General features: G+C 34.4%; 13 protein-coding genes and 2 long non-coding RNA genes across 20 annotated transcripts in view; 12 read left to right on the top strand and 3 right to left on the bottom strand.

Annotated features, from left to right (window-relative positions):
- The window catches only part of LOC130463698 (uncharacterized), a 3,339-nt gene extending 1,640 nt beyond the window's left edge, over positions 1-1,699 (top strand). Inside the window, exon 3 of the mRNA XM_056832912.1 lies at positions 1,683-1,699. Within this exon, the coding sequence (XP_056688890.1) occupies positions 1,683-1,699 (17 nt within the window). The remainder of the gene's footprint in view (positions 1-1,682) is intronic.
- A 9,871-nt stretch (positions 1,700-11,570) lies between these two features.
- On the bottom strand, positions 11,571-15,111 carry LOC110791991 (protein RGF1 INDUCIBLE TRANSCRIPTION FACTOR 1). The gene is made up of 4 exons (XM_021996773.2): positions 14,848-15,111; positions 14,543-14,743; positions 13,521-13,736; positions 11,571-12,389 (listed from the first exon to the last, which is right to left on the bottom strand). Exons 1-4 carry the CDS (start codon positions 14,848-14,850, stop codon positions 12,087-12,089), a joined length of 723 nt encoding a protein of 240 aa, XP_021852465.1. The 5' UTR covers positions 14,851-15,111; the 3' UTR covers positions 11,571-12,086.
- A 15,585-nt stretch (positions 15,112-30,696) lies between these two features.
- LOC110790840 (urease accessory protein D-like) lies at positions 30,697-37,385 on the top strand. 4 transcript variants are annotated; one of them, XR_008923814.1, is made up of 9 exons: positions 30,703-31,223; positions 31,487-32,268; positions 32,418-32,512; positions 34,784-34,898; positions 35,816-35,880; positions 35,960-35,997; positions 36,230-36,392; positions 36,543-36,617; positions 37,075-37,385. XR_008923814.1 is itself a non-coding variant. In XM_056832673.1 (3 exons), the coding sequence occupies exons 1-3, from the start codon at positions 36,213-36,215 to the stop codon at positions 37,126-37,128; spliced, it is 309 nt and encodes a 102-aa protein (XP_056688651.1). In that variant the 5' UTR covers positions 36,090-36,212; the 3' UTR covers positions 37,129-37,385. The 4 variants fall into 4 exon arrangements, 1 of the variants encoding a protein (XP_056688651.1); XR_008923813.1 differs by having other exon boundaries at positions 30,697-31,223; positions 34,784-35,880; XR_008923815.1 differs by lacking the exons at positions 30,703-31,223; positions 31,487-32,268; positions 32,418-32,512 and adding an exon at positions 32,527-32,612 and having other exon boundaries at positions 34,784-35,880.
- A 9,277-nt stretch (positions 37,386-46,662) lies between these two features.
- Positions 46,663-47,459, top strand: LOC110790847 (uncharacterized). Its single transcript, XM_021995610.2, has one exon. The coding sequence runs from the start codon at positions 46,765-46,767 to the stop codon at positions 47,329-47,331; it is 567 nt and encodes a 188-aa protein (XP_021851302.1). The 5' UTR covers positions 46,663-46,764; the 3' UTR covers positions 47,332-47,459.
- Positions 47,460-61,456: 13,997 nt separating this feature from the next.
- LOC110790857 (putative gamma-glutamylcyclotransferase At3g02910) lies at positions 61,457-62,262 on the top strand. The gene has a single exon (XM_021995622.2). It carries the CDS (start codon positions 61,557-61,559, stop codon positions 62,118-62,120), a length of 564 nt encoding a protein of 187 aa, XP_021851314.2. The 5' UTR covers positions 61,457-61,556; the 3' UTR covers positions 62,121-62,262.
- Positions 62,263-63,699: 1,437 nt separating this feature from the next.
- On the top strand, positions 63,700-66,031 carry LOC110791997 (uncharacterized). Its single transcript, XR_002534273.2, has 2 exons — positions 63,700-64,752; positions 65,768-66,031. It is a non-coding gene; the product is annotated as an uncharacterized lncRNA (long non-coding RNA).
- A 9,141-nt stretch (positions 66,032-75,172) lies between these two features.
- On the top strand, positions 75,173-77,012 carry LOC110790866 (defensin-like protein AX1). Its single transcript, XM_021995632.2, has 2 exons — positions 75,173-75,330; positions 76,607-77,012. Exons 1-2 carry the CDS (start codon positions 75,276-75,278, stop codon positions 76,783-76,785), a joined length of 234 nt encoding a protein of 77 aa, XP_021851324.1. The 5' UTR covers positions 75,173-75,275; the 3' UTR covers positions 76,786-77,012.
- Positions 77,013-79,267: 2,255 nt separating this feature from the next.
- Positions 79,268-81,001, top strand: LOC110790876 (defensin-like protein AX1). The gene is made up of 2 exons (XM_021995638.2): positions 79,268-79,421; positions 80,595-81,001. Exons 1-2 carry the CDS (start codon positions 79,367-79,369, stop codon positions 80,771-80,773), a joined length of 234 nt encoding a protein of 77 aa, XP_021851330.1. The 5' UTR covers positions 79,268-79,366; the 3' UTR covers positions 80,774-81,001.
- A 2,836-nt stretch (positions 81,002-83,837) lies between these two features.
- LOC110790885 (defensin-like protein AX1) lies at positions 83,838-84,936 on the top strand. The gene is made up of 2 exons (XM_021995644.2): positions 83,838-83,997; positions 84,515-84,936. The coding sequence occupies exons 1-2, from the start codon at positions 83,943-83,945 to the stop codon at positions 84,691-84,693; spliced, it is 234 nt and encodes a 77-aa protein (XP_021851336.2). The 5' UTR covers positions 83,838-83,942; the 3' UTR covers positions 84,694-84,936.
- Positions 84,937-91,237: 6,301 nt separating this feature from the next.
- LOC110792001 (bifunctional protein FolD 2) lies at positions 91,238-95,505 on the top strand. The gene is made up of 5 exons (XM_021996794.2): positions 91,238-91,429; positions 92,426-92,609; positions 93,131-93,288; positions 93,393-93,605; positions 95,057-95,505. Exons 1-5 carry the CDS (start codon positions 91,334-91,336, stop codon positions 95,285-95,287), a joined length of 882 nt encoding a protein of 293 aa, XP_021852486.1. The 5' UTR covers positions 91,238-91,333; the 3' UTR covers positions 95,288-95,505.
- Positions 95,506-102,080: 6,575 nt separating this feature from the next.
- On the top strand, positions 102,081-108,860 carry LOC110792009 (glycine-rich cell wall structural protein 1.8-like). Of its 2 annotated transcripts, XM_021996802.2 has the most exons (2): positions 102,081-103,266; positions 108,153-108,860. In XM_021996802.2, the coding sequence occupies exons 1-2, from the start codon at positions 102,174-102,176 to the stop codon at positions 108,560-108,562; spliced, it is 1,503 nt and encodes a 500-aa protein (XP_021852494.1). In that variant the 5' UTR covers positions 102,081-102,173; the 3' UTR covers positions 108,563-108,860. The 2 variants fall into 2 exon arrangements, with proteins under 2 accessions (XP_021852494.1, XP_056689938.1); XM_056833960.1 differs by lacking the exon at positions 102,081-103,266 and having other exon boundaries at positions 106,782-108,860.
- A 1,912-nt stretch (positions 108,861-110,772) lies between these two features.
- LOC130463920 (uncharacterized) lies at positions 110,773-114,945 on the top strand. Its single transcript, XR_008924134.1, has 3 exons — positions 110,773-112,066; positions 113,472-113,525; positions 114,568-114,945. It is a non-coding gene; the product is annotated as an uncharacterized lncRNA (long non-coding RNA).
- Positions 114,946-117,388: 2,443 nt separating this feature from the next.
- On the top strand, positions 117,389-119,269 carry LOC110790660 (glycine-rich cell wall structural protein 1.8-like). Its single transcript, XM_021995434.2, has one exon. The coding sequence runs from the start codon at positions 117,396-117,398 to the stop codon at positions 119,064-119,066; it is 1,671 nt and encodes a 556-aa protein (XP_021851126.2). The 5' UTR covers positions 117,389-117,395; the 3' UTR covers positions 119,067-119,269.
- A 538-nt stretch (positions 119,270-119,807) lies between these two features.
- On the bottom strand, positions 119,808-125,455 carry LOC110792025 (ubiquitin carboxyl-terminal hydrolase 20). 2 transcript variants are annotated; one of them, XM_056830965.1, is made up of 8 exons: positions 124,190-125,455; positions 123,964-124,084; positions 123,745-123,852; positions 122,878-123,050; positions 122,447-122,782; positions 121,537-121,659; positions 120,838-121,423; positions 119,808-120,408 (listed from the first exon to the last, which is right to left on the bottom strand). In XM_056830965.1, the coding sequence occupies exons 1-8, from the start codon at positions 125,030-125,032 to the stop codon at positions 120,104-120,106; spliced, it is 2,595 nt and encodes an 864-aa protein (XP_056686943.1). In that variant the 5' UTR covers positions 125,033-125,455; the 3' UTR covers positions 119,808-120,103. The 2 variants fall into 2 exon arrangements, with proteins under 2 accessions (XP_056686943.1, XP_021852511.1); XM_021996819.2 differs by having other exon boundaries at positions 119,808-120,411; positions 124,190-125,452.
- Positions 125,456-126,215: 760 nt separating this feature from the next.
- On the bottom strand, positions 126,216-132,991 carry LOC110792030 (probable ADP-ribosylation factor GTPase-activating protein AGD8). The gene is made up of 7 exons (XM_021996828.2): positions 132,749-132,991; positions 132,429-132,547; positions 130,800-131,220; positions 130,345-130,611; positions 128,977-129,102; positions 126,971-127,069; positions 126,216-126,614 (listed from the first exon to the last, which is right to left on the bottom strand). The coding sequence occupies exons 1-7, from the start codon at positions 132,815-132,817 to the stop codon at positions 126,507-126,509; spliced, it is 1,209 nt and encodes a 402-aa protein (XP_021852520.1). The 5' UTR covers positions 132,818-132,991; the 3' UTR covers positions 126,216-126,506.
- Between the last annotated feature and the right edge of the window lie 4,401 nt (positions 132,992-137,392).

The following is a 137,392-nucleotide window of genomic DNA, read 5'->3' as shown; positions in this document are numbered from 1 at the left end:
TTTCCAGACTCTTCAAATCCGTCGATCTGCTCAGAGGTTTGGATTGTTCTTCCGATCTCTTGTGGTTCGGAAACCTGGGCAAGAGATCGCTAGTCTGCCTCTTTAGTTATGCCTTCGGCGATCCGTGGATCTGAGCCGGAGTTTTATAACTTGATTCGAGCGACTGTTTGTTGCGAACAAATTTTATTAGGGTACCGCGAATCCGAGGATTCTGGACGATTCCCTGAAGTGTATGATTTGGTCATTTCTTGCATTTTATCAAGGAATGGGCAAAGTCAACCTGTTTTTAGTCTCGGATTGATCAGATCCGAGGCTGCATATATATATAAAGGGACAATAATTATAGAGATAAGTTTAATGAAACACATGGTGCCAATGGCTTTCCTCTTCTCATTAAACAACTTACTTGGTTTACAGACAGAGATCATACAAAATATTTCTTGAGAACATCGGTATTCCAATGGTTCTTCAGGATTGTTCCATCTAACTGTTTCAGCATATACGTGCCTGGCCTTTTTTCGGAATGGATGATGTATGGTCCTTCCCAAGTGGCTGAGAGTTTGCCATGGATCCGTCCTTTCTGAACCGAGGCGGCGTTTCTGAGTACTAGATCACCGACTTTTAGAGGTCTGGCGTTGACTCTTCGGTTGTAATGCTTGTTGACCCTCTGCAAATAGGCTGCGTTGAGTGTCCTTGCATCGTTCCGAGCTTCGTCCAGTAGATCGAGAGCTTCGGATAGAAGTTGATTGTTGCTTTCTCCTTGGAGCCCATCATATCTGTTGTATGCCTGGATCCTCAGGCTTTCTGTTCCGATTTCCACAGGAATTACAGCTTCGGATCCGTATACAAGGTGGAACGGTGTTTGTCCGGTAGCTTCTTTTTCAGTGGTCCGAAGGGACCATAGCGTTCCGGGTAGCTCTTCTAACCATTTGTTTTTGTCATCCTCGACTCTTTTCTTGAGTGCGTTGAGGATGAGTTTGTTAGCAGCTTCGGCTTGCCCGTTGCTTTGTGGGTGACAGACTGCCGAGTACGCTAGGTGTATGCCGAACTGTTTGCACCACTTTTGCAACGGGGTGTTGTCGAACTGTTTCCCGTGGTCGAAGACCATCAGTCTTGGTATGCCGAACCTTGTGATGATGTTCTGCCATATGAACTTGCGGACCTGAGGTTCGGTGATGGAGGAGACAGCTTCGGCTTCGATCCATTTGCTAAAATAGTCGACTCCTACAATCAACCACTTCTTCTGGTTCGTTGCTGAGGGGAAGGGACCAATGATGTCTAACCCCCACTGTGCGAATGGTAAGGGATACAGTGTTGATTGTAGGGTTTGAGCTGGTTGATGGATGGCTGGTGCGAACTTTTGGCATTTCTCGCATTTCCTTGCCATCTGCTTTGCCTCGGAAACCATAGTGGGCCACCAGTACCCAGCCCGAAGGGCTTTATGTGCTAATGTCCTACCTCCAATGTGGTTTCCGCATATCCCGAGGTGGATTTCCCTTAGGATGTAGTCAGCGTCTGTTGGACCCACACATTTTAGCAGCGGAGCAGAGAATGATTTCCTCATGAGCTCTCCTTCGGCGCTGATGATGAACCATCTGTTGAATCTTTTCAGTTTTCTCGCTTGCAGCTTATCTTCGGGAAGTTCTCCCCTTTCTTTGTATGCAACTACTGCGTCCATCCAGCTAGGCTCGGAACGTAAGCTGCATACTGTGGTGGGTAGCAAGTCGATGCTTCTCTCTTGGTGAACTTCCACGTGGACCGACCTGTTTAGGTCGATGAGTGTTGAGCTTGCGAGTTTTGACAGTGCGTCTGCTTGCGTGTTCTGTCCTCGGGGAATGAGGATGACTTCAAAGGATCTTAACTTTGATGTTAAGGATTTAATTTTTGCTAAATAGGCTGTCATGCTGGGCCATTTGGCCTCATACTCCCCTCGGATCTGGTTGGCTACAAGCTGGGAATCAGTTTTGAGGCGAACATGTTCGGCCTCCAGGGATAAACAAAGCTCTATCCCTGCGATTGCGGCCTCGTATTCGGCCTCGTTGTTGGTTGCTTTGAAGCCGAACTTCAATGCATACTCTATGCTTTTCCCCGTCGGGGGGATCAGTACAACTCCCGCCCCTGAGCCGTTTATTGTGGAAGATCCGTCAGTGAAGACCTCCCAAGTGCTTTTCGTATCATCCAACATTTCCTGGTATGAGCACTCGGCCAAGAAGTCTGCCAATGCTTGTGCTTTGATTGCTGTCCTCGGCTGATATTTGATGCCGAACTCTGATAGTTCGAAGGCCCAGGCAGCCAATCTTCCTGACCTCTCTATTTTGTCGAGTACTTTTTCGAGCGGTTGGTCAGTTAGCACTGTGATCTGGTGGGAGTCGAAGTATGGCCTCAGTTTTCGTGCAGCTACCACTACTGCATATGCGACTTTCTCGATGAGTGGGTACCGGGTTTCGGCCCCTGTGAGTGTTCGGCTGGTGAAGTAGATTGGCTGTTGCTTCTTTTCTTCTTCCCGAAGAAGCACTGCGCTGACGGTTCCAGGGCTAACTGCGACATATAGGTACAGGGTTTCCCCCTCCTTTGGTCTGGCCAGTGTCGGCAGTTGAGCTAGGTGGGCTCTGAGTTGCTGAAAAGCTTCTTTTTGCTCCTGTTCCCATATCAGTTCGGGATCCACTTTCCTCGGGACCCCTTTTTTCTTGACTGGTTCTGCTTCTCCTCCGGGGAGGTTCTTTGGTTTCAGTGCCTTGAAGAAGGGGGCTCCCTTGTCCGAGGCTTTTGATATGAACCTTGTTAGTGCGGCTAACCTGCCGGTTAGCCTCTGCACATCTCTCTTGGTCTTCGGCTCGGGTAAATCCAATGCCGCTTGGACTTTGTCTGGGTTCGCATCAATTCCTCTTTCGCTCACCATGAATCCGAGGAACTTCCCTGACTTTACCCCGAAGACGCATTTTTTTGGGTTCAGCTTCATGCTGTATTTCCTCAGATTTCCGAAGGTCTCTGCCAAGTCTTTGACATGGTCTTCCTCCTTGATGCTTTTTACGATGGAGTCATCCACGTAGACCTCCACATTCCTCCCTTTCTGGTCGGCGAAGACGTGGTCAACTAACCTCTGGTAGGTGGCTCCGGCATTTTTCAAGCCGAAAGACATCATTTTGTAGTTGAACACTCCTGCGCTTGTGATGAACGCTGTCTTTGCCCTGTCATCGGGGTGCATGAATACTTGGTGGTAGCCTGAAAAGGCATCCATGAAGCTGAGCAGTGCATGGCCGCTGGTGGAGTCAACCAGTTGATCTATCCTTGGCAGGGGATAGCAGTCTTTGGGGCAGGCTCGGTTCAGATCTGTGAAATCTACGCACATTCGCCATGAGCCGTTCGCTTTCTTGACCATCACCACGTTGGCCAGCCACTTCGGATACATGCATGGTTCGATGAATCCGGCCTCTTGCAACTTTTTAACCTCCTCGGCGATGGCTTTGTTTTTCTCCGAGGAGTAGTTTCTCTTTTTTTGCTTGATTGGCCGAGCTTCAGCGTTGACATCCAGCTTGTGACAAATTGTTCAGAGCAAGACTGAAGATGGAAACAATGGGCTTCGGGGCCGAGGTAGAGGTAGAAGTAGAGCTTCGGATAGAAGTTCCCGAAGTCTAAAGTTGGCCGAATTTCGTAGATCTGAAGAAGCAAATTGCACTGCGATCGCCGGAATTTAGAGAGAGAATGGGTTTGAAATAAGGAGTAAAAAGTTCAAAAGGAGCAAAGCACCCAGTATTTATAGAAAAGATAAAGGGCGCATCAACTTCCTCAAACCCACGATCTCCATGACACATTACAATTCCCAACACTTGTCATCAATGCAAATCATCCCTTTTCAAAAAAGAGAGGGAACCTTCGGACTTCTGACAGCTGGAAACCCACCCATTTAATTCTAAATGGACCGGGTCTGGGGGGCATGTTGTTTGGGCTCCCAATTGATTCTCAATTGGGCCACTAAGTCCAAAGCCCAATGGCTCTAAACGACAACATCAAACCTACCAATGGCTATTCAGCCATCCATTAAGGCCCAAGGCCCAATAACAATAAATGACCTATGGGCATTTATTATGCAAACACTATAAATAGGCCGCCAAGGCTCACACCTCAAGGTACGTCCAATTTATCGCCTTAAGACTACTCTTCTAGAGAACTTCTCTCTAGAATCCGAGCATCATTCTTACTTAGGCATCGGAGGGGCTTTCCTCGGAAACACCCCCGAGGCTAGTGACTTTGCTCTTGTGCAGGTGAATTCGGACTCCACTCATTCAAACAAGCAAGATCTTCAACACATACAAAAGGGCCTTCATTCGAAGCCCATTGTTTCCATCTTTACAACACCGGAACACCGTGTAACTTTGATCATTAATACTTTTGAAAACAGAGCATGTATTAGGACAACTACCTTTTTTTTTTTTTTTTTTTTTTTAAATAAAGAGTCTAGACAATTTCTGCATAAAAATTATGAGTATAAAATGAGTGGGGAGCTCGTCCGAGTAGGCAATCCACATCATGCATGTCCTCGAGCGACTTTCATGACCTACAAAATCAACAAAGTGAGCTATTTCTAGGGCGTTCCCAAAAAAGCTCATCCAACGCTCAAGTCAGTTGTGTGTTTCAAGCTAGAGAGAGAAAGTGGAGAGAGAGTGAGAGTTTGTGCGGAAAGAATTGAATACCTGAGGAATCACCATTTATAGGATGAAAATAGTGACATAGATGGTAAATAAACGTGTTTGTAAGTGTGTAAATCCCTGGTACTCTGTAACGCTGATGTTTGGACCCTAAGATTGTGAAAAAAACCTATCTTGAGGTTGTTGCCGAGGGTATTTTGGCAATTTACTTTCTGGGATATTTTATTAATTAGACTATTTAATGTTGGTTCCACGGGTACGTAGTTCGAACATATACTTTTGAAAATACACACAATTTAACGACTCTCACAATATCTCACGTGATCTATCAAAGTACTCACGTGATCTAGCTAGTACATTAAAGTTCGTTGTTAAGCGATCAATTTGTACCAATTTTACTTTTTGTAATGTAATTTTTTTTATGGGAAATTAATCTACGATTTACATTATTGATCAAACTAATGATTTCAAAAGGTATAATAAAAGCAATATATAATGTATCAAAATTTCTCACATAATAGGGTACGTATTAGAGATAGAGGATTGTCGTATACAAGTTCACTTGACATCATTGATGAACACACCAAGAATATCTTTCTTGATAGTTTATAAAAGATCATTGTATGTCATCCATTATGTTGATCAAACCAACATACATGATCATTATGGATCACATGTATGGGATAATTGACAAAATGGTATATCCCATCAATTCAAAAGTGTTATTTATTTAATTAGGACATCACTTTTTATTTATTAAATAATTAAAAATGGGAAATAAATATTCAATTGGATTGGTATTTAGGTATTCGTATGTCAAAATATACAGAATACTAGCTAGTAACCTAGTACGTATTACAATAACGGCTTACTTAGCTTTAGGTATTTTTTTTATTATATTAATATAAAAGTTTACAAGATACAACTAAAAATGTTTGTGGTTTTAACACGTACTTAAGTAATACATAGCTATACAAGTGACACGACACACGAAAATAATCGAGCCGACCTGAATTATGAAAGTGAAAAATGAGAACATCAGCAGCATGGTGTATATATATAGGCATCAACAACAAACAAAAGCTTCAATTCTTTCTTTGTGGATCTCACTAAGGAAAACAACCCTTCAAAATATCTCCTTTTTTATTTTAATTTTCTAAAATAAAAATTAGAGAAACATAAAAGAAAACGACACAAACCAAATAATTAACTCGAGTGACATCATGGCTAAGGCAAGCAAGTTGATGTATTAATCTAATTGAAAGTTGAAACCTTGCATTTTAGTGGGCTCATCTATTCTTTGATATGAATGTTTTTAGGAGAAAATTCCATATTGTTACACTATTAAAAACTAGTATGATATGATATATTCCGCTAACAACATACTCAGTATTGGTTTATTTTATTTTTTGTTACAATGAGTAACAAAGATATTACAAATTAAAATAAGAAGGTGAATTTAGATATATCAGTTAATCAGTATTGTACATATATATTCAATTGTTTATCACTGAACCCATACATGTACGTATCTCATTGGCATTCAAACATTATCACGTACGAACTACGAAGTACTCCGTATATATTATATATATGAGGTCCAATCAATTATGGACCTTATGTGAAGGGATGATGCACATTGCACATAAAAAGGATAAAAAGAAAGAAAGAAAGAAGTATATCTTTAAGGGATGAGTAATACATATATAAGAAATAACAAACAAAAAATTATTTCCAATCTAGCTTAATTGCTTTTAGTAACAACAATTTGGTTACATAGCCCACTTCCAGCATGGCTTCAGCTTCTGTGATCACCGTATCATTCAACTTTTTCGACAAGAATAATTAAAGTGCGCTATTTCGACATTGTAGGGGATTGTTTATTTTACTTTATTTTTTTGACAAATTCAATGTATTATTATTTTTCTCATTAATATGGAAATTGACATTAGTTTTTTATTTTTCAAAAATTACATTAAAATTCAATACGATGCACCCATCTCATCGGCGGATCCAGAATTGTAACAAATTAATCGGATACATACATCTAACAACAAAATAGCTTGTACAATCTTTCACTTGATGCACCTCACTGACCAATTTCGCTACAAAGTTTATACTCCATACTTGTATATTTACTAAAAGATTTAAATGTAGTAATAAAACTGAGAGATTTAAACTATTGTAGACAAAGGATCACTAAACATTACGGAGTAACATTCATGTTCTCAAATGCCAAAACACAACGTGTTCATCAAATTAGATTCTTTTTATTAGGGGTAAATTAGGATCATCAAATTCTTCTATCTTGATATTTTTTTTAATTTTTTTTTTTAACGGGAAGAACAATTTCATTAATAATCAGGCATACGGCATCTACAATGATAAAATAGATCTGTATACCACATATTCAAAGAAAATACATAACTGTTACAATCAAAGCAATTACTATTCTGCATCCTGAAACACAACTCGTACTCCACCGGTTCTAACTTAACGCGAGCAGTGATTTTCGATGTTTTCGCATCTTTTCAAGTAGAGTTCTTCGCAACGAGTTGATGGTAAACCCTAAACCTGTATGAATCCGAATCTCCTTCCCAAATTGAAACCCTAAAAAAATTCTCATTCATGGATGAGAATCAAGAAACTGGAAAACTCTAAAAAGAACCTAAAGAAATTGGGGACAACTCAAAAATAAATTGGGAACAAATCAACGGAAAAAACTAAAAACAAGACAAAAAAAAACAATGAAAAAACAAGAAAAACGGTCGGAAATAAATTAAACTATTTCCGGCCTAAGCGGCAAAGAAAACTGAAACCCTAAAGATGAGAGAGAAGAGAGAAAAAAGGTTCGGGTCCTTAACGGTGAAATATACTAATGTTGCTCCGCATTCTATTCTATCTTGAGATTCTTAACTACTAAAACTAGGACATTGTTGGTGTTTAATCAAACCTATGAATATAAACTATGGAAAATATCCAATTACACTTTTGAGTCTTCTTCGTGTCATTTGGGTGAACTCACTAGAATCTTAACTCTCAAGTCGACAAGTTTTTTTTTTTTTTTTTTTTTTTTTTTTCTGTTTCCTTCCATTTTTTGTGTCTAAATAACTTCATTTTTATTTTGTTTTCTCACCTTTTAAAAAGTGAGCTTTTAATAATACATTTCATAGTCATAGTCGGACATTTGTAGGCCAATGAGCTTTTGTCATTTTCACTTAAGCCTTCCATTTTCTAGTTCAATGTGTACCGTACGCGTAGCTAGAAATCGTTTTATTGTGATTACTCCATTTTATTTCACATTTTATTTTGATTTTCTTAATTAGGTATATTATAGGGATTTATTTTTTCTTACAAATCCACATTTATCCAAGTTCAAGTAAACTATTATTTCCATCAATTATTTCTCTATTACATAGTATGAAGTATATCATGTTCTTAATCGGAGAACTCTTAACAAGCCGACCTTCATCTCCAAATTACATTGATTTTTCAGTTTTCCGTGTTTTTTTTTATAAATCAAACAACCACTTAAGTAATTTGGCCTCTTGTTGACATCTTATTATCAAGTATCGTTATAAAGCTATATACTCCATCTATCTCTTTAGAAATATTGGTCACACTATACCTTCTACATTATTTGTATATTAACGTGCGTGGTCACACTTTGACTATCTCGTCATTTCTGATCTATATAAAATTAGTTTTTTCCTCCATTTCCTTTTGTTCTTGCTAATCTTCCATGAACCAAATTCATATTTGTAAATAGTTTCAAATTGTTTTTTTAGAGAAAAAACTATTTCAATAGAATACCCGAGGACCCAAACAAAATGGAGGGAGTAACTAGTTGTTGCGTAACCGTATTACATTATTGTGTGCAACAATTAACATGAGATATGATTTCTTTATATTGACACAATTCATTTTTCTCTATTCTTAATTTGTATTCCCCTTGCATATACTACGTGTATATATATAGTGACAACTTAACCTTGTCTTATAAGCTACAAACTTACAATCATTTATGTGAAACACTTGAATCGTATAACAACTTTATGGGAATCTATCGAAATTTTGATCTCAAGACTCCTTCCCATCAACCATTCACTTGCTAGAAATCAATACGAAGTACTCTCAAAATTAATTAGGATTGATACTCATGTGGAGGGCATTGTAATATATTTCTTCTTACATTTGAAAAAAAATAAAAACAAAGCAATATGTATTTCTTTTATGTGCAAGCTACATCATATAATTAGACACAATTAGGCCTTATATGATAGAATATAAAACTAATATTGAGGCTTCAACCATCAGCTTAAATTTTTGGTTGAGTTGGTACTTTGACATGATGTCAGAGCAAAATCTCATCCACCCTCCTTTTAAAGTGGAATATTTCGCGTTGGGGATGAGGCAGCCTATGCTGCAACCACACTTCAAGCGCAAAGAGCTTTCATGTGAGGGGGTGTAATAGGGTATAAAACTAATCTTGGGGCTTCAGCAATCGGCTTAAGTTTTTTGTTGAGTTGGTCCTTTGACATTATTAGGATGTGTTTTATTTATCTAAGTTTCATTTATCATTTAATTGAACTTAGGTGAATAAATGAAATGATATGTGAGCAACCATTTCTAACATTTATCTAAATTTATCAACCATATTCGAATATTCTGAGTATTTTGTATATAAATTAAAAAATATATACAAGATTTCATTCTATTCCACTTATTTTGTCTGAACTTATATCATCTGAAATTACCTTAACTTAATTACCTGAATATATTTTCACTCAAATAAACTTAATTCTCGTGCAAAATGTTTGAAAAAAACTTATTTTTTTCTGAATTTATCTTATCTTAACTTACCTCAACTTAACAAAACTTATTTTATCCGAAATAAATCAAAATAAGTTAAATAAGATATGACATTAGTGACAATAACGTAAACATAACAAGAAATTCATGAAACATACAAAAATTCCTACTTCGTATAATGTTTGGCGGGCCTTAATTACGAATTCGATAATATCAAAAGGAAGGTGCTAAAATGATCGTTATATGAGAATATGAGGAGGATGTTCGTTGAAAACACCAACTAACTTCCTCTTGTGCGCTATAAATATCTTTTGTTTCTCTAACCTTCTTTTGTCCCTCTATTTATAAATATCTTGATTTTCTTTCTTTACATTCTTTTTTGTTTCTCTCTTTATAAATATCTTGAATTTCTCTCTTTATATTTTTCTTTATTAGTAAATATTTTAAACTTATACTATATGCATCTGTTTCAAAAAGATCTTTACACTTACTATTTACACGGACTCCGGTATAATGTTTGATCTTAATATATCAAATTATATATGACACAAAATTATAAAAATTTGATATTTATAAATTACATTTTGAGACGAATCTAACAACATATCTCATGATAATTTTTATGGTCAAAGTTTTGATTATTGGACACATTTTCCAAAGCGTAAAGAACTTAATGAAACGGAGGTAGTACTTATATGTGGGTGCAAGCCGTGCAACTAAAGTATGACGGTAAAATCCAACATTATGTCAAAGGCAATCACGCCGCACACGGTCATTATTTTATCATCGTGTATAAACAATTAAACACCAAAGTAAGTCATGTTATATTGTCTTATTAAAAAAAAAAAAAAAACTTGTATTTTCTTGTTAAAAAGCCCTTTAAATTATTTGTTGGTATATATATAAAGGACGATTTCATTAATTTTATTTTTCATAAAAAACGACTACATATTGTAAACATTAAATATATAACTATTCATTTTTATTATCTCAATTCTCAATCTATGACTATATATGAATTATCTCCTAGAGAATACAAGTTAAAGATAACAATGATCCTGTCAAATCGAAATTCCATAGTTAAAATGCACTTAATTATAAAGGGAAAGAGTGAATTACAAACTTACATGTTACAACAAAAGATTGAACTATTCTACTATTGGTATATCAACATATCATTGTCAACAGTAATTTGGCAAAAATGAAAGTGATTTGTAACGAAATTAACTAGCACCAACGATATACGGATAGCAACCAACTTGCAAGATACCAAATAAAATGGAGAGATAAGCATAACCACGTGACGTCATCGCATTCGCATTCCATTTCGATGAATCACTTGAAGTGGGCCCCAGTTCAGTGATGGCCGTGTGAATGATAAAAGGCCCATTTGACGGCCCAAAAATACACATTCTCCTTTTTTAAATTCAGCTTTTCAAGGCGGCCGACCTTAGTTCCCGGATTCCACGAATCAAGACACTCATAGCTTTTTTCACTCTCCAACTAACACCTGCCACGTGCCCTCTTTCTGGACCCCGCCATTAACGCGATTGGAATAATATTTCCAAGATAATTATCCTCATTAACACTAACCACTTGTTGACTTTTTGGGTCAACTTTGATAGTATTATTGACTAAGTAGTTTATCGACGAGTGATTATAGATATTATTAGTCAAAGTTCGACTTTAAATAACAAAAATGTAGTAACATGTTTAGCTATTACTCATATTATCAAATAAGAAAGCAATCGTTTACCTGAAAGAAAGAGTAGAAACATTAATATATTGAAAGTAATTTGACATTTTCCATAATTTCATGTATATACAAGCATCATATAGGTAAGAAGTACATTTTCCCATCTTTTTCAAGACAAAGCAAATAACCACTTATTTATCCTCATTAACACTAACCACTTGTTGACTTTTTGGTCAACTTTGTCAACTTTTATAGTCTTATTTTGAACTAAGTAGTTTATCGACGAGTGATTAAACATATTATTAGTTGAAGTTCGACTTCAAATAACAAAAATGTAGTAACATGTTTAGCTATTACTCATATTATCAAATAAGAAAGCAATCGTTTAACTAAAAGAAAGAGTAGAAACATTAACATATTAAAAGTAGTTTGACATTTTCCATAATTTCATGTATATACAAGCATCATATAGGTAAGAAGTACATTTTCCCATCTTTTTCAAGACAAAGCAACCAAAATATGTACATTTCCTTCTTCTTTCCACCACATATGAACCAAAAAACAAAAAGAAAAATCCATAATATTTGCAATAACCCTATAGTTACATTTTTCTTCCCAAACCTTATTCAAGTGCCTATTTTCTTTTCACACAAGTCCTTGACCACTTTTTTTTTTTTTTTTTGGCATTTTCTTATTTGCATTTCTAACCATATATATTTCCAACTTTCTATTGCATCATAATCACTATATATACATATAGAGAGTTACCATTACCTAGCACTGGCTTTTTAAGTTAGGGCCCAAAAAAGCACAAGCATTAGGAATTGTGGACCACTATGGCAAAACTAGTTCTATATAAGAGAGGGGTATATAGACTTTATATAGACTTATAGTGCAATAATCTTAGAGATTAAGGACTTAAAAAGCTATTATTAATATTCTATAATTAGTCCACCAAAAGGAGCTCTATGTGGAATACCCTTTCTACGCTTGGCTGTCCTGAAACTAGCCGCCGTTGGTGGTGGTGTTTTGGGACTAAAACTTTGCACCACCTTGTTGTGGTTGTAGTTGCAGTGGGTGTCCATCATGTCACTTCTACCGTGGTGGTGGGAGTGGTGGTGGGAGTGGTGGTGGCTGGTGGTTGTGCTGCTCGTGCTACACGAGCCCTCAGAATCCGAACCCATTGTGTGTTGCATTTTCTTCTTCTTCTGATAATTTTTTGAAGTACCAACAATCTGTACACAATGAATAAAAATTCTATGAGCATAGAAATCAAACCACATTATCCAAAAAATGGTGCCAATTTCCATATTAAATTTCCATATTAAAAAGGTAGAATTGAATTAATCAAAACCTAGAAAAACCCAATTCAAATAAAGCAAAATATCAAAATTGATTCAGTCCATCCACATTTCAAATCAGGTAGATTTCCTACCAATTAATTAATTAGTCAATCAAATCCACAATGACCAAATAGCAATGTCAATAGTCTCCCATTATAGGTGCACCGAGATACATAATACAGACCCATTATAGATGCACTGAAATACATAATACAGACCCATTATAGGTGCACCGAGATACATAATACAGACCCATTATAGGTGCACCGAGATACATAATACTGAGTATATGTTTTATCACGAGAAAATTATTCCAAAATTTGGGGAAATTTGGCATTGCTTAGGAAATGTGATGAAATCAACGAAGATATGGTATGATTGTATAAAGGCAAATTTGTTAAAAAGGACCTTTTATAATCCAAATTTTGCGAGAAAGGACCTTATATATTTTTTTTTGTGAAATAACACCTTAATGTAAATTTTTTTGCGAGAAAGGACCTTATATAAATTTTTTTTTGTGAAATCACACATTAATGTAATTTTTTTTGCGAAAGACAACCAAGAGTAAATTTCCGGCATTGACTGAGTTTTTTCCGGCCATTGACTTGCACGTGAGAAGCACGTGTGGCATTATTTTGCTAATCACACCCAATTTTCCTCCAAAATTCTAAGCTTTAAAACCTAAAGTTGAAAAGAAAAACCGAAATAAAATCAAGTTTGAAAATTCAAGAGTCAGGAAAATCATTGTCTTTAGCCAACGTAAGCCACACGTGCTGCTCACGTGCAAGTTAATGGCCGGAAAAGCTCAGTCAATGCCGGAAACATTCCTTAGGTCCTTTCTCGCAAAAAAAATTACTTGTGTTTTCACAAAAAAAATTATATAAGGTCCTTTCTCGCAAAATTTGAGTTATAAAAGGTCCTTTTTGGCAAATTTGCCTTGTATAAATCATAAAAAAGATATGATCCTACATTAACTTAGAAAACAATAAATAAAATAAAAAGTAAAGTGTAAAATAAAATTACCTTACAACCAAGAGAGCAAAAACGGAAGGAATCAAGAAGGCTGCGTTCACAAACTTGACATGTGTTGGTAACTCCTTTACCAGGCCTAGGTTGTGGCCTTTCATTTAGGAACACAACTCTAGCACTGTTGATAATGTAGGTCTGTACTCCACTTATATCTAGCACTTTCTGGATTTCAGACACCCTTATCACATCATGGTATGAAGATCTTCGAATCTGTCAAAATTATATTCAAATTATTAAATTAGAAATTATTATTCTTGAATTATTGGGGGAGAAAGTAAAAAAAAAAAAAAAAAAATTGGTGGCAGAGTAGGAATGAAAGTACAAGTCAACAATATTGGTTGAGGTAGTAAAGAAACTGTAAAAAAAATAAAAAAAATCAGAGTTAAATGCTTGGTGAGCAAGTTAAGATATTTTTTTCAAATACATTGCCATTCTTTTCAAAATTGGGAAAGAAAATCAGGCAGACTACTAGAATTGAATTAATTTTTTCTTTTAAATTTTTTTTTAACTAATTTCAATACATTGAAGAAGTGGGCAAGAATTGAACTAATTTCAATACATTGAAAAAGTTAATGGGTTTTAATAAAGAGAGCTTTTTTTTTTTTTTAATAAAGAATGAACAAATTGGGAGAATATTGAATTAGACTTATCTCATTAATGTGATAACTAGAATGTTACTCCAACCGTGGTTGAAATTAGCAAAACAATTGCTAAAATGAATGTTACTCCAACCATGGTTGAAATTAGCAAAACAATTGCTAAATGAATGAAACTCTCTACAATCCCATTTTTGGCAAATAGAACCGAATTTGGGGAAACAGATTATTTTTGGCGGAGTATTAACAGAGACATTTATGCTAATCAAAATCCTAAAACCCGGAAAATTAAATTAAAATAAACCGAAAAGATCAATTCTTTCTTCAAAAAGATGAAAACCCAAAATGTATTTTTCAAAAACCCAATTGATAAACTGTGATTAAGAAATTGAAAGTGATTAATGAACAGTTTGAGTATACCTGAATGGCGCGATGGTCACGGTGATGAACAAGGCAAAGTGAGCAGAGTGGGCCATCCATACAGTCTAAACAGTACATATTACATTCACTTTTGTGAGAATCAGCATGAAATTGGCATTGAACGAAGAACTTTTCACGTAGCAAAGGCTTCAACCATGGCGGATATCTGTTAAAATCTTCATCTTCTGGACCTCCAGCACCCTATTTCAATTCAAAAATAAATAAAATTAATGAAAAAGACTCCACATTTACAAAATGAAATTGGGTAAAAAGGGTGTCAATTTAAATTGCGAATAAAAATGTACCATGATTCTACGATTCTTGGGTTTAATTTCACGAACAACAGGGGTTTCTTGATTAACAATCGCCAGTTTGAAAAACAGGGGAAAACAGAGTGCTTCTTTTAACTTTATAGAGAGAGAAATTGAGCTTCTTTAAGTTTTTAGAGAGAGAAGTGTGGGAGTTTAAGAGAGAGTGGAGGCTGAGAAAATGTGAAGAGGGTTTTGTTGAATTATATTGAAGGGAGAAGAAGGTGGTAGATGGCGTAGGATCAAAACTTTTATTATATTAAAGCAAATAAGAGTTGTGCTTATCCTTTCTTTTTTATCGAATTTCTTTTGCTACAACCCTAAGGTTCGGACCCGAACCTAAAATGATGATATATTTAAAGATTTGAAAAAAATAAAATGGAAAATAAAATAAAATAAAAGATACGTTTTGCGCAAGGAAGTCATGAGATGAACCGACCTAGCTCTGTTTTGTTTATACCCACTATTTTCGTTTCATTTCATTTTCATGTCCTTTGGTCTTATCAATTCTATTAATTTTAATTATGACTACAAGTACTAGTACATTATTATTTACTCAAATTATAAAAAATAAATAAGGGAATGATACTATACAACCTTAAAAACAGTACGGAGTACATTGCTTATATTAGGCATTAGTTATACTCCCTCCGTATTTATTTAAGAGATATATTTGGTCGGGCACGTGTATTAAGAAGAAAAATTAAATGAAATAAAGTAATAAAACAAGTGGAGTTTGATAGATATTTTAATAAGTAAAACAAGTGGGGACCATGTTATTTTAGGGGGGTGAGTGGTGGGGTGTAGATAGATTATTTAATTAGATGGTGGGGTTGATAAGTTAATAAAATTGGCAAGTGTATCTCTTAAATAAATACGGCCGAAAAAGGCAAGTGTATCCCTTAAATAAATACGGAAGGAGTACTGATTAACGTGTAATTTTGTTATGCATTTCTAAATTAATTCAAATTCAGCACATGTATTGAATGTTTATTTACAAATTACGGAATAAAAACCTTAGAAATTGCATACTCCCTCCGTATTTTGAAAAGTGATATACTTTAGATGATGGCAATAAGATGGTTGTGGGCCGGGCTGACTCGAAAAAAGACCGACCCGACCGGAGCACGAAAAAAGCACGACACGGGCACAAAGTCGTGGGCCGTGGGCCTGGCCTGGGCCTTTATTTTTTGGAAAAAGCACGACACGACTCGACCCGGCACGCAAAATTACGTAAAATTAGCCTTAGGCACGACGGGCCGGCCTGGCCCAGCACGAAAGCCCGTGGGCTCGTGCCGGGGGTGGGCCTTGTTTTGAACTTTTCAGCTCGGTCCAGCCCGACACGATACAATGTGGGCCTAGATTGGGCTCGACCCGGTTAGGGCCACAACCCGTGGGCTCGACACGAAGCCTGACTCGACCCACGACCGTCTTTAGATGATGTGAGTAAGTGTAGGGACCACAAGAAAGAGATAGATATTAATATAAATTGGAAGTGGAGACCAAAAATATCAAAAAAGAAAAGTGTGTATTTGTAAATACAGTTGTTTAAATAAAGTGTATCTCTTTTTAAATACGAAGGGAGTATATCATTACCCAAATACATACTCCGTGATACTCTAGGTGACGTTATTTTTATTTTTATTTTTTGGTGGGAGATGGAGTTCAATTATTGGCATTTGGCTTACAGTTTTGTGTTTTAATAATTTCAGTTAATTAAATTAAATTATAATGTGGGTTTGTAGGCAAGAAATGAACCAAAATGATGGAGTGGGGCCAACAATTCTTGTCAATTGATGAAGTCTAAGCAAGAGAATATACTAAAATAAGAAACAAGTACAAATAGGCTCTGTATTTCCAAGCTGGTCATATGTGTATTTTTCGATTTATACTTTATTTTTCAATTAATTTGGGAGTTTTATTATTGAGTCAATACATATTAGCCATTCATTTAGGTAGAGTTTGGTTTTCATAATGGAATCTAGCTTTGTTTCTTAATGATAATTAGTTACTTTCAAATGATTTTGTGGATATGGCCTTTGATATATTCTACTTAGTATATCATTTAATAATAAATATGTATTTGAATTTAATCTTTCTCCACCCTTAAAAATAAAGTCTACTATTTGGTTGATTATATTGTATTTCTCAATTGATGTAACTTGCTTAATACTCTTCGGTTTTTATAATAAAAAATAGCACCCGACCGTGGTAAAGACTGAAAACTTGTGTATGATATATCGATCTCATGTTCGAATCTTCCTTCCCCATTTATAATTTGTATTGCCCTATAACTCATATGCCACAAAAAACATTAAAAAAATTGCTTAAGCAGACAAGTTATATGCAGTTTGACCAGTAATTCTAAAGATTTTGACATTGTAGTAACATACTAGACCAGATGTTTCGTGATCTTAATCTCATATGGAGTTTAAAAGAGTGAAAACCAGGTGAGTAAACGACCTTATTCTAAAATTCATCTATGAACTTCTAAATGAAATTATATTATTGTATATTCCTTTATGAAATAGGTGTTGAAAATAATAGTAGCCTTTACCTAATATTTAGTAGAAGTTAGAAGTAATTGTTATTTTAATATCCAACTAGACTATTATATTAGCTTAGACACCTGGAAATTAGGTTGAATCCTCAACGAATGGTGTGATTAATTAGGAGATATACCAAATCAATGCAAATGTATAGAGTGTCCATACCAAACAAACTATTTCTTACAAGTTATAGAAATTGGCTAAAGTGGCAATACAAGCCTCTTTTGTTAAAACTAGTCATGTTTTCAAAGATATAAGCATGCATCTTGCTCTTCTTTGTTTTATCATTTGTATTGCAAAAATCCGAAAATGAAAACAAAAATAAAGGAACTTCCCTAGCTTAACTACTATCATGCATTTTTTGGACAAATAATAATCTTTGTGATGGACGATTTTGTTTATATTCATTATAAAAAGATATAAAATCAAGATTGAAAGAGACAATGGGGGTGTAGTTAGTTAGCAATGTTTGTAATTCAAGCACATATGTGTTGTAAAGTGTAAACCTTCATTTGTTTATTACTCCCTCCGTCCCAAAATTATAGTCATGTTTGACTAAAACACAGATTTTAAGAAAAGTGGAATTAAGTGCGTGGGAAATTGAAATATAGTACATTGATGATGAAAAAGTAGAATATAGTACATGGGGAAGAGAAAATAATACATATTAAAAGGAATAAGGTACATTTTCTTTTTATTTTGTGATCCCAAATGAGAATAATATGAGAAATTTTTTGTGTTCAAATAAGGAAATAAGACTATAATTATGGGACGCCCGATTTAGTAAACATGACTATAATTTTGGGACGGAGGGAGTAGTTAATTAGTAAGACCCATTATCTATTTATGTATGATTCATACGAATTATAATTAATTCACTCTTTTGCCAAATTATTGTTATACTCCTCAAAAAAAAAAATTGTAAGTCATAAGTATATACTATTTCAAAATAGTTCTATCATTTTGATTTTGACATCTGAACACTGAACTTCTTCATTTTCAGGTGCCGAAATTTTAAGTCAGTTTAAATTATTAAAGCGATTTGAGAAATACCCTACGTAAGATTTAAGGTGTTAAAATGAACTTCAATTGAGATGTTACTTTGATAAGCACCCTCGTTAGTTTTGTAAAACATATTCTTAAAATTTATCCTTTATAAATCGAAAAAGAAAAAATTCCGAAATCTACAATATGAAATTGATACTTGAAAAAAGCTACATACAGATTACTATTTTTTTTTCATGTCAAAATTAAAATAAAATAAAATACGGATTACTTCACAATTTCTTTGTAGAGTACCATTTTCATGCCGCAAGCATTGAAGTTTGATCAATATGACGCGTATTAGCGTATACGCAACCCTACATATATACTCCCTAAATCGCAGGACAATAAGAATTTAAGAATGGGTAACTTTTAATTATTGGAGGTAAGGGTAAACTTAACTTTACGACACTACAAGATATTGTATCATTAACGACGGAAAATCCCGTCGCTAAAGGCCAATAATCTTTGATTAATGACGGGATTTTCTGTCGCAAACCCGTTATAAATGGGGTCGTCGTTAATGAAAAATCCCGTCGTTAACCCATCGTAAAAGACATTTGTGACGGTTGTTCCCTGCTTTTTTTAACCCGTCGTACCTAGATTGTCATTAAAGATACAAATTATTATAGTGTGAGTGGTGAAACAAAAAGACTAGGAGAATTGACTAGCTATTTTTTTATTTACTATCACGTGTAAAACAAGGGGGAGTAGTAGTTTACTAGAAGTTGCAAAGTGCAATTACAACGAAGTGACATACACGTGCCATACACGTGCCACTTACTTTTTTTTTTTATGTAATCCCCCAATTTGGGCTTTTTTTTTAAAAAAAAACGTTGTATTCTTTTTCTAAAAAAATTTTAGAAAACACGAGGGGTAAAATAGTATGGATGATCATACCTCCCATAAAGGCATAAACGTTCAAAATATCCAAAAGCCTATCAACCAAAAAACTTACTTCCTATAGAAAAGCTGGTAGCTAGACAAGCTATACACACCAAAAGATCCAAAACGTCGAGTGCCAAAGAACCCTAGTTATTGGTGATTTCTCGATCTCCATTTTTAACTTCAACAATGGCAATAGGATTATCCTTTGTTGAACCGCCAACAATGAAAGGTGAAAAGTCTTTGTTCTTCGAAGAAGAGGAACCTTCTGCTATCAGTAGAAACCTGCATAGCCTCCTTGATAGAAGACACTATCGTTCCAAAAACTATCTGAGATGCATTAGAAGTATTAGCCACCGTGTTAAGAGCTGCATCCCTCGTATCGATCGGCCTCCCTTCTAATTTGTTGAACTATTTGTTGTGCTTCTTCTCCAATTCTTTGCACAAACCTGAAAGTATGAAGCTAGTAATTGCAATTTTAAAAACGGTTTATTTTTAGAAAACAAATAATAAAAAGGTAATACAAATTAAATAAAAGTAAGGAGGAGACACGTGATCGAATAGACAAAATTCGTGTATTAAAATATTAGTATAGATAATAAATTCTTTTAACTTTTTTATTCCTATAAAAAGTTGGTTTTATGACAAGAGATGGAAGGCCATTTATAAAGCACTTGGTTGTATGAACTTGCATGGGGAATATACATGGTGGTCATGAACTCATGGTATATGGTATGGCTTATGGGGTTTGTGAAAATAAAGGGTGGTCAGGTCATGGTATCATTATACCATATGGACTTGCATATAAGGAATGGGCATTTTGTTTGGACGCTTTCTCCATCACTCCCCGCTTTTTAGGTATGTTAAAGTATCTAGATCGAAAATATTTAGTTCACGTCAATTATTCCATGGTTTTAAATCTTAATACAAGCATGTAAACATATAATATATATATATTTTTTTTGAAGGATAAACCTATAATATATTGGTTATAGAGAACTGGAAAGATATGAATATAGTAAATGTTAAACTGTGTAAATTCTTTAAATTGGAGTGTATTCTATTGAGAAGGACATTACTTCGGATCCACGTAAGGCAACACGTAGAAATGTAGCACTAGTTTTTTGTATATAGGCGTAGCACAATTATTTGTAGTGAGAAACCAAAAAAAAAAATACACGGAGGACTGATGTAACGGACGAATATTTTTCCAAGATCGAAAAATAAAATTTTGTGGAAGCTAAATCTATAACCTAAGCTCTAATACCATGTTAGATTGTGTAACATCCTTGAATTGTAGTGTATTTCATTGATCAAATATATAGAGATTACAATATGAGTGCTAATATGATTAAGAACACTAAAATATGACTAGAAATCTAATATACACCAAATATCATAAGAGATTAATTAAATTCTAATAGATTTCTATCTCTATCAGTAACCGAGCTTTAATTTACTATCGGGTCTGAATTCTACTTTTTTTTTGGGAAAGGGGATCTAATTTCTATTTAGATGTGTATAATTTTTTTTTTAAGAATTTTATTTGATTGAAAAAATTAAATTCATCAAAAAGAAGTTATACTTCTCATGAAATGAATATGTTAACTCCGTATTAGAGCATCTCCAATGGTTACATATAGGGACTAACTTGCAATTTTCATAAAATTTCTAGCTACTAGCTAACCATTGGAGTACATAAGCCAAATTAAGCAAATTAGCTTGGAAAATAAAATAAATTTTTTTTGTTTATTTGATAAACTTGTGAATTGAATCATAAAAATATATTAAAAGAATGGTTAAAAAAATTCAAGCAACTTGCTAACCATTGGAGCAAAATACACATAAAAAAATAGTAGCTTGAAAATCTGACATTACAAATAAAAACAACTTACGAATTTGCTTACCATTAAATATAATCTTACGGAGTACACAGAAACTGTGCAACAACTTAATTAGGATCTTCCTCAGCTCCAAGCAGAGTTATTTCGTGGAAGGTTCGCCAAAAAAAGAAGAATAAAAAGAACTCCAAATCCTTTGCAACATTTTAATAAATTAAATGTAAATGATAAGTTTCACTTAAAATAATTGAAACTTAAAATAATGAGGATTTGTACTATTTGAATGTCGATATTTTCATCATGTATTAGGTCATCTTCCTCTAACCAAAAGTTACGGCTTAGTGATCGGATCAGATTAAAGCTTAAAACTTGAGATTTATCCACATATATAATTTTGATAATTACTCCGTATAAGACAAAGTTTAACTGACATCATAAAATCAATTCCACTTTAATATTGTACTCCTAGTTCGTATCATTAGTCATCAAGTGTTATGTGCACACTGCACTACTGTACGGAATATGTGTCCAACTTAACCCCTGTGGTTTCTTATGAAAGTAGAAGTTGTTGGACGCCACCTGTCCCAGGAACATTCAAACTTAATTTTGACGGTTCTGTTCGTTATAATTCAGATACAGCAAGTGTCTAAATAGAGACCATTTTGGAAATAATATTGCTAGTCGGTCTTTTAATCTGGGAGCTACCCCCCCCCCCCCCCCCTTTTCTTGCAGAAGCTATTGCACTTCGCAATGGATTATTAATGGCAATAAAAAGTAGTATTTGACTTATTCTCATTGAGAGAGATAATTTACTTATAATTCAGATTTTACAACAAAGAGTTCTTTGTCCATGGAAAATACAGCTGCTTATGGATGACATAAAACATATGCTCTTTAATTTCGATAGCCATAATTCGAGAAGCTAATCGCACTGCTGATTACGTAGCATCCATTGGTCATCACATTAATAGTCAACTAGATATTGATCCTTTTATAGACAATATATAATCACATTTAAAATGTTATGAATAAGTAATTATGTATGTGTGTATTGACACCCCTACAGACATATGTATTGTGTACCCCGTACGGCCGTACCGGATACAAGAGGCCAAGAGGGTGGTTTCTAAATTGAGTTGCAATACTAATCCATTTCCCTTAATAAATACTTGTACGGAGTACTATTTACATTCTTCTAAAAGTAGCAACTTTCCTCTTCACAATTCAGAGGCTACAAATTGCCGAGGTTTTTGGAAAGACATGTAGCCGATAAGTCCGCTAGATTTTTTTTTTTTTTTTTGGACATTCGAAGTCGGCTGGATTTGGGGACATGATTGTTGTCTTCTATGGAGTACATATGGGAGGTGATAAATCCAAATAAATTTTTACTTCTTTTAAGAAAAGTCACACTTTTTTTAAAGTTAATTTTCTTGGAAGAAGTTAAATCTTCCTTGTTCCGTCAAAAAAAAAAAAAAAAAAAAAAAAAATCTTCTTTAGATTTATCATTTCCCAGTACATATAGTCCCTACTCCCTACCTCAATTCCAGATCTTTATACTCTTTCCATCCCAATTTGTTTGTTGGGAAACTACTCCCTCCGTATTTATTTAAGGATATATTTAACATTTTCGGCTGTATTTATTTAAAAGATACACTTACTATATTTAGTAACTTATCAACTCCACCATCTAATTAAATAATATATCTAATTTAACATATGACCCACCATCCTATTAAACTAATAATTTCAGAAACCCACCCCACCTCCCACCCCCAAATAATATGGTCCTCACTTGTTTACTTATTAAAATATCTACCCAACCCCACTTGTTTTATTATTTTATTTCATTTAATTTTTCTTCTTAATATCCGTGCCCGACCAAATACGGAGTAAGAAAATTGCGTAACTTTTAAGAGACAGACTAAAATAAAATATGAGCCAAATACATAAGGATATAAATTATAATGAGTACTATCTCCGTTTCTGAAAGTTCTTTACGCTTTGAAATATGTGTCTAAAGTATGGAAATTTTGACCGTAAATTCTCATTATTATACACATCAAAATGTTATATGTAAGATCTTGTTAGATTGGTCTCGGTATGTATTTTGAAAATATCAACTTTTTATAATTTTTTCCCATACGAAATTGGATATATTAATAGTTAAATATTACATTGGAGTCTGTGCAAATAGTGACGGTAAAAAACTTTAAGAAACGAATGTAGTAGTTCAGAAGTTGTGTGTCACTCTGTAATAAGATATAATGCCCAATTCACTAATTCAGTCCATGTTCTTAAATTTATTTTTCAAATTTTAATTCAATTCACATCAATACGAAGTGGAGTATTATACAGTAGTTTACTTCACTTCTGCATTTTTATTAAGTTCAGTTCAGTTCAAATCAGCTCAAATACAAGATCCTAATTTTAATAAATGTAGTTTAGGTAGTTCAGTCCAAAAGAACATAATTGTACACTTATACATGTACAATTTTATTTTTGGTTCTACTACGAGGAGTTCCCACCGCCTTCGGCGAGTGGACTAATTTCCCGCGGGAGTTTGCATGGGTACTTCGATGGGCAGCATCCCTCACAGTTGAGATTTTTCCCATTCACAAGGTTCGAACCCGAGACCTTGGTTTGGTTAAGGTGCAAGAGACCCTAAACCACTCATGTCAACCTCAATTGGTATACCTGTACCATTATAATCATACAAACTCGTATTAGAACAATAAAGTTACTCCCTCCGTCCCGGAATACTCGACCCGGTTTGACCGGCACAGAGTTTAAGGGACTTAAATTGACTTATTTAATTTAATAGGTAGTAGTTGATAGTGGGGTATTATTTTAATGTAGTTAGTGGGAGGTGGGTTAAGAGGTGGGATTGGGGGAGAGTAGGGGTTGAATTTTTAATTATTTTTTGTATGGAGTAGGGGGTAGGTGGGCTAATAGGGGTGAAGTGAGAAATAATATAATATTGTTCAAATATTTTCATTTTTAGAAACAGGTCAAGTATTAAAGGACGACCCAATAAGGAAAACAGGTCAAGTATTCCGGAAGGGAGGGAGTATATTATAACAGAAATTCAGATTCGAAATTGAATTGTTGATTTTTATTTTGGTGGTCCAATATCCATGATAACCACGGGTGCATTCTGCATAAGGCACCAACTAAAATAAAGTAACCAATGGAATAGTTCAACCAGATTATAAAAGCATGAAACTATGATTAAGGAAATTAATATATCAAAAGTTATTGACTAAAGAGAGCTTATGTCACTCATTTTTGGACTGACTTTATATACATTTAAATATATAATACATCCACTGATTATATTGCCCTTAAACATGAAGTAATCAAGCAATGCTTGGGCATCCCTCCCTTATTTTATGACCTAAATCTCTTTAATTAGGTTTTATTTAGTATCAAATGTACCTTTCTTTTCTCTTTTTTTAATGGGATTTTTCATGAAATGCCCATGAGGTTTGTCTTAATGCACCAAATACCCTTAAACTTTCCAGAATGCACCAAATACCCCTGAGGTTTAGTATAAATACACAAAATGTCCAAAATGACTATTTTCCGTTAACTCCGTTAAGTCCCCCGTTAACATGAATTATTTTTTTCCCTCTTTTTATTCCTTTTATCTTTTCTCTGTCTCTTTCTCTTTCTCTTTCCTTTTTCATGAACTTCACCAACAACCACCACCAAACCCCATTATTTCACCTGAACAGACAAGTTTTCTGCTATCCCCCCGTTCAAAGATTCAACTCAAACTCAAACAAACAAATTCCATTTTCCTCTCTCCTAAAATTCAGATCTACAACACAAACCCTTACAAAAAAATTGATCCCCAAATCAGCAATGGTGGATTCAAATAATCAGCAATCCTCGTTGCAATAATCGAGGGGAAACGCCGCAAATCGAGGAAAACGTCGCAAAATTGATCCCCATATCAGCAATGAGGGAAACCCCGACGACGAGGAAGGTGGAGCGGGGTTTGTGGCGGCGGCGGTGGGGTGAGTAACGTGGGGGGAAGTGCGGGGGAAGGTGGGGGTTTGGTGGTGGGGGTTTGGGGGTTTGGTGGTGGCGGCAGTGGGGAGAACTGAGGAATTCGGTGGGGGAAGTGCGGGGGGGTGGTTTGGTGGTGGTGGTGGTGGCACTGAAAACACAGATTAATGAAGTGTTGTTGCTGATGTTGCTGTTATTCGGCAATAAAATGGGTTGTAAATCCACCATTGTTGTAGCTTGAGGAGAGAGAAAATGGTGGGTTTTTTTAGGAGGGATGAAGGAAAGTGATGGTGAGGAGAGAGAAAAGACCGACCAAGGGCAAGTTAATGAGATAGGGTTTTAGTTAGGGATGATGATGGTGGAATAAGAAGAAAAAGAAGAAGATGATGACAATGATGATTGATGGCGTGAAGGAAGAAGAATGCCCAGAAATTGCGTGAAGAAGAAGAGCCCAGAAAAAAAATTGGGTTTTTTTTTTTTTTTTTTTTTTTGATAACATTTTTTTTTAAATAACAGTAGTTAATTAAATTTTTGGGTTTAATTAATATAATTAAGTGTTAATATTAGAATTAGTAGAGAAATTAGTTGAGTAAGGGCAAAAAAGTAATTTTATGCTAACGGAGACTTAACAGAATGGACGGAAAATGCTCATTAAGGGCATTTTATGTCATTGTTTTAAACCTCGGGGGTATTTGGTGCATTCTGGAAAGTTTAGGGGTATTTGGTGCATTAAGGCAAACCTCGGGGGCATTTCATGAAAAATCCGTTTTTTAATTTCCCTAAGAAAAAGTTCGATGAACTACTCTTTCCCTCTATAATAAACTATCCTTTGTAATGTACTAGAAGGTATCATTTTGTATTAGTAGTAGATTAGTGTGCTGGCATCCGAGATTATGACAAATAATGACAATGACATAACGATTACAAAGTATTTTCTTTATAGGAAAATTATTTAGTTTTTTTGTGTGCTAGAAATTTTCATACTTTCTATGTTAGGAATTTGTTCTCATGTAACCATTCAAATTTCATTATCAACGTGGGATTAATTACAAACGTAGGGAGTATAAGCACATTCGACATTGATAATTGAATTAGGAATACTTTAACTAGTTTTAATCTTTAGTAAGGTAGGAACCAATTTATCATAATGTGCAGTCATTTAGATGTCTCAAACGTATATTAGAGCAGTTAAAATATTGTTTAACTATCTATTGTACGCAATACCATTAATTGTGCACGGTGTTTAAAGTTAACCAGATAGGGCCTAAATAGTGTTAATTGAGTGGTCCTTATCGAGTATTAGAATAAGTGCCTGTATAAGAAATTAACAGAATCCAACAAGAGCCTAATGATAATGATTTTTCTTATTTTATGTGCAAATACGGTTGAAGTTTTGTTAAACAAGATAACAATAGAAAACTATATCAGACTAGATCAAAAGCAGAAAAAAGAAACAATTTACTAAAAGTTGTATTATTTATTTCCAACCCCGTGCACAATGCTTGAATAAATGAAGTAAAAGTTAATGGCTTTATGCCATTCATAGAGAAAATGTTGTTGAAAATTAACAAAGCAAATGTAAATGAGTTCCAAAAATAGTGGGGGGTTACACATCTTGACATCTACTGATCTACATATGAATATGATGACTAAATTTGACAATAAGAATGCGTGACTATCCGGCTTAAAGGTGTTGAAGGTGGGGCCATATAATCTTATTTTTAACTTAATTAATCTAACTATTTTGTTAATTAAGAAAAATGTGGCATAGTTTTGAGTATGGTGTAGAAGAATCTTAAATCACAAATATTTGTAAGATATGGTATTTCCTACAAGTCTACAACTATATTATGCTTAATCACAAATGCATAATGTATTAATGTTTATAGTTAAATACGAGTAATTTATCACGAAATATTAGTTTGTAACGTGTCTTTATTGAAAAAAGGTGAAACACAAGATGAGATATAAATTAAAGACATCCGAATTAACATCGAACATTCTTCTACTCTTTTGCCTACAATGGTCAAGGAATATATAAAATTGAAGGGTTTGCCTTAATTATGTTTTACCTAACAAGTCCATGGTCCCAAATTAATAATTCTTCTTCTCTAGTTTTGTCCGTCTGTTTTACAATTGTCACTTCTATAAATGTGAATAGAAATTGTAACGATAAATGTGTAGATTATAAATGTGAATAGAAATTGTAACGATAAATGTGTAGTTTATAAATGTGAATAGAAATTGTAACGATAAACGGAGTACCATGTATACAAACCTCTTCTATTATGTATGAAAAGAGGAATACAATTGTATGGGGTGTTTCTTTGCGTGTTAGCAATGGAGTTTTGTTGGGTTCATGAATTAGTAAGAACTCAAGATTGCAAAGTTGAACAATAATGTGGTACCTTAATTAATTAGTAGGGTATTACACTATACTTAGGCCCCATAGCGCCATATTGCCATACACATTATGATGCATTTTTAGTTGCTTTTAAATAAAGCACGATTCCAACAATTCTCATTCAATGATATATAGAGAGTATTTGCCTTTTTTTTATGGAAAATTTGGTAATATTAATCCAACCTTTGGCCGATTTTCTTTTATTAATCCCACCTACGACATATTTTTTAATAATCCCACCTTTACTACCCGACGACTTTTATTGGGCTTAAGTGGCCGGTAATCGGTGAAAAAGTCAACGAGATGGTGATGAATTGATGATGATGACTGAATATATCGAGAGAGAGTACTGCCATGTAGAGAAATAATGCCGCTTACAACAGTTTTATGACATGTTGGGCCCAATAAAAGTTGTTGGGTAATAAATGTGGGATTATTAAAAAATATGTCGTAGGTGGGCTTAATAAAAGAAAATCGGTCAAAGGTTAGATTAATATTACCAAATTTTCCTTTTTTTATCCACTTTGACATACCATTTACTTACTCCGATTGAAAATATTTTCAAACACTTTTTTTTATTCACTATTCACATAATCTACTTTCTTTATTTGACGATCTACACTTCAGGAAAAACATACTCCGTATTCATGTGGGATCTTGTTAGATTTGTTTTAATGGATATTTTGCGAAATTTAATTTTTTATACTTTTTACTTATCGGTAATTAAATATACTAGTTGTTCAATATATGCATAGACAAGCGTGAAAAATAAAGTGTTGTAACAAAAAAGAATTGGAGGAAGTATCTTTTATACTTCCGGCAAATATGTACTTCCCTAAAAGGAATTTGTTAAAGCGGTGATTTGACAAATGTAAATATTAATATGGTAGAAAGTAAATACCGCCAATGAAGGTTGTGGGTCAGGCCGGTCCGACCGACCCGACACGAGCACGAAATCGTGTCCGTGGCCAGGCATGTGCCGATTTTTTTTTTGGAAAAAGTATGAAAGACACGGCATTACAAGACCCCACAAACACGCTAAATTTAGTAAAAAATAGACTTAGGCACGACGAAAGGATCTGGTCCGTCATTAGGGCCCATGGGCCTGGCTTTATTTTGACATTATTGGCCCGACACCTGCCGACCCGATACAAGTGGGCTTAGCGTGAGGCCGTGCATGTAGGCTCCTCCAAAAATCCAGCCCGACTCGACCTACAACCATCTTTAGATACCGCTATGGCACTATACCAATAATGGGCCATACAAAAATTCACCAACTACCAAAAACGAAGCCTTGTAATGGTCAAACTTGATGATCAACCCCACTAAAAGTGATGAATGAAAACTAGAATAACACCATGGTAAGTCTATTTGGTTAGAACTAACCCATATAACTTTAACTATATGTAAATACATCTCTCCAATGATGGGTAGTAGTTGAACTTAAACAACAATGGTGGCCATACTTGTACAAGAACAATGGGAGTAGTCACTAATTAAGTGTGTTAAAGGTCAAAGTCAATCAAAAGCAATTTTGTCCAACTTTTATTTCCTACTTTATCCTTTTTTTTTTTTTTTTTTTTTTGGGAGTTTTTAATGTAGCCGTGTAGGGTTGTTTTGGAGTTGTAATATTCATGGAAGGAGGATAAATCAATATTATAAAAATAAATAAAAAAGGAAAAAAGAAAAACTTGAAACACACGGTCACGGCACGCCATTTCCGACCCATGAACAACGAAAGTGTCTAGAATTGACGGGTTGACTAATACAGCCCAATGGGCTCCTACCACTTCACTTAGCGATGTATCTGTATTTTGTTTGTGTACACAGTGTGGGCCCAATATTATGGTTCGCAAGAGTGTAAAGTGCACAACTAAGCTTCCTAGCTTCGGCTTTTTGCTTCGGAACATATACGGAGTATAACTTTCTTTGCATATGATTGTCAGATTTCTTACCCTAAACTAGCTTTTGAACCCGGTTAACGAACAGATAATTATAATGTGGTTGTTAAGCCATCTTAAAATGCTAATTTTAAATTGAGCGCTTGTAATTTTAGTGTGAAAATATGATTTATATAGAGATGGAATTCAAAGTTGAAAAAATATACTACGTATAAATTAGATGGTGAATTGATATTGAGTGTTAAAAAGGAGAGGAAGTGGGAGATAATGATTAAATATATGAATTAAATGGTAATTGATGTTGAATTAGGAAGATGTGTTGAAAATGTAAAATACTTTATATAAAAAACAACTAAAGAAAAAATTGATTTTTTTTTTAATTGATGAAAGATAGGGTGACACGTTTCATCTAATAATCTATGGTTTTCAGTTTTCTTTTAAAAAACTAGGTATACATATGGACTCAGAAATACGATGTATATTATGAATAAAAAACCATAATAGCAAAATGTGAGTGAGTGTATATCTAGTTATCTACGTTGTTATGCATGAGCATGTGAATAATAATAAAAAAAAAGAGTGAAATGTACTTGTATGTATAACTTGGTTCGCACATTTATATGACATGAATACTCTTTACTTCATAATTAGGATAATGCTTACTACTTTCACCAATTCCTCTATTGCTAAACCGATGTACATACTTGATTCTACGAATAACAAACCCTCAAACCATCTTTTATTAAAAAAATATCACCGGAATGTTTACTAATTAGGTTGTTAGATCTAACTTTTGAGTCACAAAGCTTTGATCATATTCATTTACGTAGTATATATAAAGAAGTAGCCACTAGGGCACTAGATATTTGTAGTTGTAAGTTCTAATGGCTTTAATTATTTAGTGTTGGTTAGTTCTTATCCATAAGCAAGTCATTATCGATGAAAAAGACAATTAAGTTGGCTTTATATAAGTAAGATACCAAATTCACTCAACGCTCGAAGGTCTTTCAATTAACATAGACAATTAGACAAATGTGTTAACTTAATTGGATTTTTTTTAATTTACTCACCACTTAAGAAAATTAAATAAAGATGCAACCAATCAATATAATGCAATAAGCTCTATCGTATTCAACATGTCAAAATATAAATAATCATGTCATTTGTATGTCAAGTTGGCAAGTTTAATTTGTATGTGTAGTCCCACCCACATTCCACAAAGAATTTCATACGTTGTTCCAAACTTTTAAGTTACAATCATTTTATACTTTTTTTTTTTTTTTTTTACATAGGCTATACTTTAACTTGAATTTTTTGTGGCTAGCTTATACAAATATATGTTCATAAAGATATTTAAATCATTGGTAGGGCTGGCCATTTCACCCTGACTCGATGGATGTCTGATCCACCCGATCCAATTATATGGATGAAAACCCGAAAACAATTGGATTTTAATCGGGTGACGGGTGGATCGGGTGGTGGATCAGGTCGGATTCGGGTGGACTTAAATCCCAACATCCGACCCACTACCCGATCCACCCATCCACCCGTGATTTCTTATCTAAAATATAACTTTTTTTAGTGAAATTATGTTTGCATAAAAATCTGGTGACTTCTAGGGTTCATTCACCGCCCCCTCATCCCCTTCTCTCTCCCAGATCCTCTCACTCTCACTTTGGAAAAGCTCAACGGCTCAGCCGCCGGAGTAACTAGCAACGTCGCCGAAGACCCATATCTGGTACCTTCTCGATTTCGCAGTCTAATTTTGCTTTTTTTGTCAATTTTTCATCGATTTTTGCTTGATATATACACACATAAAGTTGGAGAAATCACACTTAATCGGAAATCTAATATTAATGCTAAATGATATTTCCTGTTTAGAATCAATGTACTTTGTATTATTCGGATCTGCTTTTTGCATCTTTGTCATTTCAAGCTAGTCACATTTATTTCCTTTGTTATTGTTTAATTTGGTTTTTTGTTTTTATTTCATAATGGCAGGATGAAGAGGGTATGGAATTATGGATGAATGAATCTTTTCTCCAGAGATGTGATAGGAAGACCTGATGTCTGCTTGATTTCAAAGTTGTAGTCTATTATTAGAAATAGCATGTAATTCGTGCTTTAAACTTTAAAAACACTACAATGATGTGGAGTATCTGTACTATTTTTTCCAGTTTTTAATGAAAATTTTGACATCATTTAGGAATTAATTGTGCTCTAACCTTCACCCGTGAAGCACCCGATCCACCCGATTCACCTGTGGATGATGGGTGGGTTGGATGTGAATGGGAAAAAATAGGGTGATGGATGGGTCGGGTGATGGATGAAATGTTGGCGGATGGAGGCGGATTGAGCTCCACCCGATCCACCTCCGATCCATTGCCAGCCCTAATCATTGGTCATTCAATTTGTTGAATTTCTTGTTATGTTATACGAAGTATATCTCTCCAAGAAGCATGCATGTTGGAGTAAATTCACTACTACAAAACCCTTGGTTTTTGGACGCTGGTACCTCGACGCTTGGCTTTGGGCGTTGGGAGGAAAACTTTACTCTCGTCGATTTTTGGCGTCTACGATTATCTAGACAGCTTTCTGCGTCGAAAGTGCACGTGCAAGGCACGTGTATTCAAGTTTAGTAGGAATATTACGGAGCCTCCCACGCTCTATCACTCTTAACTCCCAGCAACCACATCTTCTCTCAAACCCTAAACCATTTCATCTGCAAATCATCCCTGGGAAAGGACTCAATTCTCACACTGTCACTTCGCCATTGCCTTCAGGTTTGATGAACCTTCGGTTCTTACCTTATTTTACTAATTTGATTAGGGATTTTTTAGGGTTTAATTTTGTTAATTTGATCTAATATTTTTGATTTTTTTCCATTGAATTCCTCCTCTCATCATCTGTGTTTTCTACTCAATTGCGGCAGAGTGGCACAAAACCCCGTCAAAGATTCTTCTACTTCAGATCCAATTTTCATTTTCTTCCCAATTTCATTTCATTGTGTTGGACGAACTTTCCGAGGTACTCATAAACTCACTTGAATCGTTCTTTCTTGCAGATTGTTAATTAAATATGAGGAAACATGTTAATTTGATAATTTTGACCCTGTAGTTTCGACATGGTAAGAATTATTATGATAAACATCTGGATATTGATCAATTGGTTAGAGTTTATTTATGCTTGTTCGTTTTCGAAGGTTTTGGTGTCCCATTGTGTATTATTTTATCTAATTCACATTTGAATGTCTCTTATAGAGTAAGATAATAGGGGGTATTTTGTTTATATTTTTAGTTAATTGATCTTTTAGAATTGCATAATTACAGAGTATTTAGCTGATGCTTGTTTGGTCCCTTCAAAAATAAAATAAAAAGATATGGTGCTTGTTTGGTGTATGGGTTTTAGGCTTGCTGTGTGTAACTCTGTTGGCTTCTTCGCCTTGGTGTCTTAATTTTTTATGTGTTCTGGTGTTTTGGTGTATTACCCTCTTATATGAGTAGTATGATTAGTTGTAAGAAAAGAGGAGACAAATAATGTGTTAGGGCTAGTTGAGTACTACTACTGACCTTCACTAGAAATAAATAAAAGAAGAATTGTTTGAAAATAATAGTCTATAATGTAATAGGTCATAGTTACTTTTAGTTAATTTCATCCTAATTTTCCATGTCGTAAACCAAATTTAATACTTCATCTGTCACAATTTCTCTCTTTTGACAAATCATCTGATAAAAATAGCATACACTACCCTTTTACTGTAGGATATTCCCCTATTTGTTGCATTAAGATGAGTTTTACGCTGTTTAACAAAATAGAGTACAGACCCCCAGAGCTGAACTCCATAAATTAATACAACACTGTAATCAAGGACTTACTTTTAAGAAGTTTGGAAATCCATTTACTTGTTTGGGAAAGCAAAATGATACGAGTCTAACTTATACGGAGTAGTATTTACTATTTAGCTTAACTTAGCTCGGCTTGGCTTTACGCTTGTTGAGCTTAAAATCAATCACAACTAGACTCGTATTTGAACTCGAACTTGATTTATAAATAATGTATCGTTTTCCTCTTTTGACTTCCCGTGAACATTACACTTACTTTTGCTGGATAAAAAGTAAAATTTGATGTATTTTACCATAGGTTTGGTCTATCTATGTAGGTAGAAAAATCCTGAAGATATTTAAATTGCTAATGGAATGAGTCTCACAGTTGAACCCACAAGCCTATGAAATGTGCAATATATTTTTATTAGTTTGGCAGGGGAGCAAAATTTATGAATGGCTAATCATTTATACTTTTAGTTTCTAATACTTTTTCCTTTATTTACTGGTCATACTTAGTAAATAGTATTTAGCTAGCCATTTGTACTTTTTAATCCCCTAAAAATTGAGAATGATAATTTGTGCAACAGATATGAGTTTATTTGTTGATTTTTAGCAGTATGCAATTTCTATTTGTGTGGACTATTTTTTATAATTTTCATTCACTACTTGTATTTGAATATTATACTCTATGATTATAAATCAACATAGTCATTTATCTGGTCTACCACAAATGGTTTTGTGAGTAGATTCTTGGTTACATTCGTTGTTTTACTAAGTCAACTCAATTTTAGATTCCTACAATAATAGAACTTGTCGCGCGTTTTATCCGATCATCCTCCATGGACATGTAGTTCTGTACCATATGTTCTGTGATCTCCATGAAAACAACAATAAGCCCTTTGAATAGGATTCAAGTGCTCAGTTTTACATGCTTATTGGTAGATATATAAGCAGAGATAGTGGGTTGGTAGGCCATATAGCTAACAAGGCTGTCTCTCATGTGTGTATTTTGTGTTAGGCATGGAGAGAGATATAGAAAAATTTATTCTTACTTTGTTATGTACCATTTGTGGAATACTATTTATTGTCATTGCCACTAATTAACTAGTTGCTCCCTCGATATGGGATTTTTTTTGGAGGTATTAAGGGACCAAACTCTTGTGGCATTCTGCCTTTATTTATCTCTCTTATGGGTGGTTTGGTAGAACATGAATTGCACGATATATCAAAATTGATTGTGTAGTCTTGCGCTTTTAAATTTTTTTTTTTTTCCGGCATCTACTTGATTTTGAATGACTTTTGGTCCCTTCTTTGTATCATCTGCAATAAGTAATTGTAAAATTTTCAAGCGTTGTATTCTGCAACGCTCATTCACATATTTTTTCCTCCATGGAGAAATGTTCCAGGCAACAACACTTGACATGTGATAATTATTGTTTCATAATATGAATGCACTATGTTTGATGATTTGCAGGATACAAATGACAGTTCATCTTTCATAAACATCAGATGATGTATTAAAAATCTGGAGTCTGCATCCCATATATATCATATTGGCTAGAGTGCTATCTGACGCGCCTCAATTAAAGGTAGAATTTCTATTGCTTTATCTTTCAGATTTTACTAATGACAGCACAATTACTCCAGAATTTAAAAAGCCTTTTACAATCTGTGTGGTAGTTTGTTGTTGGATTGGTTCTTCACATGATGTTTGAGTATCTGATATCAGTATTAAATTTTATTTTTTGAGTATCTGATACCAGTATTAACTAAAACATTTAGCAATTGTTTTGTACAGTTATTAACATTAGTACTTGGCAGTTTATCGCTGCACTAAAGCTCGACTCTTCAAGACTTCAAGCACAGGAAACAAACAAGTGTATTGATATTCTAATCTTCCGTAATTTATAGTCATAGACCTTCTTACCTTTTGACTTTTGTAGAGTACTTGTAGTTTATTTGTTCTACCTTCCGTAATTTATTGATATTCTAACTTGATTGTTTTAAAGTCGGATATGCATGGGTGAATATCCCCTTCCTGCGCTGCAAATATTCTAATCTATAAATCTTTTAGCAGTACTGTAAGCCACTGACCTAGTGGTTTGAATTTCACATTATTGTTTCACATTAGTTGCCTGCGGCCCTGCTCCTTTCCTATGGTCAAGAGGTTTCCAGGGAAGCTGTTTTGACTTTTGTTGAAGTAAAGCTTTCTTTTGTTTCTCCTTGTGTAGTTAGGCAAGCAAATGCAAATATCAAGAGCCTTATATTATCAGAAACTTTTGTTATGTTTCTCAAAGATAAATCAGACTATCAGAAACTTTTGTTATGTTTTTATTTAGAATCCAAATATTAAGAGCCTTATATTTATGTGTTATTCCTATCCTCTACCACTTGTTTGAATTTTTAAATAATGCTTTGTCCAACATTCTGAAAAACTAGAATGAAATTTGGATTTCCTTTTCTCCTAAGAGCTACAAAGAACTGATGGCTAAGTGCAATTCTCTAGGGAGGGGAAAAGCTCGTTCACTGAGAAAGCTTGAAAATGTAAAAGAAAATATTGTAAAGCTCAAGGTAATCCAACTATTCCTTTTGGTGTTTTTTTTACCATCAGCAAATGGTCGACTACCACTAATTCTTCTGGTTTGGTCAGTGATTAGGTGGTTGCCGACTGCCGAGTGTTTTAAATAGGTAATATCCCTGTGGTCTCTGCCCAAAATAAAAAAAAAAAATCATGAGAAACTCATATTAATGTTATATTTATTTGAAAAAACATGTGGGGTGAGAGAGAAATCAAGGAGTGATTGTGCATGCATCAATTACTGCTAGTACAATAACCTATTTCTTGTGCAGTAGGCACGCGTTAGACATGAAATGTTGTCGGCTGTCATTCCTAATCCAGTGACATGTTTTTCCACGAAAGGTATGCTCAAAATCAAGCATCCAAGGTGCAATCAGACTCAAACTTGTTGGTTGATTGGTTTACAAGTGGACGCTACGAAAGCGAAGAAAGATGGAATTTTGAATTATGCAGGAGCGAAAACAATTTTTTCTATGAAGATGGCCAGCCTTTGTTTCTTTATATGGTTTGCTCCTTTCTTTAATACAACTGCTGTTTCTTGAGACAATGATACTCCCTTGTTTAGATTCCTTATTTATCTTTTGGTCGGGTGTGTCTGTATTTTGTTGTTGAGAAAGTACCCTTTTAGTAACTCTGGTTTCACGTGGCAATTTAGGGCTCCAAGGATGTAAGCCATTATTGTGGATCTTGCAGAAAAGGCTGTTTCCATGTGCTTATCAGTTGTTCTCTGGTAAGTCGGTTGTTACTTGAATAATCCAGAGTTCAAAATTCTAGTAACATGTCAAAATTAGTATTGTTGGTTAGAGCTTTGCAGTGCTTAAATCCCGTGCTCATAATAGTACTCTAAAATTATCTTGTAGTCAAACCATAATTTTGTTATGTTTAGGCTGATCGATGAAGATGCTTGTTGCATATTCAACCTTATGCCTGCCCCTTAATTACTTGATCACTCTAGTGGCATGGTGATGCATCTTATCAACATACCTTGGCCAGTTTATTTCACAAAGTAACCATATATTATGTTCAAATGTCGTAGGATGAATTATATGTTTGTTTTGTTGTCCTAATTAAAACTTATTTTTGTGGCACATGTCGATGTTAAATTGATGAAAATTTAGGGACTGAACTGTCTCGATTATTTATTACGTTCCTAAAAGACATAACCATCTCTAGAATGATAATTTCAGGTCACTTTCAGGTCTTGTGATTCAAGTTCTAGCTGCATGATAGAGAGAAGATAAATTCTGCAGCAAGTTGTATCCCATGTTCCACGGAGATTATTCTAGAAGCTCTAAATTTACAAGTAAAGAGAAATGGCGACAAGTCTTTTTTCAATGCTTTTAGTGTAAAACAATTTCGATAGGAAGTGCGTCGTGATAGTTAATTATATAATTTTATATTGTATGGTTATTATTATTTTTTCCCATTATTTGAACAAATCCATTCAAGACTCATATTCTGTATTCTATACGTTAATGATTAATGAAAAGATTCCATTTGACCCTCTTTGGTTTCTTTTACCTCAGTTGAATTTTCTTTTTGTATAGTAATATTTAAGTTAAATTTTGATTATGTCAACCCCAAAATAATAATGAATTGATATAACGAAAATAAACCCATATATTGTATAAATCTCGACGCTTTCGAGCGTCGAAATGGACCCCCGCCAACAAAAACTAAGCACCTGAACAGAAATGTTAGCGGGTAAAATTTGGTGATTCTCGACGCCTTGTAAAATTTAAGACGCTAAAAAGCGTCGGGATTCTCGACGCCTTGTAACTTTGAAGACGGAGAAAAGCGTCTAAGGGACGGACGACCAAAGGCGTCGAGAAAATTCTCGACTCCCATTTTTTCGACGCTTTTTAAAAGTGTCGAGGATATATTTCTCGGCGCTTTTTGTCGTCGAAAAAGAGCTGGAAAAGCGTCTCTAAAACTCGGAATTTGTAGTAGTGATTGTTAGGGTTTCCTAATCATAATTCAAATAACTATTACCATGCTACTAACCAACTGTTATATATTCCAATAGAGTGAAATATAATATAAGAATTTTATTATTACAGACAATGATCATTGATAAAAATTTGAGGACGCACGCGGAAGTTTTGATCGACCTGAATAATATAACAAAATTGTATTTTTTTTTTAATCATTGATTACATTAATAAGAATTGTACAACAATATTTGCGAAGACCCATATCTCTCACTTATATCTTTGGTGGAACCCTTGTTTCTACTCCTCATGTTTTGTGGGAGCTCTCTTGATTGGTTCACCTCTCAACTTATGCACATACAACATATTTATATTGGTTGTATCCAAGTTTCTAGATTTTTCTACACTTGTCATTTATCTAGATTTTTCTTATGATAATTCTAGACATTTCCTAAGATTATTCTAAATTATAATTTACAATCATATATTTCTAGACTGTTCTACATTAGTACATTTTACTACTAGATTTTTACAATCATATTATCTAGAATTTTCTAGATTAATAATTCAACAACAACGAGTTTGTTCTAATTAATTGTCACTAATTTGAACTTATTATAACTTAATTAAGTTGTAAATTAAACTTGCTAATTATTATATCAACCCTTATCAAATTAATATCCCACTTAGTTAATTTTGTATGCATTGTTAATTGTATAACACATGATGATGAAATATTATAAAAAATATTGCATTATCTTTTTTATGTGCTTTTATCAAGATGTTGTTTTTTCGGATATCAGATATTTGTGACAACACACGTATCAACTAAAAGATAAATAGCTAAAAGACAAAATAGGAAGTACCATTCATGGAAAAAAGTACCATTCTGTAAAAGAAAGTACAAATTTTGGTTTTAAAAAGTACCATTTAATTACTTTTTTGTCATTTTCCCTATTTTGTCTTTTACTATTATATGTATTTGCAAGCACATATCTGATATCCAAAAATACTTCCTCTTTTATCAAACTACATCGTACAATATATTAATGTACAATATACTATATTGTACAATATACTCTGTACAAAGTATTAAAAAAAAAACCCTAGTGAAAAGGTTGAGTAAGAAGATAGCCCTTGCGATCTGAGTTAATTACTCAATTACAATATTATGTAAACAAATGCACCATTTCATCTTGAAATCAACTTTATACGACGTCGTAGACATATTGACATATTGTACATTAAAGTTTCATCGATTTTTATTACTCTGTATAATGTTCTTTACGCTTAGAAAAATGTGTCCAAAGTATAAAAACATTGACCGTAAATTCTCATCATTATATACATCAAAACGTTACATGTAAGATCTTGTTAGATTGGTCTCGGGATGTATTTTCAGAATATCAAATTTTTATAATTTTTTTACATACGAAATTGGATATATTAGTAGTTAAATATTGCATTGGAGTTCGTGCAAATAGTAACTATAAAGATTTTTTTGAAACGGAGGTAGTATATGATTGGTTATACGTTGTAGGCTTATAAGGTATAATTTGTTCTTGAAATTAAAACTTCTATGAATATTCGCCAAATTATAGCTTAAATGCTTGTAGAATTGTATAATGCCGACATACACCGTTAATATTTCATTCTGTTAAGGGACTACTATCCAAAATAATGGAAATGAAAAGTCGGTACTATGTCACATCTTTTATTCGTTAATAATGATGAATGATGAATAATGAACAATGTCTAATGGGATCATATCCTAACTTAAAATAACTTGTCGTATGCTCGAATAAAATCAAGTTTTTTACTTTTTTTTTCTTTCAAAATCATATTAAAACTATTCTAGATGAGAAAAGAGGTTTTTTAGTTAATTTCACAAATTGATAGAGTTCCTTGAACTTTGGCAAATACAAGGTGGGTCGTGATCCGATTCGACAAGCACATGAATTGGCAAAAGATGCAAAATGGGAGGTCGTCAACAACAATATTTTTTTGAACCGGACTAGTTTTTTTTTTACTTTTTCCTTTTTTTTTCTTCCTTTTTTGGCTTTTTTTAGTACTTTATTTTCCTTGTGTTTTTAGTTGATGTAAAAAAAATGGCAAATACATTACTTTTTCAATTCCCCCCTTTCCTCCGCAATGTATCCACCTTTATAAATTCTCTTACTTTGGTTTATCCTCAATACATATTTGTATAATTACATCTACCCACCTTTTTCATTCATCTATCTTGCATATTCTTGTTTTATTCACATTTTTATTACGCTGATCCACTAAAATTTCTCGAGCTTTCTCGAGCTTTCCTTAAAAAAAGTAGATTATAACTTCACATTAAGCAAGTTTAAGCTGTTTGCCTGTTTAACATAAACCTAGGAATGCCAACTCTTTCTTAACTCACTATTCGTTCTCATGCATTGAATTCAACAAGTGATTAAGGGACAATGTTTTGTTATAGCATTTGGTGCAGACTAATTAAAGCCAATTAAAAACAAAATTTTAATTAATTTGTGTCCACTTATAAATTGGTATATGATGAAAAATCCAAAGGTAAATAAGAGTCATGAGTCAACAGTCAACACCAAGGGACAACAAAATATGTAGACTTTTAAAGTGCTAAAGGGCCATTATACACTATTTTGATTGTATGCAAAAAAATAAAGGGGACTACTTTACATTTTACTTACTTCATGATCCATTGTTTTGTCGACTCTTAACAACGAAGATAACATCAAATATTTGTACATATTTCCTTTTTAAGGTCACAGGTTTGAGCAAAGAATGAAGAGGATAAGGTGTCTTACTAGCTGGAATTTAGTACCACCTAAGTATGAGCACATTAGATCACAATTACTCCCTTCGCTTTGTAAATTAAAAAAAAAAAATCCACTTTTTAATTTAAACCGTTTTATAAAATACTTCGTCTTTGGTTTTTTGACAATGACATTAATAATCAGTCATTTAAATCCCTTAAAGTTAGCATAGTGTGCAATATGAACCTAAACAAACAATTGAGATATGTCAACATGTCATTACTTTTTTTTTATTATTGAAATAAAAAGTAACTAAAATTCTGAGTCGAACTTTTTTTGTTTTTATTGGTCTAGCATAGTTGCAAACTTGAGCACACAATCATAAAAAAATAAAAAATAGAAAACAATCATTTTTTTTATATTTTGGCAGACACGTAAACTAACTAAATAGATCCTCAATGTAAACTTAAAAAAATTATAAAAAACAAAAATAATAAAAATTGCATAGCTTACCCTTTTATTTTATTGAGGGAATTGCATAGCTTACCTAAATAAATGATACTAACTCAAAACACATACTCCGTACTAGTATACTCCTAAAAATCAGTTCCAACTCAACATGCACATTATAGTTGTATTAATTTAGATCAAGAGGGAAGGGTGAAATTTTGTGGAGAACTCACCTTTGAGTTTTGACTTGAAAGCCACGGGTTTGATCATCACCATTTGCTCGTGTTTAGGAGTGACAATGCTCGTTGATCTATGTAGCTAAACGGACTGACCTCCATATTAGCTACGTAGCTAAACGAACTGACCTATGAGAAATGTTGATTTATTAGGGTACTTCTCCTAACCGGTGAAAAAAAAAAATACAGGTTAGGGTGGAGTTGGTGGACCAGATTAGCTAAGAATCAAATCTCTATGCTACATATCGTTGGTTTTGGTTCCTTAATTAAAGCTCTCTTATACTTAATTTCTTTACTCTCCAAATTTTCATATGAATAATGGTCAACTTAGGAATAAACTTTACGCAATAGAAAAAGGCTATTTGATGCTTTCTCCCGTCAAATAAAAATTGTTTGCAATATATGTATGTTGCACATGATCATATTTCATAGTCCTTTGGTCATATGGACTTTTGGCACATAATTTATTTCCTTTGTAGGGTTTTACAAGAAACCTTTTCCCCATGTTTCCAAATACGAGGTGGTACCTTGAGAAAAGATCAATGACTAACTTAAGCCTAATGAGCCGTTCTACACATTATCAATTGATTTTTAGGATGATATTCTGTAAAGTTTGTACTTGATCAAATGCAGTCTATTCTGACGTCGGTCTTTTGTCTTTTACTTAACTATTTGGTTAGAGACTGTGTTTGTCTCAATGAAGATTTATCAAGTTTGGAATGAAAACTTAACTATGTGAAATATTAGGGTTCGTTTGGTATCACTTTTAGTTTTCAGTTTTTTGTTTTTTGTTTTGTAAGTCGTATGATTTAGATTAAGTAATGATCTAATATAATCTTATTTATCGTAATCTGTTAAATTCGAAAACTGACAACAAAAAACTGGAAATTACTTTATGTGGTTTTAATTTTGTAAAAAATAGAAAACTAGACACAAAAAATGATACCGTACGGACCCTTAATTAATAAAATGGCTGAATACCAAAATAAAATTAATAAAATGTGTAATAATAACGCAAATACTCCCTTTGTTACAGAATATTCTACTCATTTTTTTTTACAAAGTCTCTTATGCATCTTCGTTGAAACTGAAGGAATATGTGCATTATTTACCTCTTTTTTTTTTTAACATTGACTAAAATGGGACATGTGCATTATTTACCCATTTTTTTTTTTAACATTGAGTAGAATGGGACCTGTGATTTGTTTTCAGTGGACTTAAGTACTTAACCTTTAATCATGATTAATTTGCTTGTCAACAAAAAAAATATCATGATTTGCTCCTTTTGTATATGCAGATTTCACTTCATAGTCTATGTCATTGGGCCACTGCCTAACTTTTGGGCCCGACTACAAGCCTACATTGGTGAACACTGTCTAACTTGATAGAATTGGGTTCTTTGAAGCTTTCCATGAATTATCCTTATAGTTTTACTCATAATTATCCTTAGCAAATAAGTTATTTTGTAGCTCAACTAATTAAGTATCAATTAGGTTTTGAACTTTATTGGTAACCTCTTTATCGGCATTGACAGACACTCTCTCTGTTCCAAAATGTATGTCCTGTTTGACTTTTCACGTTGTATAAGACATGACTTAAAACATAAAATCCTTAATTCTACACGCGTAAAAAATATAAAAAATTCATATTATAAAATTATATATTGAACTGAGTCTAATAATAACTCACGTGATTGCATTATTTCTTATAGATAAGTGTTAATTTATGGTCATAATTTTTTAAAGTTTGACTCAAAAAATACAATGGTGCAAACATTTAAGGACGGGGGAGTACCAATAAATACTAATTACCAATCAGAGTCACTATTGTCCAAGATTTCGTTACACTGTTGTTATTTGAGGCTTGAGGAACTATATTCCAGTATCAGATATGTTTCTACAAAAACATATCAGACCAACATAAAATAAAAGTGGCACAGTATATTAGAAAATGGATTTTGAGTTATATACTCATAAGTTCAAATATGGTACGACATAAGTTCAAATATGGTACTCACTTTTCAAATATGGTGTTCATTTTTCAAATATGGTAATCAGAAGTTCAAATGACACTTTCAAAATAATGGTGCAATTACTACCGTACCCTCGTATATGTGTTTGAAGGCACATATCTGATATAGGCCTCTCCGCCCTCTTGAAGACTTTGCATTATAAAAATATAAAAAATAAAAGTTTAGAATTGTTGGGTCTAATAAAATTGATAACAAAGTAATATTCTAGTTGGGCTCGATGAAAGGGTGATTCTACTTCGGGTTCATTGAGTTGGTGGCCCATAAACTTCATTCAACATGACCAATCACAAATAAAATATAGGCCCATAATAGATCATTTAAAAAGTGGGCTAAAGCACATTCGTTTAAGCCCATCATTGTTAAATTTAACTCCTCCTTTAGACATGGATAAATAGGTCTCATTAATGATGATTTCCTTGAACATATAGAATGTTTAAACCATAATCTATTCACCTTATTTTCCCTCCCCAAAAAAATAAATTCTATCACCTTATTTTTACTTATTTTAGAAAAAATAATAATAATTAAAGTTTAGTTCACAATTAAGGTTTCATTCAATTTGATTTATTTTTTCTTAAGTTAAATATATGATGTACTCCGTATCTATAAAATTATCCTATACGGAGTATAGGGGAAAAAAAAATTTATTTTGTATAAATTTTATGAAAGTAATTTACCTTATCTTAAATTCTTAACTAGAATTATAGTGTCTGAAGTAAGTCAATATTTATGGAACATAATAGGACTTGATTTTTTTATATAAGTTACAAAGAAGTCCATATAAAACGCACATTAAATTAGTTGGACAAATTGCATAATTTCTAAACAACACTTGTTATCTTTACCACCTCACTTTTACAGTCCCTTAACTAGCTTAACAGGCCCTATTTGACTGCCTTAAATATTTCTATCTTCTATGTAGAATTATTCACATGGATGTCTCTTATCCCTCTACATACAACATCATGCAACAAATGTCATACTTAGTTCGATTTTAGAAACAACATATAATTAGATTAAGCACCGACATGTAAGAATGTAAGATGTATGCAACCTAATCACCATTTGTATTAAGAAAACCCTAATTCTCACATGTATCCTTATCCCTACTGCTACAAAAACGAAACCATTCGATTCAGCCCTTCGAGGTAGGGTAAAGATGATTGTAGGTCGGGCTTCTGGCAGATCCCATAAGCCATGGGTTTGAATAGGCCATGCTCGTATCAAACCCACTTGTAAGGGGCCGGGCCATACTTTTCAGGAACGCGGCCCTAAGTTAACCACTTCGTTTTCCGTGTTGGATTGTGTTTTGTCCTTGGTCATGTCGGGCCTTGGCCCACCACTTCGTGTCCGTATTTGGATGTGTTTTTTCCTTGGTCATGTCTGACCTTGGCCTGACCCATTGCCATCTTTAGTCACAGAGGCTACTTGATCGACGAGTCCCCAATACTTGAGTACACGTGGCAGTGTGCTTACATAATACTTGAATGAAGTAAAACTATAAGCCGTGTCTGCATCACACATAGACACATTATACGATTGACCACATAGAAGAAAAGAAGATGGTCCAATCGAAATAGACATTTCATTAACAAAAAGTTTGACCCATTCAATCCAAGTTCAAATCTCCAACCCCATGTTTAGTTGTTTCTTATGTCAAACTCCTTTGCCACCTAAATCTTTGAATTATTATCTCCCACCCCACCAACCCACCCCTCCTCAACTCCACTACCATACCATTTTATAATTAACCACACATTATATCATATGTTTTACTTGATTAATACATTATTAATTTTATAATTAGTGATTCCACACTTTTTTGTATTTTTTTATTTTAATATATAGTCATGATTCATGAAGAATGAATACCAAACGTCGCTGTTTAATCACGATTTCGTCATTAGGGTCTCCTTAACCCAAATTTAGCATCTTAATTCTTAGATTTTCTTTACTATTTTAGGGGAAACAAAAGCTTTTCCATTTTACTGCTATGTTTTTATAGCAAATGTCCCAATACACAACTATTTACGTCCTCTTTTATGCAAACAAGGGGTATCTTATTTTACAATCTTGTTGTAACACTATATTTGTAGCTAACCAATCCGTGACTTTATTTGGCCACACAATAACAATGCTCCATAGCAACATTCCATAAAGGCTTGTTTATAAAGCAATTGAACAATACATACTCATAAAATCATAGTGTTAATTGTTTTTTTTGTTCTTCTTTTGGTGAATGAGGTGCAAAGTCAATATAAATTACAAATAGAATGAGCAATTCAAATCTGTAACCTATCTTACATAAGACCTCAGTCTTAAGTCTTAACCACTAAATCAAAATACTTTATTGGTACAGTGTTAACTTTTACCTGCATTCGAGTGTTTATTTTAAATTTTTATCCCTGGATTCGAGTTAGTGAGCTAATGGGTAGTTCCATTGAAAATCAACACAATTTCTTACGTTTAGGCCCTGTTCTGTTTGACTTTTTTGACATATTTCAGACAAAACAAGTTCATATAAGTTCAATTAAGTTAAGATAAGTTCAGTTAATAAAATTTCAGCAATTTTTTTTTTCCAGACATTTTACACACACAAATAGGATTTTTTGTCCAGACATTTTCACACACAAATAAGTTTATTTCAGACAAAATGAGTTTTTTTTTCAGATAAAATAAGTCCAAATAAGTTCAGATAATATATTAGGCTCTGTTATGTTCGATTTATTTCAGACAAAATAAGTTCAGATAAGTTCAGCTAAGTTCAGATAAGTTCAGAAAATATAAGTTCAGCAAAAATAAGTTTTTTTCATACATTTTCACATACAAATAAGTTTATTTCAGACAAAATAAGTTTTTTTCAGATAAAATAAATTCAAATAAATTCAAATAAAATAAGTCCAATAGAACGAAGCCTTAAAATCATACTCCCTACTCCATAGAATATGAGTAGGGGGTAGGTGGGTTAATAGGGGTGGAGTAAGAAATAATATAATATTGTTAGAATACTTCCATTTTTAGAAACAGGTCAAATATTAAGGGACGACCCGATAAGGAAAACAGGTCAAGTATTCCGGGACGGAGGGAGTATAAATCTAATAGAACGGAGCCCTAGTGCAGTAAAGTGTGAACAGAACACACACCCAAAGTCCAAACAATACCCATTCGGATTCCCTCCCAATCAACAGTCAAAGCCCATTACTACACCAACCCAAACACCTTTTTCCCTACAATAAAAAAAATAAAAAAATAAAAAAATAACTCTCCGTAAATAAATAAAATCCGATGTTCCCGCTCCCCAACAACGCCGCCCTTTCACCTTCCCATATTCTTAACCCACCAACCTTAACCATAGTTAACTCTCCCTATATATAACCACCCTCCTACTTCTCTCTCCAACTGACATCTTTCAAAACACGCAAATTGAATTCCAGAATTTAAATCAAAATTAAAATTGAAACTAAAAATGGCGTTTTACGCAGAAGAAGATGAAGTTTGGAAATGCTCATTACACCCCTCTAAACGTCGTCGTACTGGTGTATGTTCATCTTGCCTTAAAGAACGCCTCGCCGCACTCTGCCCTGACTGCGCTAACGTACGCCCTTGCTCATGCTACGCTACCACCTCTTCATCTTCCTCCGCTTCATCGTCTTTCTCTCTCCACTTCTCCGATGTCGGTCGGATCTCTAAACTCATCGACGGTGAACCGGCGTTTCGACGGTCTAGATCATCCGCCTTTCCGTTCTTCCGATCAGCTAGATACTCCACCGCCGATGATAAACCAGCGCCGGAGAAACTCACCGGGAAAGAATCTTCGTCGTTTTGGTCAATGATTTGGTGGCAGAAGAAGCCGAGGAAAGAGAAAATGGAAGCGGAGATGAGAAGATCGAGGTCTGTCGCCGTTGCCGGAAATGATGTCAGAGGTTCGAAAGGTAAAGGATGGTATTTTCCGAGTCCGATGAAGGTTTTCCGGCAGACTTATTCTAAGACTCCTAAAGTTGTTCATGAACGATCTCCTTTGCATCGAGGTTAACTACTTCGTATTAATTTTTCAAAAATAATTTCTTTACCATCAAAAGTGAGTTTATTTATTTTTTATAATGTGTAAATTTAATTTAGTACTCCGTAGCAAACTAGCAATAGATAATACGAATTGTACTCCGTGGTAACTTTTTTTTTTTTTTTTTTTTTTTACTTTTCACTTATATAGATAGTACTCCATAGTAAATTTGTATGGAGGTAATCGAAAATGTTAATACTTATCGAATGATTAATACGTATGGCGAAAATCGTTACGAATTCTTTTTTTTCTTTACAAATGAGATATAAGGACAATATTAATTATAAATACGGACATTAATTTAAACCCGAAATTTAAACCCGAAACTTATTGTACAATCATTCAGTATTAACCATTTGAGTTATTTATATATATTTTCTTCCCGTTGAATTGAAGTATGGAAATTGGAGTATTGAATTAATTCAATAACGGTTGTGAAATTATTGCCTTATTGGCACGTTATTGTGCGGCATTATTGGTTGCGAATCTAACTTTACACTAGGACAAGTACAATACTTTGAGATCGTTTGTGAGTGGGAACATCAATTGGATCATAATTGTGTCATTTATCATTTATGAATTTTGAGAATTAAGTCATTCTACTAGTTGTGTGTTACTCTTATGTCAATGTCACTCATTTAATACATTTCTAATTTACAAAATTGTTGAATTATAAATTCAATTTTATTAATATTAAATAGTACAAGAGTTATAAATATCCTTGTAAATTTTGATGAGTTAGACTCCATCATCCTGTAGGTAGGGTATTTGGCTTAGAGTCTTAAACTTGATTAAGGCTATATTTGGCTTAGAGTCTTAAACTTGATTAAGGCTATATTTGGCTTAGAGTCTTAAACTTGATTAAGGTTATATTTTGTTCACCTTTTTTTCACTTATACAAGGAAAAATAAGTTCAAATAAGTTTACCCATCTATAAAAGATGGGTAGCTATTTGAACTCAAAAAAAAAAAAATATCAAATAAGTTCACTTAAATTCGTTCATAAAAAATAAGAGTTGACCAAATACAATACTAAAATAATAAATTTTGATAAGTTCTAATAAGTTTAAATAAGATAAGTTCAGAAAAAATAAGTGAAAATCAGGTGAATATAACGCATCCTAAAAATGATTACACTCTAGTTTATACTAGAAGTTGATAGATTATAACACAACGATAGTTATTAGCATGTCATTTTTTTTCCTAATTACAATTAAATTATGCTACTTGGTAAGTGAAATTTTGTGGTAGGAGTTTTGTTAGGTGTTAGGACTTTGATGCCATGCGAAGTGTTAAAAAATTACTTTCCTTGATTTGTGGTATATATGCAACCAAGTATTAGGCTAGCTAGCGTCCATGAGGACCCCAACTATACAATTGTAACATATATAAAAATGAATAATAGTTATAGTAATTATTCATATACAATTCATATTATGTTTTAGGTTTTTTGTTGTTTTATTTGGCAATTCAACATTGGTACATGGATCTTTTTAACCTCTTTTTCAATTTAATATCATAAAACACTAATACTCAATATAATAATATAAAATTCCTTTAGAAATTGCGGTTTTTATATCTTTGTTTTTTCCGGTATAATGCACCATTAGAAAACATTGGCACCTCTTCTATGTACCTTATGGCTACTATAAACTTGTCATTATTCCCTAATCGATCAATTAAAGAAGTTAAACATGTTCGATTATAGTACATAATCCATGTGCAAGTGAGTCAAGCCACTTATAGTGAAGACATTCCTAAACACTAACTAATATTAAAATGTTAATTAATATAATAGAATAACCAAATGAAGTTGACAATTTTGTGACCATTTCATGATCTAAAATCGTTGTTGTTTGGATCCACAAATTGAGGCAACTTTCTTACAATGATTAAATGAATAATTCATGCATCAAGGAATTGGAAATAAAATTATGGAGGGTGGCATATCTTTCAAATAAAGGATCATATCTTTAAAATCAAGGTTAATCGAAGAAGAAATTATTGGAAGTAGGTGACCCTACTTACCTTTCAATTAGGCAAAGATTAAAGCTATAAACAGTGTTTAATACGGAAAACAAGCAATAATTGTGACTTCTCAACCATTTGATAATTGATTTAACTTACCTTTACTTTTAAGGTGCTCTTTGATTTAACCATGATTGATGGCTAATATGCTTTTCATGTTTTTGGGACACCACCAAAGGTTACTACATGTCTACATACGTAGTGTGTTCGACCGTTTAGCTAAACTTTTCAACAATCATTGAATTTTTGTGTTCTTCGGTCAATTGTACATTATTTGTACTCCTAACTTCTATTACTCTGTAGGTAATGTCAACTACACTGAACCGATAGATGAGAGTGGGAGATAGCTCAGTTGGTTAGAGCTTTTCTCCCGGTTCCAGGAGATTTTAGTATCGATTCTCATAAGTATTAGATATTTGTGGGGTCGTTGAAGGAAAATTTGGTAATATTAATCCAACCTTTACCGATTTTTTATTTATTAATCTCATATATTGAAGGAGAAGAGGGAGAAGAGTACTTCCACGTAGGGAAATATTCCGCCTACAACAGGTTCATGACCTTTTAGGCCCAATAAAAGTCGTTGGGTAATAAATGTGGGATTATTAAAAAATATGTCGTATAGATGGGCTTAATAAAAGAAAATCGGCCAAATGTTGGATTTATATTACCAATTTTCCTTTGTTGAAAGGCTGAAAAGATGATTGTGGTTAATGGGTACTGAATAGATGGTTTGGGGTCCGCTAAAGTTTTTCAAGATCAAAGTTAACTTAAACTTAAATGGTTGGGGATTATATTAAGGACTGGTGATGTAAATCTTATTTTCATTTTATCAGTGTGTTGGATAGCAACAAATAAGGGGATTGAAGTGGAAGGGGAAGAAATGGATGGAAAAATTAGCTTAGTTTCCCCTCCAATTCTCTCCAAACCTCCTCCCCTTTCATTTCCCCAACTTTTATTCGAACTGCGAAGTTAATTTATTCCCATCCCTTTCATTTACCTATAGTTTTCTCATTTACCTCTTAGCTAAACAAAAGGTAATATGAGATATATATATATATATATATATATATATATATATATATATATATATATATATATATATATATATATATATATATATATATATATATATATATATATATATATATATATATATATATATATATATATATATATATATATATATATATATATATATATACTCCATATTTCTTGTCACATTAACGACTAGTGTTAATTTGCACATTTATACATAAGTATGAGTAAGAGGACACACTCTGAAATGATCTGAAGTACATTTATGTGTATATGTTAGCCAATAAGTTTACAAAAATGTATCTTGCAATACTTTTTGTTAATCAACCCATAAACACTTTTGGTAGATAACTTCAATATTTGGTTTTTTTTTGGTAGAACATAACTTCACTTTTATGAGATGCATGCACAATCTTCACATTCTTAAGTTAATGTAATGATGATAAGGAGTACAAAAACATGTAAAAATGGAAATAGAAAAGGGGAGGAGAATTAAGAATAAACAAATTAAGAATTATAGGGATTAATGTTACCTATATTAATTATTCCTACGAAAAAGGGAACATTCTTCTTGAAAATATAAACCCGTGAATTGTGAAAGCAGAAGTTGATGATTTATGATGACAACCGTGGTGCACGAACACTTGTGAAAGCAACTTCTCCTAAACCTTTTTCTTTTTTGCACGTTCATTTGTTTTTAAGTTAAAATGCAAAATCAAAAATCAAAAATCAAAAATAAAAAATAATTAAATAATTAAATAATATCGTAGCAAACAATTGGAAAAACCAGTAAAGCAGAACTGATCTGGTTGGCAAACTATAAACCATGGGTCTGACAAGTCCTTTTGACAACAATAGTGCACTACCAAACTATTGTCTTCTCCTTAACTGGTCTTGTAAACTTGCCTCATAAGTCATAAGTCAAATAATTATTGTCACTAACTTTTTGCTCATTTGAAAGTTGGAGCACTTCATCTTATTTCAAGAATATAGAGATTAAAGTAATTCACCTCATTACTTCATCCATTCAGTCTTAGTTTTGACTTTTTAGACGGTTCACATAATTCAATTTGACCCTCTTTTATTTATAATATATGAAAATAAATATTAGTATATAATATATTGTTGGATTCATCTAAATACGTATTTTTAAAATATTAATATTTTACAAGTTTTTATAATATGTAGTTCAAGACATTAGTGATCAAATCAGCCATTGGGGGAGTCTTGAGGAATGATGTTGGGAAATTTATGTGCCTTTTCTCCAGCCCAATCCCCTGCATGGAGATTAATCAAGCCGAGGTTTACGCTATTTATCGAGCACTAAGAATCACACAGGGCTCAGACAGGATCCTCAAGAACAAACTCATTGTCGAGTCGGACTCGGCTAATGCTGTAAGTTGGTGCAATGGGGTTAGCTTGGTTGTAAACCTCAATAGGTCAATCATTCTCATGTCGAGTGTAATGTGGCAACCCATGCACACAGATTGTAATATGAGCCTTAAGAGCTGAAATAATAATACAACCAATGCTTATTAAAAAAAAAAAAAAAAAGTTGTGCGTTGACAATCGTGTCCAGTCAAAACGATGTGAGTATTACGGGACAAAGGGATTATTTTTCAATTTTGCCACAAGTATTCGATGCACACATCTGAGTATGAGTATACTTAAATTCTCCGTAAAAAAGATAATAAAATAATAAAATAGTGCCCCCATTTGTAATTTATAATGCTCTTGTAGCTCATTCGCACAAAAAAACATATAAAAAAGCTAAATATTAATATACTATTTTATTTATAATACTGAATATTAATTAAACCGACTAATACGTGATTTTACCATACAATCCTAAATTAATTACAATTCTCTAAAAGTACATTATCCGTAAATTTTTATTTACGATGGGCATATAATTTTCATTGCCATGTTAGTCGGTATGATGTAATGTCAATGTCATGTTGAAGCTAAATTAGGGAGTGGCAACATGCGGTGAGAGAGCATGTGCAAGAAAATATGGTATTAAAGCAGAAAAGATGTTGATTGATTTTGGTTTGTGATAAAAAGAAATGTGGATCCCCCCCTTTTATTTTGGCAACATTTATTTGTCTTAAACTTTTATTTACATTCATATGTTTTGATGAATCGAAAAAGATAGATCATCATCTTGACACGTTGGAGCAACCTGGATCTAACATTCATACATTATCCGTTTCATAATAGATGCATCATGTTGACTCTCGATCTATACTATTTGCAAATTAAATTTAACCCTAATATCGTTTAATACAGATTTCGTATTAGGTTTATCATTAATGATTGATTTATGTTTGCCTTCTATGTGTTTAATTATGTCCCTCTAGATATTCAAGAGTCACTTTAAAATGATATTTAGGTTATGTTTGTAATTATTTAATGTATTATCATATCAAATCAATTCAAATCAAATCAGTTCCAATATAAATGTTGTTCGATTACTATTTTAGCACTTGCAAATGATAATTTCTGTTAGCTTCTGTTGACCAATCATGCATACAAATTAAGAGGATTGATCGTATTTATTCACATGTAGATAAAATTATTACTATGAGATTTAGTTTTGACAATCATTAATGTTAGTACTAAAATTAAGTATACATGGATTTTGAAACAAATCATTGGTCTTGGAGAGTGATGATGGCTTGATCAAACAACATGTTGCGTTAATGTAGGATTAGATGCTAACAACGGAATTACAGAAAACACTTTTCTCACATCTGAAAAACTATACTCTTCTTCAGTTAAGACGTACTCCAGTAGATCATATTGATAAAAGGATATCTTAGGGACTATAGTTAGGATTAGGGGTAAGCACAACAGGCCGAGTACCCAGTCAAAATTTCAGAAATTGGAACATGTTGCAACATGTTCCTGAAAATGAGATCCGGAACCAATACGGCAATACCTGTTGCAACAGCCAACAAATTCTGATTTAGGGTACCCTGCCATTTAAAAAAATAAAATAAACTATTGCTAATTTATTTTTTAAAAAAAAAACTAATTTATGGTTTGTGCTGCGAATATTTTATAGTTTTGGTTTAAATTGTAATTTCATATTTTTATATATATTTCAAAAATTAGCTCAGGTTGTTTTGTATTTTGGGCATATAAGTCATTTTTATTGGTCTCAGGTTCCTTATTTTGAGTAATCCATATTAATTACTATATTAGAATGGATGTGTACAGGGTACCCAATAGGGTACCCGTTCTGAAATTGGAGATCTGGAACCGTTGTTCCCGAGTTTGTTACACAGTTCCCTAACAGGTTCATCCGTTCAGGTTCCAATTTAGGATACCCTAACTTTTTGCTCACCCCTAGGTAGGATTATGCCGGTGGCTAATTACACACTCCGTAGAAAATATATATTCTTTTCATTTGAAGTACTCTGATATGTATCTATTAAAACTCATTGTTACTCACATGTGAGTTGTCCCACATTGGAAAAATAGGAGAGAAAATACCACCATATAAGATTGCCACTTTATTTTAGTATCGAACCTCCATTAGACTTATAAGTGAATTAGACCCTTCTCCTACTTATTGGGTTGCCCAGTTTAACCACATCTATTAATATTGAGGATAACGCAGTTATCCTATATGATAGAATATCGAATAATTAATTATATCATAGAACTCTACTATATTCGATATTCTATCACAAGATAACTGCGTTATCCTCAATAATTCATTATATCTCTTACGAGCAAGCCAATATTTGTAAACAACGTTTGAAAGTATAGAAGAGCTTGAGAATGAATGAAGCCATGAAGGTAGAACGCATTGCACGTGGGGAGAAAAGTACTTGATAGGAGAAATGAAGATGGTGGGGTTGGATGGGTGATCCCAAGTGTGCACGTGACGGTGTCGTTTGTGAATTTCATGTACAAACGAACATTTGAAGCTACAAGAAGAAAAAACAATATGTACAATCTTATAACAATAATAATGAAAATAACATCACAAAAGTAGGAGTATTAAAAAAGTGTCTATATTATGTGAATGTTGGGTATCTCTCAAAATTCACAAAGACATGGTTTTATGGGCCGGAGAGACAAATGAGTGTCCTGGTGAAGACAACGATAACACGCCGAATTTGCCCACACGAATGTCCACACGCATACCTTGTTTTTTTCTTCTTGTTCTGATCCATGAAATGTCACATGTAAGTAGATCTGTCAAAAAGGTCGGTCGAGTCGGGTCGTAAAAAATTATTTCCGGGTTCGTGTTGAATCGGGTCGGTCATTTCCGGGTTGGGTTTACAAATACTTATTCAAGACCCAAAATTTTCTGGTTCGGGTCGACCCAACGGGTTGAGAGATTTTAAAACGCGCATTATATTTTAATTAATTTAGGTGATAAATATACAAAATATGGGCACAAATTAACAAATTTTCCCACACAAGTTTATATTTAATCAAATTCTATCACAAAATGGCGTATAATTCAAATTAAAATCATATTACTCACAAAAAAATAGTAAAAACAACGTGTTTATTATGCTTAAATTTTCTCACAATCTCATTTATTACTATAAATACAATGATGTTCAATCGGTCGGGTCCAAAACGGGTTCGGTCGGGTTTTGACCTATTACTTTCCGGGTTGCTCGGGTTCGGATAAAATCGGGTTACGGGTCACAAAATCTTGTTCAGGACCCACTATTTTCGGGTCGAGACAATTTTTGACAGGTCTACATGTAAGATAAAAATAACAAAATTTTCGCTTATCAACATAGAGTTGGCTCAAGTGGTAGATATCGGGATTCGAGTCTCGCTGTATGCAGAAACTCTTATTGGGAGACTCACCCACCACAAGCAAAGTATGCAAGACAGGTCGGAACCGGATGCAGTTGGATCTAAGCTCTGGTGAACCATGTGCACTATGTGTAAAAGAAAAGGCAAGCTTTTCACTTCATAATGGGGCTTAGCTGTTAAGGGAATACTTAAGCATAATTTAATAAATTAAAATTCAAAGTCATGCGTCAGAGAGGGTAAAAGTCAACTTAATGCAATATTTAAAGAACGGAATGGAGGATGTACTTGGACTTTCTTCTTCTTTTTAGGCATGTTTTTGTTTATTGTTGAGAAGACTACCCCATATGTGAGTTGTGGATTAATTGTCTCGCAAGGAATAAATAGAAGGAGATTGACTAACGTATAGAATTGACGTGTTAATTCACCTATCACCAATTGGTTTTAGGATGAAAAATCGTCAATCTTATATATGGTCAATCTCTTATCTTATATGTATTTATTTATTAAATTATAAAAAGAAGAACTTACAATAGTCAATCTCCTAAAAAAAACTTGATTAAATAATTATTTAAGAAAGGATGAAAATTAATTAAAAAATTGCAATAAAATTAAAACCACACATAGTGATATATATATATATATATATATATATATATATATATATATATATATATATATATATATATATATATATATATATATATATATATATATATATATATATATATATATATATATATATATATATATATATGAGAGTGATTTACAGGATGCATGCATTACTTTATTTACATGCATCAGGAATTCAGGATGCATGTTACTAATTAATCTGTTGGCCACCAAAGATTGAACATGTTTCAAATAAAACATGATCCGGAATCCAAAATTCCAATGCTAAAAAGTAATCTCTTCTGATGTGGATTAGGTTAAGTTAATTATATATGAGTATCGATCCTGTAACCTTTTATACCGACATGTAAAAAGAGAAGCACAAGATTAATTAAGTTAAAACAAAGGAAAAGGGTTAACTTTTCCTTGATATTCGAGATTAATGTTGATCTCTTGTTGCTTTAAACTATAGCACAATTAGGGGGCCTGAACTTTGATCACACCATAAATGGTCGTTAGAGTACGTTTAAGGTTTGTAATTAATTAAAACATCCTCCCTTTTTTAGTGGAGCACTAAAAGCCGCCCCACATTACTCAAAACCGCCCCACTATTTTACTTTAATATCCTTATATAATGAAACTTTTCTCCCAAATTTTACCCCATCTATTTTGAAGAGAGAAAGTATCTTCATCCAAACCACCACCATACACCCATAAAAAAAAAATTATTTAAACCAAGCAATTTTATTTGTCAATAAGTACATTAATCAATAAATTAAAAAAATACTAATTTAATTTTGATTCCACAAACTTATGCATTTTAAGTTTACACCATGGTAGAGACTTATGCATTTTAAGCTCACACCATGACATAGACTTATGCATTTTAAGCTCACACCATGGCATAGACTTATGCATTTGAAGCTCCTGCCATGGTACGAGCTTAAAATTCATAAGTTTGTACCATGGTACAAGCTTAAGATGCATAAGTCTCTTAATCTTTTCTCCGAAACAAATTACATCAAATTCAACAACAAATCAAAACATTAAATAGTATAGACTTATGAGTTTTGAGCTCCGACCATGGTATACACTTATGAAGTTTAAGCTCCTTCCATGGTACGAGTTAGAAATGCATAAGTTTCTGAATATTTTTTTCCGAAAAAAAGTCCTCTTGTGAATTTGATGTTCCACCGGTAGTCTCGGTCATGTAAAAATTATTTCACATTATGTTTAGGGTGGGCGGTAAAAAGGGAAAAGGTAAAGGATAATGGTAAATGCTAAAATAAGGGGGTAAATAAAGGGGATATATGGGTAAAATATTAGGGCGATTTTGAGTAATATGGGGCGGTAAATAGTAAGCCTTTTTTTATGATTACAATTTACAATAATGGAATGTTAGATAATTCAATTTACTTGTTTTGTTTGAGTGTTGGTTGTTTATATTAAAAAAAATCCAACTTTTTGGAAAAGCAATCAAAAGCACTGGAGAACAAGTTGTACCATTTTTATATTGCCTGAAAATCTAACTGTTTTAAAAAATACTTTCTCCATTCTTTATTAAATGGCACAATTTTTTTGTCACGTTTGCCAATGCAATATTTCAACCATTAATACCTTTTATTATCAATGGTTAAAAATTATAAAAGTTTGATATTATAAAACTATAGGATGAGACGATTATAACAAGACCCCACATGACTATATTTTTTGTTACGTATAAATCACAATTGATGGTCAAAGTATATTATATGAATAGTGCCAAAAGTACAATTGTGTCATTTAAAAAAGAATGGAGGAAGTATTTAATACTCCGTATACAATAGTGATTTTTCATATTTGTCCACGTCAATATTCAATACAATAAACTAGCAAAAAATTATTTGTATTCTCTAAATCATGAATAGGAGTGACAAACCGGTGGTTTAGGACTTTAGGTTGGTTTCATTAGAGGTGGATCTATTCAATCAGGTCAATTGAAAATTAACTTATCACGAGAAACTAAGAACATGTTTATCAAACACTAATATTTTGGTTTTCATCCTTATAAAATATACGAAGTAATATTTTACCTGTTTTTTCTCCCCAACACTAACAACATTTATCAAACACCAAAAATATCACCTCTCTCCTACACGACTACACCATCCATACCCACCTATATTTATACTTATAACATAACAAATTTAGGTCACTGAAATCATTTTGCAATTACAAGAAAAAAAACAATTAGTAATTTGGTCCCCCATATGCCAATTGTCAAACTTTCCTTACAAGAGATTGGTTTTCCATTTGGTGTTCATGAACACCAATTTTTCTTTGTTTTCATTCTCTCTCTTTCTTTCTCACTCATCTCTCTACCTATTTTATTATTTTTTATTCATTTCTCTTTCCTAAACACCAAAACAAGATGTTTGATAAACATGTTAGATCATCCAGTTTAAGGACACACATCGACCACGTCTATTTCAATTTAGGTCAGTTTCAAATCTAGGTCTCATATCTCAACTCGAGTCAATTTTACTAGGTCTATTAAGGAAACTAAGGCAAATCAAACCACAATTATATGATGTATCCAAGAAGCAATAGGCTCCCATCAAAACTCATGGAAATTGCGTCGGCTAGAAATCAGCCTAATCCTATGTCCAAATTTATGTTGTCTATCTCAATGTATGGCCCAACCCAACATGCTAGCCTATGCCTACCCCTACAAGGTATCAAACTTTCAATCCTGGCCTAGCCTTTGCTCATAAGTCATACGGATTACATGAGTAAAAGGGACCCTACTAGATCAACATATGTTACAGGTTAACCAGCTCAGATACGCATATCTACGTTTAAGTCACTCTCAAATATTTCACAATTGATGAGGTTCGACCCCTTAACCTCCAAATCATAAGGTGAATTTCCCACCAGCTCCTCCAACTTTTGTTGGTCACATACATGCTTCTTGGTTCTCTTGGTTTCCACTTACGTAGTACGTAATACGTAATAGTGGCGGAGCCACGGACCTCTTTGAGGGGTCCTTGACCCCACTTGAATTATTTTTTTTCTTCTTTTATAGTTAAAATTTCAATTTTTTTTTTAAAATACATAATTTTAGTGAAAGTTTCATCAATTTTTAAAAAGTGACCCAGCTATTTCGAATTTCTGGATCCGCTACTGATACGTAGTACTCCCTACGTCAATTAGATTAGCTAGTTAAAGTGTTTTGAAAGTATTGTGCTATAATAGAAACAACTTGAAATCAATTACTAATCATAGAACGTAGGTGTCTAAAATAGTAAAATAAAAACAACAAAAACATCGAAGCGTATGTAATAAGTTGGAATTAGAGAATAAAAACGATTTTGAATAAAAACTACGTAGTATTAGAATCTTGGCACATTCTTAAGTTTCCAATGCAATATTTGAAGAACAATTTCTCATTCTCGGCTACCTACCAACTAAAATAATACTGTTGCAATGGACTAAAGAGTAAAGACAAGTTGAGTCAGTACTGATTAATGATTCATGTATCCTTATTATATTTGACGTTTAGTTCATTTGTCATTGTATTAATCCAATTTACAATCACAAATATAATGTAGCATATTTTTTTGTTGTTGTTAGCACCCGATTCACCTTTAGGGCTAATCCGGATTCGGGGCAAGTTCTGGGTGGATAGGTCAGTTCCCTCCCAATTGTTGTTGCGGGGGATCGAACACGAGTTCTCCCCTACCAAGTTCAGCCTCAATCACCACTGAACCAACAGACACTTGGTAATATAATGTAGCATATGAAATTAATATACTAATTAATTATACAAGTATATCTTTTTGGTAATCTTAAAACCAGATTGCCATGTGCTTTGGTTTGTCAATCAAGTCTTGAATCTTATATATGTTCGCTTCAAATATACACTTCACACAGCTAGTTTTTGGCTGGTTAGAAGAATCTAGAATCAATTTCACTAGTGATTTTAAGTGTCCCCTAGGATTGAGCACATGAAATCTATTTTATTGTTTTAATACAAGTAAAGCTCATATGGACTAACATGCATGTTTGTTCACTTATCTTATTTTGACCATAATTTTCTACTCATAAACAATAATATATAAATATTATTATATAAAGTTTTATTGGGCTTGTCTCAATGTAAATTTTAAATATATAAACTTTTTATAATTTTTATAAATAAAACTTTTTACAAATATTATTACATTTTTACTAATGTAAATTTTTACGTAACGTTATGCGTTGGACACCCATTCAAAAGGATGGTGTCAGGTAGTCCGTTTGAGTTTTCTTTCCTTTTAAAAATAAAGAACGTTATACGTAGGAACAATAAAAGTCATAATGCTGCAACTATTTTGAAACGGATCAAGTGCATCATGTAGTAACCCGTATTCGCTCAATAATTTATTTGATTTAAGAACAATTTTACTCCGTATCAATATATGCTTTCATTATTTAGATTACTTTCTTTGTGGATATTGGGTTAGTGAACTGTGCAACCAGCCAACCACCAAAACAATGAAGTAATTAAATATTGGACCTATCCCAAATCATAGATAGTTGGGCCAGATTGACCCAGGAAAACTTGTGCCATTTTGTGAGTAGATTTATACTATTTATACCGGTCCACTTCCCTGTGGTGAATTAGTGATCAACAGTCCAGCCCACATGGATATCTCAGTGAAACAATCTTTTTTTTTTCTTTTCTTTTTTTATTAGGAAAGAAAATCCGGACGGACCACCTGAGATCATCATTTCAAATGAATATAAAGTCTCCAAGATAATACTACAAAAATTAAAGAGTATATTTGAAAACACGCTCTGATTTCACCCTAATCCCAACCCCAGTTCCAAGAAATCTTGGTGAATATACTGCAAATGAGGACAATTAGGCGAAAGTTTTAAAAATTAAAACTTATTTATCTCCTGAAGAGTACACTCGAAACCAAGAACACTAAATTGCTACACCTAACCTATACTAAGACTCATAAGCACGACCCTCGTCTCTATGATACGAGGTACTTCATATTATATAAGCCAACTTATGAGATATTTAGTATTCCACGTAAATAATACTCCCTCCGATTTTTAATACTCTCAACGTTTGAACTTTTAACACTATTCACATATTCTACTTTGACTGTTGGTGGTGATTTATATGTAAGATAAAATATAGTGTTGTAGGATCTTGTTAGATTCGTCTCAATGTGTATTTTCAAAACATCTTTTAATTAAAGAGATTTAAAAATATTAATAATCAAAGTAGTGCATTGACATGTGTAAAAATAACAAACGTTACGAGTAAAAATGAACGGAGGAAGTATGATACACCTTCATTTTGAATATAATAATTCAAATTACCAATGTATAAGTTTTTGTTAATTTTTTTTTAAAGTATATAATAATTCAAATTACTAGTCGTATAAGTTTTTGTTAATTTTTTTTAAAGTATATAATAATTCAAATTACTAGTCGTATAAGTTTTTGTTAATTTTTTAAAGTATTCTTCTGCTCAACTAACTAGCTTAGTAGGATAAAATCGAGGCGGTAAACATGATCTTAAATCGGTTTCGGGCTTTGGCCTACATAGTTAAGGCCTCAAATTTTGAAATGAGCATATCCACAAACAAGTGAAGGCCCAACCCAACGTTATTAACCTTTAGAAGCCCAAATTTCTCCAATTTGTACCTTATTTTCCCCAATATTGGATATTTTCTCTCTCCACCGCAACAATCACCAATGTCCACCACCTCCACCAATCACCAACTCCAATCCACCAAAATCTTCGTCTATGGAACCCTCAAACGAGGCTTCCCAAACCATCACCTCTTAGAAAACCTCACCGCCTCAAACGACGCCGTTTTCCTTGGCTGCTACAAGACTATCAACTCCTACCCTCTTGTATGCGGGCCCCTTGGTATCCCCTTCTTAATCAACATCCCCGGGTCAGGCCACCGGGTATTGGGTGAGCTCTACTCGGTATCGGGCCAGGCCCTGGCCCGGCTCGATGAGCTTGAAGGGATCAGCCGTGGACACTATGAGCGGCTTTCGTTGGAGGTGGTGACGGAGGAGGAAGGTGAGCCGCGGGTGACGGTAGCAGAGGGGTATTTTGGGCACCGTAGTTTTGGGGAGGAAATGTGGAGAAAAAATGGAGAATTGGGAATGGAAGAGTATATGGATAAAGAAGGGGAGAAATATGTTAGGGTTGAAGATCGAGATGTTGGGTTGAATTTGAGGGATTATATTCGAGTGTATCTTCAATCTCATGATCATCAATCATCAATTCATCATCCATCTAGTTGATCTATATTGATTCATTAAATCAAATCATTAATAACAATTACTTTGTATAATCTTGCAACAATATTGCAAATTTGCATTTTATGTTTTATCTTAACAATGTAATGCCTGGTTCAACTGATTTTATACAAGTTAGTTAATACGAGCACTTGTTAAAAATTAAGATAAGATTATACGTAGCACATTACACCCCATACCCCCTTTTTTTTAACCTAATAAACTTATGAAGAGGAATTACTAAGTAATCTTTTTGTACGGTCGAATATAATTCCGGATTATTTCAAGGATCAATATACATACTATTACAAATTGAGTGACATACATTCGTTATCCAATTTGTTGCATTGTTAGTTTCTCGATAAACATGTTTGATTTCCCAAGAATATGAAGATTGTGGCAGAGTCTGGATGTCAAAGATAATGTGTTATAATTTTCAGGGAATAGACCAGATTTTTTAAATATAATTTATGATAAAGAGGTTATTCCGTTCAATGTGTAAATGCTTGATGTTAGATTAAGATATTCTTGAATACCTTTACGAAGGGCTAGCGCTTCATCCATAAAAGCTTGAGTACTACCTAGGTTAAAAGTGTATCTTGAGACACACACGTGCACCTTGTTAACTCTGATAATGATGCTTGTTGCCGTGGAAGAGAAATTAGTTGAACCGTCGAATTGAAGTTGAGTTTGAAGGCTCTCAAGGGGGGAGAGGGGGGACCGAATGAGTATGGTGGAAGGAAGGGGATTCAGACGATTGGAATGAGAATTGAAGGAGAAAGGGGTACCTTGAAGTTGATGGAAATCAACATACAATACTATAAAATGAGTTTTGTTAAGAATGTTAACTCATTAGAGTAAACTATTTTCTCTTTACTTTATTACTCATTGTACATTTTTGTTAAAATCAAACTAGACCAGATTAGATAAGAAAAAAACTACACCTTATCAGACCAAGAAAAGGGAAAGAAGAAACATTCAAGTAAGACAAAAAAAATTAGAGTCGACTACACCAGAAACTAAAAAAAACATTAATATTGTTGTTTAAACATAGATTATGGAGTACACAATTGGGAGAAAGGGAATTTTTGAGTGAAAGACATTTTGGGAAACATTTATGAATTATATTTTTTGGTGAATACAAGCCCTACGGAAACTTTTGTAAAATGAGGTGGTTTATAAAAAGAATTTAGGTAAATGCAATATAAGGAGTTTAGAATAGCAGGGTGTAAAAATTTATCTAAAGTAACTTTCAATTACATCACATGAATAATAATTTAGTGGACAAAATTTAGGAAAAGAAATGGAGTATAAAGATATATGGGACTTTGAACATATATGGAAAAGATTTATCGAAATGAATTGATACAATATTGACCAGATTGGTCAACCCGAAGCTCGAATGACCCGAACTCGAACCAAATATAGAATAGTCCAAAAAGTCACCGAATCCGACCGACCCATTTGTTTAGCTTAGGTCTATATATAGGACCCCATACCATGTGGACATTTGTTTAGCTTAGGTCTATATAAGGACCCCATACCATGTGGAATTAATTAGACGAATTACTCAACCTAACAATTTCTAATGTGTGGTACCGACTACCGAGTACACCAGCATAGTCTTACGGTCTTACCATTATTATTGGAGTGGACTAAAGCTGTCAAAACATGTCATCGGGTCGGGTTCAAGTTGGGTTATCAGGGGTCTTGGATTATGATTAGGTCGGATCGTATCGGGTCACTTTATCACTCGGGTTCAGGTCGTGTTGGTTTTCGGTCGGGTCATGTCGGGATTTTTTCATATCGGGTACAAGTAAGGTTACGACCGGGTTTCAATTTCGGGTTTGTGTCTTATACAGTCGGGTTTGAATCGGGTTTGTAGCAGTTAATCTCGGGTTTGAGGTCAAGTTCGGATCGAATAATTTTCAGGTCGGTTAAAATTCAGGTCGAGTTACTCTTAAGATCGAGTCAATAATTGATTTGGCCTTCTCAAAATATTCGAGCGTAAAATATGTACTCAACATGTCGAGTCACTAACATGTTATGTGGCAAAAATCGGGATAAGGTCATTGTTAGTCGGGTATCGAATCCGGTTTGGATCATTGTTCGATCGGGTCAGTTCGGTTATCAATTATCTTTCGGTCGGGTGTTGAGTTCGGGTTCGGATCCTACAACATCGGGTTAAAATCGATTATCGATTTTTCCGGGTCTGGTATAGGTCGAGTTTCGGATTACCTGTTTTATCAAAATTCCAGGTCATAGTTAGTTATGAGTTCGGTCTATTCAGGTCAGATTTTCGGGTCGGATCAATTTTGACTACTCTAGAGTGGAGTAGTGGACCAGTGGAGTCCATAGAGACAAGCTTAGGCCTTGTTGTGCTACTTGTGCAAGTGGCATTGCCTATTTGCAAGTGATACCATAATTGATCTTATCAATTAGCTAAATAACATACACCACATATCTTTTGGCATCGATCATCTTAACTACGTAAGTACTCCGTAAGTCCGTCTATAAAAGCGTACATAATATTTAGTTTAATTGAGTAGTTTCAAACAACTGATAAACAAGACCTTGGAAAAAATGGAGAAGAAATTCTTTGGGATTTTGCTTTTGTTTCTCTTCTTATTTGCTTCTGGTAATCAATTCATCCTTTCTTAATGTTTTTCTTATAATTATTTTTTTGACACCCTATCTTAATGTTGTTATACGTAGTATATTTTTGACATCGATCATCTTAAATACGGAGTACATTGTACTCCGTAACTCCGTATTATGCGTACATTTACTCTTAATACTTTACCCATTAATTTAATTACTTTTAAAATACAACCGACGAGTGATGATAAGTTGTGATTTGAAACTATTTTTATAAAGAAATTAATTTTGTTGTTAATATGGTTATTCTAATGACTATTAATATATATCAATGAGGTTTTGGTCTAATGGTTAAGATCGAAGATACGTTTACGTGTTTTTAGGTTCGAATTCATCCCTCCTTTATATTTTCTTATTGTCTTTGTATCTCATGTGCAGCCAAAAAATAAAGTTATTAATATGTTTTTAAAGGATAAAGAAAAGGTGTACATAAAGTAGCATATATAGATCGATGGATATTTATTTTTGAATCGATATGATTTACTTTATATAATGATTAATTGGTTTTAATAGGAACAATTTGATTCTGTGTAAAAATAAGAAAAGAGAGGATTACCATGAGCCTTATATTGAACTGGATTTATTTTTAAAAAGATAAAAAACCTTACTCCATATTAAGAATTTCAGAAATGATAAAGGTCACAATATGCGACTTTTAAGCCGTGTCACAATGATGACATGACATGCTTATGTGTCATAATTCAAACTGAAAACTAAAATATTTAACTTATATAATCTATTATACATCTTATAGAAAAAAGGTTAGATCAGTTGAATATTCTAATTTGTTTCCTTATTCATATCGACTATCTTATTTACGTATTTTCATAGTAAAAATATTGTATTCATAGTAAAAATATTTTGATGACGAATAGTATACGTGACGCCTATATGTAACAACTAAACTCCGGCACATAAGATTGCGACAACTTAATGTTGTCGCAACTTACGACCTTTCTCATCATCCTAAGAAATTTATTGTGTTTAAATGACAGAGATGAAGATGGTGGTGGAGGTTGATGGTGCATGCACAAAACCAAGTATGTACTTCAAAGGGCCTTGCGGTACTCACAAGGCTTGTAGCGAGGCTTGTAGCCGAGAGAATTTGCCTGTCGGAATTTGTGACTTCTTCAAATGTAAATGTGAAAAGCCTTGTTAAGCACTTTGTAATCTGTATGATCGACTAAACTTATTACAATATTGTTAAACATGAGATATTAGTAATTATAATTGTGATATATATTTTCCTTTATCACTAATACTTCGTATCTCATAATTAGGAAATACCCCGTAATAAATATGGAGTAACACCTTAATAATAATAACAATAATAATAATATACGGAGTACTCCCTTCGTTTCTTTTTGTTTGTTATGTATGGACTTTGGCACATTTATTAGCGCATAATAAAGATTTTTTTCTTTTTTATTAAAAAAATAAACCTAAGTAAAACATCAATCCACTAATCACTACAACAACCAATAAGATTGTTTTATTTATCAAAATGAACCAATAATTGAAAAACACAAAGATTGCTAACTTAACATACTTGAGAAATTGTAAAAAAAATTAATGAGTTGAAAAAATTGGACCAATTAATTAAAATTAAATGCTGGCACAAAAAATGATACGGAGTAGTATAATAAGTTTATAAAAGGAAAGATTCTCCCACGTAACAATCATTGTGAAAGACCCTAAAAGAAATATTTAACAAACAAACAGAAACGGAGGGAGTAGTTCTTTTGTTTGGGGATTATCCCTCATTTTTCAAAAAATAAAATAAAATAAAATAATAATATAGTTTTTTTTTTTGGACATTGGAATAATAATATAGTCAGTGTGTACTATATCTCATTTAGTTGTACGTTCCATTTGCTTGAATTGTAATGTTGTATCTCAAAACTCCGGAATGATTGATTGAAATCTTAGCCATTAGACTAAAAACTAATTAATTCATTCCTTAATTATATACGTAGTACTTCGTAGCTATATCGAAACAGTTAATTAGCAAGGATAGGATTGGCATAATTCAATATTCCAACAGTGTGACCTGAATATAACACGAAGTACCTTATGTTAGCATTAAACTCAGTAAAAATAAATAAATTTAGAAAAAACAGGTTTAAGAAAAAAACTCACATTTTATGGGCGTGTTCGAAGGTAGCATTTGAGCTATCGTGCAACATTTTGACCTAACTAGTTATATAAGAGGCTATTTGTATATAATTTGTAAGTTTTTGACAAGGTATTGGTTATCGGTAGAGGTAGCGGGTATGTAGCTTTTGTCAACGTTAAATTAGTAACTTTCGAGTATAGCGGTAACATACTAACATTTGATAAATTATACTTCAACAGTTTGAAAATACTCGAAACGTTTTCACGCATGTCAATGCATAATTTTGATCGTTAATATATTAAATTCTATTCAAGCAAAATTATAAAAAGTTGATATTTGAAAATACGCATTAAGACAAATCTAACAAGATCCAACATGACTATGTTTTATTTGACCTATAAATCACCAACAACAGTCAACGTAGAATATGTGAATAGTGTAAAAAGACAAAAGTAGTAAAATTTTAAGCAATGTCATAATATCAACCGCCGATTTTACCGAACACGTATACTAATTACCCATTACTTTTTGTGTCTGTGTGGTATTAGTCTTATTCCGATACCGAATCATCATTGCATAAAGTCAAACTAAATATGAAACCGAATTTGTTAGACCTTATTCGAATTCAAAACTATCATAGAATGGACCAAAATGACCCATTTCGAAATAATATGACCCGAAACTGAATCGATTAACTGTTTTTCCGGTTTAGAGAGGACTACATAGCATGTGGGTCGAGTTAGAACTTATGTAAACCGACAATGCTAGATAAGGAGGTACCTGGTTTTTTTACTTGAGGAATATCCGAATATGTGGTACCTATACCTAGTTAAGACACTAAAACAATAATAGACATTGACACAGTTCGCACCAAAAAGGATAGACATTGACCCATTGTTACCTTTAAAAAAAAAAAAAAAAACAATCATGTGCATAATCTATCCTTATCCTTATCAGTACCGAGTAAGATTATGTTCTATTCGACTTATTTAAGATAAAATAACTTCAGATAAGTTCAGTTAACTTTAGACAAGTTCAGTTAAATTTAGATAAGTTCAGATAAGTTCAAATAATATAAGTTCAACAAAATAAGTTTTTTCCATATATTTTCACACACAAATAAGTTTATTTCAGACAAAATAATTTTTTTTTCCAGATAAAATAAGTCCAGTTAACTTCAGATAAGTTCAAATAAAATAAATTCAGTTAAAATAAGTTCAATAGAACGGAGCCTAAACCAACAATATTACAATATAGTGTTACACACTTACCTTGTGTCCTTATCAGTACCGAGTACACCAACAATATAGTGTTACAAACTTACATTCTTACGGTCTTAGTAGAGCTATTAAAACAGGTTATTGGGCCGAGTCCAAGTCGGGTTATCTCGACTCTTGGGTCACGATTAGGTCGGGTCGTGTCGGGTCACTTTATCACTCGGTTTAGGTCGGGTTCTGTCAGGTCATGCCGGATTTTTCTCATTTCAGGTACAAGTCGGGTTCTGGTCGGGTCATATTCAAGTCGGGTTCAATTTCTGGTTTGGGCTTATACAGTCGTGTTTGAAAAGAGTTTGTAACAGTTAATCTTGGGTTTGGAGTCAAATTCGGATTGGATATTTTTCGTATCGGTTAAATTTTAGGTCGGGTTACTCTCGGACACGGGTTAAGATCGCGTCAATAACTAATTTGGTCATCTCAAAATATTCAAGCGTAAAATATTTACTCCACATAATCGAGTCACTAACAGGCCTGGTTAAGGTTAAGGTTATTGCCGGGTCGGGTCGGGTATCAAATCGGGTTCGGTTCATTGTTCAGTCGGATCAGTTCGATTATCAGTCATCTTTTCGGTCGGGTGTCGGATTCGGATTTGGGTCATACAATATCAGGTTAAAATCGGTTATCCATTTCTCGGGCCAGGTACAAATCGGGTTTCGAATTACCTAATTTACAAAAATTTCGGATCATAGTCAGTTAGGAGTTCGATCGGTTCAGATTAAGCCGGGTCAATTTTTAACAGCTCTAGGTCTTCCATATAGATTGGATCAAGAATTCAAGATTAGGCCGTTGTGGCTTGTGGTCCTTGTTATATTGGACTATTGGACCGACCGTATTGGTGATTTGGTGATAGTGTGATACCATTGTTCATCTCGTCGATGTTATCAATTACTACGTACCATGCTAAAACAAACCACATTTTGTTGGCAACTTTTAAAGTATTAACAATGAGAGGAACTATTTTCGGATATCAGATACGTGCTTTCAAATGTCAATCATAGTAAAAGGTAAAACCCAAATTCTTATATGAGACTGTCCTCACCATCAACTGATGGTGAGACCAGTTTACACTTGCGAATCTAGGTATGTTACTTCTATAGTTTAGACATGTTACTTTTTTTTATAATTTTAAAGGAGGTACTTTTTTTAGTTTAGGTATGTTACTTCTAGAGTTTATACATGTTACTTTTTTTTTATAAGGAGTAGTTTTAGGGGAGATACCTTCTTAGTTTAGGTATGTTACTTTTATAGTTTAGACATGTTACTTTTTTTTTTAATAATTTTAGAGGAGGTACTTTTTTAGTTTATGTATGTTACTTCTATAGTTTAGATATGTTACTTTTTTTTTTTATAGTTTTAGGGGAGGTAAGCTATTGGTTTCGCGTTCGTCACACCATCAAGTTGATGGTTTGACTGGTCTCACAGGAGACGCGCTGAAGATAAAATAGGAAAAATGATAAAAAAAAATAGATTAATTGTACCATTTCAAACAAAAATGGTACTTTTTTTTTTGCAAAATGGTACTTCATTTTTTTTCTTTTAGCTATTTGTCTTTTAGCTGATATGCGTGTTGCCACACATATCTGATACCCGAAAAAACGAACTCGTATCAACAACGGTGTGCTTCTCTCCACACAAATAATAATAATAATTATAATAATAAGAATTATATGGTGTTCTTGAAGGATCTTGAACGATGACGTAAAGCATTTCCTCTCGCCTATAAATACAGCTATAGAAGTGGTAAGTGTACATAATATAGGTACTAATATAAATTTCAAACAATTAGTAAACAAAACCAAAAAAATATGGAGAAGAAATTCTTTGGGCTTTTTCTTGTGCTTCTCGTCTTCTTTGCTTCTGGTAATCACTTCCTCTTTGCTTCTAGTAAGTCATTTTATGTAGCATTACCGTTTTGATAGTTACATCTCACTTTATCGTGAAGTAAACCGGACATCAGATTATATAACAGGTATGTGAACAGTACGTCTGGCATATCAAAATATTGACCCATAGGCCATAGCCGATAATAGATTTTCTTATTTATTATCTTAGATAACTTAGGATAGTAGGCAGTCGCGAAGTCAGGATTTTTTTCGGGTATTAGCAGTGACGTATTCAGATTTAGAGTGTTGTGTCGGATGATCTTCCACAATCCCAATTATATTATTATAATATAGGAAGGTTTAGGTAATCAACTTCTAATATAGACTTTTACAAACTTTTATAGTACGTACAAGACATTCTTACACAAAAGACTGCCTTAATGAAATTAATTAGTTAAGTATTAAAACTATTAATTAAGCGCTAGAACTAATTAGTTTAGCACTTGAACTAATTAGTTAAGCGATTGTGTTTTGCTCTGTTAAAATGACAGAGATGAATATGGTGGTTGAGGTGGATGGTGCCACTTGCGCAAAACCAAGTAAGTTCTTCAAAGGCATTTGTGGGTTTGACAGGGATTGTGTGAAGGCTTGCAGCCAAGAGAATTGGCCTGGTGGAGCCTGTGTACCCCCTTACAGATGTGAATGTCGAAGGCCTTGTTAAACACTTTGTGCTCCTCTTGATCTATCAGGTACTACTTTCGTTTCAAAAAATCTTTACAGTTACTATTTGCACAAATTTCAATGCAATATTTAACTACTAATTAATATATCCAATTTCGTATGTGAAAATTTATAAAAATTTGATATTCTGAAAATACATACCGAGACCAATTTAACAAGATCTTACATGTAACGTTTTGATGTATATAATAAAGAAAATTTACGGTCAAAGTTTTTATACTTACATTTTTCAAAGCGTAAAAAACTTTCAGAAACGGAACTAGTATTATATAACCATTTTATACAAGCTAGTGACTCGTTTATTTATAAAAGGAGGAAGTAATTAAACTATATTTTAGTAATATATAATTAGAGATCTTGATTGTTAAAGACTTAATATTACATAATAACAAGTATAAAAGTGAAAGTGTTACGATTATTATAACTCATAGGAAGTATGTCGTACTACCTTCATTTCTATACGTTTATTTAACGGTTACTCTTTTACGCGAATTAAGATAAAAGGAGAAGGTGAGTAAGTGAGATATTTATTTGCAAATGAGTGAAAGTGATATCTTGTTTAAGTGTGAAGAATAGATGAATAAAAAAATCAGTATAGAGACTATAATTATGAAAGTGACATCTTGTATAATTGTGAAAAATAGATTAATAAAAAAATCAGTACAGAGACGGTAATTATGCAAGTACGTGTGCCAATAAATGGTGTAATTAAGTTGATGAATATGAAAATCAAAATAGAAGGTACAATTGTAAATATTGTATTCCAAAATAGATTAAAGTTATAAAACACAAGTGTAAAAAACTTTTAAGATCGGAGTTAAACAGAAAGCGTAAAGAACTTTCAGAAACGGAAGTAGTACTAGATTTTACCGTATTTCCTTTCCGGTTTAGAAGTACTCCGTACAAGAAAATGATCTGTCCTAAATATGTTTGTTTTCGAACTAAATTATAATGTTATAGTGGAGTGTTGTGTTGAGCTCATCTGAAATTCTCATTTGTGTATATTTTCATATTTTCTTTTAGGTACTACATTATGAGCCAGGGACGATAAGATGGCATACTTCTGAATGTGTGATGATATTGTAAACAAATAGTACTTCGTATAGTACTAGAATAAATGGTTTTCGATTACTGTGTATTAATGTAAGTCTATAAAGTAGTATTTTTCATTTTATGAAGGTCCTATTCTGTTCACTTTAATTTCACTTTTTATAAGTTCAGATAAGTTCAGTTAAGCTCGGTTAAACTCAGATAAGATAAGTTCAGGAAAAATAATGGTAGACCAATTAAAATAAGTTTTAATAAGTTTAGATAAGATAGTTCAGAAAAATAAGTGAAAATCAAGTGAATAGAACGCACACTGGATCACCATGCATACAGTCGTACATCGTAACATATGCTTATCTCCAACTCTACTATATCACATTTTGTGAGAAATAATACTTTGTAATAATAATTATAATAAACCTTTTCCAAGTCTAATCCCAGTGGTAAAAGCCTATGTTAGCATCTAAATATCTGATGTTATTTTTCCGGTTTAATTAGCTGGAAAAAAGAACACAATATTTTTTTTTTGGTGTTAATACCCGATTCATTCTTAAGGCTAATCCGAATTCGGGGCGAGTTCTGGGTGGATAAGTTTCAGTCCCCTCTCAATTATTGTTGCGGGGGATCGAACACGGGATTCTCCCTACCAAGTTCAGCTCCAATCACCATTGAACCAACAATCAATTGGTAAAAAAGAACACACTATCAGTTAACACAAGTTCTTATTCGGTAATTACTAAAGTTTGCGAACACGGTACAACCAAAAGTCAGGGCATGTGTTAGAAAATACTCCGTAAATGTTTATTTTACCCTTTTTAAAATCAAACAATAAAAGTTAAATTAAACATAAAAATATTTTATTAAGATACTTTGTACTCCGTATAAGATAATTAAGGTTGTTGTGTGTGCATTTTTGACAATAAGCACGCGTTTCATGCTTAAAATTCTAATAAATATTGTAAGGCATTAGGTAAAGTTTACTCAAAATGTTACAATTAAGTCCGTATTTCCCCCCCTCAAAACCTGAAGATCATGCGGTTGATTCAATCTAACCTGTAGTGAGTTGATGTAAAAAAATAACCAAAAGAAACTCAAAATTAAAAAAAAGTTCATCCAATTTACAAGGAAAAATTATAAACTTGACCCTTTAATAATCACAATCCAATAGAGGAAGTAAAAATCGCATTCTGTTATGTTTTTGTAAAAACATAATAGCAAAAAAAAAAAAATCAATGAAATGTACATGTTTTAATCGAAATGGTACTCTTTTTAACGGAATGGTACTCTGTTTAACGAAATGGTACTCTTTCTTTAATGAAATTGTACTCTTTTTCAAAGAAATGGTACATATTTGGCGCTGTGATATGTTTACTCACACATCACAGCATGCCGCCTCGCCGACCTCCTATCAAATAGAACCAAAAACCGGCCATCTGATCCAATATTGATTTGATAGGCCGACTCCATACTTTACCCGATCAGATCGTCTTTGGACTAGAAATTAAATCCAATACCAGATTCAATCCCAAATTGAATATAGCTGATCTCAAATTAACTTGACTTATATCTCTGTTATTTAGAATTGAACTGATCTGAACTGAACTAAACTGAACTCAATAATCTGTCCAGATCCAGATAGGACACGGGCACACCGCCCTGAGGTGGAATTAGAACAAACGTAAACCGATAAGCCTAATATAGTAATAATGTAATATGTCATACACTCATATAGTCATATGTGGTACCAACAGGTCCAACATTACGAAGACCACCGAGTGCACACAAGCCACCAACATAGACTATTTTTTGAGCCAACCAGATAAGAAAGGTCTCGTTGTGTCCGCGGGCTATGGAAATTTGTAAGTATTGCCTCATGGGCCCATGGCCTGCATTGGGGATACGGAGTACTCCGTACCATTTAATGTTTGGGTGTTACACTCTTCGTATTTATTTAAGAGATAAACTTGGTCGGGCACGGGTATTAAAAAAAAGAATTGAATGAAATAAAGTAATAAAACAAGTGGGGTTGGGTAGATATTTTAGTAAGTAAAACAAGTGGAGACCATGTCATTTTAGGGGATGAGGGGTGGGGTTGGGGTGTATATAGATTATTTAATTAGATGGTGTGGTTGATAAGTTACTAAAAATGGCAAGTGTATCTCTTAAATAAATACAGCCGGAAAAGGCAAGTGTATCCCTTAAATAAATACAGAGGGAGTAATATTTAATATTTCCTCTGTTCTTATTTAGATGATACAATAGGGTTTTTGACACTATTCACAACATGCTCCTTTGACTTCCTTTTGTGATTTATACTTAAGAAAAAACATAGTAGTGTTGGGTCTTATTAGATTCGTCTCAATAAATACTTTTTAAATATCAATTTTTTATAATTTTTTCTTATCCATAATAGAAGATATTAATGTTTGAAATTATACATTGGCAAATGTGCCTAAATAATTGTGTCATTTAAAAAAGAACGGAGGAAGTAGCATATTATTTTAGTCTAAAGCTAAATATACCCATTCAAGCACCGTATCAATTACTACTTCTGTTTCACAATAGATGCATCATTTCTTTTTTCACGTATCCCAACATGCTTCTTTGAACATTAACATCTCTAATTGCGTGTAAGTAAAAAATTATAAAAAATTGATATTTGAAATTCTCACATTGATACGAATTTAACAAAACCTCACTTGACTCTGTTTGTTTTTACATAATGTGAAAAAATAATTGTCAAAGTTAGTTAATAACAGTGTCCAAAAGAGAAACGATGTATCTATTCCGGAACGGAGGAAGTATAAGAATATAAGGTTTAAAGAGCCTTAACGGCACAACACGATCACTAAATATAGGGGAGGTTCATTTTCTAAACTTATGCTCTGTTATATTCGTCTTATTTTAGATAAAATAAGTTCAGTTAAGTTCAGAAAAAAATTGTTTTTTTTTCAAACACAAGTTCATTTTTCTTTAAGACATATTCAGACACAAATAAGTTTCTTTCGGAAAAAATAAGTTTTTTTTCACAGATAAAATAAGTTTAGATAAGTTCAGGCAAATTAAATAAGTCGAACAGAACGGAGCCTAAGAGGACCATTCCTACTCTGAGCTCTCTCCCTTAAACACTCTCATTTACACATTAATTATATTGTACAGCGTCGGAGGTTACGTCTCCGGGATTCCCGAAGGCCCCAAGTCCATCTTACAGGCGTCGTATGCGGTCCAAAGTCAAGACACCGAGGACTCTCGTGCCATCATCGTGGCACCGTTTCATACCCCAAATAATAACTAATCTAGCTTGTCGATCTTATCAATTGCCAACTTTTTTTAAGTTTCAATATGGTGTGCTTGAACGGTTTTATACTTTTATCCCATGACGTAAAACATTTTCTCTCTTACCTATAAATACGACATTTATACAACCTAGTGGTTACATAATACAAAAGTACTAAATTTCAAACAACAACTGGTAAATTAGTAAACAACACCAAGGACAATGGAGAAGAAAATTTGTGGGCTTTTGCTTTTGCTTCTCTTCTTCTTTGCTTCTGGTATGAACTTTCTGTTCGTGTACTCCTTATATAATATGTATTGGTCATTTAATTTCTTTATACTACGTATATGCTATTTTGTTAGACCATTTAATTATGACGGTTTAGGTTAGCAACTTTGCCTATAATTTACAACAATTACATGTTAGGAAAAAAAAAATAATGTATTTGGAGGATTTTGAGCTGGTCCCGATCGGGTTAACTGGCCCGAAGGATCGAAAGGATTTGAAGCCACACTACAAAAATTTGTATCTTTAACGACAATTTAATTACGACGGGTCAAAAATCCCGTCGCAAAAACCTTTTGCGACGGGGCTAACAACCAAACAATGACGGGAATAACCGTCGCAAATGTCTTTTACGACGAGTTTAAGACGGGTTTATGACGAGATTTTCTATTAACGACGGTCCCCTTTTATGACGGGTTCGCGACAGGAAATCCCGTCGTTAATCAACGATTATTGGCCTTTCGCGACGGGATTTCCCGTCGTTAATAGTACAATATCTTGTAGTGCCACTTTGTTTTGTTTTCTTTTTCGTGAAACATATAAATATAACTCTATCATTAATTTACGAGGAGATATATTATTCAGATTTATTGATAGACGGAAACCCTAAATAGAAACCCTGATGTTCAATTTACATTTTAGAACTGAGTCGTTCTTAAATAATTCCAACCTTTGAGTCCGGGGTGTAGAATCAAAGGTGTTGAATTAACTTTGTAGGGCGTCCCTAACTATAAGTCCGCTCCGATAGGTGGCGAAATTCGCTTTGAAAAAAGTAATCTCTATACCACGACACAACGCTATTAATTTGTATAAGATCTAAAATCCACTACTCCAATCTCCTCTATTTGTCTATAATTATTTTTAGTATCAACCCGTTGTTTTTCCAACATTAAAGTGTAAATACGTACTTCACATTAAGGCTAGCTATGTTCTGTTCATCTTATTTCCACTTATTTCAGGAAAAATAAGTTCAGATTAGTTCAGATAAAATGAATTCAGGAAAAATAAGGGTTGACCAAGTACAATTTATAACTAAAATAAGTTTTGATAAGTTCTAATAAGTTCAGATAAGTTCAGTTAAGTTCAGAAAATTCAGATAAGTTTAGATAAGATAAGTTCAAAAAAAAAAAAGTGAAAATTAGATGAATAAAACGCATCCTAAGTTGAACATTCAAATTTTATGTATCCAACCAAACAACATCCTCATAGTCATATAGAAATTTGATTCTTATAAAAAAAAAGTTTCTGATGATTTGTTTGAATGACAGAAATGAAGATGGTGGTTAAAGTTGAAGGTGCCACATGTGCAAAACCGAGTAAATTCTTCAAAGGTGGTTGCTTTTCTGTCATTTCTGACTCGGCTTGTAAGAAGGCTTGTAGTCAAGAGAATTGGCCTTCTGGAACTTGTGTGCCCGTTTACAGATGTGAATGTCGAAGGTCATGTTAATCGTGCACCGTGCGTGCTCGATTGATGATGTCATGGATCAATAATTTGTAATCTTTATACGTAGTACTTCGTAGGAAAACAATAATGGGAAAAGAAATAAATGGTTGTTAGTATGTACTATACAACGGAATTATAGAATAAAGGGTTGTTACTTGTTAGTGTGTATTATACGACGTAATTATTTTTAATAACTATTTAGCGTGTTGTCCGAGTGATGTTTGATGTTTCGCCTTTCGAATTGCTACTTTGAATTTTATATGTCCCAAATGGGAAAAGAAATTCAAAAATCAATGTTAAGTTATGTCTTTACCAAAATTTAAGTGCCCTATGTAATTATTGCATCTTGATAAGAGTAGTAAACTAAACACTCAAATTTTAAGTTAAGTATATTTGTATAGAGTACAAAACGCAATAAACAGTTGGCTAAGTTGGTTAGACGTATTATTCAATACTTGTTTGGTCAGAAGTTTGAATCCTTGTATGAATGATCGAACACATTTTTGTTATCATGACGCTTGCTAAATGTGTGACATGGCACAGACACATGAGTAGTACAAATTGTGTATTAGTGAAAATTATAAACAATTATATATTTAAATAAATGGTAATGAGATAAATAAAACATAATTTTGCATAATAATATCTGTTTACATTTTTAGTAAAATTTGTTAAAATTAATCTAACCTTTGACATATTTTCTAATAATCTCACTCTTTACTGCCTAAAGACTTTTAATGAAAAGTAAAAAGTTAAACATCATTATGAAACGGAGGAAATATTACAACATACAACACCCGTAACAAAAAAAAATATATATATATATATATATATATATATATATATATATATATATATATATATATATATATATATATATATATATATATATATATATATATATATATATATATATATAGATGATAAAGGTCGCAAGTTGCGACAATATTTAGTTGTCGCAATCTTACGTGTTAGAGTTTAATTGGTACATGTATGTGCCACGTAGACTAGGCGTCATCATAATATTTTTACTATCAATGCAATATTTTTACTATGAAATTATGTAAATACGGTAATCAATATAAATAAGGAAACAAATTAGAATATTAAGATTTTCCTACCTTTTTTTTGAAACATGAATAATAGAATATATAAGTTAAATATTTTAATTTCCTATTTAAATCGCGACACGTAAGCATGCCATGTCATCATATATATATATATATATATATATATATATATATATATATATATATATATATATATATATATATATATATATATATATATATATATATATATATATATATATATATATATATATCAACAATTACTACGGTAGTAATACATAGACACTTGTCTATACTTTATGTTAGGGTAAAATCCACTTTTGTGCATAACTAATTTCAATACTTGTGCTTAATTGTATTTTAAGTGGAATTCCAATACTCCGCTTATTGTTTTGGCCCAAGGATGGATTAAGTTTGAAGTTTCTTTGAGGTACAAGTTTCCTTAGATGGACTAAAGAGGCAGCAAACGAATGTGCAAGAAATAAGATCAAAACACATACACAAAAGGAGATGAGAGATTCGGGCATCTTTCATAAATATGTCGTTTGTCGGAGTTTCAATCGTTGGATTTTGCTTAAATGTGGCCAGCTTGTTGGGGATACATATGACATCGTTTTGAACGGTAGTATCATTGTTTTAATTAGCTCTAGTTTGTCGTTGCTTGACAGAACCTACGAAATTGGTGATAATCTTCATCTTTCAAGTTATTTCTCAATTGTAGATCTTTTAAGTATGGGAGTGTTGGTGGGGTTGTGAATCTTTGTATGACTGATTTGGGGTTTTCCCCCTCAATTTTATCATAATAAGAGAAGGTGACAAGGGTGGACTTCTCATAAGTCTCGTAGGTTTACTCTGCACATCGAAGGGGGTTAATTTCCACGCATAACTCATGTGTGTTGATTGCATTTTATTCTTCCACATTTGTTTATTAGTTGTTGTCTATTATTGGTTGATTTCTAAGTTGTTTTCTACTATCTGGACTCCAATGTATATTTTGTACCATTAGTGACTCAAATTATGATTCACTAGATAATTAACAAGACTAATAAGATTCCTAATCAAGTAATCATGGACTTGGTCTATCTAAGTGAGCTATGAGTACACGCAGGCATAGTCTTACCATTTTTTTTTTTTTTGATAATTGATGCATGCATTTTATTAATGAGGGATAATACATGCCAATTATGGCTACATTACCATTATAAAACTCGAGTCGACATATAACACAAACATATTCTTACCATTAACGTGTTGGTTATACCATATATAGCTGATCTTGTCTATCTTAATTGGTTAAATAAAATAAACCAAAATTAATAATTGGTAATAGTTTCAACTTTCAACAATGATGTGCTTCCTGCTCTAGCTCAATTTTTTTTTATTTTTTTTTTAAAAAATAATGACGTAAAACACCTCTTCTCGATCACCTATAAATACATATATATGTAGAAGTGTACATGATATACGAACTAAATTTCAAACAACTGGTAAATTACTAAACAAGACCAAGAAAAATGGAGAAGAAATACTTTGGGCTTTTGTTTTTGGTTCTCTTTTTCTTTGCTTCTGGTAATCCACTTCCTCCTTTCTTAATTAACGTTCTACTTATAAATATTACGTATGTAGTTGTCATTTTTATTGAAATGGTATTTTGTTTGACATTAATTGAACCTCCTCTAATTTTCAAATTTTATACTACTTCAATTGTGTATCGGAACGTTCTTTACGCTTTGGAATATGTGTGAAGATCGAGTATGAAAAAAATTGACCATAATTTTCACTATTATGCATGTACGTAGTATAATTTTGATGTTTCAATTTTGAATTTTGACACTATTCACAATTGAAGAGAATATTTTAACAAAAAGTCTTGCACGCATAACAAAATAAGGTGTAAAATAAATTTATTGTACACCACTTGTAAATAAGAATTTTTGATATTCTAAATTATTTGCAATACGGAGTACATAAGAAAAAAAAAACGTATTCATGTGGGTATTGTTTGATTCATTTAATAAATACTTTAATAATATCAAAATTTTATATCTTTTTGTTAATTTATAATTAGAGAAATAAAGGAAACAAAATGTGCATTATCAAACGTGAAAAGTAGAAATTGGAACATCATTATAGAACCTATGAAGTACGTCAAAACATCATCATGCCCATTTCGTTACATTTAATTTGTTTCTGTATTTATTTTCCAATATCAACTTTTTTTTTTATAACTTTTTAACACACGAAATTGGTATAATAGTTTGAATCTTTTTTCACTACAAAATAATCATTTTATAGAGACGAGGATTTTGTCTCTATATAATCCAAATCCGTCTCAAAATGATGCTTAGAGACGGATTTGAGACGAAAGTAGGGCGTCTCTATAGAGAGCGTCTCAAAATAATTTGAGACGGAATTCTTGCAAATCCATTACAAATTTGAGACGGAATTTTTGAAACTCCTTATACAATTCCATCTCAAATTTAATTTAGAGACGAAATTTAGTAATCCGTCTCAATTTTAAGACGTTTGTTGTATCCGTCTCAAAATCCATCTCTAATTGATGCATAATTTTGTAGTGTTTACATTGAAATCCGTGGAAACAGTGAGCTAAATGTAGAAAACTTTAAGGAACGAATGCAGTACTTCGTATATCCAACACCGAACAACCATCCTCATATCCCAATTCCTACAAATTTTGATTTTGATATACTACGTATGTGTTTTATTGTGTTTGAATTACAGAAATGAAGATGGTGGTTGAGGTTGAAGGTGCCACATGTGCAAAACCAAGCAAGTTCTTCAAAGGTGGTTGCTTTTCTGGGTTTTCTACTCCTGCTTGTAGGAATGCTTGTAGCCAAGAGGGTTGGCCTACTGGAATTTGTGTACCCGTTTTCAGATGTGAATGTCGAAGGACTTGTTAATTAATTAGTTAAGCACTTTGAATTGCTCGAAAAACGATAAGATATATGGACCGGTGTGTTTATGATGACTGTCATGAATTAATAAATTTAAAATCTTATATGTAGTATTTCCTACTTGTGATAAAAAGAATAAATGGTTGTCTTATTGATCATAAGAATATTGTTATACAGAGTAACTTTTGATCATAAGAATATTGTTACAAAGAGTAACTTTTGTTATGTTGTTCATATTAATTAGTTAACTCCTTGTTTGCATTATACAATAATATACTCTTACAAATAAGATAAGAACTTCGTAACATATGTTAGTTAGTTGATTGCTTAAGGTTAGTCAACCTAGCTATACAGATCAATGCTCGAGCCACTCTCTGTTTCTTGTAACGATTGTCATTGTTGAATATTAATAATACGTACTAGTACTATGTACTTCGAACTCTTTCTGTCCTAGATTAGTTTCGACACTTATCATGGTTACATATACTCCGTATAGTATTAGAAGATACTCTGTAAGTACTTGTTGGTGGAGTTGGTGGGGAACTCACCTTGTGATTTGTAGTTCACAGGGTCGAGCCCCATCAGCTGCAAAATGCTTGGGAGTGACTCAAGCGAAAACCTATATAGTTGGGCTGGTTAACCTGTGCTAGATGTTGGTTCAGTAAAATCCCTTCTTAATAAATCAATATTTATTTTAATGTAATGTAAAAACTAATCTGAAACGGATAAAAATGAAAAATATAACAACTGATCTAAGACGAAAGGAGTATAATTCAAGTTGTCCATGCGGTCGTGTCAAGTATATATAAGCACTGATGCTTATCGATCTTCAAGATTACATTTTGTGAGAAAGTTTGAAAGTTGCTACAGTAATAATAATAAAAATGATTCATAATAAGAATCATTAAGAAGAAACGACATCAACTAAGCATGAGCTATTGCGTAACGTGGAACTAAATAAATCAAAGCAGTTGATCGATGCATCACAGAAAATCCAAGTGACAACGCATGGGTATAAAAAATTAAACATTCTATCACTTTATACTAAAACAAACACAAAATGTGAAATTACTGCTCTCCCATCCTCTCTCCCTTTCTCATTTTGTAGGGTTTATTTTCTTGGTCGTCATAGGTCGGAAATAGTCTAACTTTTTCGAAAATTAGACTATTTTTGATCCTTTTCCTTCACTTAATTCAGTTATTGTCTCCTAAAAATTCAATAAATTTTCACCATATGGGCAGAGTTCGTCGTTGTTCGTTAGTCTCCATATGGTGGAGTTAGTATTAGTATGTTTGGTTTGTCGTTCAATGGATTTATGTAGAATTGGTTTGTTGGTAAATTTTTAAGCGGGATCGCAACAAATATCAAATTTTCGAGTACGTTCAAATGAATCAAGTGAAAATCATCCTCGCGGCTACAACAAATCGTTAGACCCTCTCTCTGAAAAGGCTACATGTTCTAGCGTTATTTATGAGAGATGTTCTACAGTGCAAGATTCATTCAACGACTGTAGTTTTGATGAAGGAAACTTTTATTTGATTCAATTTGTCATGTATTTGTTAGATTTATATTTCTCTTGTAGATATCGTATGCCTCTTTTTTAATAAATTAATTTTTCTTTCAAAAAACACAAATACTAAAATAGACACCAGGAATGACACATGTCATTTCCCGGTGCAAAGTTTTTCATCCAAAAGAAAATTTCCTAAAACAAATCTTTATTTTATTTATCTTTTTAATTTTTTATCATTGTTTATTAAATAATTATGTATAGAAAAAAGATATATGTTTATATATGGAAATGATAGATGTCACATACGTAGTAATAATTTGTTATTATTTTAGTCAAATCAATATATTGAGTATTAATAATGGAAAATATATTTACTTAATATTTTGGTCAAATTAGCATATTAGCACATCGAATATTTTGTCAAATTAACATATTAAGCATATAAAATATGCAATATGTAATAGGACTGAAATTGCAAGATGGTTAAATGAGTAATGTTCAAGATTTATTTATGGGATAGAAATATTTCGATCAAATATTATTATAAAAACCAGGATTTTTTTTACAAAACCCGTGCATACACGAGATCTAATTTAGTTGTGTCTTAAATAACACTACAAGAAATTGTACTATTAACGACGGGAAATCCCGTCGCGAAAGGCCAATAATCATTCATTAACGACGGGATTTCCTGTCGCGAACCCGCCATAAAAGGGGGCCGTCGTTAATAGAAATCCCGTCGTAAACCCGTCGTAAAAGACATTTGCGACGGTTATTCCCGTCATTGTTTGGTTGTTAGCCCCGTCGCAAAAGGCTTTTGCGACGGGATTTTTGACCCGTCGTAATTAAGTTGTCGTTAAAGATACAAATTCTTGTAGTGTAATATTCCGCACTTTGTATTTGATACAATCATATGAAATGGTAGGAAAGATGGTATAGAAAACAATGGTATGTATGATGCCGTTTTTTCGGATATCAGGTATGTGTGACAACACACATGTCAGCTAAAAGACAAATAGCTAAAAGATAAATAGCTAAAAGATAAAAAAGGAAGTAACATTCATGTAAAAAAAGTACCATTTTTGTTTAAAAAAGTACTGGGACGGAGGGAGTACCATTCAATTTAATTTTTGTCATTTTCCCTATTTTGTCTTTTGCTATGATATGCATTTGCAAGCACATATCTGATATCCGAAAATACTTCCCCGATATAAAAAATGCAATTCTGTGTGTTATTTTATCTTCAGTGATACAACTTTTTTTCCCACTTTTATTTCTCTTACTTAGTTACTTCTACGTTACGGGACTCGTTATATGTAACTTTTTGTAATAGTTAGCCGCCTCTCCAACCTCATTGGTGATACGGAGTAATAGTTAGCCGTCTATCCAACTTTGTTACTGATAATGGTGATACCATTGCTGATCTTCTCAATCTTAATTGGCTAATTTAAATTAAACGAACCTAAATGGAAAAATTATTGGCAATAGTTTCAACAATGGTGTGCTTCCTACTTCCTTTCAATTTAATTTAAAAAAAAAAACAATGGTGAATTAGTAAAACTTCTCCTCTCAGGCTTTGACCTATAAATACACCTGAAGTGTACAAAATATACATACTAAATTTCTAACAACTGTTAAATTAGTAAAAACAACCAAGAAAAATGGAGAAGAAATTCTTTGGGCTTTTGGTTTTGCTTCTCTTCTTCTTTGCTTCTGGTAATACTAATTACCACCTCCCTTTTTAATGTTTTCATAGTTAAATAGTATATGTATAAATATATAGTCTACGGAGTATATTGGTATCGTATTTTGGGAATTAACTTTACTTTTGAATATAAATTGTTCAAAATATATTGCTTAAATTTATATTTAAATAGGCAAGCTAGAAAGCTCTACTTAATGGTCAAGTGTAAAAATACGAAAATATACGAAAATATGGGAAAACGCAAAAATTTCAAGGGTAAAATGAGTGATTAGTTGTTTGGTTGAAAGTATGTTTTAGAGAAAATTGGGAAAAGAAAATATTATACTCCCATACTTCAATTCTTTGCATATTTTATTATGTGAATAAAACGATTGACAACTTACATAAGTCGATTTAGGTTAGCCGACCTCTAATTTTCAAATTTTAGTCAACCAAACAACATTCCGTGACTTGAGCCCTAGCAATTCGAATTTAAAAGCTTTTTCATTATGATATTTTAGTGTTAATTTGTTGTGTTTTAAATAACAGAGATGAACATGGTGGTTGAAGTTGATGGTGCCACATGTGCAAAACCAAGTAAGTTCTTCAAAGGTGGTTGTTTTTCCGTTATATCTGATTCGGCTTGTAGGAAGGCTTGTAGCCAAGAGAATTGGCCTATCGGAATTTGTGTAGCTGTTTTCAGATGTGAATGTCGAAGGACTTGTTAAGCATCGTGGGCTAACGAATATTGATAAGACGGTGTACTTTTAAATTTGTGATAATAAAATGTCATGCAAACCTATAAGTACGTATACATGACATGTCTATACGAATACTTAGAATAAATGGTTGTCTTATACTCTTATACGTACGTATGTACGTAATACTGTACTATACTCTTCAAATTGTGTGATGGAGCCAGAGGCTCTTACGTAATATTATATGTTGGCTACCGTGCCAGATTTCTAAAATGATGTCTATATACGATCCATGACCATAGTTGTGCATCTTTTAACGTGTTGGGCTTACAACGGACTCGTGTCGTGTACGTTGGACCAATTTCATACAGGATTCATTATTCTTTTTCTTTTTGATAAGGAAAAGAAACCAAGTTAACCCTGTTGAGAAAGAAAATCTAACTCATTCTTTCAGATGATGGAGTTATGAGAAAGAAGAACAAAATCAAAGCTGAAAACTATAACATGTTGTTAGGACGAGAACTTACTTTTGCCGCCAAGTAATCTGCCGCTTGATTGGGTAGCAGTAAAGATTTTTTTGTGTGTGTGTGTTAACACCCGATTCACCTTTAGCTCTAATCCGGATTCTGGATGAGTTCCGATTGGATAGTTTCTGGTCCCGATTCACCCATTCTAACGATTTCATTATTGAATATTCATATTACGAACAACGTACTCTCGTATACGGAGTAGTTTAGTTATCCATATGGTTGATATTCGCATCAAAATACGGAGTAATCAAATATAAGCACTGAATCTTATCTTCAAGATTACACTTTGTGAGAAAGTATGAAAGTTTCTACATGTCGAATCTGGGAAGAAGTCAGATGATTCCTCTTGGACTCTTTGTTAGCACCTGATGCTCATGCAGTCATGCTGTTTTGTGACTTTACCAATTTTTTTTGTTTACAAAAAAAGTAATAAACTGATGCAGTCAATTGCATTCCATTAAATTAGTTTATATAATTTCAATTATACTTCTTTGAAGTTATCTGATGAATGTCTAACAAATCTGCGCTCTGATATCATGTTAATTTCAAAAAGAATACTCCGTATTGATATAAAAAGAGGCTCAAACGACTCAATATATAAGGAGGAAGAAAGTTCGTTCACTTATAAGCCCAGCGGAGTTTCTACAATGAATTAATCGAGAATAGCGAGAGTAACTCTTCAAGCTTATAAATTGATAGTTTCTCTCATCTTTTTCTAACATGGGACAACTCATATGTGAATAACATTAGGTTTAAACAGTTATAAACTGTACTTAGGTAATCTTTATCTTTCCTGGATTTATCTAAAACTATTTTTCTGAAATAATTGAAAATAAGGGGTAAATAATGCACCTTAAGAACAATATTGGGCCTATTGGCATAATTTAACATAGAGTACTCCGTATGACATCACAACAATGTCATACGGCGTGTCTTCAACACAAGTTACTTTTATTTAAGGGGAAGAACAATATCATTAATAATCAACCATACGACATCTACGTATAATAATAAAGTAAATCTGCATACCACAGATTCGAAGAAAATACATAATGGTTACAATCAAAACAATTACTATTCTGAGCACATCTCGTACTCTACCGCTTCTAGCTTGACACGATCAATGATTTATATTAGTGTTAAAATAAACATATGAACCATTACTCCATTAGTGACCTACTCATTTTTTTAGTAGAGATGATCACGTATTCACGTGGCGGACTTGCGGGCAGTGTACCACGTGTTTCATACCTGTATGGACAAAGAAAAGTTGTACCGTGTCAAACTCGTGTATATTTTTCATAAATGCCTCATTTGCGATTCATGTCACGTGTCATGTTAGATCGGTTCCTGCTGTGTCAGTAGGTTCCTATTCCTTGCTAATTTAAAGATATTTTGGGTAGTTGGTTTAAAAAAAGTGTGCCAACAACAGGCGAATGAATCGTGCCAATTTCTAAAAGGATTCCACAGGTATGCCTCTTGTGAAGTATCGGACTTACGATAGGCTCATACCGTATCATACCAATTTTATACATGACTTGGACAACCTTCAGGCCGGACCCATGCCCAACTCTATTTCTAAGTTTTGATGATTGATGATGGCGCTAACATACAATGTATACATGCGGAGTAACAAATTATTTTTGTTTTGTTTTATTTTTGTTTTTTGAATGGTCTTTCATGCTTTCAAGAGTCAATTTGTTAATTGCAAAACACCAACCAAAATATCTGTTCATGCAGCGACATAAATAGACAATAGAACTAATTAATCATGGTCATATGACTCATATCATATTGTACCAATCAGGTGAAATGTGACCAAGATTATCAGCAATTTTTTGACAGAACATTGCAATTGTTACGTGTTTTCTTCCTTTATAAGTAAGAAAATGGAGTCATAATAATAGTCATAGATCGTGACACATTTATATAATATGGTTTATAGTGATACTATATCATAAAATTTCAACTAAATTAGGTATATACCTAATATTGAATAATGTTATGGGGCAATTATGAATCATAACAAGTAGCATTAAGAAGAAACGACATCAACTAAGCATGAGCTATTGCGTAATGCTGAACTAGATTAATCAAAGCAGCTGATCATGATTCATGTTGTTCCAGGTGTGGTATGAGAACAACTGCCTGTGGGATAATGAACTTCTGTTGAGATCGTTTGCTTGAATATGCACAATAGAACGGATTAACTGGCCTCGGGGTGGTTCGAGAATCCCCCTCCGATGCCTAAGTAAGATTACTGAATGTAATTAAGGGATAATCAAACAGTAAGCAAGGAGTGTGTTTAAGTGTTTCGTATTTCATAGCAACAAATGAGGTCCTTTTTATATAGACAAACCAAAGTGTACAGTAAAGTGAGCCCCTCCTCGTAGGATGATGACCTATCTGACAGTGACCTCTGGACGATTGATGATCGATCGCGTGGCATCATATAATTAATAATGCCGGTAAAGATTGACATAATATGCCGGTAAGGAATAATTACCTATGATGACTGAATTATCTGCAGGTTAGTTTTACTTACGAGGAGTTATGTCGGTATACGTTAGTGCCGATAAAACACCCCGTACACATGTGTACTCCGTATTTCCACATTTCCACATCCATACTCGATTCTTCCCTATCTAAGTAGAGCATGTCCATATGTGGGTGGGGGGGGGGACACACCCTCAATCCTCATGCAAGTGACACAACTTGTCAAGCTAGTTAAGTGGATAGGTTCATTTACACTTAATTACGGACTACTCTATATTTTACTAGATCGAATTGTTCAGATAATATAAATTTAGAAATAATAAAAGGTCATGTAGGCTAGCTCTGTTATTTTGGACCAAATAAATGTGAAGTTCTGATCGAAATAAAAGGATTGAAACTGAACCGAATTGATTTGAACTGAAATACTATGAAATAAGTTCAAAATAATAGGCCGGTTAAGTTCAAAATACCATATATGTTCATAGCTCCCGTCAAAAAAAGCTATGTTCGAAGCTTAAACACTACAAGAAATTGTACCACTAATGATGAGAAAATCGAGAAAGGCCAATAATCGTTGATTAACGACGAGATTTCCTGTAGTGAACCCGTCATAAAAGGGGACCGTCATTAATGGAAAATTCGGTCGTTAACCCGTCGTAAAAGACATTTGCGACGGTTGTTCCCGTCTTTGTTTGGTTATCCCCGTCGTAAAAGGCTTTTGCAGCGGGATTTTTGACCCGCCGTTATTAGTTTGTCATTAAAGATACAAATTCTTGTAGTGAAAGTAAATTTAAATAAATTATTTTAAGTGAATAAAAATGCACCTTAATTCGTTTACCCAAAATCGTAGACCTGATCAAATGGCGGGCTGGGCGGGTTTGGGCCGGGCTTGAGAGTAAAAAATCAGCCCGCTATCTCGGACCGGGCCAAGATTCGGGCCAAAATTTTGTGCCCAAACATGTTATTTTCGGGCCGGGCCTGCCGGGCTTTTCGGACCATTTTCAGACCGGACTAAATTTATAACTAAAAAGTGTATTTTTGTGTTTCCCAAACCCGCCCAAAAAAATAAAATTTTCGGGCCGGGCCGGGCTCATCTTGATCAGGTCTACAAAATCGACATATGCTTCATCAGTTCCTAAATACTTACTTCGTTGAATTTCAACTACCCCAGATAAATTTTTTGCCAAAATAGAATAGAAAATAATTTATGAATAAATTATGGTTATGATTGAATCACTTAATTGTTTTACTCGCCTAGTCTCCTATTCAATTTTTTTTATTGTGATATTTACTTTATTAAAGTAGAATATATTCGGTTTTCCACTAAAAAAACCCTCTAAAAGCCACCTTTCCATGCCTTTATAAAGAGGCACCTTACCTCTCTAACTATAATTCTTATTATATGGTCTCCAAACTAAGGCAACAAATTAAATAATTATTCCCAATTAATTAAGCAAAATGAAGCCATCAAAACTCTCTTGTGAAGCTCCATTAGTTCACGAATGGAAGAGGGTGATAATCGGAGATGAATTCAAGCATGAAGCAACAACAATGGTGTCTTCCATGGTAAGAGATACAGAAGATCGTGTTCCTTGTTCATCTTCTGCAAGAAGAAAATTAAACACACATAATAATGAAGATACAATTCGAGTTATTATGTTTTTAGGACCTTGGAGTCACACTTAAATTAAACTAAAAATAAAAATGATTTGCATATATATAATAATCTAATGAATCAATTATATATATATGGATCTTGAGATAATTCGGGTTAGCTCATGCACATTTTGCCATGATGAATTGATGATCCTTGAAATCAGACGGCACATATTCATGAATCATGATCATGTATCATGGTTTGCATGAGATCGAGGGAGTTGTCACAATTTGGAAAGCATGTTCGATCCAAAAAAATATTTGTATATTATATATATATATATATATATATATATATATATATATATATATATATATATATATATATATATATATATATATATCTTACCCACCTACGAGAAATAAGAGCTAGATTAAGAGGTAGGTAGTTGTTTCGATTCTTGTATCATGACGAATTGGAAACATATGTTAGATGTTTTATGTATAATTGGTATCTTTTAATTTGGTTCTATAGCTAGTATGTACTACATAAATAAATCCTATTGCTCAATTGATGTTTGTAGATAAATAAATAAATGCAAATATTTAATGTAAATTGTGAACTTGTACTAATATAATCTATTGTTCTTCATTCGTTCTTAGCTTTTAATTTGGTTCAATAGCTAGTATGTAATACATGAACAAATCCTATCACTCAACTACTCAAGTGAAGTTTGTAGATAAATAAATAATGCAAAATGAAATGTAAATTGTGAATTTGTGAATTGTAATAATTCTTCCTTAGCTTTTAATTTGGTTCCCTCAAAAAAAAAAAAAAGCTTTAATTTGGTTCTATAGCTGGTATTTAATACATGGACAAATCCTATCACTCAACTACTCAAGTGAAGTTTGTAGATAAATAAATAATGCAAAAATGAAATGAGAATTGTGAATTTGTTCTTTGTTCTTTGTTCTTAGCCTTTAGTAATTTAGAACCTTCACCTTTTTTTTGTTCACATCAATAAATTGAGTGTTGCCCACCTTTTTCAATAATAGGATAAGGTGGAGCCATCCAATCATCCAACATTAGATAAAGTTTTTTCCATTATACGAAGAAATGGTAGTACATTTCTTCAAAAAAAAAAAAAAGTAGTATTACAATGATAAGGTTATTTTGACGGATATAATCAATTTGACAAGGTTTTCTGATATCATAATATCTAAATTAATATCTCTCACGATAATCAAATACAGTATACTCAGTACTACTCTGTGTGTCTGTATAATTTAGTGTATTTTGGACAGAGCGAGGTAAGTTTAAATTATCTATTGTAAAAAACAACGCTAATTAAACTATTTGCGGGTGTGTTAATTTTTTCTCCTCTTGCCGCCTACGTACATAACACTAATTAGTGTAAATATGGAATTGCAAACCGCAAATGGTTTTTCTTTTCTTGAAAATAACACAGAGTATTCTCTATGTTTCAGTAAACGACCAATATTCTATAAAAAGAACCAAAACAACCATTACATGTATACAGAGTATATGTGACTGTGTGAGCACGCATACATAGTTGAAGAACGAGATATTCTATGAAAAGAACCAAAACGACCAATATTCCTTTTTTTGTTTATTAAATGATGAAAAGTTATACTCCGTAGTTAATCAACAAGACAACAAGTCTATATTGGCAATATGATATGGTGTACGAGCTATTAGTACTAAACTACTACTCCGATTGTAGTGGTTGAAATTGCATACGTTAAGTCCTTATCAGTTTTCCAATTTGGTACTCGGTCCATGAAAATGGAAAATTCAACTTTTCAAGTCCAGTTCAATCCAGTTCAGTCTAGTTCGGTCCTACAATGCAAATCCCTATTCGGCTATTCTACGTGGTAAAATTTACTAAGTGCAAAACACGAAATGTCAATTTCGCCCTTTCAAAAAGGCTAATGCAAAATGAAGATAATGTAACAGAAACGCACGCATAGGCTCACTGCATCTCCTCCAAAGATCCTTTTGCAGATTCAGATAGAATCAATCAAAAATGTCTGCAAAATTAATCGACGGAAAAGCCATCGCACAAACTATTCGATCAGAAATCGGCGATGAAGTTCGTCTTCTCTCTCAAAAGTACGCTAAGGTAATTTCCTTTTCAATTTTTGTTGTGATTAATGAGTTTTTCTACTTTGATTACTGCTCAATTAGTCGTATTAGTTTCAAATTGACTATATTTCCTCAATTTCGAACATTTTTATTTGTGCTAAGTAGTTTTCTTAATTAATTTTCAAGTAGATTGCAAAAAAATGTTAATTTGGGAGTTGATGGATTAAAATGGTAGCACAAGTGATTTAGGGTTTGATGTCTTGTAGTTATGCCTGGCTAGTTAATATAGCCGAGGAATGACAAAGGGTTTTAGAGGATATCGGAGATTACAAGTTAAATGTTGGTTATTTGACGAGGAGATATTGTTCAGACTGAAATTTTGTGGATCTCGGTAGTGAAATGATGCCATATGTAGATGATCAATGCAGAATTCATTAGCGCAATAGGAAATCCATTGTACTAGGGAGTATAGTGGAAAGTTGCTAAACCGCTAGAATGTGCCCTTTTCTGGGTTGTTTAGGAACTATTGCAACAACAATGTCTGAGGTTGATGGCGGTAATGGTGTTTTAGGGGAATTGATTCCCCCATACAGCAAGTAAAGATAGGTAGATCCGATCCTGAGCATTCCATATTGTCTAATTGTCTACTTTTAAGTTTGTTGTAGTTGAAATGAGTTCAAGTTTTAAGTGCATAATTGAACTATGCTCCAGTTTCTGGATTGTGATCAAGAGCTGAAGTAAAAGCTCAAAGCTAGAAGCTAATGGAGGAGGAGGATCTTTGTGGATGACCATATTAGATAGACTCTATGCAACAGACCCCATCTCTGTGAAAATAAGGCTATGCATTTGTCCAGCTTGCACCAAATTGAAAATAATTCCTTTGTTGCTCATTTCTTACATACTCATATACCAGCTTCCTCCATCTGTTTCTTCCCCACACCAAGAGTACTTGTTCTGCCAAATATTTATTTTACCGTTTGATCATTCCTCTATGGTGGAGAGACATTATTTCATGCATGCTCAACGTGTACAGGTCCCTGGACTGGCTGTAGTCATCGTGGGCAACAGGAAGGATTCTCAAAGCTATGTGAATATGAAAAGGAAAGCATGTGCTGAGGTGGGGATCAAGTCTTTCGACATAGACCTGCCTGAGCAAGTCTCTGAGCCTGAATTAATCGCTAAGGTTCACGAGTTAAATGCGAACCCCGAAGTACATGGTTTGTTATTCTTTTTAACAATTTGATTTACTTAGTATTTTTATGTATATGGTATATTGTGCTTCTTTATCCTCTTTGTTCACTACACTACTTTTCTTGCAATCGCCAACTTGTCATATGTCGGTATTTTTTTATAGAGTAGAATATCTCTCGTAGGAAGCATTATAGAAGCGCTTGAAATAAGAAATTAAACAACAAATTTTTCTATACGAGATAATCACTATAAAAAAACCCCTGAGTTGGATGGGATTTTCTTTCTGGGAATTACTTTGTCTTCTGCTAGTTTTTCTCTTTGTTAGTTCATGAGCACGGGGATGCCTGGATGTTTAGTTTAGGACATTGCTTTTGCTTTAAAATTGTGAGCTCTGTGGGAACTGAAGTTGGCGGCTCTTAGCAAACTGTTGGAGGAACCTATTTGTGGTTTTTTCATTTCTATTTTTTTTTTTGGTCTTTGGTTTTCTTATTGTTTATTTAATTAGACCAAAAATTGTGTTTCAACTGATTTTCTTATTGGCTTTCAGGTATACTTGTTCAGCTTCCATTGCCCAAAAATATAAATGAAGAAAGAGTTTTAAGTGAAATAAGCATCGATAAGGATGTAGATGGGTTCCATCCTCTGAACATCGGAAAACTTGCAATGAAAGGCAGAGACCCCCTTTTTGAGCCTTGCACGCCAAAGGTGATTGATTCAAATCCTAATTGCTTCCTTTAAATGCTGAACTTGTATTTTGCTGACTAGTCACTGTCCAGATCTTTGACCTTATGGAGATTTCTTTTTGACAGGGCTGTCTTGAGCTTCTGTCTCGAAGTGGTATTAGTGTAAAAGGAAAAATGGCAGTTGTTGTAGGTCGTAGTAATATTGTTGGATTGCCAGTATCACTCCTCCTCTTGAAAGCAGATGCAACAGTTAGTATTGTCCACTCTCGTACAACTGACCCTGAAATCATCATTCGTCAAGCTGACATCGTCATTGCAGCAGCAGGACAAGCTATGATGGTATTTAATGATCTATTTTGCCCCTCTTGTTGCCTTCTTCCTTGAAACTATGATCTGTAGTCTCGGACTTGCCACTTTCCCCCCTTACTTTTTCTTTCTTTTATTTTTTGAGCTAAGAAATGAAATAAATTTATTGCTTAGAACGGAACCCTTAATTACAATTTTAAGGCACTTACTTTTTAGGAAGGGCCTTCCTTATGATCAGTGAATGCAATAGGTACAACACTACTGAAAACAATGCAACACTTCTGAAAATTACAGATTCTCAAACCAAGTCTTACCATGTCTACTGCGGTTCTTAGGCACAATTTTGTTCCATAAAGCTTCATTTCTTTGAGTCCATATGTTAGTTCATTTCTTCATTTTACTCGTCTTATCCGCCTATTGCAATCATACTTAGAAGCCCTCCACTGCATATTTCCAGTTCATAGCATGTAGTCATGTACTTTAAGCCAAGCCAAAGCTTCAGCTGCCGCTAGCACTTTTTTTTTTTTGGCAGATTTAGAAATCTCATTACACACTGCACTACCAGCTCTTATTTTTATAAACACAACTGTTGTAGATAAACAAATGTCTATGGTTTCAGGGTTTCCCATGTACTGTAGAGTGCAAGAAATCTACATCTCAGACCTTAAATTTATGCAGCTTTAATCTGTCAAACGTAGTTAGCCTGCACAAGAAGCTATGCTTTGGAATATTAAGCATATTTCATAATTTATACCCCAGCGCACCAATTATTTCCTTGATAGACCCTTTTGAAGGTGTCTCTAGCCACATTGGTTTCAGACTTCAACTAGCATGTGTTGGAGGTTGATAACTCCATTAATCAGTCCCCTAAATGTAGATGACTGATCCATGTCTATGGGCTATGTTCCAAACATACTTACCCATGTCTGTCGTGTTCCATCTGAAATAGTCTTCAATTCCTAACACTCCATGCTTTTTGGCCTGCAAACAAGCTCCCCTAACAACTGGAGAAGGCCGCGAGCTTGTTGGCTTTCTATCGGACAAATAACTTCGACACACAACATTAATAACATGCAAGACTTTTTTAGGGTAGAGAAAAATGCCACTCGATAGGAATGAAGACTGGAGAGAGTATTAAGACAATGATCTACTCGTCCAGGTTCTGTCTTGCAAGAACTTTTTCAATCAACAAAGATCTTTCAGCATTCTTGAGATTTTTTATATTCTCAGATTCTTCACTTGTCATTGGAAATACTTCCCTAACAAATCACTCATCGTGTTTATCTTTTTGTTAGCTGCACACAAGTGATATTATAATAAGAACAATAGGTTTTGCCTTTACCCTTTATAAGGGCATTTTCTATTCAGTTTTAGCTAGGTATAATTTGCTAATTTTTCCCTGAAGAAGTTTAAGCTAAATTGATTCTATTGTTATGCGGTGTTTTATTGTTTGTTTGATTTTATAAATCTTCCTCACATTTCAGATTAAAGGTGACTGGATAAAACCCGGTGCTGCTGTAATTGATGTGGGGACAAATGCAGTGGATGATCCAAGTAAGAAGGCAGGTTACCGGCTGGTTGGGGATGTTGATTTCCAGGAAGTGAGTAAAGTAGCAGGATGGATAACGCCTGTTCCTGGAGGTGTCGGACCCATGACTGTAGCCATGCTACTGAGAAATACTCTGGATGGTGCCAAACGTGTGATTGAGCAATGAACGCTTCCCCTTTTCTCATCAAGGCATGTCTCATAATATTCCTCCTTTTAAGTGTTTATAGAAGTTAATCTGTATGGTTATCTGGTTTTCAGGCCTTTTCTTCTGTTGATTTTGCTCGTCTTCAATAAACTGTATCACATTAGACTTTGTTAAGTTCAGGAGATAAATTGTGTAATTTCTGATAAATGTGATATACATGGTGTATTTGGTTCTCTTTATTTGGTTTTACTTTCAGCATGCTCTTAGAAAGGAAAAACCATCATGATTATTTGAACTTTGAGGCTCTATTTTGCTCACCTTATTTCCAGTTATTTCAGGAAAAATAAGTTCAGATAAGATAAATTTAGGAAAAATAAGGGTTGACCAAGTACAATTTATAACTAAAATAAGTTTTGATAAGTTCTAATAAGTTCAGTCAAGTTCAGAAAAAATAAGTGAAAATCAGGTGAATAGAACACACCTTTAAGTCTTTAACCCTCTTCTTAGATTAATCCACCTTTGGAATAATAACTAAAAATAAACCAAACTCTGGGGTTGAATTTTGTAAATGAATAAAAATAAAGGGAATTTTCATCTAATTACAAATTCACAATGGGTTGCACTCGTTTTGTCCAATTGGATGAACAAAAACTAGTTGCGGTTTTGTCAAATTTGTATGAAAATAATCTAATTGATGCGATTGGTCTTCAATCGCTTTCAAGTAAATATAGCAAGTAAAAACCAATACTGCAAGCCTTACAGGTCACAACTCACAACTATCCAAAGAAAGTCGATCTTTAGAACTCAAATGCCTCAGCGCATAAACATTACGTCCATGACTCCATGTGAAGCTCAAATATGCCTGTTTACTTTGATTTTACTCATCTAGCAACAATCTAAGGCAGTATCTCGAACACTTTCCTTACCTTTCTAGAGACTGAGAGTGGGTGTAACAGCATGCACATCAACATAGGTCTTATGCTGATGCTGAGTAGTGAAAGTACTGGAGGCAAGTGGGTCATTATGGAAACACCAAGAACAGAGTGGTCAATTTCGGGTTGTACTTTGTTATGATGATGATGTTGGAAGCTTAATTTTGCTCGTCAATCATAAAACATTATCAAAATTACATATTCAAGCAACCAATCAAGTTTTTTAGTGTTTTGTCTGACCCCTCTGCGAACCACAACCTGTAACTTTTATGTTGAAATGTGGTACTCTGTGTTTCTAGGGGTAAGGACAATGTAAGGTTAAACCCATCCTCAAGTTTCCCCTCCTTTTCCTACCCAAAATATCTTCCAACTTTCTAGGCTGTTCCGAACACCTCTGTATCTGCCATTAGCACCTAATTGGCCTTTGAAATATATTAAAGATCCACTTATCAGGTGTCGTTTCTCCGATGTGGTTGTGTGAACTTGCTCAACATAAATATGTAGTGAATAAGTAAGAATACGTTCCTTTACTTTCAATAGGCTTTCTGAACTCGATGGTGCCTTGCTCCCTTGTGAATTTATTCACTTGCTTACTGGTTACTGCTATGCCCCTACTACCAAGAGCAGAAGGATTTGGGTGTTTTTGTGGGCCTAGGTTTAGCCTATAGTGTCACAATTCCAGTAGAAAAGGTGCGGCCTTCAGAATTTGATTTTGTTTAGTGCCTATGAAAATCACCTTAAACCTCACCTTAGCAAACTTCCTAATGCCGAGGAATGGTTTCCGTCTTTTTTTTTTCTTTCTTTTTTTCTTCATAATTAGGCTCTCATCTGATATTTGATCATATTTTTTTGTCCTTTTTTGTATTATCTTTTGATAGTATGAGGTTTTGAGGGGAAAAACTGGGTGGGGAGGGTTATTCATCCTGCATATCAAGACCCACCCTTGAATGTCTTAGAGAAATCAAAGTTGTCTACCAAAACATATTCTTCCTGAAACAATTATCTTCATGAAATAAGCTACGGATTTTCCGAATCCCTTAACATGACAAATAACACAAGTTAGTAAAAGAACTAGCCTACAAAATGATATCCTCAACAACTAAAAAAGAAAAGAAAAGAAAAGCCTGACAGTCTACTGCAAGGCGCTTAAGAAATTCTACCGGTGGCTGTTTCCAATTTTCCAATTCTACAGTCTACTGCAAGCCTGACATCTTGTTAGTTGTGTTGTTGTAATGCTACTTATCTAAGGATATGCATCCCAAGTTCCCAATTTTCTATGATAGATCCTCAGAACACCAATCCCATTCCCACCCTACAAATCCTCTCATAAAAGGGACATGTAGCGCGCTGGAATGTCTAGATGCAGACGCGATATAACTTAAACACTTCTTGCTAAAACCTGTTACCCCAGCATCCTCATGGGGGTGCTGGAATGTCTAGATGCAGACGCGATATAACTTAAACCCTTCTTGCTAAAACCTGTTACCCCAGCATCCTCATGGGGGTGCTTTTTTCGAATACCCTGTCGTTACGGCTAGTCTACCTAGCCCATATTGAAGTCTTTTAGAGCTTCTATTCACCCTTGTCTACCCATAAGAGTCTGCGCGCTGCTAATATAGTTACAGAACATTAAGACCAGAAAACTCTTAACAAAGATCATGTAATGGTAACTTTTTTGTTTGTTATCTTTAGATAAGACAGGCACCAGCTTTTTAGCTGTTTCTCTTAACCTAATGTTATACATAAGGGTTTGCTCCCCAAGGAATGATAAAATCATCTCAGAGATGAGCCAAAAAGAACCAATCTCAGAAACATTTCTTATATTCCTGACTCAACAAGTGGGTATATTTTGGAAATGTAACCCTTCTAGTTATATGATTTTGTCACCATTTTGTGTACCTTGCAAGTTGAAGATCATAGACATAGGTGACCACCATCATCGACAAAAGTAATTCGATGTTTCCTCTTATGATTACTGATCTGTAACTGGAACTAGTAGGTGATAAAGTTAAGCATGCATCATCTTGCTATGGTTAATTCACTTAGTGAACCTTTTGTTAAACAATTAGTTTTAATCAACAACGAGGATAACAAGGATTTATAATGCACAAAAAGGATTATAAAACATAATAGTATTGGAAAAGCCAATCTTCTAGAAATTAAGGCATGGTGGTTTTGCTAATTCTCCACTCTTGATTGCCTATTCAGACAGAATGGCGAATTAGCGAAAGGCTTATGCTTAAAAGAATATTGTAAAGCTGATGTTTGATTTGCATTACTGGAAAAATCGAAAAAAAGTTCCCATTAAAGGGAAAATGGGGGCAGCATTTGATCTCCATTATCCCATATTAACATTAAATTTGATAGGCTGCTGCTTCCACTTGAGTTAATGCTCTATGTACTTCGTGTTTAAATTCCAACAAATAATACTAAGAAACTGATCTGGAGATGGAAAGTACACAAGGTTAAATGATAAAATAAAATCTGTAGAGAAATGCTGATTTTCTAATTATCTACAATTAAGTTGTCAGTGGAATCTGATTAATGATCTGATACCAAACAACCTCCATTAACCACATAAAAATTAGAAGAAATTATTGTATAACAACTTAGTGGAGTACTTGAGAGATAGGTCTACTATAGTGGATATACTTATAGGCCATATCTAGGTTCTTCTGAGTGGTGTATACCGTATACAAAGGTGATTGTACATCTCATCAAGTATTATTTTGAGTATTGTTGGGAGGAATGTTACGCAAATCCCTAGGAGTTGTCAAGCAATCTAATCCCATGAACAAAGATATAGTATGGATCCTGATTGAGGATTGGAAACTCAAAATGAATAATACAGACTTCTGATTTTGAGAAAACAGAAATAAAACAATGCAATTTCAGAAGTCTTGTAAATTGTTATTTCTCCAAATAAATTGAAGGTTTGATCTGTTCTAATTCAAGATATACATATTCCCAAAGTTATATGCTATAGTCCAAGACATTTAACCAACTTAATTAGACATAGAACTTACAGAAAGCGAAGCTAAGTGGAGACTGCATCCCTACGTGTTCAATGACTGAAATGTAACTGAAATTCTAGTTTTAGTAACTAATAAGAGATGTGAATGCACTTTGCTTTGTTTTCATTTTGTTCTTCAGCCTGCAGAAGGAAAAGAGATGAAAGCACTAGCCAGGCAAAGCAAGATGGGTAGGTCCCGCACCATTAGTAGTATATGGAGTTGAAGGAATTGAAGTTTGTAACATGTGATATCCCACTAGTGATTCTAATGTGGAGCTACTAGCTTGGTAATGGTAATGATCAGAAGATAAGAAGTGCACCCTTACTAGCTGTGTAGGAGAAAAGCGTTGAACTTTGTTTCCTTTTTTTTCCGGGGGTTATTCTCTCTTAAGACTTAAGAGTTGCTTCTTCAAGTCAATAATGGAGGCTGCTTTAAAATGTCTTTTTTTTTGCTTGTGTAGAAGGTGGAAGGTACTGTAGAGTGTAGTCTTGACCACTAGGCATTACCGTGGATGAACTTTTGCATTTTAGGCCCTTGGACGAGTGCTCCAAACTCCCGGAGTTGGTTTCTCCACAGTTTTGATAAAGTTATACTCCGTAGTTAGGACTATTTTGTCAAGTATGATCATATAGATTGTGTTACTTGGGTTAAACTTTGTAGGAGTGCCATCATTGGAGAAGTATACCAAAAGCATAAGAGAATCAGATTAAGCTATAAATGTTTTTCCCTGAATAGTCACTGAATACAGATTTAATTTGGAACAGAAAACCTGGAGTTGTAGTAGAATAGCATGGTATTTGGATATGATTTGAGTTAGGTTGACAGCAGAATGTGCTGATGGATTTCCTTGAATATCTCCATTATGGAGCTTGTTTCTTGTATTCTCTTGGTCTGGGATTAATAGTCAGGCACAAGTTATTAGCTGTCTGAAAATAGTACTCCCTCCGTCCCTAAAAGATTTTCCCATATACTATAAATAGTTGTCCCTCTTTGTTTACCCCATACCTTATTTGGTTTGTTGTCCCCACGTGACTCTCCTCACACTATTATTTAATCTAATTAAAAGACAAATCTACCTAACCGTTTGCTTTTGAATTTACTCAATTCTTAATAAAGTGAATAAAAACATTTGGGACAATCTTTTAGGGACGGAAGGAGTAGATGACTACGTTTTCTACTTTAATGTTAAGTTCACCAAGGACATAAATTCATACTATCTCCGTTTCAAAATGATCTTTACACTTTCCGTTTTAGTCCATTTCATAATGTTCTTTACACTTTGTTTTATTCTATTTTTTGACATGAAAATTTACTACCTTACCATTGTTACTTTCTTAGCCCAAAAAATTTACAATTTTCCACTCATTTTCTTTTACTTTATTCATTTTTTCTTACATCCATCCATCTTTTAACATATTTTTCTTACTTTATCCATATTTTATTATATTCTACCAACTTTTCTACATTTGTCTTAATATTTGTGTAAATAGTAACTTAAAGATCTTTATGAAACGGAGGTAGTGCGTATAATGTATCATAAATTTCCGTGTTGTAAAATCATGTCATATCCATTTAAGGGGTTAGGAATCTTAGGATTAGGACAATGTGACAACTACGGAAGAGTATACATATTTTCATGATGAAAAGGTCTCAGAATCGTGAGTAGTTTTCTGTGATACATACATTTCTGCTTGTTCTGAGGACTTCTCTAAATCTTTCATGACTAACAAGGTGCTAATTGCTTAGTTTTTTGGATGCAAAAAACACTGGTTTGCGTACTTGTGTGTGTTACAATAGGGAAAGCTCTCCTCTTGTTCATCTGTTAGATAATCTGAAGCTTCTTTTCTTCTCCGAACACTAACTCCTGTCTCTTGCTTTATTTTTTAATTTTTTTTAACATAAAGATATGGTAGTGGTTGACTTACAAGGAAAAATCATAGTATAAACAAAATGTTTGGTATGTGATTTCAAAAGTGTAAAAACTACTACACTCTGCTTGGTTGGATAGCACCCATTTTACTTTTAATCCTCACTAGTAGTAATCCCACATGGGGACCTAAGCTTAGGCGGCATCACATTCTGCGCATGCTGACTTTGGTGACACTGATTGCATAATAGTTCTATTATTTTTTCTTCTGTAATCAAATCATAATAATTTTCAGAAAATTGATCAAATCCTGAGAAAAGCGGTTAGCTTGAATTGGAGTTTTGATCATGCTAGTAGTAATTATTTGACAAAAGCATGTTAGTAATACATCTAAGAATACAAGAGAATACTTCAAGAGAATCATATGCTGATAATTGATAAAAGAACCAATGAACTTTGGAGAACATCATTGCCATTGAAGTCTTTTGAAGTTAAAACATGTTGGGATGCTTTTTTTCAACTCACATAAAATCCAAAATAAATTGATCAAACTTTCTGTGATTCATGATCACTATGGAGGTGGCCTTGAGTTTCATTATCCTTCTTTGTCCTAGGTTTAGCAGAATCTGTACTTGATGAAATATTATAATCTTAATTAACATACTTTCTTCCCCGTCTTTCGAAACAGAGTTTGCCTTTCCCTGTTAAGGATTATTGGATAAAACTGGATTACTGTTATTCTGTGCTTTTGTACTATTACAAATATTTGTATTACTAAGAAATTGATTGTTGATTATATCTTTTATGGAGGACCATTAAGTAAAAAAGGATTATAGGCACTAAGAAATGTATGAATGTTGAAGACAGCACAAAGTACACTAAAAGACTAAAAAGCTACTACTACATTCTTGGGAAATAAAAAATGGTCCAAATAGTAGGGATGGGACAATAAGCTTCTCTTTTCAATGTGGCTTAACCACTCAAGTGTGAGCAACACGCTTATGGACCCTACCATTTCTAAACCAATCCCTATAAATACCCAATTATCTTATCATTGCTAATCATCTGGTTTTGTGGGATTCTAAAACATTCTAATGGCTGCCCACAAAATCTCTTGTGCTGTTTTCTTCTTGTTACTTGGGTTAGGAGTTTCCTCTGCTGCTAGGTCCCTACTCACTTATGAACATTTAGGAGGATATGCTGGTGGCGGGGGTGGTGGTAGTGGTTCTGGCGGGGCAGGCGTTTATGGTTCAGGTGGCGGGCATGCAGCTGGATATGGTGGTGGAGGTGGTGAAGGGGGAGGTATGTCACATGGTGGATATGCTGGTGGAGGTGGTGGAGGAAGCGGTGGTGGTGGTGCATACAGTGAAGGAGGGGCACATGCTGGTGGTTATGGAGGTGGTGCAGGCGGTGGCCTAGGAGGAGCTGGTGAATATGGTGGAGGTGCTTATGCTGGTGGTGGTGGCGGTGGAAGTGGTGGAGGTGGTGCTGGTGCGTATGGAGGGGTAGAGCATGCTGGTGGCTATGGAGGTGGAGGTGGTGAAGGAGGGGGTGGCAGTCATGCAGGGGGATACTCAGGTGAAGGTGGTGCATATGGTGGCGGTGGCGGTAGTGGATCTGGTGGTGGCGGTGCATATGGCGCTGGGGGAGAACACGCTGGAGGCTATGGAGGTGGTGCAGGTGGTGGTCATGGAGGAGCTTTTGCTGGCGAGGGTGCTGGTGCATACGGTGGAGGTGGTGGCAGTGGAAGTGGTGGAGGAGGTGCATACGGGGGAGAAGGAGGACATGCCGCAGGCTATGCAGGTGGAGGCGGTGAAGGCGCTGGCCATGGAGGAGGAGGTGCCTACGGTGGAGAAGGAGGACATGCCGCAGGCTATGCAGGTGGAGGTGGTGAAGGCGCTGGCCATGGAGGAGGAGGTGCATACGGTGGAGAAGGAGGACATGCTGCGGGCTATGGAGGTGGAGGCGGTGAAGGCGCTGGCCATGGAGGAGCTTATGCTGGTAGTGGTGCAGGGGCATACGGTGGTGGCGGTGGAAGTGGAAGTGGTGGAGGAGGTGCATACGGTGGAGCAGGAGGACATGCCGCAGGGTACGGTGGTGGTGGTGGAAGTGGTGGTGGGGGCGCTGGTGCTTACGGTGGTGATGGTGAAGCTGCAGGTGGCGGATATGGTAGTGGAGGAGGAGCAGGTGGAGCTGCTGCAGGAGAAGGGGGACATGCATACGGTGCAGGTGGAGGAAGTGGCGCAGGTGGTGGTGGTGCCTATGCAGGTGGTGCTCATGCAGGTGGATACGGCGGTGGTGCTGGAGGTGGTGAAGGAGGCGCACACGGTGGGTATTACCCTTGAATTTAGATCGCCATTTTCATATTCCGCCAAGCACGGGCTTTTGCCCGAGCGGCCGAGTAATAATGAGCTGAAAGTTCAAAACTACTCCGTGTAGTAATGCTCTTTAGTCCTTGGAGAAAATACTGATATATGTAGTCATGTATTTTATGAATCATATAGTTGCGTCATAGTGTTTTACTCTTTAATGAATCATTTGGTGTTTTATTTTGATTTATACATTTAAGAGATCATGGTCATGAGCTCTCCCTATTCAGCCACTTCATGCTATTTATTGATCCACAATTGTTGTTAATTTTAATATTATATACTTATATGGAAGTAATTGTCTCTGATTTCGCCTTATATCATGATGTGTTGATAACTTGATACTCGTACTCTTCATCCCAAAATAAACCTGCAACACCTGTAAATTCTTGACAATTTGACATGGATATGAGTATATTACTCCGATACAATAACATAGATTGTAGCAAGTTGCAACAATGAAGATACTGGTATATCTCTAATCTCTCTGCATGAAATCATGCATGCTTATAGAGTAGAAAAAGACTAATATTTTAGTCATATACTCCCTCCGTCTCAAATTAGTTGTTACACTTACCTTTGCACAAAGTTTTAGGTGATAAGTGGTTGTTTGGTTATCAATTGTTATTTTATTGAAAAAGTAGATGTGATAGGAGTTAGTGGGGTATTTTTTTAATCGAATGAGAGAGGGTGTGGGGACGAAAAAATATTTAGTGGGAAGAGAGAGACAATATAATAATTGTGAGGTCATTCCTAATTTAGAAGTGTAACAACTAATCTGGGACAGACGAAAAAGGAAAGTGTAACAACTAATCTGAGACGGAGGGAGTATTATTTTTAGAAGTGTGCACTCCTTTCTGAACAGAGTGAAGTAGCTGAATTAGCAGGGTCTGTTCTCCAAAAATTAGGGCATTTCATATCCTAAAATGATAAAAGTTAGGGCATTTCATTCGATGTTATCATATGCACAACAGCAAACCATTTGGATTTGGTTTAGGAACTTTTGGTTTGTCAGAATCAAAGTCATAGTACTCGAAAAATGACCACAAAATTAAACTTCACCAGTTAAAATCTGAAGTCGTAAAATCTGTACGTAAAAAGAAACAAGTTGAGCCACTTCGTCTTCATTTTGTGTGAAGTTAGCACAACCTGTAGAAGAACCAACTAAACAAGAACCAGGAAAGACCAAAAATATAGATTGAACTACATTATTCTGCGAATGTGGTGTGCTGGAAATAATATGTTGTAACCATGAAAATTTACAATAAAATAATAACAGGGAAGAATACGATACTCAATAATTAATCTCAAAAGTTGTAACGGGTTCTATGCCTGCCCTAGAAGCATATTTCGCCACCACCGATACAAGGTTCTCAGTGACGTACACATTACACATCTATCTTCCAATTCGGTATCCCGATTGGAAGACTGGAATTACTTCAAGAATTGCTCAGATCTTTGCGGGACAATAATGACAGAGATAATATTTGTTTAGGGTTTATGCGTTTCTCTATGCCTCTGATTAATAAAAGAGTATTTATTAGGAATTCCATATAAACCGGAACTTCCAATCAATACTCCACAACCAATACCTATGACAAACATCAAAACTGGCCCACAAACATTATCATGTTAAAGGGATCCGTGTTGCATTACAAATACCAACACGGTGTACTATGTACAAATTAAATGGTGAAAGTATTATTGACTTGTAACAGTAGGGAAAAATACTCGCGAGAGGCAAGGTGACTGTTTTTCGCAGATGAATATGCATAATAAGTTACATGTATGCCATACAAACGCTAATTAAATCTCAACCTCTAGAGTTCTGCATTTTTCTATCAAATTCCCAGGAGTGTACTGTCAGTGCCGGGGCTATAATCATTCCATAATAATTGGGCGAGCAAAAACATAACTTCCATTTGAGGGGTTCCGAACCCAGGACCTTTGATTTATTAGCATATTACCTTAACCAATGCTCCAACTTAGTGTTTATGCATATTTAGGAGACTATTTACACTATATTTAAAGTTAAAATTTGGGGGTCCTGTTCCGTCGCTCACCCCGCGCTGCCCCAGAACCGGCCCTGTGTACTGTGAAATTATGGATTACCCGGCAGAATTGAGATTATTTGATGCATGTGAAAGCATTTTACTTTCAAAAGGTCTTGTAGATAACTTTAACCCCTTTTTTTGTAACTTTAACTTAATTTTGATTAACTTTTATATTACTCCCTCCGTCCCGGAATACTTGACCTGTTTTCCTTATCGGGTCGTCCCTTAATACTTGACCTGTTTCTAAAAATGGAAATATTCTAATAATATTATATTATTTCTCACTCCACCCCTATTAACCCACCTACCCCCTACTCCATACACAAAATAATTAAAAATTCAACCCCTACTCTCTCCCAACCCCACCTCTTAACCCAACTCCCACTAACTACATTAAAATAATACCCCACTATCAACTACTACCTATTAAATTAAATAAGTCAATTCAAGTCCCTTAAACTCTGTGCCGGTCAAACCGGGTCGAGTATTCCGGGACGAAGGGAGTAGTAAAAGAAAATTGATAGATAAATATTTTAAAGGGTTAAATGATTAATTTTATACATTATTAGTTATTTTGAAGAAATAAGTTTACTAAAATGAAAAAATTTATCACTAAGAAATAGATAACTTTTACATATATATGCTTAACTTTTAAGCATTTTGAGTTAACTTTTACTCCGGTGTACAATATTTGTTGTACACCCATTGTAAATAAGAATTTGTGTTTTACTTAATTATGCGAAAACAATAATAATCACGATTCTTCCAAGCAATCTAACCAAAAATCTATCTACTCAAAACAACAAAACGCAAGAAATTAAAAGTATTTATTTTTCTTTTACAAACTATATCTTCTTCTACATGACTACATATCTTTAGCTAATCAATTATGAATTGCGTAGTACTATAAGTTCTTGCCTCACCGAATTAACAATAATGACTTTCACAAGATATGGTGTGATTAATTTAATCTTTGTGCTCATTATCTCATAAAACCGCGGTATTAATTAGTACGTATAAACAATTCGAATAGAGGAGCAGGATAGAGTATACCTAATCAGGATTAGATCTCTTCAAATTGTGGAGTGATGTGGAAGGAACTAATAGTAACATTAAATGCAATAAAATGATGAATTATAGGTCAATTATATGATGAAAACACATAAATAAATTAATTCAAGCTAAGTGTTGGAAAACAGCATAGAGGCACACTAATGTGAGTCACTAAATAAGTTGAAAATTGCGGCTTCTGATTTGTATATTTTGTAGTTGTTGTAGTACTTGATAGAGTGATAGTGGGAACAATGAGTAATCCTTTCCTTTTCCCATGTTGAGTGCGAGTAACACGCTATTTTAATCCTAACCCCAATACCCCATGCCTATAAGTACCATCTCTCTAAGCATCCCTTAAACCATCAGAAAAACATTCTCAATATGGCTTACCGAAAAACGTCTTATGTTGTTTTCTTTTTGGTGTTAGGAGTAGGTATATGCACTGCCACTAGGGCTCTCCTCACTTTTGAACTTGGAGGGCATACTGATCTTGGTGTTGGGGTCGATGTTGGTGTAGGTGGTTATGCCGGGGGAGCGGGAAGTGGTGGAGGTGGTGGAGCGGTTCATGGAGGAGGTGCGGGAGGATATGGGGGCGGCAGTGGTGAAGGAGGCGGTGCAGCTGGTACTGGAGTTGGCTATGCTGGTGGAGGAGGTAGTGGAAGAGGTGGAGGTAGTGGAAGAGGTGGAGGCGGTGGAGCAGCTCATGGTGGAGGAGCTGCTGGAGGATATGGTGGCGGTAGTGGTGAAGGAGGTGGTGCAGCTGGTAGTGGAGCTGCATATGCGGGTGGGGGAGGTAGTGGAAGTGGTGGAGGTGGTGGATCAGCTCATGGAGGAGGAGCTGCTGGAGGATATGGTGGCGGTAGTGGTGAAGGAGGTGGTGCAGCTGGTAGTGGAGCTACATATGCGGCTGGTGGAGGTAGTGGAAGTGGTGGAGGTGGTGGAGCAGCTCATGGAGGAGGAGCTACTGGAGGATATGGTGGTGGTAGTGGTGAAGGAGGTGGTGCAGCTGGTAGTGGAGCTGCATATGCGGGTGGGGGAGGTAGTGGAAGTGGTGGAGGTGGTGGAGCAGCTCATGGAGGAGGAGCTGCTGGAGGATATGGTGGCGGTAGTGGTGAAGGAGGTGGTGCAGCTGGTAGTGGAGCTACATATGCGGCTGGTGGAGGTAGTGGAAGTGGTGGAGGTGGTGGAGCAGCTCATGGAGGAGGAGCTACTGGAGGATATGGTGGTGGTAGTGGTGAAGGAGGCGGTGCAGCTGGTAGTGGAGCTGCATATGCCGGTGGAGGAGGTAGCGGAAAGGGTGGAGGCGGTGGAGCAGCTCATGGAGGAGCTGCTGCTGGAGGATATGGTGGCGGTAGTGGTGAAGGAGGTGGTGCAGCTGGTAGTGGAGCTGCATATGCTGGTGGAGGAGGTAGTGGAAGTGGTGGAGGCGGTGGAGCAACTCATGGAGGAGGAGAAGCTGGAGGATATGGTGGTGGTAGTGGTGAAGGAGGTGGTATAGCTGGTGGTGGAGCCACTTACGGCGGTGGTGCCGGTGGAGGAAGTGGTGGAGGTGGGGCATATGGAGCTGGAGGCGAGCATGCAGCCGGTGGCGGTGGAGGTGGAGGCCATGGAGGTGGGGCAACTGGTGGTGGGTCTGCCTACGGTGGTGGTGCTGGTGGTGGTAGTGGGGGTGGTGGTGCTTATGGGGCTGGAGGAGAGCATGCCGGTGGTGAAGGTGGTGGCCATGGAGGTGGGTATGGTGATGGTGGGGCTGGTGGACATGTCTCTGGAGGCGGAGGAGGAAGTGGTGGTGGTGGTGGAGCGGCCTATGGAGGTACTGCTGCAGGAGGTGGATACGGTAGTGGCGGTGGAGCAGGAGGAGGTGCAAGTGAAGGAGGTCATGCATACGGTGTTGGTGGGGGTGGAGGATCCGGTGGTGGCGGTGGATTCGCTGGTGAAGGAGCCCATGCTGGTGGTTATGGGGCTGGTGGCGGTGAAGGGGGTGGCCACGGAGGATACATGCCTTGATCAACTAGTGTCATAATATAATGCAATTGAACTCATCTTATCGAACTTTTGCTGGAAATATATGGTTTCTTATTTCAGTGTCTTATCTTCTTGTTGGTAATTATACTCCATTTACAATAAGGTTGGTCGTAGTAGTGAAGTTTGCAAGAACTTCAAATTTATCAATAATATTTAATTATTTATAATATGGTTGTGACATACGAAGTATGTAATTAAGTATGTAACGGTGCATGCAAAATTGTTGCATCAAATTGTACTCCTTAGTGTCCTTCTGCAATTGAAATTTTCTTCTGCCTAATTGATCAATGCGCACCATCATTGGCTTCAATGCATCACATGCAATTTAAGGTTCCCTAGTACGTAAAATGTTTTGCATGCAATATAAGTTACAAATTGAAGGGGGGTCCCTAGCTACCTAGTACTTAAAATGTTTTGCTAGCTATTTTTATATATTTTTATTTCTGGATGATCCAATATAAGTTACAAATTGAAAGGGGTCCAAATTAGGAGGAAGTATTTTCGAATATCTGATATGTGTTTGCAAATGCATATTATAGCAAAAGACAAAATAAGAAAAAAGACAAAAAAGAAATTAAATGGTACTTTTTAAACCAAAATGACACCTTTTTTTTTTTTGTTACAGAATGATAATTTTTTAATATGAATGATACTTCCTTTTTTGTCTGAACGACCCCCCAAACTAGCTACCTAAGTATAAGTATTTACAATTACACACAAAGAGTTAATTTATCATTTGTTCAGCTCTGTTGTTTTCTTTCTAGTTATACACTGTCCTTTTTATGAGATATTTACTCTTGAACTATACTTGGTATTCGGTAGAAATTTTGTATATGCATTCATCTGATATTAATATAGATCTAACAAATACATATAAATTGAATCAAATAAATGTTTTCTTCTGCTCACACAACAGATCAACTAGAAATGTCAGAAAACTTGCCAGCCAACTTCTTCTCTACTTATCCAACTTATAACGATAATTTCCTTAACACAAAACTTTACCACTTCTATAGTTATTAATCAGAGAACTACCATATAAATACTAGAACTTGTTTTCCTTGTGCCTCAACCACTCTTAAGGGACTATCCCCTTCTCTTGAGCTAATCCTAATTTTAAAGGTCTATTAATTACAATATGCAAATTAATTATTAGGAAACATGATTTTAGCACGTCATCTAGACGTGTTATGAGGTGTGTTAAAATCAACTAAAATTCAATAGTGTGCCAAAATCACTTCAGAAACCCCCAATTTTATGTGCAACAATAATACACGTCACTCCTCTGTTGTAATGATTTTGTAGTAGCTAGTGTTTTGCAATCATTTCAATTTGATTGTGCATTGCATGAATGCATGCAATAGTTTGATTATTTTTACCCGGATTTTAAAAACTTTGTTTGGATGGGCTTGAGCTGCACTCATCAATTAATACTATAGTCGAATCACTTTCACAAATCTAATGGAGGATTTAACAGGATAACGTACTTACGTGGATATATGCCTCTATTTATATTACAAACTAGATAGTACGTACTCTCTATGTTTTTGAATATTAGTCTCATTTGGAATCTTAACACTATTCATAATTGAAGATAATCTTCTAATTTCTTTCCAATACGTACTTCAAAACATACATGTGAGATCTTATTTTGTTCGTATTAATGTGTAGTTTAATAATATCAAATTTTTATATTTTTTTAACTTACATATTTAGAGATAATTACGTTTAAATATTGAGTTGAAACGAGTTGAAAAGTCAAAACGTGACCAATATTTAAAAACGGAGAGAGTATATACTTTTTAGGTTTTCTAAGTCATATAGCTCAGATACAACATAACTCTGCCGCATACAATACTCATATCCTCTATAATAGCTACGTTATTCTCAACATATTTCAACACCCTTACTTTCTTTTGTTAAATATGTACAAGTGTACAACTGATTATAATTTCTGTTAAGGCCAGACTTTCATTACCTATACAAGAAGTCATTATATATTCTTAGTTGAGATAATACAAATCGAGTAAACCTATAGAAGGCTGGTTGCAAACCTTGTGATTAAGGTGAATTAAATCATCTAATGATAGATTAATAGTTTGGATTATTATTAATTGTGTAAAGGAAATAAAATGGAACTTTAAGTCTAAGGAAAATGGACCTTTGGTATAACTTAGCTTAGGAAAGGAAATGGAAAAGAAATAAATAAGAAAGGATAAGGGTAATGTCAGGTATTACCATTATTAGTTGTTTGGTTAATTTAAGAAAAGAATCACTTATAACAAATTGAGGACAGAAGAGGGTAAATTTTTTGTTACCATAGGGTTGGGACTTGGGAGAGGTAATAAATGGGGGTGGTAATGGTTACTTTTAAGAAATGGATTATATTATCACTCCATTCATACCGAACATGCTCTAAGTGTTGAAAGAAGGGGAAAAAAAGGAAAAAAGTTGGGCTAAAGAGAAAACATACTACTATAGTAGCTTTGATTTGGGCCCAAATTTACAAGGCCCAGAAGCTGCAAGGAAACAGTAAAAATAGAAGCAGTAGGCCTTTTATGTTGGTGTGCCCGCGTGACTAATGGGCTGCGAATGCACTCGACTCCAAATGTTCGGCCCATCGGGTCGACCGCCGGATGGGCTTCGTGCGCCCCTACGGCCCTGACAGGCCTTCTTTCGTTTTGGGCTACGTGGCCTATCTATTCTAATATTTAATATCAAGGAGGTTGGAGAGCCACGTGGCCCCTCCTGAAATTTCAATATTTTATTACATTTTTTTTTAATTAAATGGAAACGCTTGCGAAAGAAAACCGAACAAAAAACCAACCGTTGCTTTCTTCTACAACTCTCTCTCCAACCTTTGCATCTTTCATCAATTCAAGCAGCGATTATTTACAAGCTTAAAACATCCATTCAAGCATCATGATCTGCAATAAAACCCATCAAATTACGACCATAATTTCCAAAAAAGAAAAAAGATCTGCTTCGATTTCATCGCTTCGATTCATCTCCGTCATACTCTCTCCTCTGACACCGCTGCTCATTATCAAGTATGGCGTTCTGTTGGAATCGTCTCCATAGCTGTTCGATTCCTATTTCTATGGTGATGTTAATTCGGGTTTCGATTTCCCCAATTATGTTTCTAGGTTCAAGGTTCAGAATGGTGAACAAATCCATTCCAATTCAGCTTCAAGAGCTTCACGAATTCATTCCAACAATCTGTTTTCTTCTAAAAATTGTCGTTTGGATTATTGGAAAAATTATCCGGCGAAGGAGAAATCCATTTTACTCAATTCTGGTAGGGTTATTGTGATAACGTTACTTATCTGAGAGGGGAATTGGGCACTGTAAGGATCAATGAGGAGTGGAAAATCGATCATCAAAGTTAGAATTTATTTTTCATGGAGACTTGCTTACCGCAATGGTAGCTCTATTTTGTCGCAATGGTAAAGGCAACTCTGTTTAATCGCAATGGTAGATTACCAGGTAAATTCTCTCTCATACTGATTTGTTTTTTATATTTTTAAAAAGGAAGTTGATTGGGTAAGATTGGTTTTTTTTTTTATTTCTTCTATTTTATGTCATGAAAATAAATAAATAAATCAAATTTACACTGAAGGTGGCGATTCAATTGGTAACCGCTTATCCGTACTTTCTACCATTTGTTATTCTATTTCGGTAAGCATGTTAATCATAATTGGTTATTTTAAAGTTTATTATTAAATAAGTTCAATAATTTGTCCGTAAAGCAAGTTCAGTACGTTTGATTTTGATATATCCTAAGAATTGAAGAATTAATGAAAACATCCCTGCCCGTCTAGAGTCACAGACATCACTATCCAGGAAACTTAAAATTTCAATTTCTGTACCAGATATGTTTTTCATGATGGAATGAACAACAAAAATACAGTCATTCTAACATGTAATGCGTGTAACTATTTAGTCTCCATTTGCCAGCATTTATCTCTGTCCAAATTGAATGGCAAACAGTTTACCAGAAATGAGAATATCCAGTAGAAGACGTACGACATACAAAGTAAATTAACTTTCAATACACTGACAATTGTAAAATAGGTTGGTGGTTTTTTGATTCAGTGGAACAACTTACAAAAGGGTATATTAAATCTGGGTTGAATTTGTGTTGGCTACATTGAGGTAGTGTTTTTTTTTTTTTAAAGAGTTTGGGATAATGACAAGGTTTCGGTATGTCATTATTTTCCTTTTATTTGGTAAGTGTCTTACTGTTTTCATTGATTTTTTAAAAACAATTTTATGTAGAAATTTGATATAGAAATGTTAGGTATTGCTTTGAATTTTGTGTTTATAAATCCCTACAGGTTCCGTGATGTGAATACTTAGAAACACTTAACCTTTGATACTTACAAATTACTTATTCTAAAGTTGTCATTAGAAAGACTTAAACTGTGATATTATAAGTTTTGAGAACTTGACTCCCTTGCTTTTTAATAGATTAAAAGTATTAACATGAACAAGAACTAATCATCTGCTTCCTGGATCTTCTATTCATACACTAATCAACTCATGTCCCTATAAACAATATAATAGGCTACCACTAATGTAGTGTCTGAATGCCCGTCAATTTTATTTTGCAACGAAAAAACTAAACACTACCATAAGTAGAAACTGTGCTTCCCTGCTCATTTGCATCTCAAGATGTCAATGTGTACTCACCTATATCCCTGACTTAGGCTGTTGTGCCTTTCTTCTGTGATCTTTATGATTATGGTGGTACTCAATTGGGTTTTGTTGTTCTTGAGTAATCGTCAAATGCGTGTAATCTGAATTATTCTTCTAAGGTTTTTGTCGATGTTTTATTGATCTTCTGTAAGTGGTGTGGCGACCTGAAACAAGTGATTCTGTGTTTTGTCAGGTGTTCTGGGAATTTGATATAGCTTGCAATTGATCTGGGTTGCAACATTTTCAGGTAATGTTTTGATTTTTTTTGATGGATTATCTGCGTTTTTTTTATTCTACATGGGTATCCCCCACCCCTCCTCCATGTCTGGCTTTTGGGTGGAAGTAAAAGATCTGATTCCAGTGAAAAGTATGAAAATTAACAGTAGAGCAACCATCAATTCAAACCCCCCTACCCCTCCTCCATGTCTGTCTTTTGGTTGGAAGTAAAAAACCTGTGCACAACTGACAATATTTTTGGGAGGATAGGCTGATCTCCTTGAGCTAAAAAAGTATTATACGAAGTATGTAGCTTATAACTTATAAGTTTGTAATTTTCCAATTCCTACATCACAGCCCTTTTTACCTGGAAATACAAATTTGCAGTGGCATGCAACGACAAGATAAACATTTCCTATTGTTTGAAAAACCATGTAACTATCATCCCCTTCCTATCATATCCGAGAAGGTCAGTCTACTATTTGTTTTAAGAAAATTTAAAATAAAGTAATCCAACTCAAACTAAAAGTCCAATCAATCAACGATTCTAAGAAAACTGATAAATGTGTAGAACACAATATTACTTTCAGAAAATCAATGGTTGGAATTGATGAGGTAAGAATCTTGATTTGAAAACTGAGATCCCAACCCACAACTGTTTGATAAAAAACTAAACTCAGATCACAGAGGCAAAAGGAAAACAAAAGAAAACAAAAGGAAACACAGTTCTCTCACACTCTCACACTCTCACACTCTCACAACCGTAAATTTGACACCGCAAATGCAAATAGTAAGGACACCCACCCCATGGATACATGAGAAACTACATGAGAAGCGTGGTACATTGGATTTAAGCAATAGGTTTGAGTACATATTTGGTTTTGAAGATGTATAAAACTTGGGTTTTTATTTTAAACTTATTGGTGACCACAACAAAATTAGAAGCCACTACATTAATATCAGCACGCCAAGGACCTAAAAAGATCAAACAAGAAAAGTAAGCTATATATAACAAAATACAAAATAAAAATAATATATGTATGAAATGGAAAACTAATATCACTTTTTTGCAGATTAAAAGGAAAAGAATAAGGCTCGTGGGTGTGGAATGCAGGACATCAACAACACAAGGATAAAATGCTTTTGTTTCTTATATTAAGTGTTGTAAACACATTGGACATATTACTTTATAGATTGTAACTAATCTGTTTAGTTTTATCTATAGGTTTGGTATAATTTCAAAAAAAAGTAATTCAAAAACTTATTTATGTATGATACAAAGGATTTAGTTTCCATGTAACTATTAGACATAATAAAAACTCCTGTAAATTATACAAATTATTATTCAATAAAATGAATTTTTTTTTAAAAACCACTCCCTATCTATGAGTTTAATTTTTTTAATTTTCGTCACCCGCCGTCAAATGCACAAACTTTTAGTGATAAATTTAGTATCATCTTTAGCAATTCAAAGGTATAATTTAATAATTTTTGTTATTCAAACTATAAAACAACAGGAAGTTTCGTGCATCGCACGGGCTTGAGACTAGTTCTAATCTATATCTTAGCTTATTCTTTTGTACGGAGTACTATATAAGCCCAATTTTTTTTTCGATTTTTGTGAGATTTCTAGTGAGAGAAAAGATATAGGTTTTTTTTTTACTCAAACAGACGAAATTATATTACTAGAATATCATGGAATTGTTACAACAGCCACCTCTTCCAGAGGTTAAACATACGTGAAATACTCTAACAAACCCACCCACAAAGATAAGAACTTGATCCCTCTAACCCGGGAAGTAACCCCCCTATTCGAAACTACCCAAAAGATAACCATTCTATACAATGAAAAACAAACACGTTAGACTGTAATTTTTTTTTAAAGATCGAAGTGATTAATACAAGATGGACCCCCCTCCCTAAAAGTGGAGGTAGCTTATATTGGATGAGTATGTCACTATACATTTTGGTGTTTACAAACTTTTCTATAAGGCGGTCTTATACAAAAGACCACCTTGGTATCATATAAGTTAAGCAATGAAACCAATTAGTTAAGCACTTGAACTAATTAGTTAAGTACAGAAACCAATTAGTTAAGTAAAGGAATTAATTAGTTAAGCAATTGAATCAATTAATTAAGCAATGTAACCAATTAGTTAAGAAATTAAACCAATTAGTTAAGCAACCAAAGTGATCTTTCCGATAAGGCGGTCTTACACAAAAGTTGCCGTTTTATTTTAGTATTTATTGTTTTTTATTTATTGATCACAGCACCAAAATCAATATCCTTCAATCTCAGGAATTAATTGGACATTAATTCATAATAGAGGACTTTCTAATTAAAAAGTAGAGAAAGAGTAACTATTAGTTTCTTATTTATTGCCAAAGTACTACGTATAACTTCCCCTCTCTCCCTCTTTTCTCTCTTTTTAGGATTTATAAAAATTAGGGTTTTTTAGGGCGGAAATATCTCATTTTCTTCGGAAATTTGGTTATTTTCGCTCATTCTCTCTTTCAATTCTGTTGTGTTTTTGCGTTAGATCTCAATAAAACTACATAGTTTCAGTGTAGTAAGTACCCCTATGGTGGGTTTGTTTGTTTCAGTTTAGTAAGTACCCCTATGGTGGGTTTGTTTCTAGTTAAGTTTTGTGTGTTTAGTTTAATTCAGGTTGTTTCTTTGGTAAAGATTTATGCGGGATCGAATTGAAGAGGATGTTAATCTTCCGACTACAATCAGACGAATCAGACGGAAATCATATTTGTCACGGCTACAACAGATCTATAGACCCCCTCGTCAATGAAGGCTGTAAATCTCAGCGATATAAAAGAGGGTATACAGAATGTTTGATATACTACGATCGTAGCTATGGTGAAATGAAGTTTTTATTTGATTCGATTGTTATGTATTTGTTAGATTTAAATCTTTATGTAGTTGTCGTATGACTTTTTATCAATGAATTAATTTGTTTATAAAAAAAAAAAGTTTCTTATTTATTCAAACTATTGCATGCATCTCGATCAGTTTCTCCATTTATACTCGTATCACACAACATCAGATTTAGACTATCACGATAGACGTAGTAGCCGATTTAATTGGACTAAAATATATTTTTTTCTATTTGTGAATTTATTTTAAGTAAAATTAATACATTTATAAAGGAGTCATACGATATCTACCCAAAATAAGCAATACAAAATAATTCGAAACAATGATTTTCTCTAGACGAAGTAAAATGTTATGCTCAATTATACTTAAGTTGAATAATTCGATAATTAGGAAGAACACGCTTAATAATATCTGTAGATCGCGACCATGTTGCTCTTAGTGAAAGCAAAACTTATACCAATATAATATCGATATACTGTGTTAAATCCTGTAGTTGCTTTTCACTTAGAAATCACTAGTGGCCTAAATTAATTGGCAATAACAAACTGCAAAGTACATAATCTTATGTTTAAGCAAAACCTGATATTATGCTTTTTGTTGTATAAATAAACTAATAAACTGGATAAAAAGTGGAAACAAGATATTTCTCTAGAAAAAATAATTAACAAACAGGAAACAAATAATGTAAACATGATTAGGTTTCTAAATTCAGGTTGGAAAGTGATGTGGAAAGAACTAATTCATATAATTAGTTAATTTAATACCGAAAATCATTAACAAAATGTTATACTTCTCATATTTTACAAGTGAAAAATTAATATAAGTGTAAGAAAAGTGTATAATCCAAATGTGGGAGACAGCAGCGGAGAACACTAGTGAAACTACTAGTAATCTGATCTTATGATGATGATGAGTTCTTGCAGTGGAAGTAGCGCGCAATTTTTAATTCAAATTTCATGCCTATAAATACCATCGTCTTCAACATTACCAAAAACCAATCACAAACATTCTAAAATGGCTTCTCATAAAATATCTTGTGTTTTCTTTATCTTGATGTTAGGAATAGGCATTTGCTCTGCCACTAGAGCACTCCTCAATTATGAGCTTGGGGGACATGTTGGTGGTGGTGCTGAAGCAGGTGGATATGCCGGTGGTGGTGGTAGGGGAGGTGGAGCGGGTGGTGGAGATATTCATGGTGGAGGAGGTTCACATGCCGGTGGATATGGAGGTGGTGTTGGCGAAGGAGGTGGATCAGCTTATGGTGGTGGAGGAGGAGGTGGTAGTGGTGCTGGTGTTGCACATGGGGAAGGAGGGGAGCATGCCGGAGGTTATGGTGGTGTTGAAGGTGGAGTTCATGGAGGAGGTGGTGCCTCTGGTGGTGGTGGTGCATATGGAGCTGGAGGGGAACATGTCGGTGCACATGGTGGCGGTGAAGGCGGGGGTCATGGAGGTGGAGCTGCGGGTGGTGGTGCAGCCTATGGAGGAGGTGCTGGTACTGGTGGTGGTGGTGGTGGTGCATATGGGGGCCATGGAGATGGAGCGACGGGAGGTGGTGCAGCCTATGGAGGAGGTGCTGGTACAGGTAGTGGTGGTGGCGGTGCATATGGGGGCCACGGAGATGGAGCTGTAGGAGGTGGAGCTGGTGCTGGTGGCGGTAGTGGTGGTGCATATGGGGGCCATGGAGATGGAGCTGCAGGAGGTGGTGCAGCTTATGGTGGAGGTGCCGGTGGTGGTAGTGGTGGTGGAGGTGCATATGGAGGCCATGGAGATGGAGCGACAGGAGGTGGTGTTAGCTATGGAGGAGGTGCTGGCACCGGTAGTGGTGGTGGTGGTGCATATGGAGGCCACGGAGATGGAGCTGTAGGAGGTGGTGTTGGTGCCGGTAGTGGTGGTGGTGGTGCATATGGAGGCCACGGAGATGGAGCTGTAGGAGGTGGTGTTGGTGCCGGTAGTGGTGGTGGTGGTGCATATGGGGGTCACGGAGATGGAGCTGTAGGTGGTGGAGGTGGTGCTGGTGCCGATAGTGGTGGTGCATATGGGGGCCATGGAGATAGATCTACAGGAGGTGGTGTCGCCTATGGTGGAGGTGCTGGTGGTGGTAGTGGTGGTGGAGGTGCATATGGAGGCCATGGAGATGGAGCGACAGGAGGTGATGCTTCCTATGGTGGAGGTCTGGGTGCCGGTAGTGGTGGAGGTGGTGGTGCATATGGGGATGGAGGTGTGCACGGTGGGGGTTATGGTGGCAGTGAGGGTGGAGGCCATGGTGGTGCTGCATCTAGTGGTGAAGGAGCGTATAGTGGTGGAGGTGGTAGTGGTGTCGGTGGTGGAGGTGGTGGTTCTTCCGGAGTAGGGGGACATGCCGGAGGTTATGGGGGCGGTGAAGGCGGGGGCCAAGGAGGTGGGTTTGCTGCTGGTGGGGTCGGGGGACATGCTAGTGGCGGTGGTGCAGGACGTGGAGGTGGTGGTGGTGGGACTTATGTTGGTGGCGGAGGTGGTGGATATGGAAAAGGCACTGGAGCCGGTGGTGGATTTGGAGAAGGCGCTAGCGGTGAAGGAGGACAATATGGAGGTGGTGGAGGTGGTGGATCTGGTACTGGAGGTGGTTATGCCGGTGGTGGCGCCCATGCTGGTGGCTATGGAGCTGTTGGTGGTGAAGCCGGTGGTCATGGAGGATACATGCCCTAAGAATATGGTACCCTCCTTTGGTTTCATCTTAGTTGGCTTATGGATCAAATCACAGCCTACTAATTTCCGAGTTTCTGACCGTAATAAGTTTAAATTGTAAAACATCTTTTGATATAACCATTAACGAATATTTATGTGAGAAAAGACATGAAATTGTAATACAAAGTATATGTCCTGCTATTTGAAACCTTGTTTGTCCTACACTTCCACCTCTCCATGTTTACATCTAGCAATATCGACGTCACTAAGCATTTCACAACTGAAATACCAAAACGCTACTCCATCGTTCCTAAAAGATTACCCCATTTGACTTTTCACGGTCTCCAATACCCACTCAAAAGTAAATATCTCTAATTCTACACGCGTAAAAATTATAAAAAATTGATATTCCGAAAATACACATTGAAACGAATCTAACAGGACCCCGCATGATTACATTATATCGTATAGGCTAATGAGAGGTTATGACTTATGGTGAAAGTTCTTAAATTTTGACTCAAAAAATGACAATAATGGCAATCTTTAAGAGACGAGGGAGTACATAATAGGTGTGTACAAAACAATTCTCTCTTCTTACAATCAAAAGTTTTACATAGTAGAATAATGTTATCCAGTTCATAAGTTTAAATAGGTGAACCTTTCACATTATAAAAATAGAGAGGAAACCTTTCAAAAGGCCAGCATAAGATCAATCGAAGATGCAAGTTGAATTCAACCATCATATGAAGGTGCTCATGTGAATGAAACTGAAACCATAACGATGGTCATATGTCACAAATTCACAATCTGCTTCCCATAGAGAAAGCTCTCTCTAGTTACAAACTGAGTAAAATGAGATCCATCATATACAGAACTCAGAATATAACTTTCAGAAACCTAGGTTTAGCTAAAAACCCAGATCTTGAACAGAGTATACACAATCTACCGTTAAGCAAAATGATTAATAGACAGATTAACCTACGAGAGGAGGCATTTAGCAAGTTAATCAAGACAACTAAATGCATCATTACCTACACTTTCAGAACCTCAAGATTGTTCTAAACAGTTACTGGTCGCAACACACGTTTTGAACTGATTTTGACACCTTTTCTGGGAGAGTGTTTACCATGGAAAATTGGAACTGGTCTTTTTCTTTTCTTGGTGGACGAATCATTACTGCGTGAACCATGTATAGCAGCCATTAACATCTGTCGCCTACCAATGGGCATTGACTTGCAACATTTAACCGCCTCCTTCCTTTTCATTTCCTGCTTCTCTGGGTTGATGATAGAGTTCTTAGGTGATGCTGATGATGGTGACTTGTCTTTTATTTTGAGATGGTCGAGTGAGATACGAAATGCCTCTTCTGAAAGTAAGTTTCCATTCAAGGCATGCATATACAGTTTAGTTAGTTTACTATCATTGGGAATGGTGAAAGAGGTTAACGGCACGTTTGGTAGCCAGCCATAAATGGTGTCAATGAGAATGAATTTGTACGTAAATTTGCAAGGAAAATCAATATTCATTCCAATGGTAATGCTAGTTCACTCAAAGTTATCTCTTTTTCTTTATAAATTTCCATTATCTATCTATTACCATTTGGGGAGTGGTATTAAGTGAGAAATGCAAATTTATGAAGAAAAACACCAAGTTTGAGACAAAATTTCATTACCATGGATATCATGATGCTATTTTCTTGCCAAATAACACTTAGATTTATTTTCATTCTCAGCATTTATTACCGGCTACCAAACGGGCCGTAAGGGTTACTCATCAGTTGAATGAAAATTACCTGCAGGCTCCTCATCAGAGTATATATTTGGACTTAGTTCTCTGATGGGAGTTGAAGGTTTGATGCCTACATCATTTTCGAGGTCACCAACATTCTTTGAGCATGTCTTGTCTTCTTCAATGGCTTCATTTTCTTCCATCAAGGACAGAACATCAAGTTCAAATTTATCTTCCTTAACCTCAACAAACCCCACATTTATAGGAACACATGAAGAGGAAGCAGAGGTTTGATTTGGTACTGCAGAATTCTGGGCATCATCTTGCATCAGCTCAGTTGCAGGCACTGCACAATAATGAAGACCTGTTTCAACACCAGCTTTGGTATCAACCTCATCTTGTTGTCTTATTATCTCAATTCCAGGCACTGTAGAAGTGTCACCAATTTCATCCCTCTTTCCAGTGGAATATGAAGTAGATGGGAGGTCCATGTCATCCAAAACAGACTTTGGAGAATTGCTAGAGATCTTCTGTTGACACTCTTCTTTCCAGTTCTCAATCAAGCTACCAAACCATGGTGTGCCTTTTCTTGCATAAAAGAGGATGTATGCATCTTGACAAAGCACATGTTCTTCAGAAACCATAGTGACCTAAGGTGAATGAATAGATTCAGCATTAATAATGACCAATATAACCTGTGTAATCACTCAAAATCAAAGCAATCTGAAAATAAAATTGCATGGTATGTTCATAAAAGGAATACCTGTGAGTCATCAAACCGATACCATTTATCTGGATCAGTACGGATGTAGCAGAAGTAGTGCCCTGAAGTGGATGAAACACCAACATGCACAACAACTGCAAATAGTTCATACTTCAAATCTCCCTACAACAAATACAAAGAATAATATCAGTACCACATAGATGTCTGATTTGTTCAGGCAACATTTCATACAGAGAAACCTCTGATTTGTTTTTGGGAGGGCGATTGAGGCAGATAAAAAAAATCCATAAGAAAAGTAAATGCAAGTAGTCATTGAGTTCCATGACCAACAGTTACCCTAATGAATGTTATGATAGTCAAACCATGACTTAGAGAAACAATGGGCATTAGTAATTTCTCCTTCTTCTTACCACTCAATACAAAACACAAAGGCAAGATTCTGTATATCTTAAGTCTTCATAGAAACATATTTTTACGAAACATAAAATATTCAACACTTCTGTCAAATAAATTTATGTGACTGAAAATTTGACAGTAAATCCATGCCATAAGGATGCTAGTTAACCAAACTTAAAATTCTAGACTCAACTATAAGGTCTAGGGTAGTCACTACAAAAAATCATCATGATTGGCTTCTAGATTCTAGAAACTTGAAACTTTGAAAGGAGTAGTGCACAACTATTTTATAACATTACGTTTTCCAAAACTAATGACAGTGTTGAAGGGAGAGCTCGCTACGTGAGACATGACAAAGGGTAGGGCCGTAGAGGTGAAAGCTGGCATAATTTGATTTTAGGAAGTGAACCTTGATAGGCCAACAACTAGCTCGGCCTCATAAAGGTTGTAAAAAGTCTGAATCCCCAATGATGTATTGAATGAATTGTTGAAACAAGAAAGATGACTACACATTTAAATGAATTTTGAACACAAAAGAAATATAGAAACATACACTCTCATTATTAGACCCTTTGGTGTAGGGGGCCAAGTTTAGCTCCAATGGAAACTCAACCTTCTTGTCAACTTTCTCAACAAAGATACCATCACTCTTAAATCTCTTCAAATGGAGGGTAGCAACAGAAGGAGCCTGTTCCAGCATTAGCTGCTTCTCTACTTTTACCTGTTCCTTGCAACTTTCACATGTAAACTTTTCTGTATCTTCAATACTTTCTACCTTTGTAAAGGAATTCAAAGCACTTTCCAGACTATCCACATCCTCAATCTCCAAACTCAGATCAATTAGGGGTTCGTAAGTATCAGAATTATGGCCACAATTGCAGCAGCGAACCTAAGTTGACAAGAGAAAAAAAAAGTTCAATCACTCAAATAGGATGTTAGGAGGAGGTATGACAAACAACTATGGGGGCAAAATTCAATAGCTACCTGGCTTACAAGACGGCCACCAAAAATCTGCCTCACCAACGTATCATCAAGAGATGATGAATCATTAGCATTTGCCTCGTACTTTGACCAATTACTGTCAAGCTTATCCAATAAACACTGTAAAAATTCATGGGCATCTTCTTGTTGGTGTCTCTGAAAAATAGAGGAAATTTCTGGGATTTTGAAGTCAAAGATAGCAACATTCTGGGTTTGTATTCATACTAAAAAGATAAGTCAATGAGGCCACAAATCCATATGACACTAACTAATATAGCTGCTATTGTGTACAGGAACCTGAGCTGCATATACCTCAAACATCACACAGACAGACTAAACACAACACAAGAATAAAAATCAACTAGAACTATCAATCCTTATCATACAAGGATACGGCTCATATTATCCAGATTTAGACACTAACACAAGAACAAAAATCAACAAGAACTATCAATCATTATCATATAATGACACGGCTCATATTATCCAGACTTAAACACTAACACAAGAACAAAAATCAACTAGAACTATCAATCATTATCATATAAGGATATGGCTCATATTATCCAGAGTTAGACACTAACACAAGAACAAAAATCAACTAGAACTATCAATCATTATCATACAAGGACACGGCTCATTATCCAGACTTAAACACTAACACAAGAACTAAAATCAACAAGAACTATCAATCATTATCATATAATTATACGGCTAATATTATCTAGACTTAAACACTAACACAAGAACAAAACTCAACAAGAACTATCGATCATTATCATATAATGATAATGCTCATATTATCCAGACTTAAACACTAACGCAAGAACAAAAATCAACTAGAACTATCAATCATTATCATAAGGATACGGCTCATGTTATCCACCAGATTGGACGGTGATACCACCTTCCCTGAATACCCAAGTGAGTGCTCAATCTGTTCACGCACAGCACATAGCACACAGAATTCACCAGCACCTGCAATTCCAAAGACCAAAGAGACAACCATAAAATCACCATGACTTCCCATTCTTAACAACAAGAACAAAAAACAATTTACACTTCAATGACAATTACAGTATGCCTCACCATGACTTGATGCCTCGTGTTTGAGTGATAGAAGCCCTTGAACAAGAGGTACAGTGTGAGTGAAGCACTGTATAATTGAATTCAGAAAACATGTATTCCCAAGGTTTCTTAGACCAGCCCCCTGCAACGAAACAAAAAGCAACATAAGATAGTCAGTGTATATCAACAAATATAAACCCACAACGAAACTAAGCTTTAAATTTAAAAGGTGGGAAGAAGATCATACCACAGTACATGGTTCTGGTTCAGGATACAGAAAATAAGGGTGAATTCCGTACATTTCACCTTCTCTTTCCCTTACATTGTGATGATTGCTTCTAAACGCATGATTTTTCCTCCTACACCGCCTATTGTGATGATAATCTCTGCGCATCGGATCAGAATAACAGCCATTTCTGTATGGTCCTCTCATTGCACGATTTCTCCGATTTATCTCTTCTCTATCCTCGTCGCACTCGGAACAGTTACCGCACATACACCGATTCGGCAAGTCGAATTCACCCCACTGATGATATGGACCATAGGGGCCACGAAATGCACCGAATCCTGACATCGCCTTATTTGGTGAACTTCCACCTTCATCATCATCCTCAAAATCTACAATGTTGTCAATATTATCAAGTAGGCTGGCATCTTCTGAATCAACCAAGATGTTGGTGAACTCGGTATCTTCCATACCATTAACCCCTTCTTTAATATCAAACATATCTAGGGTTTCGTCGATTTTGGCTTCTTCCGATTTCTTACCCCCTTCTTTAACATCTAGGGTTTGGACGAACTCAGCATCTTTCGATTTCTCACCACCTAGAGTAAGCTCCGCTAGGGTTTTGCGACACTGGCCATCATCTCCTTTGGGAGTGGGAGGTTCTTCTTGGATTTTCGAAGACTCGATTGGGATTTGATCAGATTTAGGTGAATCCGAAATAGGGTTTTCGATTTCCATGGTTTCCATAATTGGGGTTTCATCTTTTGGGAGACTTTCATTACATTGAAGGCATTCAGTGCTAGAAAACCCACCAAGATTCTGATGAGAGGGAAGAATATACGAAGGTTGGATCTCGACTTCCATAGTTTCCGAAATTGGGGTTTCTTCCTTAAGCGAAATTTCCTCGAATTGAGAATAATCTAGGATTTGGGTTTGGGTTTTGGTTTCCTGGGTTTCTTCCTCCCTACCCAGAGATCCAAAAGTGATAAAAACAAACTAGGGTTTTGAAAATCTAGATGAAAAAAGAGGAGGGAAGAATGAAATTTAGAGAGCGAAAGTGGGTTTTGGAGTGAAATTTGAGCGGGAAATGTCTAAACAGGAGGAAGGAGAAATGCAAAAGTTTTGATTATTTTAAGGGTTTTGAAAATGGAGGGAAAATTGAGGAATAGAAAGCCGCCATTAAAAGTCGAAATCAGTAGTAGCAGTAAAATATCGAAAAAATTGACGCAGGTAGGAGAGAGAATTTTACCAGAGAGGAGACGGACTTGAATGCTTGAAGTTAGAAGAGACGGAGTATTTTAACGGAAATTGTGGTCCAATAAAGAGGGAGCAATTTGTTTTGGGGAATATTCTATTTACCCTAATTAAATTTTTGTGGGAAATTACATTTTTCCGGATGAAAAAATATTTACGTATTCCCCAAGCTTCTTTTTTTTAGTCTTTTTCTTTTATAATTATTTTTCTACTTCCAATACGCTGAAAAAGCTCAAGCTGAGTCATACTTTGGCACGTCTTGCAGCACCAAGGGACTTTATTTCATTCGACTAATTTTGTCTGAACTTATATTTTTTAAACTTATTCTAATTTATTTTGTTTGAAATGAACTTATTTATATGTAAAAATATCTTTAAGAAACTTATTTTTATGAACTTATTTATCTTAATTTATTTTGTCTGAAATATATCAAATAAATCGAACTACTTTATATTTTAAAATATCCTCTTTTACTCCCATTCTAAAATTTTCTTTAAATTAGGTGTCCCGTCATATATTTCCCTAAAAAACACAAAAACGTGTCCATCATATATATTCATATTGTTCTAATTAACCTGAAAAGAGACTACTCTGTGTAAATTAAAAACTTAAAACAGTGAACATAACAGTGAAATATAAAATCAAATTCAATTAATAAAATACTAAAATCGTACGAATTAAAATCGTTGCAAACTGCAGGTGAAATTCAGAAAAATGATATATCCAAGCAATTAATACAAGTATCAAAAGAAAATTATGGAGTATCAACTAAAAAGCACAGTTCCACACCACAGGAAGCACCACAACAGAGTTTGAAAATTCTGGTAAGGTTACACAGTAGTAATAACTAACTAAGTTTAAAGACAAAAATGACAATTTGTAAAAAAAAATGGGAAAAAAAAAAATGAACACTCTCAGTCTCTCACTGCACATTATGCTAAGCAAGCACATAGGAAACTAAAAAAGAGTGCTAAAATCTTTACTTATTTGTTTTTCCAAAGAATGGCAAGAAAAACTCATTTTACATGACACTAATAAAATCTCTCGTATTTTTGACAATTCTCAAATTATTACAGATATTGCATTAAAGGAGTCTATCCTGAAAATCAGTCATCAATGACGACGCCAGGGAACCGAGCTTCTTCCCTGTTTCTCCAGCAATATTCTTCAAGGAAGATATATCTTGTTGTGCCTGTCAAACAAGTAAACATTACCATGATGTAATAAATAACATATTCATGCAATGAGATCCCAACTTATATAGTAATAAATAACCTGTCCAAGACAAACTCCTATGATTTGAGAAATTTAGTTCATGCATGATGCAACTAGTATTGGGGTGAAATAAAATAAAAATAAAAATAAGAGGAAATTTTGCAAAATGTGTTTCTCCTGATAGCAAAATCAACATCATATTGGTCATCAACCACATATCTCAAACAGTTTAGCAATAAGAGTATCATCACTATATTTTAAACCCATAAAATAATCAGGAGCTCAAAGATCTATAAATTAAAATAAAAACACACGCAATTGGTATCCAAGTACCTGGAATGATAAGCGATTGATGAGATCACTTGCAGAAATATCAAGAGAGGCATCAGAATCGTTCCCGAATAGATCCGCACTGGATATGGAACTTGATCCCTGTGAAAGAACGTAGTACGTGTTACATCAATGAGGTAGCCACATAGATAATGTAACAGTACAAGATGCCTAATATTACATCTCGCTCTGTGTAAAGAACCAATTCAGCATATATAGTCACGATGCCATATAAAACCAACATACATAAAACATACTCCCTCTGACTGGGAAAGGTTATCACAGTTGCAAAAATAATACAAAGAACTTTTTGCACATCAGCAATTTCAGAGAAGAAGCCAACACTCTGAGTCTCTGATGAGTTACTGGCATAGCACATAATTGATTCTAAACAAATATTGGTCAATCTGACCCAGTACGAAGGGGAGAGAGAGGAAGAGTATATATATAATAAACCCGAACCTTTGAAAATTGGAGCGATTTGGACGGAGAATGGAACTCACTTTACCCCTCCCTTTCTTTCCTCTCCCATTCCCCCTCTTTCCCTCTTCATTTCCTTTCTATCTTACTATCCAAACACCCCGTAAATGAAAAGTATCCCCTACGAGCATATTCCATTCTCTCTCTTCCCATCATAAACACTCTCTGTCAGGCTTACATCCATCATCACAGCCACTCACACACTAAGCTCACATCCATCACCAATCTCACTAGTCACTAGCCTAACTATCCTTTTGTCCTTCATCTCCTTGGTCCCCTACAAACTCACCTCAAACTGTCTTCTCAAATTCACAGCATCTGAAATTCCAGCTCTCAGCCATTGCCTTCACCATCCACTCTAAGCCACGCGTATATGTCGCCTATAAGAAAGGGACGGAAGCGAAAGGGAGGGATATAAGCTCCCTTGTTCGGATAAAAAGGTTGGGGGAAAAAAGGGGAAGGAGAGGGGAATGGAGCTCACCTTCTCCCTCCCTTTCTTTGCCCTCCCCTTCCTCCTCTTTCCCTCTACCTTGCTATACAAACACACCGCTAGTGATTTAAATCAGCCACAACAAGATAAAACCTGACCACTAAATAGCGAAGGTCTACAATTCTACAGCCCCATTCAGCAAAGGACATTGGGGAGAAAAATTAGGCAGCAGGTGAGGCAGTGAAGGTGAAACCGCGCTGGAAAACAAGTTGGGTCAGTGAGCCAGTGACACCCGGAGTTTGGGCCAGCACAGGAGATGACAATTTGGGGGCCATAAGAGGGAAAATCCAAGGTGTGCTCCAATGCAGGGACTAAAGAGGCAGAGCTGAAGGATTTGGGTAGAAGATGAGGTGGGAATGGCATTGGGTGAGACTGGTATTGTAGTGTGGAAGTGCTCATGTAAGAACCTAGATTTAAGCTTTCCCTGGGAAAAGAGGACTGGAGCGGCTGGGAAAAACACGCTGGGCTCAGGGATGGGACAGTGATGGGGACTGGTTGTTCTTGAACAAGGACGAGAGGGGGGGCGGTGGTAGACTGGTAGGGTTATCATTTGATTTTTTTTTTTCTAGGTATAGGTTGCTTAATTAACTTTTTTTGCAGAATAAGGTCACAAAAGTTGTTAAATAATACCAGAAGGCCATTTAGAAAGAAGAAAAGGTTTCCAGCAAGTAGTAAACACAAAAAGACGATAGTTCCTGAAAGCATCGATGTAAAGTTATCTAAAATTGGATAGTAAGCATATGATACTACATACGAATGGCATCATTTTACCCACTCACTGACAAGAAATATGGACTTTCATTCTTAAAAGAAGCTAAAAAAAGCAGGAACTATTATGATGGAATAGACAACAGTCAAACCGGTACTGCATGATTTAAATTGTGCAGTAAATTAAGATGGAATAAAAGGCGGAAACTAAAACCAGGTACACATAACTCAAAATTTAAGAACGAGGAAAGCCACATTATCAAATATCAATTGTTTAAATGACATCCAGCAAGCAATTATCTGACAAAAATAAAATAATATATGTACTCACAGAAAACTTTTGCAAGGAAGCTCGTGCTTCTGTGTCACCAGCTCTACTCTGATCTCCATAATATTGAGCAGAGGATATTGATTTAGCATTTGAGAACTTCTTCCTGGCCTCATCAGTTTCTTCCATCTGTTAATTATACAAAATGAAATACACCAAGTATCAACAGCCTGGTAGCATGTTAAGTGTCCATAGAATCATGTGATATAGAACAGATGACACCAAATGATCTACACATTCTGCAGAGGAACAAGATCCACAATGGCCACAAGTATATCATGTAAAATACCCCACCAGCCATAATAATGAATTAAATGGAATGTCTAACTGAAGTTCCCTGACTTCTTGACTATGTACATATATGGAAAGCAAGTTTCAGGTCCTAACAAAAGCCTACACTGTTATTTGTCTTCGTAATTGTATAAATTTGAACACGAACCCCACCCTAGGTAGGAGCCCCTTAGCTGGCATTGGGATAAGATAATGGTCTAATATGACCATATTGTACAATGCATATTGCCAAGTGGCCCAAGACTATCTTCCATAGCCAAATGGAAATTGCCGTTTTAGTTCATCTTAGAGAATTAAAGGTGTCTTCTCCGGGTTCACATATACATCTCAAACAGTGAGCAATTACTGCTAACTATTCCCCAAAGGCATACACAAATAACATAATTACACTCGTATACATGGTTTCTTCTTTGTTATGGGCAATTTGTGCTAAATGCAGCTTTCCTATGGATTGTGGTATTGTGCAGTCAAAGATTTGGAAATTTTCCTTTATAAGCTCCCTCTATCCAGTAAGAGAAAATGGAAGTAGGGCAAGGAACTTTAGATGTTATGGTGGCTATCAGCATGGTGTTCCACTGAGGTGGCGTACCAATTGCGAGTTGTCATGGAAGGGGTAAGGCGGGCATGGGCCAGATTTGTGAAAGCAGAGACGCAAGTCTGGCATCGTCAGGGGATATGTAAAGTGGAAAGATCAGCTTTCATTTTGCAAGTTCAAATGTTCAAATTTCTCTTGGGGAAGAAAGAAATAAACGTTTCAATGTACCCATGCAAACTATGTTTTATTTGCAACATGTGATCCTTGCAATTCGTTTTCGAGAAAATGGCTGATATTGGTTGAACATTTTCTTTTGCTATCATATTAGGCATTTTTTAGTGAATTTTCCCTAAAAGTTTGAACACAAATGCGTGTATCAATATTGTGCAGTATAAGCATACATTAATAAAATCTTGGAAATGAGAGCCCACTTCCCAACAATAACTGAACCTTTGACATAAACAGTCAGAAACATGAATCCCAGAGTCCACACAAAAAAGAAAGTAAGATTCTCTAATCCCTAGCAAGCTTTAACTATGTCTTACCTGTACTTTTGAAGAATTTGAGCTTCCTTTTCTCTGGAAACCACTGTCCATGCCAAAGTCTGCGAAGAAGCTTGACGATTTGGGTGGTGCAACATGGTTAATCATGTGAGACCCTTCCGAACTTTTACCCACTTCCGTATTATTGCTGTTTTCAACATACTCAAAACGAGAAGGAAAAGACGATCCAATTGGGAGGGGATTATTACTTGGGGCAGCAACAGGAGCAGGGGCCTCCTCAGGCTTTTGCGCATAAAGGTCTTCATTAGGCTGCAGGAAAGTTGTCATTTCTGGGTCAGTAAAGAGCCATAACACCAAATTAAGAATAAATAATAAGCCGCAAAAACATTTTTTTATCTGTGACAAATGTTTCAACTGTTGACTAAACGTTTTGTCCCAGCCTATAACACAGAAATAGACATGTCTGAGCAGAAAGTGAAAAGGACTGAATCATTAACCTTTTTTGTAAGCTTTCTAGCACCAAGTCCTCCACTCTTTCCAACTTTCTTTGCTCCGAATCCAAGAGGTTTCTTGACAGCATAAGTTCTAGGAGAAGATGGAAGGTCTACGGTTTCCTTCTTTTCTGTTACAATTTCCTTTGGAACTTCACTAGTATGAACATCAAAGAATCCATTAGGCGCCTGTGCTGACTGTGAAGCCACTGGTGAAACAGGTAAACCAGGATCTTCAGCAGAACTTTTAGCAACTTCTTTCGCCAGTATCTGCTTATATAAATCAGCAGCTCTTGATGTATATTTAGCTTCAACCTTGCCTCCATCAGTCCATCCATGTTGCTTAAAAAATGTATGAGCACGGTTATTTCCACCAAAGTACATCATCTTCAACTGATCAGGTGACCATGAATCCAAGTTTGTAGACCTTTAAGAAAAAGAAATTGCCCACATTCAACCTGTTAGAATCTTAAAGAGTAACACATGAAGTAACATGAGAACATAGTAAGCTCCAAGATACAAATAACTCCAGTTGAAATTCCAACAAAAACACTCAACAACCAAATTAGCAAGGCACACACTGTTAACTTTCTGATACTTTCTAGCTAAAATACCAAAATAAATAAATAAATTGTTGCAACAACTGCTCTTAGAACCTAGTTTAACTGGAGCGTGCCAGCTCAATCTTGCTACATATCAACACGGGGGCGCACAAATATCTTCAAATTCTTAAAGTTTCATTTGAAACTAGCAATCATTTTGGGACTAAGGCTTTGTTGTTGTTGTTGTTGTTGTTGTTGTTGTTATTGTTGTTGTAGCATGTGAAATCAATAGTTAACTTCTCCTTCAAAATTAATAAATAAAATAGATAATAACAAGGTTCCAATTTTCTTATCCACTGTTTGAATTCATTTAAAATGAAAAACAAAGGCCCAAATAGCATGATCTTGGAACAAAATCATCCACAGTTGCATTACCTCAAAATCAAAGGGCCAATCCATAATAAAAGCACATTGTATTTTAATCTAATAGACCTCCAGATATGTTTACAGCCTTTCTCAAGGAGGGTGAATAACTAAGTAGTTCTGATCTAACAACTATTAGTCCCAATCTAAGTTAACCGGAGAACCATTCCTTTACGAAGGCATACTACTCAAAATCTACCAACCATTTTCCTAGTCCACAGTCTCAACACAATATTAAATCAGCCCAAAAACCAATCAGACGATGACAAGAAAAAAACAAGGGTTAGCAATCAATTTTACACACTGATGGTGGTTCTTATCAGCAATACGGTTGCTCATCACTTCAGGTTACAACATAAATATGACTTGAGTCTAGATATTTGTAATAATTATACCCATTTAGTTGAAAACTTAAGCAAATTAAGCACATTGTCATGTTCAATTTAGAACTCGCGGCCATTATTAATTGCAGAGTCAATACGTACTGTCCAAAATTTCGGCATTCCACCAACTAAACAATTAGTTAACAACGTTCTATAAAGCAGAAAAGTTCAATCCACCACAAAATCAATTGATCTTTCAATTTAACTAAAATCAACGAAAAAATGCTAAATAATTGACAATCAACAAACTGACCGAAATGGCGATCCAAATTAATAAAACAGCATACCTAACGAAACTGATGTGAACACCGAGGCTACGGTGAGCTGCGGAACAATCAATACAAAGAAAGATCCCATACGTCACCGACGCCCAAGTAGGGTTCTTCGCATTGCAATCGAAACACATCTACAGCACATTAACACAACATAAAATCAGTTTCATAAACTCAAGCATTACCAAAATTATCAAATTAAATCTAATTTCCAGCAAATTGAAGCCCGATCTGAACTAGATCCTAACCCTAAGAAGACAATTCAGCAACAAAACTCGGAAATGATTAAGGAAATAGTTCTTTACAAAAAAAATATTATGAAGAAAATAACAAACCTTATTCTCGGATTTGAGTTTGAGCTTTCTGAAAACGGCAGTTTTGTCGGTGAAATTTTCGGACGCCATTTGTGCGGAATCTAAGAAAACAGCGAAACTTCGAATTTGATTTTCCCGAGAAGAGGAGGGAGAGAGGGGGGTGGAGAAATGAAATGATGATGCAGATTCGAACGAGATTTCTGAGAGAGGATTTTCCGATGATGCTTAAAAATGAAAAATGAGGAAATTATTTAATTTTAATTTTAATCGGGGAAAAAGGGAAGTGTGCTTTAGATTTAAGTGTTACTTGTATGAAAGTACGAATTGACCCTTACTGTTTACTCAATTGGGTGTTGTAGTCAGGTACTGTGGCGTGTTGCTGGTGTGGTGTTACTGTCTTTTCAGTTAGTAAGGTTTTAATTATGTGTCAATATGGGTCTACGGAGTATGGGCCTTTTGGGCCCTGGATTGGTGGTTTGCGCAAATTTTTGGCTATACCCGGGTACAGTCAAAGCTGGCTGTACCCCCATCCAAAACGATGTCGTTTTGTGTTGTTTAAAATGAACATTAATATACTGGTACAAAATTGAACATTTAATATTTCGAAAATGAACATTTATTTATTTATTTGGAATGAACATTTACTATTTAGGAAATGAACATTTATTTATTTATTTGGAAATAAACTACAAAAATGAACATTTACTATTTCGGAAATGAACATTTATTTATTTATTTGGAATGAACATTTACTATTTTGGAAATGGACATTTATTTATTTATTTATTGGGAAATAAACAATATAGACGATTGTAAAAAACATAAAAGACCAATGAAGTGAACAATTTCATTATGAACATTAACCATATATTTATTATGAACAAACAAATAAACAAAAAAGGACAAATAATTCAACAAAAAAGAACAAACAATATAAAAAAGAACATAAAATTCCAGAAAAAAGAACAGCCAATACTAAAATTATGAACAATTTTTTGATGAATTTTAAAGTCAACATGAAAGAACAAACAATACAACAAGAAAGAAAAAATACTGGTACAAAAATGAACATTTACTATTTCAGAAATGAACATTTATTTATTTATTTGGAATGAACATTTACTATTTTGGAAATGAACATTTATTTATTTATTTGGAAATAAACTACAAAAATGAACATTTACTATTTCGGAAATGAACATTTACTATTTCGGAAATGAACATTTATTTATTTATTTGGAATGAACATTTACTATTTTGGAAATGAACATTTATTTATTTATTTATTGGGAAATAAACAATATAGACGCTTGTAAAAACATAAAAGACCAATGAAGTGAACAATTTCATTATGAACATTAACCATATATTTATTATGAACAAACAAATAAACAAGAAAGGACAAATAATTCAACAAAAAAGAACAAACAATATAAAAAAGAACATAAAATTCCAGAAAAAAGAACAGCCAATACTAAAATTATGAACAATTTTATGATGAATTTTAAAGTCAACATGAAAGAACAAACAATACAACAAGAAAGAAAAAATACTGGTACAAAAATGAACATTTACTATTTCGGAAATGAACATTTATTTATTTATTTGGAATGAACATTTACTATTTTGGAAATGAACATTTATTTATTTATTTGGAAATAAATTACAAAAATGAACATTTACTATTTCGGAAATGAACATTTACTATTTCGGAATTGAACATTTATTTATTTATTTGGAATGAACATTTACTATTTTGAAAATGAACATTTATTTATTTATTTGGAAATAAACAATATAGGCGCTTGTAAAAACATAATAGACCAATGAAGTGAAAAATTTCATTATGAACATTAACCATATATTTATTGTGAACAAACAAATAAACAAGAAAAAATAAATAATTCAACAAAAAAGAACAAACAATATAAAAAAGAACATAAAATTCCAGAAAAAAGAACAAACAATACAACAATTATGAACAATTTTATGATGAATTTTAAAGCCAACATGAAAGAACAAACAATACAACAATAAGTTTGATGAATGAATTTAAAAAACAACAAGAAAGAACAAACAGTACAACAAGAAAGAACAAACAATACAAGAAGAAAGAGTAAAAGATTAATGAAGAGTTTAATTATGAACATTAACGTACCATATGATTATTATAAACAAACAAATAAACAAGAAAGAACAAACAATATAAAAAAGAACATAAAATTCAAAGAACAAACAATACAAAAAGAAAGAATAAAAGATTAATGAAGAGTTTAATTATGAACATTAACCATATGATTATTATAAACAAACAAATAAACAAGAAAGAACAAACAATATAAAAAAGAACATAAAATTCCAGAAGAAAGAACAAAAAATACGACAATTATGAAAATTTGATGATGAATTTAAAAAACAACATGAAAGAACAAACAGTACAACTAGAAAGAACAAACAGTACAATAAGAATGAACAAACAGTACAATAAAAAAGAACAAACAGTCGACAAGAATGAACAAACAATATGAGCGTGTCGTTTTTGGGGTACAGCCAGAGCTGGCTGTACCCGGGTACAGCAGTTAGCGATTGGGTTGTTTGCTCCTTAACCACGTTTTTGAGTTCAAACTGTGGGTATAGAAACAAAACTTCATCTCAAGAGATGTTGTTTATCGAGATACACATGTAAATTCTCGTGTGTGTCAGAAGATAGATTGTCTTTTACTCCCCGTTCTTGACAGTTCTTCTCGTATTTTATTTGATATTTTTTTCGGCACATAAAACTAGTAACGTGTTAAAAAATGTATATTAAAGATAATAATTCTGAATCTTTTTCTTATTCTTGTTTTTTTCTTCTTTACCCACAAAATTAAAGAATCACAAACCCACAATATTTTTGTTTTGGATCCGATTCTTTCGTACCCAGATTTGAATATAAATCGACGAATACTTCATAGGAGTTTGAAGGACAATCTGCGACATCTATTGCAACTGTGTAAATGAAGATCGGCGGCGTAAAATTACCAATTTCTGGGTTTCGAAATTAAAAGAGAACCGATTTACATTTCCCAACTTAATATTGATAGAGTTGGGTTACAAATTTATGGGTTTAATATTGTACAATCTAATAATCCGATTGGTGTTAATTTACAGACCACCTATACGGTATGGATTTTGAAGTAGACCAGTCACCGGTATTTAGGCTCATTATTTTGGGTCTCTTTAATGCAGTGATTATGCGATTTTGTGAGGTTTTAAGTGGCCACCAAGGATGGATACTAGTTATTTGAATCATTGCATATCTCTGATATGGTGATGTTAAATTGGTGTTTTTGGGCCCGATTTATGCATTACGGAAGACGTAGATGGTGGGCGGCGAAAGGAATCAGATTAGTTGTCAAATCAACTATTTGTATATGAGTTTCTTATGTTTGATTATAGATATATTTTTTGTGATGATTATCAAGTTGTTTCATTTACGAAGTTACACAAATTCATAATTAGTACTTCTTAACAAATAGTTTGAGTTTAATAATTATTAATTAAAATATTATTTTTGAATTTGTATACTTGCATGTATGATTGAATCTGTTTTGTACTCCCTCCATTCCCTTTTGTTCTTCCCCTAAAGAATGTTGGGTGTGGTTTAAGAAAACTGAATTTTGGTTTGTATTGGGATATGAGTAATGATTGGGTGTAAGAATAATGATTGGGTGTAAGGGATTATATATTTAAAATAAAGTAAGGAGAGAGAAAATATTAAAGAAATAAGATAAATAGGAGATATTTTATTATTAATAACAAAAAAACCAGTTTAATTCAAACCAAAAAAATCAAGAAAAATCAAACCAAAACATTCAACAAACAATCAAGAATTCGACCAAATTAACAATCAAGAATTCGAACAAAAAAACCAAGATTAAATTCGAACAAAAAAAACCAAATTAAATTCGAACAAAAAAACCAGATTCGAAATCAACAAATCAACAAACAAAACAAACAATCAAGAAAATTTGACATAAATAAAACCCAAAATTTCGGTACAATGAACCTAGAAGTTCGACATAAATAAACCCAGAAGAAAATTTCGGTACAATGAACCCAGAAGTTCGAGAAAATTACACCCAAAATTCAACCAAGAAAATCGAGATTTATTCAACCCAAAATTAAACCCAGAAATTTGACCAAAACAACCCAGAAATTCGAGAAAATCAACCCAAAATTTCGACCAAATCAACCCGAAAATTCGAATTAATCAACCCAGAAATTCGACGAGCAATTCAACCAAAATTAACCCAGAAATTCGACAACAATCAACCCAAAAATTCGACCAAAATCAACCCAAAATTCCGACCACAATCAGCCCACGAAATTCAACCAAAATCAACCAAAAAAATTCGACCAAAATCTAACAAATTCAACCCAGAAACTCGAACAAATTCAACCAAAAATCGAGCAAACTTCAACCCAGAAATATGAACAAATTCAACCCATAAATACGAACACATTCAACCCAAAATCAACCACAAATTCGACCAAATTTAACCCAAAAATCGACCAAATTCAACCAAAAAACTCAGCCAAAAAATCAACCAAAATTAACCCTAAAATTCGACGAAAATCAACTGAGAAATTCGACCAAATTCAACCAGAAAAATCGACAAAAAA

This window comes from Spinacia oleracea, chromosome 6 (assembly GCF_020520425.1).
Source record: "Spinacia oleracea cultivar Varoflay chromosome 6, BTI_SOV_V1, whole genome shotgun sequence".
In the NCBI taxonomy this organism is placed as follows: domain Eukaryota; kingdom Viridiplantae; phylum Streptophyta; class Magnoliopsida; order Caryophyllales; family Amaranthaceae; genus Spinacia; species Spinacia oleracea.
This window is presented reverse-complemented; position numbering and strand designations above follow the sequence as displayed.

What these genes read in the sequence shown, in the direction of transcription:
- LOC110791991 (XM_021996773.2), bottom strand. An exon ending in GTGACCATCGCGCCATTCAG is followed by an intron (nt 13,737 to 14,542) that starts GTATACTCAAAC and finishes TAATTTTGACAG; the next exon opens with ATTCGAAGATCTTCATACCA. An exon ending in TTTGCTCTCTTGGTTGTAAG is followed by an intron (nt 12,390 to 13,520) that starts GTAATTTTATTT and finishes CATTGTGTACAG; the next exon opens with ATTGTTGGTACTTCAAAAAA.
- LOC110790840 (XM_056832673.1), top strand. Translation starts at nt 36,213, where the DNA reads ATGTTTTTCCACGAAAGGTATGCTCAAAATCAAGCATCCAAGGTGCAA. An exon ending in AGCCTTTGTTTCTTTATATG is followed by an intron (nt 36,393 to 36,542) that starts GTTTGCTCCTTT and finishes GTGGCAATTTAG; the next exon opens with GGCTCCAAGGATGTAAGCCA. An exon ending in TGCTTATCAGTTGTTCTCTG is followed by an intron (nt 36,618 to 37,074) that starts GTAAGTCGGTTG and finishes TGATAATTTCAG; the next exon opens with GTCACTTTCAGGTCTTGTGA.
- LOC110790847 (XM_021995610.2), top strand. Translation starts at nt 46,765, where the DNA reads ATGGCGTTTTACGCAGAAGAAGATGAAGTTTGGAAATGCTCATTACAC.
- LOC110790857 (XM_021995622.2), top strand. Translation starts at nt 61,557, where the DNA reads ATGTCCACCACCTCCACCAATCACCAACTCCAATCCACCAAAATCTTC.
- LOC110790866 (XM_021995632.2), top strand. Translation starts at nt 75,276, where the DNA reads ATGGAGAAGAAAATTTGTGGGCTTTTGCTTTTGCTTCTCTTCTTCTTT. An exon ending in TCTCTTCTTCTTTGCTTCTG is followed by an intron (nt 75,331 to 76,606) that starts GTATGAACTTTC and finishes TTTGAATGACAG; the next exon opens with AAATGAAGATGGTGGTTAAA.
- LOC110790876 (XM_021995638.2), top strand. Translation starts at nt 79,367, where the DNA reads ATGGAGAAGAAATACTTTGGGCTTTTGTTTTTGGTTCTCTTTTTCTTT. An exon ending in TCTCTTTTTCTTTGCTTCTG is followed by an intron (nt 79,422 to 80,594) that starts GTAATCCACTTC and finishes TTTGAATTACAG; the next exon opens with AAATGAAGATGGTGGTTGAG.
- LOC110790885 (XM_021995644.2), top strand. Translation starts at nt 83,943, where the DNA reads ATGGAGAAGAAATTCTTTGGGCTTTTGGTTTTGCTTCTCTTCTTCTTT. An exon ending in TCTCTTCTTCTTTGCTTCTG is followed by an intron (nt 83,998 to 84,514) that starts GTAATACTAATT and finishes TTTAAATAACAG; the next exon opens with AGATGAACATGGTGGTTGAA.
- LOC110792001 (XM_021996794.2), top strand. Translation starts at nt 91,334, where the DNA reads ATGTCTGCAAAATTAATCGACGGAAAAGCCATCGCACAAACTATTCGA. An exon ending in TCTCTCAAAAGTACGCTAAG is followed by an intron (nt 91,430 to 92,425) that starts GTAATTTCCTTT and finishes CAACGTGTACAG; the next exon opens with GTCCCTGGACTGGCTGTAGT. An exon ending in TGCGAACCCCGAAGTACATG is followed by an intron (nt 92,610 to 93,130) that starts GTTTGTTATTCT and finishes ATTGGCTTTCAG; the next exon opens with GTATACTTGTTCAGCTTCCA.
- LOC110792009 (XM_056833960.1), top strand. Translation starts at nt 106,937, where the DNA reads ATGGCTTACCGAAAAACGTCTTATGTTGTTTTCTTTTTGGTGTTAGGA.
- LOC110790660 (XM_021995434.2), top strand. Translation starts at nt 117,396, where the DNA reads ATGGCTTCTCATAAAATATCTTGTGTTTTCTTTATCTTGATGTTAGGA.
- LOC110792025 (XM_021996819.2), bottom strand. Translation starts at nt 125,032, where the DNA reads ATGGAAGTCGAGATCCAACCTTCGTATATTCTTCCCTCTCATCAGAAT. An exon ending in AACCAGAACCATGTACTGTG is followed by an intron (nt 124,085 to 124,189) that starts GTATGATCTTCT and finishes GTTTCGTTGCAG; the next exon opens with GGGGCTGGTCTAAGAAACCT. An exon ending in CTCTGATGAGGAGCCTGCAG is followed by an intron (nt 120,412 to 120,837) that starts GTAATTTTCATT and finishes ACTTACTTTCAG; the next exon opens with AAGAGGCATTTCGTATCTCA.
- LOC110792030 (XM_021996828.2), bottom strand. Translation starts at nt 132,817, where the DNA reads ATGGCGTCCGAAAATTTCACCGACAAAACTGCCGTTTTCAGAAAGCTC. An exon ending in AACTCAAATCCGAGAATAAG is followed by an intron (nt 132,548 to 132,748) that starts GTTTGTTATTTT and finishes AATGTGCTGTAG; the next exon opens with ATGTGTTTCGATTGCAATGC. An exon ending in TCAATCGCTTATCATTCCAG is followed by an intron (nt 126,615 to 126,970) that starts GTACTTGGATAC and finishes CTTGTTTGACAG; the next exon opens with GCACAACAAGATATATCTTC.